The sequence below is a fragment of the Choloepus didactylus genome, chromosome 17, assembly GCF_015220235.1.
Source record: "Choloepus didactylus isolate mChoDid1 chromosome 17, mChoDid1.pri, whole genome shotgun sequence".
NCBI lineage: Eukaryota > Metazoa > Chordata > Mammalia > Pilosa > Megalonychidae > Choloepus > Choloepus didactylus.
In genome coordinates, this window is record NC_051323.1 from 44506028 (window position 1) to 44650206 (window position 144179).

Here is a 144179-nt window from a genome sequence, read left to right on the forward strand (position 1 = left end):
CAAGGCAAGTCACATGAAATTTTTGGTTTTCCAGTGCATATAAAAGTTATGTTTGCACTATACTGTAGTCTATTAAGCATGCAACAGCATTATGTCTAAAATATATATATACTTTAATTTAAAAATGCTTTATTACTAAAAAATATTAACCATCGTCTATGCCTTCAATGAGCTGTAATCTTTTTGCTTGTGGAGGGTCTTGCCTCCATGTTGATGATGCTGACTGATTAGAGTGGTATCTGCTGAAGGTCAGGGTGGCTGTGGCAATTTCTTAAAAGTAAGACAACAGTGAAGTTCACATCATCATCTGTACCATGCAATGCTGTTTGATAGCATTTTACTCACAGTAAAACTTCTTTCAAAATTGGAGTCAATCCTCTCAAACTCTACCACTGCTTTATCAATCAAGTTTATGTAATATTCTAAATCCTTTTTGGTCATTTCAATGATGTTCACAGCATCTTTATCAAGAGTAGTTTCCATCTCAAGAATCTACTTTCTTTGCTCAAAGCAACTCCTCATCCATTAAAATTTTATCATAAGATTTCAGCAATTCAGTTATATCTTCAGGTTCCACTTTTAATTCTATTTCTCTTACTATTTCTACCACATCTGCAGCTCCTTCCTCCACTGAAGTCTTGAACCCCTCAAAAACATTCAGGCGGTTGGAATCAACTTCTTCCAAACTCCTTTTAATGTTGATATTTTAACCTCCTCCCATGAATCACAAATGTTTATAATGGCTTCTAGAATGGTGAATCCTTTCCAGAAGGTTTTCAATTTACTTTGCCCAGATCCATGAGAGGAATTACTATCTATAGCAACTATAGACTTACAAAATGTATTTTTTCAACAATAAGACTTGAAGTTTGAAATGACTCCTTCATCCATGGGTTGCAGAATGGATGTTGCATAAGCAGGTACAAAAACATTAATCTCGTTGTACATCACTGTACCAGTTTGTATATATATTATATCCCCCAGAAAAAACGCCATATTCTTTAAAGCAATCTTGTGTGGGCAGACGTATTGGCATTGATTAGATTGTAATTCTTTGAGTGTTTCCATGGAGATGCAACTTACCCAACTGTAGGTGATTAACTTTGATTGGATAATTTCCATGGAGGTGTGGCCCTGCCCATTCAGCGTGGGCATTGATTAGTTTACTAGAGCACTATATAAGCTCAGACAGAAGGAGTGAGCCTTGCTACAGCCAAGAGGGACACTTTGAAGAACGCACAGGAGCTGAGAGCTAGCTGTAGCTGAGAAAGACATTTTGAAGACTGCCGTTGGAAGCTGATGCAGACACTTTGGAGAACGCCATTTTGAAACACAACCTGGGAGCAAGGAGATGCCAGCCACGTGCCTTCCCAGCTAACAGAGGTTTTCCAGAGGCCACTGGCCATTATCCAGTGAAAGTACCCTCTGTTGATGGACACTCTATGGCCTTAAGACTGTAATTGTATAACCAAATAACCCCCCTTTTATAAAAGCCAATCCATTTCTGGTGTTTGCAAAAGGGCAGCATTAGCAAACCGGAACAATCACCATCAGAGCTCATGGGTGACCGGGTGCATTGTCAAAGAGCAGGAATATCTTGAAAGCAATCTTTTTTCTGAGCAGTAGGCCTCAAAAGTAGACTTAAAATATTCCATAAACCATGTTGTAAACAAATGTGCTGTCATTCAGGCTTTGTTGTTCCATTTATAGAGCACAAGCAGAGTAAATTTAGCAAACTAATTAAGGGTCCTAGGATTTTCAGAATGGTAAATGAGTATTGGCCTCAACTTAAAAGTCATCAGCTGCATTAGCCCCTAACAAGAGAATCAGCCAGTCCTTTGAAGCTTTGGAGCCAGGTATTGACTTCTCCTCTCTAGCTAGAAAAGTCCTAGATGACATCTTCTTCCAGTTTAACATTGTTTCATCTACATTGAAAATCTGTTGTTTAGTGTATCCACCTTCATCAATGTATTAGCTAGATCTTCTGGATAACCTGCTGCAGCTTCTACATCAGCACTTGCTGCTTCACATTGCACTTTCATGTTACGGAGACAGCTACTTTCTTTAAAACTCATGAACGAACTTCTGCTATCTTCAAATTTTTCTTCTGCAGCTTCTTCACCTCTCTCAGCCTTCAAAGAATTGAAGAAAGTTAGGGCCTTGCTCTGGATTAGGATCGGGCTTAAGGGAATGTTGTGATTGGTTTTATCTTCTATCCAGACCACTACAACTTTTTCCATATTGACAGTAAGACTGTTTCACTTTTTTATCACCCTTGTGTTCACTGGAGTAGCACTTTTAATTTCCTTCAAGAACTTTTCTTTTGCATTCCCACCTTAGGTCTTTGGTGCAAGAGGCCTGGCTTTCAACATGCCTTCCTCACTAAGCTTAATCATTTCTGGCTTTTGATTTAAAATGAGACATGCAGCTCTTCCTTTCACTTGAACACTTAGAGGTCATTGTAGGATTATTAATTGATCTAATTTCAATATTGTGTCTCAGGGAATAGAGAGGCCAGCTGGGTGACCTAGGACACCGTATTAAGCCTCTCCATCCCTTGGTTTCTCCATCAGTTTCTGGTTCCTCTTGGCTGACGGCCTAGGAGGTGACAGCTGCATCATGCGGACCGTCCCTCTCCCTCAGCCTGCAGGGTCCAGCCCCTTGGCCTCGGCCACCAACCCAACGGCAGGACCTGGGGGGCACCACGCTTCTGTTCTGAGGGGCTCCCCGCTCCAGGATCTGGGGAACAGGCAGGTGCCCTCCCAGGCCTGACACCAAAGCTGCTGCCTCAGGCAGGAGCCTGGAACCTGGAGCCCTGCACCTCAGCAGGAACCGGCCTCTCCAACTATTATTGTAGAGACATCTATTTTTCCCTTCAGTTTTGCCAGTGTTTGCCTCATTATTTTCGGGCATCATGGTTAGATGCATAAATGCTTATGACTGTTATTTCTTCTTGGTGGACTACCCCTTTTATTAATATATAGTGTCTTTCTTTGTCTCTTATAAGAGTTTTGCATTTAAAGTCTATTTTGTCTGATATTAGTATAACTACCCCAGCTCTTTTTGGGTTATTATTTGCATGGAATGTCTTTTTCCGGTCTTTCACTTTCAACCTATTTGTGTCTTTGGGTCTAAGGTGAGTCTCTTATAAAAAGCATATAGTTGGGTCATGCTTTTTATCCCTTCTTCTAATCTGTGTCTTTTGATTGACTGGCGAGTTTAATCCATTAACATTCAATGTTATTAGTGTAAAGGCAGTACTTACTTCAGCCACTTTATCCCCTTTGGTTTTGTCTTTTTTTTTTTTTTTGTCTCTTTTTACACTTTTAGTTACCCTTACTGATAATCTTCATTCCTTCATGGTAGTCCAAGCCATTAGCTCCAATCTTTCCCTTTCAGCCTGCAGAATTTTCTTTAGTATTTCTTGTATGGCTGGCTCTTGTCGACAAACTTAGTTTCTGTTTATCTGTGAATATTTTAAACTATTCCTCATTTTTGAAGGACAGTTTTGCTGGATGAAGAATTTTTTGGCTGGCAGTTTTTCTCTCTTAGGGACTAAAATATATCATACCCTTGCCTTCTCACCTCCATGGTTTCTGATGAGAAATCAGCACTTGGTCTTATTGCAGATCCCTTGTATATGACTAATCACTTTTCTCTTGCTACTTTCAGAATTCTCTCTTTATCTTTGGCATCTGACATTCTGATTAGTATGTATCTTGGAGGGCCAAAATGGGTTTAAGAACCCACAAAGCGGGTACAGACCAGCTTCAAAGTGCCCTGGGGAGGGTTCAAGGACAACTTCAAAAGCCTCTTTGATAGCTCCCCAAGGCTGTGCTTTCCTGGCCTGCCCAGCAAATGCAGCCCTTCAGCTAACTGTCCCCTAGAGCCCTGTGGAAGTGTGGTGTCTTTAAATCTCCATCAAGTCCACCCCTGCCTGGGTCAGGGTTAAAACAATGGCTGCCGCCGCCCTTGTCAGGGAGAGGTTGAAAGAGCAGCTCAGAGCCTGGACCCAGTGATCCAAATTTGCTAATCAAAAACCATGATCAGTGATCAGCCATGCCCATCCCTGTTCTTGGGGAAGGGGATTTTTATGTCCATTTCTACCAACAGAGAGCTAGTCCAATGGACCCCAAGGCAGCCTGCTGAGGGAATGGGGTATGGGCTCTGGCACCTGCGGTGCAGGGAGGGCAATTACTGTTCTCACTGTTCTTTACTGTGGTTTATCAGCCTCTTCCTCTTGATCTTCCCTGGATGCTGTACGCTGTTCTCCTGGCCTCCAGAGCCCCCAGAACAGTTGTTTCAGACAGTTTCTACCTGTTTAACAGCTGTTTTGCTGGAAGGTCTGAGTCCTGGAATGCCCTACTCCGCTATTTTCCCTGAAAGTCCTCTTTTGTTGCTGAGCCTAAATCTCTTTAGTTCTCCATCATCAACCCCCTACTCCTTCCTACTCCAGTACCCATATAAGGGCCCGGCCACCATCAGTGCTTGCTCGCTCACTGCTGGCTGAGAATAGCACTGGCTCAAAGACTTGGAGCCAGCAGGCCCTCAAGGAAAACCTGCAGAGCCCCAGACAAGGAACGGCTGCCTATAAGATGAGATTTCAGCGCATTTCTCCCCCATTCCACCACCAGTAGCTTCTTGGTGTTGAAAACTGGTGACACAGCCTGCTGCAGGACCTTTGAAACAAAGTGTGGGGTTCAGGTCTAAGCACCTGTGCCAGGCCCAGTACTTATTTGTATGTAGCCTCTGCCTCCCCAGAACATGCCAACAAAGGCAAGAATAGTGGAAGCCACAGGTGGCCTTGGCCCCATGCCCCCTTCCAGCAGAATTAGAAGCAAAAACCCCAGTCCCAAATACACCTGCACCCACACGCACCTTCCTCTCACAGGGACCGAAGGGGCTTATATGTTCCCTTGGTGGCAATTAAAGTTGTCCTGCTGTGGTCATCAATGGTGACCTTTGAACCCATGGGTGCCTCCTTCTGTCCCTGTCCCTTCTGCTTTGTGACTCTCCATGGCGAGTAGGAGGGGCCCTGACATGCTGCTCTCTCACCATTACTGTAGGCAGCACTCTACTTGTAAAACCTCCACACATACTCCATTTTCAGTTCTTTTGGGGCTCAGTGGGGGACCTCTCCCCATGGGTGTTACAGACCTAATAATGTTCCCAAGAGATGGCCTGGCTGTCTTTTTCCAATCTCTGCTTCCTTGGGTCAAAGGGCACTCATGCAGCACTGTACAGTGCCATACCCCAAAGTGCCTCTACGCACAGAATTCTAAGGTCCAGCATAAGTGCCTCAAGTCACTGCAACATCATGGGGAGCTCCTTCTCCACCTTGTCAACTGCCTAGGGAGTAGAGTGGGGCAATCTCTGTCCTCCCTCATGTGTGTGTGTGTTCAGGAACAAAGTACCCACCCTAAAGCCCACTCTTATTTCTCCCAGAAGCCCCAGCTGGCCCTTGTAAAAATAAATATGCCAGCATTGCCTGGGCCTGCCAGAGCCTTTCAAGTAAGCAAATGAGCCTCCCACACAGAAGCAAGTAAAATAGGGTTATGATGATCCAATCCCTAAAAACTGACATGTGTCAAGAACAATGGTAGCTATTGAATAAAGGCCATACAAATACAAGAGGAGTATTACTCTTCTTCTGACAGATAAACTTTTTCTCCACAATGACTTCAAGTGCAAATAATCTGTAGGATGGAGATACTCTGGTTTCTGCTTATACTACAATGAAAACGACTGATAACAGAATCTTTGCAAAGGAGAGGGTGGGGAAAGCGGAGCACACAAAGGCTAAACAGTTTCATGGTTGGCCGTAAGCCCAGTCTCAAAGAGGACAGAGTATTATGGTGACTTGTTCCATCAGGGATGGAATCTGCAGACAGGCATCTCATCTCACAAGTCATCTAAAGGAGGCTTCCATGAAAGACAGGCCCACAGCCAGGGTGGGTGATAGACTTTGGGTCCAGGATGCGGCCAGCAGGGCAGAGCACAATCATGCTGGCCAGTCCAAAGATTCGGTCTGCACAACCAAATCCACAGTCTGGGCTCCCAATCCCTCCACCCACTGGTCTTCATATTTAGTTTTTGCTTCTAATAATGACATCAGCGCTCCCCAAACAGTGACATCAACTTGCAGTCAGGCTTGCAAACACTGTTCCTGGCAGCCCCCAGCTCTTACAGGGAGGTCTCCTCTCTCTGCTTCTGAGGCCTGCCCACCCAGGGAACACCTGCTCCTACACTCTGAAGTAATCACTTCGAGGAACGACGACTGCGGCAAGATTGGCGGAGATGGGAAGGGAGAAGAGCTGTGGAAGACACGGCCAGCTGGACTGGGCCTGGGCCTCACCCATCCCAATACACAGCACTCTAGGCTATTCTACTGATGGCTCAACCACACTGATCTGCAGACTCTTCTCAAACCAAGGAGAGGGATGGGCTTCTGATGATGACACTCAATCACCCAGGCTTGGGAAGCCATTTCTCCCCAGAGCCCCCACTGCAGATCCTCAGTCATGCTAAGCCTGCTCCACTTTAATCCAGTATCCATATGCTTTCTATCTTTGTGTTAATGCCTCTGGGGGAAAAAAACATCATAAAAAATCAACTTTATGTCTCCTTGGTGCTGGATCAACTTTCAGAGTGTGGTGTGCTTTTCCGTTCAGACTGACCCACATGAGGGTCCCTCTCATGAAGCAAATTATTTAACCTCTCTGAGTATCAGTTTTGACATCTTAAACTAGGAAAATAAATCTATCTTACTGCACTGATGAGAGAATCAACTGAAATGATGGTTATAAAGTCCCAGACACAGTGTTCAGAGCAAGACATTCAATGAATATTGGTTCCCCTTCTTACCTCCTCTCAACCCACAAATTCAACTTTTCCTGTGCCAACCTTGTTATCAGGGTGCATCCATTCATCTATCCCTTCATCCTCTCACTCATCCATCCACTCGCCTATCCAACATGCACTTGTCATCCATTCACTCATCCATCCACCCAGGTACTTATTTAACATCATTTATTGAGCACCTACTATGCACAAGCCACTGCAAGGTGTCCACAGAAATCGATACGGGAACATACAATGTAGAAGCAAAAATTAAATATTAAGCTCAGAGTATAAATAACTTGGCAGAAAGTAAAAAGTGTAATAAGAGAGGTATAGAGAAAATGCTGGGAGATTAAATACTCTCAGGCCTCTCTTCAAGCTCCCATAGAAGACAACTGCTAGGATTAGATTTCATTTGATAAATATTTCTTTCCTTAATGAAGACCACCAGGACATTTTTTCCTTTTATATGAGGGAGGTGCCTCAAATTCTAATTATCCTAACTTGGGCAATGGCTTTGTTGTGTCTTTCTGTTTTATGTACTTAGCTCTTAGTTGCTCCGCTGAGGACAGTGTATGGAGCCCAGATTTCTTCCAAGATTTTAATTGAACTTTCCATGAGGGATTTTGAAACCAACAAAATAAGCTAAATGAGGAGATGATGGATACATTAACGACAGCCTCCTGCCAGACATTCCCTGCACAAGTGGGCTGGAGGCCAGTCAACAAGAACAGCAAGGTGGCAAGGGCTTTGCAGGGTCAGTAGACAACCTCCACCCCCATCACCTTAGTCCTACCCACATTTCAAGTCAACCTCAGGAAGACTTAGGAAGAAAAATATCTCCTGATGAATGTGCCTGATCAATGAACAGCTATAGCACTGTTCTCAGCTGATGCAAGAGAAAAATCTCACAAATTTTGTTGCAAGAAACAATCCATCAACATGAAAAACGAAGCACTCAGCAGGCCTCCACTCACCCCTGCAGGAGAAATTTTACTGCAAAATTCCTACAAAGACATTGCTGAGAAAATCTACCAGTTGAGTTGCTTTGGTGTTGTGTAAATTGCCTGGATTCAGAGATAGAAGACCCAGGTCTGCCACTAACCAGATGTGTGAGTTTGAGTCAGGCTCTTCAGCTGACTCTCTCTCATCTGTAAGTAGGGTAATTACCCTGCCTTGTCCATTAACTGGCTTGCTTTAAGTTCCAGAAGGGAGAATGCTTGTAAGAGCGGCTCTATAAGCCACTTCACAGGGTCAGGGAGGCATGGTGACCTTGGACAAATAACTTATCCTTTCTGAGCCTCCATTTCCATGTCTGTAAAATGGGGATAACGCTGCCTGCGTTACAGGTTTGTGTGCAGATTAAATGGGATTAGGTGTGCAGAGTGCCTGGCACAAACTAGGTGCTCAATCATTTTAATTTCTCACCCCTACACTTTTGCTGCCTATACCTAGCACAGCCCTCTCTCACCTAGGACAGGAGGCCCAGTGCCTGGATCCCCAACCTAGGGCCAAAAGAGTATTGTTTGGCGACTACCTCCTTAAAATCTGATTCCTTGGGCTAATTTCCATTTGGAAACCAATTCAGGCCCAGCAATTTCTGACTTTTATAAAAATAATTTTCCAAAACCCTCCCACATTTTACTATACCACCATCCACAAATTCATGCTCCAATTCAGCACCCCTTTATCAAATTTTAAAATCATTTTTCCTACCTTGGCCCTTGGTGAGCACAAAGAGATTATCCTCCTCCCAGGGACCATTGCTAACTCGCAGAGTGCTTTTCAGTGCATTAGAACAAGGCACCCCTCTGAGCAAATCCCACTCCAGGACACACAGTAGGGTGAAGGCTGGATTGTAACCCCACTTGTTCACCAGTTGGGTGCCCTTGTGCAAGGCACAACACACACCACATCCCTGCTCCTCCTCCTCCTCATTACCAACATAATATTAGTGAGTTGCATTTTACCGAGGGCTTCCTAGGAGCCAGACACTACTCAGCTTTCCTCATGCACTATCTCTTCTAATCCTCTAAGAAGCGGGTGGACACGTGCCATTTTCCTGTCTAGAATCCCTTTTGACTTCTTTGGATCAGGGTACTCCCCATTTCTTCTGGGAACCTCTCATCCCCCCAGCCACCCTGGAGGCCTTCAGGTGGCAGGGGACATGGTCATCGACACAACAGATTCAAATCCCCTGTTGTGTCAAGGGCCATGTCGCCTGCCACCTGAAGGAACTGAGGATGAAGCTGACACCCAAACAGGCCAAGATGAGACACGCAGAAAGAACGAGGCCATGGTGGAATCAGCTGGGCCTGAGGTAAGCACCCTCCACCCCAGAAAGCCCAAATCTCTCTCTTTTGACATGAACTAGATAGATGCTATTATCTTCATTTTACAGATGTGGAAAATGAGGCTAAGTGTTCAAGGTCCGTGGCCAACTAGAGGCAGAATGGGAACTCAAACCCAGGTCTCTGTGACACCAGAGTCCAAGATGTCCTATTCACCACTGTGTGAATATATTTCATTCTACTTGAGTACCCAGTGTGGCCACTTGCTGAATGGAGAACAAACAGAACAGTGTAGAAGTAGTTATTCTCTTGAAAGTAAGTTTAAGAGAGATGTGGTTGGTCAAACGTTATGATATAACCCCACTTTAAACAAATCCATCTATGAAAAGTTGTATTTATGGTCTGTGTGAATGACGGGATCCTTTCAACTGCAAAATAACCTTCATCAGATTACTTAGTCAATGTCCTCAGTGCATGTGGAATCTGAATAATTCACAGAAATGTGAGTCTTACAGCCAATGACTGTCACTGGTTTTCATTCTCAGTCATGCATCAATCATCCAGGGGCCCTTTGGTCACAAGCAGCAGACACTGCAGAGTAGCTTAAGCCAAAAGGGAAACTTGGTTGGCTCTGTGACTCACAAGTCCAAGGGTGGAGCTAGGTTCAGAAACCCTAAGGACTCCAATAACGAGGTTAGCTCACTTTTGCTCTTTCCCCCTTCCCCACCAACATCTAATAGCTCCCATTTCTCTCCTGCTGTGTAGGGGATCCCTGCTCACGGATGGGTAGGGTTGAAGATGAAGTGAGATGAGGGTATGCCCACAGTTATCATCTCAGTGAGCAACCATGGAAGAAGGTTCTCTCATTCCCAGAATCTGCATATAAAATTTGTTGATGCAGCTTGGGTCATGGGCCCACCACAGGTGGCACAAATCTGAAGTTTCAGGAGAGGGACCAGAGATGGTAAAAGCTATGTGTCATGTGGAAGCAACTCAGCTTCAGGCCAAGAAGTTTGGGCCTTTTTTTGCTTGGCTACTGGGCTGTTGACTCCCAGGTACAGTGTACAGGGAATGCATTAAAGCAAAACAAGTGGCAGAGCCCTGGGGGGCTCCCAGGTGATGGTGACCAGACTGGATAGCAGTCATCATGGGACTAGCTCAGGGGTAGTTATGGTGTCTCTGAAAGGTCACCAAGTACCCTAAACCATGTAGGTGAAATTGCCCACCAACCCCTGAAAGACTTGGAGGAGCTGCCTTTGAAATCTGTGAGGTCAACTGAGGACATATAGAAGTCTACTTCACATAAGCAGCAGCAGAGTGAAGGACCTCACCACCACCAATCTCAAAGCAGCAACTGACAGGAGACAAGACACAGACCAAATCCAAGGGGGTCTGAGAGAATTTATGTCATCAAGAGAGCCACAAATGCCTACTGAGAAAAATCAGAAGAAAGCAGAAAGGACTTCAAGACCCAGAAAGATGACCCTTGGGATCTCAGTCAGCAACAGATTCTGGGAAGGAAGGAACTTGGCTAGGTGGTGATGCCAACCTGCCTAAGCCTGGAACTGGCCACTTTTTCTGGAGTTTGCTCTCCAGTGAGGTGTCCCTGAAGCATTTTTCTTTCCTAAAGAGAGTGCAATACTTAACAGTGGTGCCCTTTAGAAATATGACACAATTCCCAGAAAAAAGAAACTGTTCTTTCTTCCAGCTCGTTTATTTTCTGACTTGTCAGTCCTCACACCAAGGGAAAAACCAGTGGGAGGATGGTGGAGAGAAAAGGATCATCTTAATAAGGATTAGGGTCTTCTGAAAGTCTATATAAACAAGCTACGAGCTCAGTAATTACCACTTAGATGCAGTACTTAAAAAAATCAGTTCAGGTTCATTATTTCCAGCTAACTTAATCAATCCCAGGAGGAGGGGCAGAGAGAAACAATTTCCAAATACATAAAAATTTATTATCAATTTCTACTTTACTTAATGACCCTGTGTGATGAGGCTCTGCCTGGAAATTGGTGTTTGACTGAGTGGCAGTGGTTAAGAGGAGAGGCCCTCTCCAGGCCAGGGCTGCACCTACCAACCATGAGACCTTGGCCACGTCATCCACCTCTGCATTGTGTGTTCAACATTTTATCAGTCTGTTCTGTGGAGGGTGGATTTGTTCCAGTCTTACCCCAAACATTAGGGTGCTCCATGACCCAGAAGGGAAAAGTACACACATCCAGAGCCCCCAATCAAAGGTCTCATTAATCTATATCCCAGGGAGCCCTCATCGTGCACAAGAGACAAGGCACTGAGTTTTTAATTTGGATACAGTACAGGCAGCGATTGTAGAGTCCAAACAAGTTATTAAGAGAGAAAGAAGAGCAGGCAGAGGCCAGATGTTTTGAGAGGAAATACATATTAAAGACTAGGAGCTGTGAAGATGGGGAGCAGAGATGGAAGACGACGAAACATCTTAAGTCTAAAGCATTTACCAAGCACCAAATTTCAAATCCCTTGCAAATGTACTTTTCAAAATGAATTTTAATCAATTACCTTTATGAAGTTTTGGGAGGACATCTAAAAGATTCTTATTTCCCAGCCTCCATTGTAGCTAGCTATGGATATATGATTCAATCGTGGCCAAGAAGATGTGAAAGTACTGTGTACAATTTCCATGTTTTCCTAACAGTAGGAAGAACATTCCTGAACTCTTCTTCCTGTGCCTGAAATGTGGATGTGATTGGAGCCCCAATAGTCATCTTGGGTCATGAGGTGACCTTGGGAAGAGAAGCCACAGACAATGGAAAAACAAGTTCATAGGATCCAGGATCCCTGATGATCATGGAGCCATCTTACTGCCCCTGATTTGTCTACCTCCATATTTCTTTTACAAAAAACTTCTATTCTTCTAAGATCTTATGCAAGCTACTTAGCTTTCCTATGCCTCAGTTTCCTCATCTGTAAAATGGAGGTAATAGTACCTACTTTATAGGTTGTTCAAGATAAACTGAGTGCCAGACACAGTTAAGTGCTGTAAAAAGGTTGGCTATTATTATACCTTATTTAAGCTACTACAGTTCAGTCTTAAAAAGTTAGTTATACCCAATCCTGACAGATGCAGCATACTCTATCTCCTCATCCCCCACTAAAGTGAACTGAAAAGGCATGGAAGTGCTGCTTTTGGAATATCATTTCTTATAATCCTGGAATATTAGAAGCCACCCCAGAGGTCACAAACTGATTGCCCTTGGGCCGAATTCAGACATTCAGACATTAGCTTTGATGGCATTGTTTTAAAATTTTTAACACTTTTAGGTCCGGGCATTTACCTTAACCCCAGTAGTCTACTATTCCAACATCTGCCCTGAAAGCATGGCATTTGAGAACTCCAACCCCTTCAATTATAAAAGGGAAAAACTCAGCGAGAGATAGTGATCAAGTTAAAGTCCTAACAGCTAAGTGGTGAATCAAGGACTGGAACCCAAGTTGGATAGTCTTTCTACTATACCATATTGCGGCTCACTTCAACCCAACCCCATGTCCAGGCCTGTGTGGGTTTGATCACTCAGCTAGGGATAGGAAGAATCTTAGGGTTATTTCCCTCTGGGCTGCATAAAACATTCATGGCTCATGACAGAGGATATAATCCTCCAAGTGATCCGATTTTTGTGTGTACCAGCTTCCTTGTCTTACTCCACTATACAATTTCAAACACTGCTACTGACATTTTATCTAATGCCCCATTTTCCAGGCTTCCAGTTGACCATCTCCCTTCTCATTTAAACACAATCTCTCTTCCAAACAGGGTATAATGAAATCAATTGATTAGATGTCAGCATTTGGTGACTGGTGACCTAGCATCAGTCTCCTCTTGGTTGAGCAGCCCCCGGAGAGCAGCCTTGTAGCAGATGTGAACCAGGTGGGGAGCAGGTGGGTGGATGCCTCTTGCCGTGTAAGTGGTGACCAAAAGAGAAGCATTTAACAGCAGAACTGGAAATACTTCCTTATAATAGTACCACACCTTCGTCTATTTTCCTTAACTCCTGTTACATCGCCTACACCACCATCATGTTTAGAAAGATTAAATTTATGACATATGTACATCTCAGTTTCCTAACTATATTTTAAGCTCCTAAGGGGGGTGGGGGGAGTAAGGACCTGGAGACTGGCTTCCGGGGTTCATACCCCACCTGTGTGACCTGGGCATGTTACCAAACCTCTATGTCTAGGTTTCTTCATCTTGTAAGATGTGGCTAATAAACGTACCTTGCGTTTAAGATTGCCTTTTGAGAAGCCCTGCACAGTACCTTGTACTTTGCAGATATGCAAAGTACTGAATGTTGTCTGTTAATCCACAGTGTAATACTAAGGATTCAATGCAGAAAATCATATTTCACGACTGATTTGGCTGAGCCAGACAATGTTTAGAAACAAAACATCGCATTAGGTTTGATAATAACTACTGCTTTAATCATTATGTGAAGAAAAAAGCAGGATAAAATACATCTAGCTGGATGGACAGTAAATATTAAAGTTGTAGGTCAGAAGCTGAACTGAAAAGCTTCATTATTTTGAGATTAAATTATTCTGAGATGAACCAAAGACAATAACACAAAGTCTAGAAGTAAGATCAGGGCAGTCAATTCAAGGCAGCTAAACATCCCACCATAACAGTACTGTTCATGCTGCTGCTGAATTTCCCACATAGTTGGATGAGAGATGTGTGTGGGCACCTGTTTGGACAAACCACACGCCGAGGCAAAAATATGTTAACATACATTGAATTTGGACCATGTTCTAAATGTTATCTGACACTTTAAAACACTATTCTATCAGGATGGTGGAAGAAATCACTGTGCCAAACGCAAGGCAAGGGCTTCCATTCCCCTCCTGTGCCAGTTTGTAAATATTACGCCCCCCAGAAAAAGCCATATTCTTTAATGCTATCCTGTGGGGACAGATTGATTAATCTTTTTGATTAGAGTGTGACCTCTTGATTGGAGATATGAACCCCAACCATTCAGGGTGGGTCTTGTTTTAATCACTGGAGTCCTACAAAAGAAGGACCTCAGAGCAGATTAGAGGGACATTTTGGAAAGCAGCTAAGAAAAACACTTTGGAGATGGCCGTCGAAAGCAGCCTTTTTGGAGATGCTAGCCCAGTGTTTGCTCCGGAGAAGCTAAGAGAGGACAAAACACCCCAAGAGCAACATTTTGAAGAATGCACAGTAGCTGAGAGAGGAGCTGGAACACAACCCAGGGTGGGCAGATGCCAGCCATGTGCCTTCCCATCTAACAGAGTTTTTCTGGACACCATTGGCCTTCCTTCGGTGAAGGTATACTTGTGTTGGGGCCTTAATGTGGACATTTTCATGGCCTTCAGACTGTAAATTTGTAACCAAATAAACCCCCTTTATAAAAGCCAATCCATTTCTGGTATTCTGTGTAATGGCAGCATTAGCAAACCAGAACACCCCCTCAGAGAGAACAGGAAGCATTATTAACAGTAATGAGATCTGGTCGACAACAGATTATTTCCTCTGCAATAAGCTAGCACTGCACTAGACTGTTCACGTGTATCTACCAACTGGCCATATAGGTAAATTCTAACTCAAGCAAAGCAGTGAGAGAAAGAAGTGGCTCTATTAAGCAAAGTGTCATAGGTATGGAGAGGGGAGAATATTAGGGAGAAAGCTATTATTTTACACCAGGCTCCACTTGCAATTTTAGTCTAAAAACTTGTGTATTCATTCTGGGCATTTTTATCACCTTCCCCAGCCACACCCTACACCTCCCTAGCTCGAACACACTAGTCTAGGAAGGCAATAATACAGATTTCCTTTCTTTACTTGTTCTTCCTCATAAACTAATTAGCAATGCTTAATTTATTTCAGACCAGAGACTGGTTTTTCTTCTGACTATTTTGCATACCATTTTAATAACAGAATGTAACTAACAATCTTAAAGAGCCACCCAATACTGAGTCAGCAGCTCATACCATATGCTGTGGGTAAAAGCATACTTCCCAAAAAAGCTAAATGCAGAAAGGCCAAGGATAGAAGATGTATTTAATACTCAAGAAGTCTAACAGGATGTGCTTAGAATGTGGAACACTGAGATTTTAAGGGGGAAAAAATGTTCTTCAAATACACATTACGCTAATACATTCCTCTTTTCACTGTTTTTTTCTTTTACCACTTTTATCCGAACATTATTTTAAGGGGGAAAAAAAACACTGAAATTAATTACAAAAATAATGTATTTTCTCAGAAATATGGTTATGTGGCCAAACAGATTTCATGTTAACTATGGATGAGTTCTAAATCTTGGATAATCTTTATACTGGGCTTCATTTTGGTTTACATTAAGTTCATACTTAGTGGGAAAGAAAAAACAAACAACATTATAATTAAAAATTTTAAACACAACTGACTTTGACAGATCAGAAATTAGTTTATCTTTTACTTTACATCAATCATTCCAAAAGGATGGAGACAGTAATTGAAGGCCTGGTGGTTTCATTACCATATTCATGTAATAAGGACAGCTTAAGTCTGAAACATCTTAAGCAGATCTATTATGTTTTATTCATTTTCAAAAATGTCTTACAACTAAACACCAAGTCCCTCTTAGAGAAATAAAAGCAGCCGATTTACCAGAGCATTGATGACCTACGTTTTCTTGGACTCAGCACCCTCCCACACCCCATTTCTTGAAGCCTAACAACTAAAACCACAAGCCAATTTCCATTTCAACCATGCTTTTGTGTAGTAATCTAAAAACACTACCTTTCACAGCTAACCAAGGGATGAGACTTTTCTCTGGAATTTTAAGATTCCTCTTCTTGAATTACATATAAAAAAAGTTTTCCATTTATAAACGATTTTGTAAACCAATAAAATTTCCCAGGTTTAAAGTTTTCCTTTGTGTTGATCTGTAAGTTTGCCCTCTTCCCAAGGTTTTGACATCCAGAAAAGAAAAACTGATGTACCTCATTCAGTTATCCATGATGAAAAAAATGAACAAGGTAAATTAAGATGAGTACATTAAAGGACTCATAGTCTTAAATTTCAATTTGTTTAATAATCAAACTAAGTGCATAAGACATAATTGAAAAGTTTAACAATAGTTATAAACAGCAAGCATAAACCACTACTTGGGTAAAAAAAACAAAAAACATAACCTGATATGCTCTGTCCCCACCAACTCCTCATACCACCCCTAGATGGAGACAACCACTCTCTTCATTACATAAATTTCTTGTTTTTCTAACTTCATTCCCTATGAATGCACCCCTAAACAATATCATTTTACCTATTGGTGAGCTTTATATGAACGAGAAAAAACTGCATCTTTCTTGAATCTTTGTTTTTAAGATTCCAACTATGTTATTTTCTGTAGCTGTAGTTAAAATTTCATGGTAGTTTTGCGTTATCACGAACATTGTTCCACACATGCCGTAGCCCAACGTGCACAGGCGTCTCTAGAATATGCACTTGGGAGTAGAACTGCCGGGTCAGATGATATGACTATTTTAAACTTTATCAAATAATCTATTTCCCAAAGGGTTGTGCTCCCACCTGCAGTGCTGCTCCACGTAACTTGCCAATTGCCGGCACTGCCATACTCCAAATATTTGCCAGTCTGGTGGAGCTGCAGAGGTAGCACAGTAAAGTTTTCATGTTTGCTTTTCTGACTAATGAATAAGGATATTTTCATGCTAATGGACCATTTAGATTTCCTCCTGGGCAAAGTGCCCTTTACTTAGTGATTTCTATAGGGGCTCTTTCATATTCTAGATATAAATCCTTTGATATTTTATCTGGTAAAAATATGTTCTCCTACATGGATCCTGTCTTTTCACTTTGTGCTGCCTTTTAATGAACAGAAGTAGTTAATTTTGATATAAATATGTCAATTGTTATAGATATTGATTTTTGTGACTTAAAAAAAAAAAAAACAAAACCTTTCCTTACCTGATGTCATATACACTGTCTTTAAACCCCTCATTTTTGCAAGGCCAGCCACTAACTCTTAATCTATCGCTTTCCTGTAAAAGTAGACTGTATCAGGATCCCAATCTGCAGGGTTTGTAAAAACAGACCAAGACTAGGAGGATGGTGGACAGAGCACAGAATACACTAGCACTCTAGGTTTGTAACAGGTTCCTTGGCCAATGCATATGTCTCCTCCAGACAGACACCAGAGAATCACCAAAGATGATTTAATAAGATCCTTGGCTTTTTACAAGGTCACTGGGCTACTTGTTTCTTCCTTACCATGGAGGAATAAATATTCATGCTTGGGCTGGTTAGATACATGGGGCAGTATATCTAACATCTAATGGCAATTGAGAATTACTACCTAATTATTTTATGATCCTTCTATAATTAACATGGCAATATATATAAAAGTCATATTATAAAGAAATTGAATGCGTTTCAAATTCCACAAACTACATGATTTTATTTATAAAATTCAACCTATTACTTACTCTTGCCTATGTCCATTTACGTATTCCTCAGTTACAGCTCTTGTTTTTCAAAATGAACATCCATGAAAATGTTCTTAAGAGCAAAGTATTGTTACTAAATACATTATTTAAAGTTGATATCCCATGGACATAAACTGCTAATACTATGGAAAAAGGGCAAAATATAAAACAATACAAAAGTGTCATAGACAATAGCTTATCAATATAATCTTCATTCCATCAGTGGGATTCTCTCACATAGTAACTGTTATTCGCGAGATGATTTCATTTACAAACCTATTATTCTTTGCTATCACCTCAGCTTTCAGCTGTTTTAACTTCACTGTGATGTTTTCTTCCGATATTTCAGTAAAGGCCAGTTGCTTCACCTTAGAGAGAAATTCCTGAATAATTTTTTCACCTTGCTGAAAAACATGTGAAAGTTTCATTAGTCTTTAAATGTCTCTTCTAAAAGTCACATTAGATAGCAATGAACTGTTTCATTAAATTTCATTCTAAACACACCTCCCAATATTTTTAAAAGATTCTTATTTTATGTGTGCACTGTCTAGATTACATAGCAAAGTCCTTGGTTGACCATAGGACTTTGGTCCTTTGCTTCACAGCAAGTCATTAAAAGGACTTTTATAAACACATTTTCAGCTGCTAATGACAAAGGGACTTTTTATAATTTCTGATCTATAAACTTATTCCTTCTGGGGGAAAAAGAACTCAAGGTTACAAAGAATACTGTAAAGCATAAACAGTCATTGGAAATTTAACACAAACACCCCCACATAGGACATTTTTTCCCAGTTACTGCCATTCTAAAGGCATGTAACCCACAGAGTAGCACCACAACCCTAAATAAGCGTTAGCATGATATAAAGTATGAAGAAACAAAAAAACAAAACAAACAAAAAAACAAAAACAAAAAAGAAAAGAAAAAAATAGGAAGTGCTAGTATGTTTACTATTCCTGCATGTGAAGGTGAACTGATAAAGCCTGCTTTTCACATGAGGGAACTTATTACCAATAAGTACCTTTGAGATGAAAGGTAGATATTCAAGTAATAAAACACAAATGCTTCTTTCTATTATAAATCAGGTATAGTTTCTAACAAAGAGTAATAAATTTAACTGCACTTGATCTACTTATTTATCAAGTAACCAAAAATGTCCTTGGACATCTACAGTTCCTTAGAAATACTTATTTTAAACCTATATTAATAACCCATTCCCCATACTTTTAAAATCTGGTACTTGGGAGAGGAGGGGCAAGATGGCGGCATAGAGAGGAGTGGAAGCTAAGTAGTCCGCCTGGAACAACTACAAAAAACCAGAAACAACTAGTAAATAATCCAGAATAACTGCGGGGCGACAAACGAGACCATCCACTCATCATACACCAACCTGAATTGGGAGGGATGCCCGAGAACACAGCATAAAATCTGTAAGTAAAACCTGCGGATCCAAGTCGGGAGACCCCCTCCCCCATAGCCCAAGCTGCAAAGCCTCGTAGTGCCAGAGAGAAGCTCTCTCCCAGCAAGCGAATATAGCTCAGCTGAGCTCCAACTGGGGTTTTAAGTAGTGAGTGTGAACTGCTCACTACAGGTACGCATCTCCAAAAAACAGACAGAGGCTATGGGTGACGACTGACCTGGGAGAGCCGGAAGGTCGCCTTGGACTGGGTCTGAAGGGGACTATCTGTTTCGTTTTTGGCTCAGTGGAGAAAGCCCCAGTCATTTTCAGTTTCCAGGGCTGTGAAGCAGAGAAGGGTGGAGACAGCACAAGCAGAGAGCAAGACCATTGAAATGCTAATGACCTCCACCTGGGGGCTCTGTCTTCTCTAGGAGGAAAGGGGTGGGGCCCTTTCCATTCAGAACCAGACCCCAGAGCCTGGGGGAACACGGCCATACCTCCTCACACCAGTCAAGAATTATAGGCTAACAGGTGTCACCTGCTGGGCAGAAAAGCACAGTAACCCGAGGCATCAAAGGGTGGAGCAATTTTCTAAGACACACCCTCAGGGAAACCAGATACTGAATATTTCTTCTCTCTGGGACCTGAGCCTGTTCTGGTCTGGGAAAACCTGATTTGGATAACCAAGGAAACCATGCCTAGACAACAGAAAATTACAACCTACACTAAGAAAAACAAAGTTATGGCCCAGTCAAAGGAACAAACGTACACTTCAACTGAGATACAGGAATTTAAACAACTAATGCTAAATCAATTCAAAAAGTTTAGAGAAGGTATTGCAAAAGAGATAGAGGCTGTAAAGGAAGCACTGGGCATGTATACGGCAGAAATCAAAAGTTCAAAAAAACTACTACTAGAATCTATGGAAATGAAAGGCACAACACAAGAGATGAAAGACACAATGGAAACATACAACAGTAGATCTCAAGAGGCAGAAGAAAACACTCAGGAACTGGAAAACAAAACACCTGAAAGCCTACACGCAAAGGAGCAGATGGAGAAAAGAATGAAAAAATATGAGCAACGTCTCCGGAAACTCAAGGATGAAACAAAGTACAATAATATACGTATCATTGGTGTCCCAGAAGGAGAAGAGAAGGGAAAGGGGGCAGAAGCAATAACAGAGGAAATAATTAATGAAAATTTCCCATCTCTTACGAAAGACATAAAATTACAGATCCAAGAAGCACAGAGTACTCCAAACAGAAGAGATACGAACAGACCTACACCAAGACACTTAATAATCAGATTATCAAATGTCAAAGACAAAGAGAGAATCCTGAAAGCAGCAAGAGAAAAGCGATCCATTACATACAAAGGAAGCTTAATAAAACTATGTGCGGATCTCTCAGCAGAAACCATGGAGGCAAGAAGGAAGTGGTGTGATATATTTAAGATACTGAAAGAGAAAAACCACCAACCAAGAATCCTGTATCCAGCAAAGCTGTCCTTCAAATATGAGGGAGAACTCAAAATATTTTCTGACAAACAGACAATGAGAGACTTTGTGAACAAGACACCTGTCCTACAGGAAATACTAAAGGGAGCACTACACGGTGATAGAAGACAGGAGTGTGTGGTTTGGAACACAATTTGGGGAGATGGTAGCACAACAATGTAAGTACACTGAACAAAGGTAACTATGAATACGGTTGAGAGAGGAAGGTGGGGAGCATGTGAGACACCACAAGAAAGGAGGAAAGATAAAGACTGGGACTATGTAACTTGGTGAAATCTAGAGTATCCAACAATTGTGATAAAATGTACAAGTATGTTGTTTTACGAGGGAGAACAAGCAAATGTCAACCTTGCAAGGTGTTAAAAATGGGGAGGCATTGGGGGAGGGATGCAATCAGCATAAACTAGAGACTATAACTAATAGAATCATTGTATTATGCTTCCTTTAATGTAACAAAGGTGATATACCAAGGTGAATGCAGATAAGAGGGGGGGATAGGGAAGGCATGTTAGACACTTGACATTGGTGGTACTGTCTGATTCTTTATTCTACTTTGACTTAAGGTTATTTTTCCTTTTGCTGCTTCCTAGCTGTCTGTTTTTTTTCCTCTTTCTTTTGCCTCTCTATCTTCTTTGACTCTCCCTCCTGCCTTGTGGAAGAAATGTAGATGCCCTTATATAGATAGTGGTGAAGGTGGTGAACACATAAATGTATGACCATGCAGAAAACCATCGATTATTTACTTGGGATGGAATGTATGGTTAGTGAACAACACCATATTAAAAAAAAATGGGCTGATGACAAAACCTCGAGGGCAATATACTGAGTGAAATAAGCCAGACACATTAGGACAATTATTGCAGGGTCTCACTGATAGGAACTGATTATAATATGTAAACTCATAGACATGAAATTATAAGGTACCAAGATATAGGACGAGGCTTAAGAATGGGGAGTGGTTGCTTAGCATGAGCAGAATGTTCAATTAGGATGAACTTAAATGTTTGGAAATGAACAGGGGTGTCGGTAGCAAGATGTGAGAATAACTAACAGCGCCGAATGGTGTGTGAATGAGGAGGAAAGGGGAAGCTCAGAGTCATATATGTCACCAGAAGGAAAGTTGGAGGTCAAAAGATGGGAATGTATAAAACTGAATCCTATGGTGGGCAATGTCTATGATCAACTGTACAAATACTAGAAATCACTTCCATGAACCAGAACAAATGTATGACAATACAATTAGAAGTTAATAATAGAGGGGCATATAGGGAAGAACTATATACCTATTACAAACTATATACTACAGTTAGTAGTATTTCAACATTTTGTCATAAACAGTAACAAATGTACTATATCAATACTACGAGTCAACAATTGAGGGGGGTTGGTTAGGGATAGTGGAGGATTAGAGTTTCCTTTTCTTTTTTTCTTTTTTCATCTTTCACTTTATTTCTTGTCTGGAGTAATGAAAAGTTTCTAAAAATTGAACAAAAATTAAGTGTGATGGATGCACAGCTGTATGAGGGTACCCAGGGGCAAGTGATTGTACACTTTGGATCTTTGGATAATTGTATGGTATCTGAACAATCTCAATAAAAATGAAAAAAATGAAAAAAAAAAAAAAAGAATGAACCAGAAAAAAAAAAAAAAAACAAAACAAATCTGGTACTTGGAATATTCTGTTGATCATAACAGGTGTATGTACTGCAGAAATCAAAATAAGAAAAGGATTCTTTGTCATGCAAAGAAATGTTAAGTAAAAGCCAATAATGACTGATCAAAAAATTAAACACTAGAACCATACAGGAAAAAAAAATGACACAGCTTGGTGACCTCGTTTATGTGAAATATAGAGATTAAATACCACAAAAACAAACCTCTCTTTCCAGATAGCATTTCTTTGCTGCTGGTTCTGTTTCATCATATTCTTGAGATTTCCCAATATTCTGAAATCTCTCCAGTTCCAGGGCTTTCTGCTTAGCACACTCTATTACATGCCTAGGAAAGTTAGCAAGCTCTGCAACATGAATCCCAAAACTCTGATCACAGGCACCTAGAAGACACGTAGAAGGTCAAAAGAAACAGTCGAAACAGACAAGACTTTATTAAATGGCATTTATCCTTTTTAACTGTCATTAGGAAACAACTTAGCACTATTTAAAATACACTAGCCAAAGGTTCAGAGTAATTTATGATAGAATAATTTTAATTAAACCTCCCATGGCAAGTTATGACTTGGTACACAGTGCTGTATTTTATCCTTGACAACTATAGTAGAAAAAATAAGAATAGCTTGGTAGATAATCTTCGAAGGCCTAGATAAATACCTTAATCTGATTGAAGAAATTACTAAGACAAAAAAGGGATATATGTAAAAGTGTCACTAATTAACATCAGCATTGAAGTTAACATATACTGATTATTAATGAATGTTCTACCCTCTGGATCTGACTACATCACTTTCTAGAGACTGTGTCACAGGAAAACTGGCTGGATTAATGTATCTATGTATTTACAAAACTTACTGGAAAAATTATTTACTATTCTTATATGATCTCAATCTGATTTTGTACTATTACAAATGAAAACAGAATTTTTGACCCAAAACACTGGTCAATTTACAGACTAGGTAGTTTACCTTCATTCTTTATTTTGCAAAAAAATAAACTGACTCAAGATACTTTCCAAGCTTTTAATAAAAATGATAATAGCTGAGTTAGTGCACAGCTTCCATTTTTGACTCAATTATGTATCAACTGTAAAAAAAATTTTGACCTAGGTAGAGATCCCATACATTCTGATGGAACTGGATACTTTGTACAACTAAGACAAACAAACAAAATTAAAGCAGAAGCAAATGTCTGATAAACATCCACAGTGAAGGATGAACTTATTCCTGCCTTATCTATACTTCATCTGGTTTTGTTTATATTTGAACCTACTTCTATAACATACAAAATATAATGACTTAAAAGAAAACTTCATGCTAAACGCCAAATACAAATAAAGTATCTTATTCTATATCAATAATAATGAACACAGAAACTCTAAAGGATTTCCACAGAAGCATAATTACAGTGTAAAAGAAGCAAGAGTATCTCATTTATGTGCAAACAATTGATGCAGAAAAGGGTCTTCATGGGAAACTAGAAAGTCATCTGAAAAATTATTCTGATGACTGATGAAATGCTTAAGCAATAAAAATCTTATACTATGTTATTCTGACTAGCTGCCTGAACCACAAAAGACAAACTTTTTAGAAAGGATGATATGCCAAAAGGTAAGTCATTCCATTTGTCATAACTACTAACAACTTTAGGATTTCTGGAACTTCCAGGTTTAAGTGACCTGTGCATATAACAAACTCTTAAAAATACAATCAGATAATTAGAATAAATATTTTTCAAATGATAATGGCCAGAACCTTGGAATTTCAAAGCATACTGTTATCACCTGGTAGCTAATTCGACAAGAAAATATACTGCCATAGGAGGCAGTAGAAATCCCTCCTTGATTACTCTTTCTGTGAATGCTTTAGAAAGAGTGACCACACTGGGAGACACAGAAACACAGAAAATATACCATGTTCCTGCCTCCAGACTATGAATTAATAGGTAAATGTGTTTTGTTAAAACATCAATGATTCATACTGTTAGAAGAAAACAAGATAATTACTAATGATATCAAGGGTCAGTAAGCTTCCCATTGTCACACCCTGAATTTGCAGTGCATCTGGGGTCTCAACACTCACCTTTCTTCACCTGATAAAGCATAGTTAAGGTCTCTTCAGTGGTTAGTGCTGTGACATGTAGATTATTAACAGTTGGTATCTGATTGGCCAAGGCAGTAAGTTCATGAAAATGGGTTGCAAACATGCAAAAAGCACCAATCTTTGTGGCAATGTACTCTGATATAGCCCATGCTAACCCAAATCCATCATAGGTAGAGGTCCCTCTTCCCAATTCATCTATGATTATTAAAGAATCTTTGGTTGCAGACCTGAAACATACAATTACATGAAATTTTCCCATGACATAAAATGTAATAGCGTCAAAACCAAAATTAAGACAATACATTGGGAAAGATATACCACTAGCATAACACATTATCTTAACAGATAAAAAATTCAACAAATTTTAACAATAAAAAGCACGAAAACATCCAAAGAAAAAAGAGCATAGGTATGAACAATTGATAGAAGAGGAAACAAATGGTGAACAAGTATTTCATAAATAACGAAGTTCTCTAGTAGTAATCAAAGAATTTCGAAATAAAGCAGCTTTCATTCATTTCTTGCCAAGCAAATCAGCCAAATTTAGAAAAACTAGTACTGAATGAAGAAGTGAAAAGGATGTGATGACAGATACTTATAAATACTGTTGGTCATCATGTAAACGTGAATAGCTACCAATACCAGTCACTACCATTCCTTCATCTTTAGCTAAATATAAGGAAGAAACCTTTTTTTTTTTTTAGTGAATTTGACAGTCGTTTGTGTACTTATTGGCTACAACTTTAAAATTCAAAGAAGCTTTCCACAACTACCACCACCCAATCACTTTTCTGAGATAATGAAAAGTAAAATTTAACAGAGAAACAACTATTAAACTAGATAAAAGTCATCAGGTGTTTTAAACATGAATCTGCAAATGCACTTCCTACAGGATAGGAATATTTCCATTTTCAGGGGACTGAGACAGGTACTTACCTGAGAATAGAAGCAGTTTCCAACATTTCAGCCATGAACGTGGAGACTCCTTTCAACTGACTGTCACCAGCCCCTACCCGAGCCAAAATGCAGTCCACAATGGACACTTCTGCCAACTCGCACGGCACAAAACATCCAATTTGTGCCATAAGAACTATCACACCAGTTTGGCGAATATATGTTGATTTACCTCCCATATTGGGGCCTACAAAATAAATTGTATCAAAATGCAAGGTTAACAATTTCTTTCTGCTGCGAATAAATTAACTCTATTAGTCCTAAACAAAGGATCAATGACCATGATTCAATGGTGTTTAATCACATAGATCCACTGATGTGGTACACTGGAAGCAGAAACATAAGCTGCCCAAAGATGTGGACAAAGTTTCCACACATGCTATCAGACAAACCTATACTTCAACAAAGGCAGTCAGGGAAACCATTACTGCAAGAGGATAATTTGACTTCCAGAATAATAGTGCAGTCCTAATTCATTAACTAAACAATGTTATGAATGAATCAGTATGGTAAAAACCCTTAAAACACTTAAATTCCACACCAAAGCTCTAAGACATGACCGTTCTTTGAAAAATGTGTATTTACTTTCTGGGTTTGATTACAGGAACAATTTGAAAACCTGTTTGGGAGACTAGCATATCCAGAATACAACCACTGACTATTTCCCAAATATATTTGCCCAAAGCTCTCCTCCCCTTTTTGTTTCCCAGAATCTGGTTAAAATCTTATGAAATACCTCAGTCTGATACATGCTACACTAGTCAATAAGCAAGCCAGTTTTTAAAAAAACTTCCCCCAAAGATGGTGCCATGTCTTAAAAGAGTTGCTGCCTTAAGCTGAGGTCCTTAAGACCTGACCTTCAATGTCCTCACTACTGTAGAACTGGCTTAAAGGTAAGCCTGAAGGATGAAAGAATGTTCATTCTTAAGGTTTCTGAATCCGAGGAACAGGAGTTTCATATTCATAAGCTATTTGCATCCTTTCAAACAGCCCCTCTAATGCAAATGTGAATATATTACTAACATAAATAACATGTTCTTTTTCTAATGTTAAGGACTGATTACGTTCATCAATTTTAAATCCACTTCTCCCACTCATACTGAAGGGAAATTTTACCCCACAAAAAGCCATAATCTAGGTTTTTACCAGTAATGATATGGAACATCTGTTTATCTTTTTCAAAGTGAACGTCATTAGGAATAAATGCAACTTCATCTTGGACTTCAACACAGGCATGTCTGGATGCTTTCAATATAATTCGTCCTTGTCCTTTCTCCAAAATGACTGGCCGTACATATGGAATAGGTGCTCCATTTGACACGTGAGCAAAGCTGACAACAGCATCCAGCTGAGCCAATACATCATTAAGTGTCTGCATTGGTTCTACATAGCCTGTGTAAAAATAAAAAGAGGAAATGTGTGTGAGAATACTGAATCATAAAAAAATAGATAGAAGCAGCCAGAAGAATAAATTTAACTCGCTCATTCCAGAATTAAAAATGTTGTATTTTTTTGTTTTTAAATTTTTTATAAAGTTAAAAAAAGATTTTTAAGTAACAAAAAATAAACTTCAAGTACTTTGAAACATTAAAAAAAAGTCTATTTCCTAATGTACATACGTTAAAAAAAGTTAGTTTGCCATAATGAAACTTGAAAGGAACACCTAAAACTCGACATGAGTTTAAAATTGTTATTATGCCCTCCCCCACTGTGAACAGATTTCACAAATAGAAGGGATGTGGTGCCCTTCCCAATAAAATCCAGTAATGTATTAAACTGCATAGCTGCTTATAAAGAAATGAGATAGCTTAACCACCCCCTCAACCCCCGCCTGCCAAAAGGACAAGGAAAAGTGTTCATAATATATTGATAAGATAAGAAAAACTGAATGCAGTGACCTTTTAGGTACACCTTCAATTTTAAGAACACCTTTCTCTAAATTTTAAGAATCTGAAACAAGGACGGCAGCTCACATTTTTCATAAGAAACGTACAAGCACCTGGCAGTAAGTTGTAATGTGGCTGTCAGGGCCTGTGCATGTAGAAATCTGACTGTAAAATTCTTACCTGAAGTTTCTTTTTTCATCAGTACGAAAGGCAGATGAATTTAAGCATAAATTTAGATTCCTAACTGTCACTTAAAATGCCTTCAACAAGATTCCACTATTCTGCTAAAGCACTGAAACTAAAAGTAATTATACACTGAAAGTACCTTATACATGCCAGGCAAAGCAAACAGAGGCAATAAAGTTGTCAAAATTTTCAGAATAAATTCTAAAATTTTAATAGGTTGGAAGGGTTGTGATAACAGACCCATGAATCGCATAGGACTATCACATAATCATGATAGAAGCTTCAAGGGACTTTCAAGAGAAAGTTGTGTTTAACTTAAAGAAAACACAAAATTATCAGTTTAACCAAATGGCAGGAAATTGGGAGATTTGACCCATCTTCTATTCCCTTGTTTCCCATAGAAGAGACAAAATGTTTTGAAATTTTAAAAAATTTAAGTTACAAATGACCAGGTACAAATACTTTTCTTACTTACATTCCTTTTACCACACTGTAAACATTTATTCCCTTTTTACCCCAAACAGAATTCTTTCTTTAAAAAAAAAAAGGGGGGGGGGGGCAAAGGAAGAGTTCACTGTATCCTATCATGCATCAATAGGAACCTGTGGAAAATGGTTTAAACTACAGTAATTACTATACTTACTTTAAAACTCAGATTTTCTAACGTAATGACAAAAGTATATTCACAATAAAAGAGAAAATTAAAAACGTCTTGATTAACAGTGTATCCTTCTGTTCTCACAAACATTGAAGATGGACAGTTTGGTGTGCTGAGCCCTCTATCTTGGGGCTTGCCCGTACGAAGCTTGTTACTGCAGAAGAGAGGCTAGGCCTGCTTATAATTGTGCTTAAGAGTCTCCCCTGAGTGCCTCTTTGTTGCTCAGATGTGGCCTTCTCAGGTGTAAATCTCTCTGGCAATGCAGGATATGACTCCCAGAGATGAATCTGGACCTGGCATCATGGGATTGAGAACCTCTTCTTGACCAAAAGGGGGATGCGAAATGAAACAAAGTTTCAGTGGCTGAGAGATTCCAAATGGAGATAAAAGGTCACTATGGTGGACATTCTGACCTGCTATATAGACAACCCTTTTTAGGTTTTAGTGTATTAGAATAGCTAGAAGTGAATACCTGAAACTATCAAACTGCAACGATTGTATAACTATGTAGGTTACATGGGGTGATAGTGTGCTTGCAAAAACCTTGTGGATCACACTCCCTTTATCCAGTGTATGGATGGATGAGTAGAAAAATGGGGACAAAAACTAAATGAAAAATAGGGTGGGACGGGGGGATGATTTGGGCATTCTTTTTCACTTATTTTTTATACCTATTTTTATTCTTTCTGGTGTGAGGAAAATGTTCAAAAATAGATTGGGGGAGAAACTAAGATGGCAGCTAGGACAGACAGGGCAAAAAAACACCTCCATGAAAAATACTAGACAGAGGCCAGAAAGTGACCCAGAATACCAGTTCCAGCAATGCACCAGCTGGACAAGGTCTGCTAAATCCACAGGGACTGTGCACTTGGTGAAACAGGGAGTCTGCATTCTGAAATGAGTGAGTAAGTCGGCTGAATGTCCGGCAGCCATGCTGTGGTGTGAGGAAAACATGGGTTGGCATTTGGAGGTGGACTAGCTCTTTTTTAAAAAAACCCAGAAGTGGATGCATATACGGCAGCTAGAACCACACAGTAAAGTGCAGCAGGAAAGGGCTGTGTGAACGCCTCAATATCTGGTGTGGAAGACAGCCTTTCACGCACCCACTGCTAGTTGTCTCGGAGCGAGGAGGGTAGAGGACAGCCAAAAGGGGAAAAAAACACGCCCCTTGCAGCCATCTTCCTGGTGGGCCGGGAACACTCCTGCCCAGCACTGGAGCCACAGCCCAGAGCCGCGCCAAGGGACCCAGTGTGACGGGAAGTGTTTCTGGCAACACCACGCACATGCCACAATATCGGGCATGGACAATAGCCTTTCGTGCACCCACAGCTAATTGTCCCAGAGCTGGAAAGACAGAGCTGTGTGAAAAGGGGGAAATTAATACGCCCCATTCAGCAATCTTTACAGCAGGCTGGGAACACCCCTGCAAGGCCCAGCGGCCCAGGGCTTCCCTTGAGGGATGGCATGCACTTGTGACGTAGCACAGCCTTCCCTCAGCAGAGGCCCTAGAAGGGCACAGCTGGGAAGGGCAACCCACCTGGAAAACCCAGGGACCCTATGCCAATACCAAGGACTTATGGGTCAGCAGCAGAGACAATCTGTGGCGAGACTGAAATGAAGGTTTAGACTCTTGCAACAGCCTTAAATCTCCTGGAACACCTGGGAGGTTTGATTATTAAAGCTGCCCTGCCTCCTCAACTGCTCAGACACATGCCCCACATTCAGGGCAGACAGCACCAAAAACACACCCAAACTTGGTGCACCAATTGAACCCCACAAGAACCAGACCCCCACACCCCCAAAGACAAAGTTGGGGAGAACTAACTTGAGGGGAACAGCTAACTCACGGACGCCATCTGCTGGTTAGAGAAAGTATGCCACCAAGCTGTAGATCTGACAAATTAGAGATTGGTGTCTGAATAATCCTTCATATTCTAAAAGAACCCTAACAAGTAAAGCAAATGCCAAGAGCCCAAAAAGAACAGAAAATTTTAAAGCATATGAAAAAAACAGACAATATGGATAACCCAAACCCAAACACCCAAATCAAAAGATCAGAGGAGACACGGTACTTGGAGCAATTAACCAAAGAACTAAAGACAAACAATGAGAGCATGGCACAGGATATAAAGGACATGAAGAAGGGCATGGCACAGGATATAAAGGACATGAAGAAGACCCTAGAAGAGCATAAAGAAGAAATTGCAAGACTAAATGAAAAAATAGATGATCTTATGGAAATAAAAGAAACTGTTGGCCAAATTAAAAAGATTCTGGATACTCATAGTACAAGACTAGAGGAAGCTGAACAACGACTCAGTGACCTCAAGCACCACAGAACAGAAAATGAAATAACAAAAGAAAGAATGGGGAAAAAAATAAAAAAAATCAAAATGGATCTCAGGGATATGAGAGATAAAATAAAATGTCCAAATATAATACTCATCGGTGTCCCAGAAGGGGAAGAGAAGGGTAAAGGTCTAGAAAGGGTATTCAAATAAATTGTTGGGGAAAACGTCCCAAACCTTCTACACAATATAAATACACAAAGCATAAATGCCCATCGAACTCCAAATAGAATAAATCCAAATAAACCTACTCCGAGACATATTCGGATCAGACTGTCAAATACGGAAGAGAAGGAGCAAGTTCTGAAAGCAGCAAGAGAAAAGCAATTCACGACATAAGAAAACAACGTAAGACTAGGTAGTGACTACTCAGTGGCCACCATGGAGGTGAGAAGGCAGTGGCATGACATATTTAAAATTCTGAGAGAGAAAAATTTCCAACCAAGAATACTTTATCCAGCAAAACTCTCCTTCAAATTTGAAGGAGAGCTTAAATTTTTCACAAACACACACTGAGAGATTTTGCTAATAAAAGACCTGCCCTACTTCAGATATTAAAGGAGCCCTACCGACAGAGAAACAAAGAAAGGAGAGAGAGATATACACTAATTTAACAGGCATATATAGAACATTACATCCTAAATCACCAGGATACACATTCTTCTCTAGTGATCACGGAAGTTTCTCCAGAATAGACCATGGGCTGGGACATAAAACAAGCCTCAATAAATTAAAAAAAATTGAAATTATTCAAAACAGATTATCTGACCACAATGGAATACAAATAGAAGTCAATAATCATCAGAGACTTAGAAAATTCACAAACACCTGTAGGGTAAAAAGGAGGGGGAGATGAAAACATTCCTGGATAATCAAAAGCTGAGGGACTTCATCCCCAGTATATCAGTCCTACAAGAAATGCTAAAGGGGAATGTGCAGGCTGAAAGGAAGGGATACTAAACAATTGACTGAAACCACATGAAGAAATAAGGATTTCCAGTAAAGATCACATGGTAAATATAAATACCAATACTACTACATTTTTGATTTGTAACTCCACTATTTACTTCCTACAGGATCTAAAATACATACAGTGTAATGATAAATCAGTGGTTTTGGACTCAATGTAAAATATGTAACTTTTGACAAGAACTATATAAAGGTGGGGGAATGGAGGAGTATAGGAACATAGTTTATATGTCCTATTGAAGTTAAGTTGGTATCAAAGAAAACAAGATTGTTATAGACTTAAGATGTTAAATTTAAGCCCCACAATAAACACAAAGAAAGTATCAGAGAATATGATCATAGAGATGAAAAGTAGAGTATGTGTTATGAGAAGTGGGGGAAGGGGCAAGGGGGAGTTAATAAGAAATGAGTGTAGGGTTTCTGTCTGGGGTGAAGGGAAATTTTTAGTAATGGATGGTGGAAGGTGATGGCACTGCAACATTGTGAATGTGATTAATCCCACTAAATGGAATGCTTGGGAGGGGTTGGAATGGGAAGATTTATGCTGTATATATGTTTCCACAATTGAATAAAAAGACAGTGTAAATAAATAATGACAATTAAATGCCATAGATGATCCTGGATGAGATCTAAGAATGGAGGAGAAAAGGCTCAAAAGGACACAATTGGGACATAAGAAAAAAATGAAATATAGAATGTAAGCTTTATATCAACACTAAATTTCTTAAACTTCTTAACTACACTTAATGTGATTACATAAATGAATATTCTTGTTCATAGGAAATGTATATGTGAATTATATTATTTGTTTAAGGAAGAGTGCAACTTGCTCTCATATGTCCAGAAGACAGAGCAATAGATGATGGATGATAGGGAGGGAGGGAGGGAAAGAGAAATGGTAAAGTGACAAAATATTCACGTTGGTAGATCGGGGTATCAGGGGAGGGGGATTGGGGTATGCTGGAGTTCTGTGTATGGGATTTGTACTATTTTTGCAATTGTCACCATAAGTTTGAATTTATTTCAAAATAAAAATTAAAAAAAAATTGGGGTGATGAATGCACAACTATATATTGGTACCGTGAACAGATGATGACTGTATGGTATGTGAATATATCTCAATAAAACTGAATTTAAAAAACAAGTCTATCATTGGCATCTATCATCATCTGACTTCACATCATCACCTCTCCTTGTTTAACAACAACAAAGAAAACTGTAAAAAAAAAATCCATTACATTTCAAAATAATGTGTACATTAGACCAAGTTTCTTTTACTCAGCTTGACCCCAAATATAAACCCTTCAATTTAAGTATTAAAATCTAACACTTTTTACATGCAGGCTACTTAATGAATATTATCTGATTGAAGTTTTTTGTTTTTTTTAAAATTACAATCTAGGCTCAGGTATGTAATTCAGCTAAAAGATTATCACGCTAGTTATCTGATCCCACCGAGGAAAAATGTAATCTTTATAAATCAACGCTATTCATCTCAACACCAAAATGAATTAAAATAAAACCCTTTAACTTTCATGTTACTTCTGATTTACTACGAAAATTCCTAATAATGAAATAATTTACAAAATTATGCTAGCACATAGCTTTTTAAAAATGACTCTACCCTTAAATAATTCAGCATGCGTATCCTGAGAACAAGGACATCCTCCTACTTAATAGCAATGCCATTAACACATCCAAGAAATCTGACACTAATATCATATTGTCTCACATCAAACTTTGCAATTTATCCAAGAATGTCCTTTGTTCCCCAATTCCAATCCCAGATCCAATCAAGGGTGGTCCATGGAGGGATTTACTTAAGAGTTCAGACCTTAAAAAGAATGTCCTACAATATAAAACCTTCAAAACGCTTAAATTCCACAAAGCTCTGAGACATGATCTTTATTTTAGAAAGACTTTTTTCTTGTTTTTTATTTTTCTGTTTTTTTGCTCTTTGTGTTTACAATCAGGTTAAACAATTCTGTCAAGAATACTATATAGGTGATGAAGCGTCCTTCCTGAATTTCATCAGGAAGAACATAATGTCATCTGCCCAATTACTGGTGATGCTAACTTGGTCACTTGGTTAAGGTGGTTCCTTAGTATATTTCTGAAAGGCATTAATAAAGATTACAGTCAATATAGCACATGATAGGCAAAGCCTTCTGACATAACACAGCATCAATTGCCCTGTGCCAAACATTCATTTCCTTCTAAGGGCAATAGCATAGTGTCAAATCATGTGTTTCCCTTAATTATACAGGGTAATTACAAAAAGATAAGCATCTCAAACTGTGCCTCTAGAAGGGATATAAAACGGCACACAGAACTCAAAAAGGTTTCCTCATGTGTAAGTTATATTTGCTTTTCAGTGGTATTTATTTCCATAACCTAGAGCATGAGAAGCATATAATCTAAGATATTAGTGCCTTGTAGCCCTTCATGTTTCTTTTCCTTATTATTTATTACAGTAAGTTTTGTACTTTTCTGCATGTCCTTGTTTCTAGGGTATTCCCATCGTTTGCCTGCACTAGATTATCTTTATGTATTCAAGAGCAATTTCCAGTTAGTTTTCCTACCTCAATACATCATGTATTATTTTATAGATAGCCTAACATATTGGTTACAGCGTGTAATGGCTTTTTAAAGACACTCTTCGCACACCTTGATGTTTTTTCTATTACTAAAAACCAGGTCATATTCACAATATTTAATGTATTTGGTTCCTTTAAATTTACCTGAAGAAATGTTGACAATTTCTTTAACAATGGCATCCTGGGCTTCCTCATATTCAGTTTTATTCTTGGTATATTCTTCATTGAGAGAAGTCAATTTACTGTAAATTAAGATAATGGTATTATTAAAAATATTAAAACATCTACTAGAGGTAATGCACACCACAGAAAACATATTCAAAGTATCTATCTATGAAGCATGCAAACAATGGTAAGTAAAATGGGAATACAAGAGGAAAACAGGCAACCCACAATGGGCAAATGTAGCTGGAATTAAGTTTATTAAGGCTCCTTTACACAGTTAGGAATAGTCCACTGGCACAATTCTTGCTATGTAACATTTACTACCTTGAGTAAAATTCTGATCTGTACCTTTCATAAAATACTGAACTGAAATAAATCTTCATCTGTATTTAGGATAAGGGAATATTCCATCTTCAAAAACAAAACAAAACATAGTATATCTCATTACTACAGCTTAAGTGTCTTTTGATACTGAGAGTTACCAAAAAAAGGAAAATGTTATGAAAATTAAGTCTTATTAAGTAATTTGAAGGGAAAAATGAAAGTTATTGGTGGAAATAAAAATGCTGAAGAGGAAGAGGTTTTGGGAAGATGACAGAGTAGGAAGCTCCAGGAACTGGTTCTTCTACCAAAACAACTACTGACTGGCAAGAACTGTCTGAAACAACTATTTCGGAACTCTATATTCTAATGAAACAATCGCAGCATTCAGAGAAGAGATGGATGAAGAGGCTGGTAAACCTTCCCTGTAGTGGCTACTATCCCCCATCCCCAAACAAGAGGCAAGCTGCGGGTCTGCAGCCCTCCCTTGGTGTAGTTTGCTGGTGCCAGGGTAGGAAAATAAGGACTAAGTCCTCCAAAAAACGAGGGGTGTGTTGTCTAATTGCTGATCACTGCTTCTGATTCTTGTTTTTGATCACTGGCGGAGAGACACAGAAGGTTGTTGTTTCAACTTCCCTCAGACAGAATCGGTAGAGGAGTCTTCAAGAGACAGTACATTATTTTTTCCTTTGGGAACAGATAAAATTTGGAAAAACCAAACTGATGGCTCCAACACTCAAGATAGGGGAAAAAAATAAAAAAGCAATCCCACAGGAGGGGAGAATGTGACTTCCAGAATCACAACAAAATAAAAGTCAGAGTATCCAGTCCTTAAAAAAAATTTAAAACACACCAAGAAACAGGAAAGTACGACCCATTCCTGGGTAAAGGAGAATTTGCCAGAAATCATCCCTGAGGAAGCTCAAACATGGAAGATATTAGCCAAAGACGTTAAACCAAGGATCTTAAATATGTTCAACGAGCTAAAGGAAATCATGGACAAAGAATGACAAGAAATTAGGCAAACACTGTCTGAACAAAATAATAAGACAGAAAATATAAATAGGAACCAAAGAGAAATTCTGGAGCTAAAATTACAATAACTGAAATGAAAACCTCACTCAAGGGATTAAACAGATTTGAGTAAGCAGAAGGACTAGCTAACTTGAAGACAAGATAACTGAAATGATTAAGTTAATTTCCTGTTTCTCTACTATTTTCCACCTCAAGTTTTGGGTGGTGGCTGTTGCTGGGTGTTGGCTTCGAGAACACCAAGGATCTGGTGGCATGGACAGCAGGCCCCACACCTGTGCCCACTGAACTCCCTGCCTCAGTGCTTGGTTGCCACCATTGCTTCAGCCTAGTCCACAGCCCAGATGTAGGTAAAAATACCCTACTGATCAATTACACAACCAATGCATTTCCTAAATAACGTATCCCTGCTGCTTTGACAATCCGTCTGCAAATGTTATAGAAGATGGAAAGCCAGTAAATGCAGCTTATGGGATACAGCTGGACAAGAAGATTATGACAGTTTATGAGCCTTATCCTATCCCCAAAGAGATGTACTCTTAATTTGCTTTTCCCTTGTGGGTCTTACATCATTCAAAAATGTCCATGTAAAGTTGTATCCTGAAACAGAACACTCCCAGCATCCTAGTAGGAATTAAACTTGATCTTAGGAATGATAAAAACACAATTGAGAAAATGAGGGATAAGAGGCTGAAGCTCATCACCTATCCATAGGGTTTAGCAATAGTGAAGGAAATCAGGACTGCAAAACACCTGAAGTGCTCAGCTCTCACACAGCGGGCCCTCAAGACAGGGTTTCATGAAGCTATCAGAGCAGTTCTCTGCCCTTCCACTTTCAAGAGGAAGAGAAAATGGCTGCTGTTGTAAATGTCAGAGTCCCTTGTTCCTTACCCTGTCCTACCTGGAACCTTTGCATGCTTTGTCCCCAATCATTGGATCATTTGCAATCAATGCCAAGTTTTTGTTGCAGATTAGTTTTTCCATATAACCATTTTGAAGTCAATCAGTATTTTCAAGGTTTTGTTTAAAATGCAAGAGTTCAAACTTTCAGGTTTAATTTTAAATCCATTAAAATTTAGTCCTAAATAAAAACAAGAAAGAGAGGGAGGAGGAATAGAGACTGACAGACCTGTGGAACATCATCAGGCATACCAGCACATACATAATTGGATTTCCGATAGAGCAAAAGGGGCAGAAAAAGTATTTGAGGAAATAATGGCTGGAAACTTCCCATATCTGATAAAAAGCATGAATATACACATTGAAGAAGTTCAGCAAACCACAAGCAGGATAAATCGAAAGAGATCGACACCAGGGCACATTACAGTGAAAATTTCAAAACGCAAAGAATTCTGAAAACAGCAAGAGAGAAGCAACACGTCACATATAAGGGATCCTCAAGATGATTAACAGTGGATTTCTCATCAGAAACCAGGGAGGCCAAGAAAGTAGTGGGGTGATATTTAAAGTCCTTAAGGAAAAAACTGTCAACCAACAATTTTACATCTGGCAAAATTAATCTTCAAGAATGAAGGAGAAATTAAGATATTAACAGATAAACAAAAACTGAAGCAGTTCATTATCAGAAAACCTGCCCTACAAAAAATGCAAAAGGTAATCCTTGAGCTGAAGGAAATAAAAGGTCACTAAGGACAGTATCTTTAAGAAATATAAGAAAAAATAAAGAACACTGGTAAAAGTAACTGCAAAGGTAAACATAAAATCCTGTTTTTATTGTATTTTAGGTTTATAACTATAGGCGTCATTCTCCCCTATACAACTTAAAAGGCAATGTGTAAAATAATTAAAATCTATGTTAATAAACATAAAACATATAAAGATGTAATCTAGGACTATAACATTATAAAAGGGGAGGAACAGAGATGTACAGGAGTAGAACGTTTATATACTACTTGAAATTAGATTGGTATTATTTGAACTAGATTGTTTAAGATATTAATTACAATCACAAAGGTAATAAGCTAATGAAAAAAATAGAACAGGAAAGAAAAGAATCAACATGGTACACAACAAAGAACCAATGAAATACAAAAAAGGCAGTAATGGAGTAACTGAGGAACAAAAAACCTATAAGACATAAAGAGAACAAAGTAAATCCTTCGTTATCAGCTATTACCTGAAGAATAAGTGGATTAAATTCTCCTAAGAGTAAGTGGATTAAATGCTATTAAAAGGCTGAGACTGGTAAGACTGGATGAAGAAACAAGATTCATTTATATGCTATTCGCAAGAGACTCACTTTACATACAAAGACACAGAAAGGACTAAAGTAAAATGATGGAAAAAGATATTCCATGCAAACAGTAACCAAAAGAGGGGTGGAGTACCTATATTATTGTCAAACAAAATAGATTTTAAGTTGAAAAAAGTTGTAAGAGATAAAGAAAGATATTATATATGGAAAAAGGTTCAATCCAACAAGAAGATCTAACACTTATAAAATGTATGAAGCAAAAACTGACAGAATTGAAGGGAAAAATACAGTTCTAAAATAATATTTGAATATTTCAAAATATCACTTTTATAATATATCTAGAACATCTAGACATAAGATCAATAAAGAAAGACAATCAAGTCTTGGATATAATGTACCCAATATAGAAGACTGACCCAACAACAGCAGACTATATTCTTCTCAAAAAGTGCACATGGATCAATCTCAAGCATAGACTATGTTAGACCACAAATTAAAATTGTTTAAATTGTAATCATACAAACTATTGTTTCTGATCACAATAGAACAAAGCTATAAATCAGTTACAAGGAAAACAGGAAATTTTAGAAATATGTGGAAATTAAACAACATGCTTTGACCAGTAAACACGTTTGCAAAGAAAAAAAATCACAAGGCAAATTAGAAAATACTTTGAGACAAATGAAAACGAAAACACAACATACAACATATCAAAACTTATGGTGGCAATGAAGGTAGTCCTCCAAGAAAGATTTAAATCTATAAATGCCTACATTAAAAAAGAAAGATCACAAATCAAGTACTAATTTCACACCTGACTAGAAAAAGAGCAAACTAAACCCAAAGTTAATAGGACGGAAATAATAAAGAATTGAGAGAAAAAATATGAAATAGAGAATAGAAAAATATGATCAACAAAACTAAGTTGGTTCTTAAAAAAGATTAATAAAATCTACAAACCTTTAACAAGACTGACCAAAAAAAAAGACTGGACATGTATGAAAGGGGATAGTGAATTATGGGAGGATCCAGTTCCGCATCTCTTTCTCTCTCTCTCTCTCCCTCTCCCTCTTAGAATTGGGTCCAGCCTCCACCTTAGCACAAGGCAATTTTTCTCCATTCCCTTCCCAGCCTTTAGAGGTGTCCACCCGACTCCCCAGGGAAAGAAAGTAGACAGATTTTAGATTGGGCTCCAGCCATCCGGACTGAGCAGAAAAGCCTCCAACAAGACTCCAGTCACCATTCTCACACTGCTTTCCTTCCCCTACCCTCTAGGGACCACCAGGTGCCAGCTAACAAATATAATGGCTACTTAAATCTAGAATAAAAAATGGACTCCAGTAAAACTACACTGTAAATAATGGGAAAGAAATAGAATGAAACAGTAAAAAAGTTAAAGAGGCAGAGTCTGAAGAATGTCTGTGTGTGGAGAAGTACTACTGGATGGCTGTTTAGTGAATGGGAAGGTAGAATACTTCCTAAAGTGGGAGGGAGTTACAGATTCTACCACCACCTGAAGAAAATTTATAATTCCCAGATTCACTGAAGCATTTCTGAATTCTCAAAAAGTTAGTAAAGATGAAACAAAAAGAAAATCTTTACCTGACATTACATCTGATGACAGCAAATTAAAGACAAGAAATGCTGCTGACAAACCAAGAGGCTTTGCTAGAAGTTTTTGAACTAAATGAAAAATTGATGTCAGATAGCAGTGGAGAATTTATGTTTCTCATGAAATGGAAGGATTCAGATGAGGCAGACTTGATGCTGGCAAAAGAGGTAAATATGATGTGTTCTCAAATTGTAGTTACTTTTTTTTATTTTTTATTTTTTTATCTTCATTTTATTGAGATATATTCACATACCATGCAGTCATACAAAACAAATCGTACATTCGATTGTTCACAGTACCATTACATAGTTGTACATTCATCACCTAAATCAATCCCTGACACCTTCATTAGCACACACACAAAAATAACAAGAATAATAATTAAAGTGAAAAAGAGCAATGGAAGTAAAAAAGAACACGGGGTACCTTTGTCTATTTATTTCCTTCCCCTATTTTTCTACTCATCCATCCATAAACTAGACAAAGCGGAGTGTGGTCCTTATGGCTTTCCCAATCCCATTGTCACCCCTCATAAGCTACATTTTTATACAACTGTCTTCGAGATTCATGGGTTCTGGGTTGTAGTTTGATAGTTTCAGGTATCTACCACCAGCCACCCCAATTCTTTAGAACCTAAAAAGGGTTGTCTAAAGTGTGCGTAAGAGTGCCCACCAGAGTGACCTCTCGGCTCCTTTTGGAATCTCTCTGCCACTGAAGCTTATTTCATTTCCTTTCACATCCCCCTTTTGTGATGTTCTCCGTCCCACGATGCCAGGTCTACATTCCTCCCTGGGAGTCATATTCCACGTTGCCAGGGAGCTCCACTCCCCTGGGTGTCTGATCCCACGTAGTGGGGAGGGCAGTGATTTCACCTTTCAAGTTGGCTTAGCTAGAGAGACAGGGCCACATCTGAGCAACAAAGAGGCATTCGGGAGGAGGCTCTTAGGCACAATTATAGGGAGGCCTAGCCTCTCCTTTGCAGCAACCGTCTTCCCAAGGGTAAAATCCATGGTACAGGGCTCAACCCATCAAATCACCAGTCCCCTATGTCTGTGGTCATGTTAGCAACCATCGAGGTGGGGTAGGCCAATACCCCTGCATTCTCCACAGGCTCCTCAAGGGGGCACTACATATTTTTTCCCTTGTTTTTCTTTTCTTTTTTAACTTTCCCTTCTTTTTTAAATCAACTGTATGAAAAAAAGTTAAAAAAAAAACAAACATACAATAAAAGAACATTTCAAAGAGACCATAACAAGGGAGTAAGAAAAAGACAACTAACCTAAGATAACTGCTTAACTTCTAACATGTTCCTACTTTACCCCAAGAAAGTTACCTAACATAGCAACATTTCTGTGAACTTGTTCCTAGTATATCCATCAGAAATTAACAGACCATAGTCATTCCTGGGCATCCCCAGAACGTTAAATAGTTTATCTGTTCTTCTTGGATTATTGTTCCCCCTTCCTTAATTGCTCTCTATTGCTAGTTCCCCTACATTCTACATTATAAACCATTTGTTTTACATTTTTCAAAGTTCACATTAGTGGTAGCATATAATATTTCTCTTTTTGTGCCTGCCTTATTTCGCTCAGCATTATGTCTTCAAGGTTCATCCATGTTGTCATATGTTTCACGAGATCATTCCTTCTTACTGCCGTGTAGTATTCCATCGTGTGTATTTGCCACATTTTCTTTATCCATTCATCTGTTGAAGGACATTTCGGTTGTTTCCATCTCTTGGCAATTGTGAATAATGCTGCTATGAACATTGGTGTGCAGATATCTGTTCGTGTCACTGCTTTCCGATCTTCCGGGTATATACCGAGAAGTGCAATCGCTGGATCGAATGGTAACTCTATATCTAGTTTTCTAAGGAACTGCCAGACTGACTTCCAGAGTGGCTGAACCATTATACAGTCCCACCAACAATGAATAAGAGTTCCAATTTCTCCACATCCCCTCCAGCATTTGTAGTTTCCTGTTTGTTTAATGGCAGCCATTCTAATCGGTGTTAGATGGTATCTCATTGTGGTCTTAATTTGCATCTCTCTAATAGCTAGTGAAGCTGAACATTTTTTCATGTGTTTCTTGGCCATTTGTGTCTCCTCTTCAGAGAACTGTCTTTTCATATCTTTTGCTCATTTTATAATTGGGCTGTCTGTACTATAGTCATTGAGTTGTAGGATTTCTTTATATATACAAAATATCAGTCTTTTGTCAGATACATGGTTTCCAAAAATTTTTTCCCATTGAGTTGGCTGCCTCTTTGTCTTTTTGAGAAATTCCTTTGAGGTGCAGAAACTTCTAAGCTTGAGGAGTTCCCATTTATCTATTTTTTCTTTTGTTGCTTGTGCTTTGGGTGTAAAGTCTAGGAAGTGGCCGCCTAATACAAGGTCTTGAAGATGTTTTCCTACATTATCTTCTAGGAGTTTTATGGTACTTTCTTTTATATTGAGATCTTTGGTCCATTTTGAGTTAATTTTTGTGTAGGGGGTGAGGTAGGGGTCCTCTTTCATTCTTTTGGATATGGATATCCAACTCTCCCAGCCCCATTTGTTGAAAAGACCATTATGACTCAGTTCAGTGATTTTGGGGGCCTTATCAAAGATCACTCGGCCATAGATCTGAGGGTCTATCTCTGAATTCTCAATTCGATTCCATTGATCTATATGTCTATCTTTGTGCCAGTACCATGCTGTTTTGGCAACTGTGGCTTTATAATAAGCTTCAAAGTCAGGGAGTGTAAGTCCTCCCACTTCGTTTTTCTTTTTTAGGGTGTCTTTAGCAATTCGAGGCATCTTCCCTTTCCAAATAAATTTGATAACTAGCTTTTCCAAGTCTGCAAAGTAGGTTGTTGGAATTTTGATTGGGATTGCATTGAATCTGTAGATGAGTTTGGGTAGAATTGACATCTTAATGACATTTAGTCTTCCTATCCATGAACATGGAGTATTTTTCCATCTTTTAAGGTCCCCTTCTATTTCTTTTAGTAGAGTTATGTAGTTTTCTTTGTATAGGTCTTTTACATCTTTGGTTAAGTTTATTCCTAGGTACTTGATTTTTTTAGTTGCTATGGAAAATTGTATCTTTTTCTTGAGTGTCTCTTCAGTTTGTTCATTTCTAGCATATAGAAACATTACCGACTTATGTGCATTAATCTTGTATCCCGCTACTTTGCTAAATTTGTTTATTAGCTCTAGTAGCTGTATTGTTGATTTCTCAGGGTTTTCCAGATATAAGATCATATCATCTGCAAACAATGACAGTTTTACTTCTTCTTTTCCAATTTGGATGCCTTTTATTTCTTTGTCTTGCCGGATTGCCCTGGCTGGCACTTCCAGCACAATGTTGAATAACAGTGGTGACAGAGGGCATCCTTGTCTTGTTCCTGATCTTGGAGGGAAGGCTTTCAGTCTCTCACCATTGAGTACTATGCTGGCTGTGGGTTTTTTTTGTTTTTTTTGTTTTTTTTTTTTTTTTTGGCTTTTATAAAGGGGATTTATTAGGTTACAAATTTACAGTTCTAAGGCCATAAAAAATGTCCATACTAAGGCATCAACAAGAAGATACCTCCATTAAAGCAAGGCCAATGGTGTCCAGAACATCTGTGTCAGCTGAGAAGGCAAGTGACTGGCATCTGCTGATCCTTTGCTCCTGGGTTGTTTTTCAAAATGGCTTTCTCCAAAATGTCTCTGAGTTTCTGTCCTTGTTCCTCTCTCTCAGCTCCTCTGCATCCTTGCTTCTTTCTCCCAGGGCATTTCTCTCTAAGCATCTGGAGGTCCTCTCTTAGCTTCTCTGGGGCAAACCCTGGGCTTCATCTCTTGGCTTAGCATCTCCAAATGTCTTTCTGTCTGCATCTCCAAATGTCTCCAAGCATCAGCGTCTATGTCGGCTCTTGAACTCTCTTAAATACTCCAGTAAACTAATTGAGACCCACCCTGAATGGGCAGAGTCCACACCTCCCTGGAAATAATTCAATCTGAGTTATCACCCACAGTTTGTTGAGTCACTTCTCCATGGAAACACTCAATCAAAAGGTTCCACCCTAAGATTGGGTTAAGATATCATGGTTCTTCTGGGGTTCATAACAGTTTCAAACTGGCACAGAAGGTGACAATGCTCTCTGCTCTGAGAGAGTCAGAACATGGCATGAGATTTGATTTTTTCATTTACAGAAAAAATTTTTAAATATGTAACACTGGAGAGATTAGTTTAATGGAGTAACTCCATTCCACACGTGGGTTTTTCATATATGCTCTTTATCATATTGAGGAAGTTTCCTTCAATTCCTACCTTTTGAAGTGTTTTTATCAAAAAGGGATGTTGGATTTTGTCAAATGCTTTTTCAGCATCTATTGAGATGATCAATTGATTTTTCCCTTTTGACTTGTTAATGTGTTGTAATACATTGATTGATTTTCTTATGTTGAACCATCCTTGCATGCCTGGAATGAACCCCACTTGGTCATGGTGTATGATTTTTTTAATGTGTCTTTGGATTCAATTTGCAAGTATTTTGTTGAGGATTTTTGCATCTATATTCATTAGGGAGATTGGCTGGTAGTTTTCCTTTTTTGTAACATCTTTACCTGGTTTTGGTATTAGATTGATGTTAGCTTCATAAAATGAGTTAGGTAGTGTTCCATTTTCTTCAATGTTTTGAAAGAGTTTGAGTAAGATTGGTGTCAGTTCTTTCTGGAAAGTTTGGTAGAATTCCCCTGTGAAGCCATCTGGCCCTGGGCATTTATTTGTGGGAAGATTTTTGATGACTGATTGGATCTCTTTGCTTGTGATGGGTTGGTTGAGGTCTTCTATTTCTTCTCTGGTCAGTCTAGGTTGTTCATATGTTTCCAGGAAATTGTCCATTTCCTCTACATTATCCAGTTTGTTGCCATACATTGTTCATAGTATCCTCTTATAATTTTTTTAATTTCTTCAGATCTGCAGTTATTTCACCTTTTTCATTCATTATTTCTGTTTATATGGGTCTTCTCTTTTTTTGATTTTGTCAGTCTAGCTAGGGGCTTGTCAATCTTGTTGATCTTCTCAAAGAACCAACTTTTGGTGATATTTATCCTCTCTACTGTTTTTTTGTTCTCTATGTCATTTATTCCTGCTTTAATCCTTGTTATTTCTTTTCTTGTACTTGGTTTAGGATTGGTTTGCTGTTCATTTTCTAGCTTCTTCAGTTGATCCATTAGTTCTTTGATTTTGGCTCTTTCTTCCTTTTTAATATATGCGTTTAGTGCTATAAATTTCCCCCTTAGCACTGCTTTTGCTGCATCCCATAGGTTTTGGTATGTTGTGTTCTCATTTTCATTCGTCTCTATATATTTAGCAATTTCTCTTGCTATTTCTTCATTAACCCACTGATTGTTTAGGAGTGTGTTGTTTAACCTCCAGGTATTTGTGAATTTTCTAAGTCTCTGATGGTTATTGACTTCTAATTGTATTCCATTGTGGTCAGAGAATGTGCTTTGAATAATTTCAATCTTTTTAAATTTATTGAGGCTTGTTTTATGTCCCAGCATATGATCTATTCTGGAGAAAGTTCCGTGAGCACTAGAAAAGTATGTGTATCCTGGTGATTTGGGATGTAATGTCCTGTATATGTCTGTTAAATCTAATTCATTTATCAGATTGTTTTGGTTTGCAATTTCCTTATTGGTCTTCTGTCTGGCTGATCTATCTATAGGAGAGAGTGCTGTGTTGAAGTCTCCCACAATTATTGTGGAAACATCAATTGCTTCCTTAAGTTTTGCAAGTGTTTCTCTCATGTATTTTGTGGAACCTTGATTGGGTGCATAGACATTTACGATTGTTATTTCTTCTTGTTGAATTGCCCCTTTTATTAGTATGTAGTGGCCTTCTTTGTCTCTCAAAACATCCCTGCATTTGAAGTCTATTTTATCTGAGATTAATATTGCTACACCTGCTTTCTTTTGGCTGTAGCTTGCATGAAATATTTTTTTTCATCCTTTCACTTTCAGTTTCTTTGTGTCCCTGTGTCTAAGATGAGTCTCTTGTATGCAACATATTGATGGTTCATTTTTTTTGATCCATTCTGTGAATCTATATCTTTTAACTGGGGAGTTTAATCCATTTACATTCAACGTTATAACCGTGAAGGCATTTCTTGAATCAGCCATCTTATCCTTTGGTTTATGTTTGTCATATTTTCCCCTCTATTAATATCCTTTATTGTACCCATACCGAATCTCTTTAGTACTGAACCTTTCTCTAAGTCTCTCTGTCCTTTCTTTGTTTCTCTGTCTGTAGGGCTCCCTTTAGTATCTCTAGTAGGGCAGGTCTATTGTTAGCAAATTCTCTCAGCATTTGTTTGTCTGTGAAAAATTTAAGCTCTCTCTCAAATTTGAAGGAGAGCTTTGCTGGATAAAGTATTCTTGGCCAGAAATTTTTCTCACTCAGAATTTTAAATATATCGTGCCACTGCCTTCTCTCCTCCATGGTGGCTGCTGAGTAGTCACTACTTAGTCTTATGCTGTTTCCTTTGTATGTGGTGAATTGCTTTTCTCTTGCTGCTTTCAGAACTTGCTCCTTTTCTTCCTTGTTTGACAGTGTGATCAGAATATGTCTCGGAGTGGGTTTATTTGGATTTATTCTATTTGGAGTTCGCTGAGCATTTATGATTTGTGTATTTATGTTGTTTAGAAGATTTGGGAAGTTTTCCCCAACAATTTCTTTGAATACTCTTCCTAGACCTTTACCCTTTTCTTCCCCTTCTGGAACACCAATGAGTCTTACATTTGGACGTTTTATATTATCTATCATATCCCTGAAGTCCATTTCGATTTTTTCAATTTTTTTCCCCATTCTTTCTTTTATGCTTTCATTTTCCATTCTGTCATCTTCCAGGTCACTGATTCGTTGTTCAGCTTCCTCTAGTCTGGTACTATGAGTGTCCAGAATCTTTTTAATTTGGTCAACAGTTTCTTTAATTTCCATAAGATCATCTATTTTTTTATTTAGTCTTGCAATGTCTTCTTTATGCTCTTCTAGGGTCTTCTTGAAATCCTTTGTATCCTGTACTATGGTCTCATTGTTCATCTTTAGTTCTTTGAGTAGCTGCTCTAGGTGCTGTGTCTCTTCTGATCTTTTGATTTGGGTGCTTGGGCTTGGGTTATCCATATCGTCTGTTGTTTTCATATGCTTTATAATTTTCTGTTGTTTTTGGCCTCTTGGCATTTGCTGAACTTGATAGGGTTCTTTTAGGATTTGTAGACCAATTGAAGTCCTTATCGCTAATTTATCAGATCTACAGCTTCGTGGAGTACACTTTCTCTAACTAACCAGCAGGTGGCGTCCATGAGCCAGCTGTTCTCCACAAGCCAGTTCTCTCCTGCTTAGCCTTTTTGGTGAGTGGGGGAGTTAGTCTTGGGGGGTCCAATTGGTGTACCAAGCTTGCGTGTGTAGTTGGTGTTGCCCGCCCTGTATATGGGGCGTGTTTCTGGGCAGTCAGGCAGGGGGGTGGCTCTAACAATCAAATCTCCCTGGTGATCCTAGAGTTTTAAAGCTGCTGCAATAGTCTAATCCTTCAGTTCAGTCCTGCCACAGTTTGTCTCTGCCACTGACCTACAAGTCCTTGGTATTGGCATATGGCTCCTGAGACTTGCGAGTGGGCCCCTCTTCCAGGCTGTGCACCCCCGGTCCTCCGTTGAGGGATGACTGTGCTATGTCACAGGGCAGTTCTGGGCTGCTGGGCTGTGTAGGTAGGCTCCCAGTCTGCTGAAATGATGGCTGAATGGGGCTCTGTTAATTCACACTGCTCCACCTTCCCAACTCTGGGACAATCAGCTGAGGTTGCAGGGAAGGCTAATGTTCACACCCAGTTTTGTGGTGTGTGCCTGTTATTTGAAGCAATTCCGTCACACTGGGTTGTCTGGGGCAGCTCTGGGCTATGGGGCTGGCGATGGGCAGGAGTGTTTCCTGTCCACCAGGATGATGGCTGTGAGCGGACACCCCCCTTTTCTTGGGAAGTTGTGGTGTTTAGTGAATTTTCTCAGCTACTGGATTATTGCCTTTTGTCTCAGAGCTCTGTTAGTTCTGCTCTTGTCTTGACCTGCCCAAATTGCAAGTCTTTGAAGCTTTTTGTATTGGGCTTCTTAGAGTAATTGTTTTAGAAAAAGAAAAAAGGATTAAAAAAAAAAAAAAAAAAGCCCTCCTCAGAGATCTAATGGGTTATTGAAATGCTAAGAGACAAAGCAATTAGGGCCATTAAGGAAAGGTCCACAGGGCAGAGAGATCAGCTTTTCTTCGGGATTTGCATATGAGCCTCAGGGCCTGAGCTCTGCCCTTCCCCTTTCTATGTTCAGCAGAACTCCAAAAATCCTCTGCTTTTATTTTGGAGTTTTTCGTGCTGTTTTTTTCTATGCCTGTCTCCTCTCTGCTGGGCTGGCTGCTCTCAGATTCTCTGGTGTCTGGTCTCAGTCTATCTATGGTTGGAGTTTGGATCAGTAGAATGAGTTTCCGATAAGGGCTGCCACTGCAGTTCTCCCTTCTCCTTCCGGGAGCTGACAGCCCCTCCTCTCACGGGACTGAGCCTGGCAGGGAGGGGTGCGGGTCCCCTGGCCACAAAAACTTACAGATTTTGCTGATCTCAGCAGTTGCACGTTTTCATGAGTGTTGTATGAAGTATGCCCAAAGTCAGGTTGCTCTGTGGTGTCCAGTCCACGCAGTTCCTGGCTTTCTACCTACTTTCCTGGAGGAGTAACTAAAACATACAGCTCACCAGTCCGCCATCTTGCCCCGCCTCCTGTAGTTACTTTTTATGAAGAGTGACTTAACTAGGAATTTTTGTCCAAAAGATGAAGGTTGGTAATTGTTTGCATTGATATATAAAACACAAAACTTCTGGGTACCTGGGTTGCAGGTTTTTAGACTTACTAGTGTGAAGAATAACTACTTTTCAATGAAAATCAAGCATTATGTTCATTTTGATGTACTGGGGGAGTTGGGAGTTTGGGATTTTTTTTTTTTTTAAAACAGTAATACTTGTTACTTGGAACAAATAAAAGCTTTCTATATTGCTTCATTTATCAGAAAAGAACATTTGATAACCATGGCATATTATTTCTTCAACACGAGAGAACAGCTTTTCTAAGTGTGGAGAAAAATTTCCATAGTTACTGAATCAGAACTTGTCAAAACTTGTGTTCAACCCATATTTGCCTAAGGATATTCTGTATTTTTCTGTTCATATGTTTATGTGTGTGTATACATACATACATACGTAATTTTCTTTTTTCTTTTTATATTCATCAAAACCCTTTAAAACAAAAATGGCATTTCACAACCATGTAGTAATGCCCAAGGTGCTTCTGGAATGCCATCATGCTGAGCAACCCAAGAAATAGAACACTTGAAGTTAAACTGAAAATTTTCCTGAAGTTGTATAGGTTTTCAAATCAAATAGATGATTCAATAATTAATTAGACATTTTAAATATAAGGTAAACATGTAAAGCAGCCAGATCAGAATCCAGGTCTATACCTATGGTCATATAAATGCAAGCTTATTTGAAAGACTCTCTGGGAGGAAAAACTTTATCACTACCAACAATCTCCCCTCCCAGATGAGAAAACTAGATAAACAATTGTAGAGAAATTCCTAGAAACATAAAAATGACTTAATGTAAGGCAAGAAGAAACAGAAAATCAAAACAGAACTGTTACAAGTAAAGAGACTGAATCAGTAATCAAAGTCATTCCAACAAAGAAAAGTCCAGGACCAGATGACCTCACTGCTGATTTCTACCAAACATTTAAAGAAGAATTAACACCAATCCCTCTAAAACATTTCCAAAAAATAAAAGAAGAGGGAACACTATGAGGCCAGCATTACCATGATACCAAAGCTAGATAAAAACACAAGAAAAGAAAACTACAGACCAAACTGGCTAACTGAATCCAACAGCATATTAAAAAGATTATATACTATGACAAAGTGGAGTTTACTCCAGGCATGCAAGGGTGGTTCAACATAAGAAAACCAATCAATATAACACACCACATCAATAGAATGAAGGAAAAAATACACATAATCATCTAAATCGATGCAGAAAAGCCACTTGACAAAATCCATTGTTTTTTCATGATAAAAAACACCACTCTGTAAACCAGGAATAGAACACACTAAAGGGCATTTATGAAAAATCCACAGTAACCGTCACATTCAATGTTAAAAGACTGTAAGCAGTTCCCCTAAGATCAGGAACAAGATAAGGATGACTGCTGTTACCAGTTATTTGACATTATAATGGAAGTTATAGCCAGAGCAATCAGGCAAAAAAAGGAATAAAAGGCATTGAAAATGGAAAGGAAGAAGCAAAACTATCCCTATTTGCAGATGACAAGATCCTACATACAGAAAACCATGAAAAAACTAAAAGAAAGCTACTAGAATAAGCAAATTCAGCAAAGATGCAGGATACAAGATAAAAACCAGCTGTGTTTCTATACCAGTAATAAAGAATCTGAAAAGGACATAAAGGAAACAACTCCATTTATGATAGCATCTAAAAGGATAAAACACCTAGGAATAAATCTAACCAAGAAGATAAAAGACTTATACACTGAAAATTTAAACATGCTGCTGAAAGAACTACTGCCACCACAATGATCTGAAAAGGCTTTTAAAATAGTCTTCCCTTTTAGATCCTCAATTTCTCTTCTTCTGGGTATATAATTTTTCATTAAGTATTTTTGTTATGTTATCATGTAATGAGTTTGTTTTTGTTTAAATAAAGTTAGTAAAAAAAATCTGAAGAAAGATAAGAATAAGGTATAGGAATGAATAGGGGTGATGACTGTTAAGGGGATTGATTATAAGTTCCAGAGCTGTACTGAAGGCCAATAGATTTGAAAGGGGTTGTTTAAAGGCATGTATCCCACAGATCAGCACCACAAATATAGATAGGTGCTTGCACAATACACTTCTAAGGTGTAACACTAGCACAGACAGTTGACAACAGAATGGTATACGTGAAAATCTACCTGTCAGACCCCCAAAAAAAGACATACAGAAGGAATGTCTGATCCAGGGGCCCTACTGCTTATATCACAGAAAACAGGTGCCCCATAAACTAAAGAATGAAGGCTGTTCAAGGCTGTTCCAGCCACAGTGGTGCCTCAAAGGCAGGTAAGGCAAGGTCAAATATCTCCATAATATGAACAACCAAAAAGGCCTGCTCTCCCTAGACAAATAACGCAGCTGCTTTTCTAAGAATAATGTGCCAAAATCCTAGCAAGCTGTCAGCCCAGAAATTGATAGGCACTCGCCCAATCAAGGCACAGGATGCACTCAGCAGGCACCCTTCTCCCTCAACACCCTTCCCTCCCCACATGGGTTTTTCCTTTAAAAAATGTTGCTCTCAGATAGAAAGCTGGAGCCATTTTTCCTTTCCTTCTTTTCTGCTTGCTCCCACCTACTTTCTTCTGCTTTCTTCCTCTAACAAACCTTAAACTCTCTACTTAAATCATGACTCGCTGCACTGTGTGGATTCTTGAACAGCTCCGGACCTAACACTATCTATTGCATACAAGGGATTATAATTAATAGGAATACCTTACCAATACCACACAAATACCAGGGACAAATAATTAAGGACTGAAAAGAGCTGTGGGGTGCTTTGGATCATGAAAATTGTTTAAAATGGAGAGTGATGATGATTATACAACTAAGTGATGGTAACGTGAGATATGGATGGATTATTGCGGGTAGAACATATGCTGTGAGACTTTAGGAACCCACTGTTTTGTAAGTCAAGCCCTTAATCTGGAGGCTTGTTCTTGTGAAACATGGTTGTAAAAGGGAGGCTAAACTCACCTATAATCATGCCTAGGAGTCACCTCCAGAGAACCTCTTTTGTTGCTTAACTGTGAACTTTCTCTCTCTAAGCCCAGCTTTGCAAATAAATTCATCACAGTCCCCCCAACACGGGACAAGGCCCCCCAGATGAATGAGGCTCCCTTGCAACTTGGGACATGGAATCCAGGAATGAGTCTGATACTGGCATCGAGGGATTGAGAATGCCTTTTTGACAAAAAGGGGAAAAGAAAGGCAACAAAATAAGGTTTCAGTGGCTAAGAGAATTCAAACAGAATCAAGAGGCTGTCCTGGAGATTACTCCTATGCACACTTCAGCCAGATATGCCCAAATGGCTGCAGTATGAAAAGCCCACATCAACAGTAGTCCCAAAAACCCTAAAGAATACCCAGAACCCTATCTGAGATCCTACAAATTTCACTCACTAACTTTATTCTTTATAAACTGAAATCCTCCAGAGAACTCCATGCCAGCTAAGTCCTAAAACCCAGAGGCAATAGGCTCTTCAAGAGCATCAACTAGATGTGTCCCCTTTTTCCATATTGTCAACACTGCTTTTCAACATGAACAAGTTAGGGTGGTCATCACAAAAACAAAAACAAAAACAAAAAAACATAGGAATAATGGGAGGAAACAAATATTTACTGGTATCAAAGTAAAGGAGTGAAATTAAGAACAAAAAGACAAGCGAAGGGTGGTAAAGAAAACCATAAACACTCCCCAGACTGTGGAAGATTTTTTAAAAATTAGTCTTTTTTCATCTATGGGTAATTTGCTTCAGGTACTTCCTGATACCAGTGAGGGAAAAGGCAGAAAAACCTGACAAGACATTTTTAACATGGAACATGATAAAAATGTTATATGGTGAATGGCCTCATTAAGGCTGGTCGATATCTCCCTGCACTAATTTATACATCCAACTGAAATACAAGAAACATTTTTTTAACTTGATAAATGAAAGCAAAGTTCTTTTTAGAAAAACACGTGAAAATAACTTGAGACAGAACAGGGAATTGGCCTTGATATGGAAATTTCCTTGAAAATGAATGTAACACAATCAATTTAGCATTGACAAAAGAATAGTGAGAAAGACAAATGAAAGAACAGTCTTAAAAATAGATCCAAAGTATCACTTCAGTCAATGAGGAAAAGAAGAACTGTTTAACCAATGGTGTTGGGACAACTGACTAGTCATTTGGAAAAATATAAAAAGCTTGATTCTTACCTTGAATCTCTGCCTCTATCAATGAGCAATATATTTATAACATAATACCTCATTTTCATAAAACATTCACTTACATTTCATTAAAAAATAATTTAGTTCCACGGACCTTTTGAAGGTAAAAGATTTAATACAGACTTACAAACCTGTTAGTAAATTTAACACCATTCTTCTGGATATCTACTGTACTGAAGTTTTTATTGTTTCGAAGGACTTTTTCTTCCTTACAAGTTACACGAAAGTAATATCCAAACTGTGCACTGGAATCCAGTTTAATCTGTCTGCCAGGTTCCAAGCCTTCATGATCAGGAAAAAACGAAAAAGCATGCCATAAATATCTACAGTCATTTTCCAATGTAAATTTTTAAAATAATTAAATCTACATAGTGAAAACTTTTCCTACATGACAGCATACTGGAAATTCCTTATTAATATTACCTAACCAGAAAACATTCAAATCCTACTTCACTCAAAATTGTGTGAATTAAGGCTATGTTACAAACTCCTGAAACATCTTTACTAATGTTCACTCTAATCTGGACATTGCTGCCTGGGTAAACCGGTCTGAAGCATTAGAGCAGGTACATGTGCAGTCTACACTGCCTAGCCACTATTGGGCATATGAGGATGGATAAGGTTCGGCCCCTGCCCTTGAGGAGTTACGTATTAGAATGCTTTTCTAACCACAACATTTCTTTGGAACTAAATATAGAACACAGTAAAAGGGACAATATATATTTTCCAAAGAAAAACTTGAAACTCTGAATATGACATTCCAGGAAAATGATGACGTTTTTTCTGCGAAATGTGAGAAACTGCAAAAAGTAAACAAAGTTTTAGGTGGTATATGTTATTAGAAAAAAATTTAAAAAACAATATAGGACTGTACAACACAGTGAACCCTAGTGAAAACTATGGGCCATAGTTAATGGTACCATTATAATAATATTCTCTCATCAATTTTAACACAGGTACCACACTAATACAAAATGTTAATAATGGGTATAAGGGACCTCTATTTTCAACATGATTTTTCTGTAAACCTATAACTTCTCTAAAATCAGGAGAGAGACAGAGTCTTTAAAGAACATGCCCATGTTAAGGAAGATATTTTAAAGACTTTTCAGTACCAAAGGCAAGATAAATTCTTGCAGAAAATATTCAGGTTGAAAAAAAGCAATCAGATTGATCAGCTAAACTTTATGGAAGTAGGATTAAGTTTTTATAAGTATGTACTCTCTTTATAACCTCACCCAATGATGTGGTACTTAAGATTATAAACTGGAAAAGAGGAGTCAAATTTAAAAATTTCTCTGCAAAAACATGTCTATGGAATGTTGGCAGTAAAGACAGACCTTGCTTAACCAGGGAGGAAAAGGACAGTAGACAGCCATGCAGAAATAAAATCAGAATGATATTGGTAAAGAAAGTTCTCAAAATTTTCCAAGGGAGAGGGCAGTTTCACAATGGAACACTGTAAACAATCAAACAAACAAAGCCTCAAACCAAAGAACTATTTTCATGAAAAAGTGATATATTTTGCTGTTCATGTTTGTGTTTCAGTGTAGTGCGAACAATAGTGCCATCCCTATACGTGAAATACAATGGTATTTATAGGATAATTACTATTTATTTAACACCTTCATATTCAGGTGAATGTGGATCACAACTTTATTCAAAATGAGATTCTGACCTCTCTGTTGCTCAGATATGGCCCTCTCTCTCTAGCTAAGCCAACATGGCAGGTGAAATCACTGCCCTCCCCACTATGTGGGATCAGACACCCAGGGGAGTTAATCTCTCTGGCAACATGGAATATGACTCCCAGGGAGGAATCTAGACGTGGCATCGTGGGATAGAGAACATCTTCTTGACCAAAAGGGGGATGTGAAAGGAAATGAAGTAAGCTACAGTGGCAGAGAGTTTCCAAAAGGAGCCGAGAGGTCACTCTGGTGGGCACTCTTACACACAATATAGACAACCCTTTTTAGGTTCTAGTGAATTGGAGTAGCTAGCAGTAAATACCTGAAACTATCAAACTACAACCCATGAATCTTGAAGACGATTGTATAAAAATGCAGCTCATGAGGGGTGACAATGTGATTGGGAAAGCCATATGGACCACACTCCCCTTTGTCTCGTTTATGGATAAATGAGTAGAAAATGGGGGAAGGAAACAAACAAACAAACAAACAAAGGCACCCAGTGTTCTTTTTTACTTTAATTGCTCTTTTTCACTTTATTATTCTTGTTATTTTTGTGTGTGTGGTAATGAAGGTGTCAGGGATTGATTTTGGTAACGAATGCACAACGATGTAATGGCACTGTGAACAATTGAATGTATGCTTTGTTTTGTATGACTGCATGGTATGTGAATATATCTCAATAAAATGAATTAAAAAAAAAATGAGATTCAGGCCTTCAAAAAAAGCATTGAATCCAATCTAATAATTTTACAATTGAATATTTTGAAAACCAGAGAAATTAAATAATTTGGTAAAAAAAATCACAAAGGCATTATATTACAAAATAAAAAATAAAACTCATGTTTTCCAATGCCCAGCCTGATGCTTCTTACCCTACACTTAAGCAGTTTCCTTTTCAAATTAGGTGCTGTTCATGTTGCTTTCAACAAAATTTCTTTATAAAACAAACTTATACAAACTTATTAACCATTAATTTTCTCAGCAGCACTCAAAATACAAAGAGGAGGCAATAATTAAGATATACTATGACATATTCTTAATCAATTCTACCATTTTAACACAAATATCAGCAGAACATTTTCCAAACACTGTGAAACATCGGGATCTGGAGACACTTTCAACTTTCTAGTAAGCTAAAATCATTAAGAAGACACAACAATTTTGACTCCAGATACTTAACTATCTGAGCTTCAGTACCCTTAGGTATGAAACAAGGAGGGTAGAATGCAATATCCTCTAAGGCAAAGGTTCTCAATTTGGGATCTAGTTCTCATATGGACTCTTGTGGGAAAATATCTGCAAATTTTTTTGTTTACATTAGTTACGGGCATATTTCTGAGAAGAGGGTCCATTACTACTATAAAAGTATCTGAAAGTTCAAGCATTACTGCTCTAAGTGGTCTTTAAGCTCTACATTCTAGGATTCATTTATTATTCAACAAACACATGCTAGATGCTCAATACAAAGAGATATAAAAATCCAGAAAAAAAAAAAAAACAAGTGTCAACCATTGTGCCAGTTTGAATATATTGTGTCCCCCAAACACCATTATCTTTGATATAATCTTGTGTGGGCAGACTTATCATTGTAATTCTTTGAGTGTTTCTTTGGAATGTGCCCCACCCAGCTGTGGGTGATGACTCTGATTGGATAATTTCCATGGAGGTGCTGCTCCGCCCATTTGGGGTGGGTCTAAGTTGAGTCACTGGAGCCATATAAATGAGCTGATGGACAGAGGGAATTTAGTGCACCTGTGAGTGATGTTTTGAAGAGGAGCTACAGCCAAGAGAGACACTTTGAAGAATGCACTGGAACTGAGAGAGGAGCTTCAGCTTACAGAGATTTTGGAGACAGCCTTTGAAAGCCGACTTTTGCTCTGGAGAAGCTAAGAGAGGACAAACACCCCAAGATCAACTGAGAGTGACACTTTGGTGAGAAGCTGAAGCCTAGAGAGGAACGTCCTGGGAGAAAGCCATATTGAAACCAGAACTCCGGAGCAGACGCCAGCCACATGCCTTCCCAACTAACAGAGGTTTTCCGGATGCCACTGGCCATCCTCCAGTGACAGTACCTGACCGACTGCTGATGCGTTACCTTGGACACTTTATGGCCTTAAGACTGTAACTGTGTTACCAAATAAACCCCCTTTTATAAAAGCCAATCCATCTCTGGTGTTTTGCATTCTGGCAGCATTAGCAAACTAGAACAACCCTCAAGGAAAGAGAAAACACAACCTACTCAATGGGAGAAAATATTTGGAAACCATATATCTGAAAACAATTTAATACCCAGAATATATAAATATCGCCTACAATTCAGTAACACAAAGACAAACAACGCAATTAAAAAATGGGCCATACAGGTGAAATCACTGTCCCCCACCCTACGTGGGATCTGACACCCAGGGGAGTAAATCTCCCTGGCAATGTGGAATATGACTCCTGGGGAGGAATCTAGACCCAGCATCGTGGGATGGAAAACATCTTCTTGACCAAAAGGGGGATGTGAAAGGAAATGAAATAAGCTTTAGTGGCTGAAAGATTCCAAAAGGAGCTGAGAGGTCACTCTGGTGGGCACTCTTATGCACAATATAGGCAACCCTTTTTAGGTTCTAATGAATTGGAGTAGCTAGCAGTAAATACCTGAAACTATCAAACTACAACACAGAACCCCTGAATCTTGAACACAATTGTATAAAAATGTAGCTTATGAGGGGTGACAATGTGATTGGGAAAGCAATATGGACCACTCCCCTTTGTCCAGTGTATGGATGAATGAGTAGAAAAATGGAGGCAAAACAACAACAAAAAAAGGCAGCCAGTGTTCTTTTTTACTTTAATTGTTCTTTTTCACTTTAATTTTTATTCGTATTATTTTTGTGTGTGCGGTAATGAAAAATGTTCAAAAATTAATTTTGGTAATGAATGCACAACTATATAATGGTACTGTGAACAACTGAATGTATGCTTTGTATGACTGCATGGTATGTGAACATATCTAAAAAAAATTGAATTAAAAAAGAATAAAAGAAATCAAGCATGCAAAAAAAAAAAAAAAAAAAAAACAGTGCCAATGCCAAAAGTCTAATAAATTATTTTCTGTCCCTCAGTTAAAAAAAAAAAGGCCATAAACTTGAACAGAAAAGTCTCCAAAGAAATACAAATGACCAATAAACACATAAAGATGCTTAACATCACTAGCCACCAGGAAAATACCAATTAAAACTATGAGATACCACTTCAAACCCACCAAGATGGCTATTACTTATATAAGTAAATAAATAAAAATAAAAACCCCAGAAAATAACAAGTATTGGTGAGGATGCAGAGAAATTGGAACCCTCATGCATGGTTGGTGGTATGTGAAATGGTAAAGCACAGTGGAAATTAGTTTGGCAGTTCCTCAAAAAGTTAAACATAAAATACCATATACCTAGCAATTCCATTGCTAGATATATACTCAAAAGAAATGAAAGCAGGGACTTGAGGAGATACTTGCACACCAATGCTCACAGCAGCATTATTCACAGTAGCCATAAGGTGGAAACAACCCAAGCATCCATCAACAAAAGAATGGGAAACAAAATGTGGTATAAACATAAAATGGAATATTATTCTTCCATAAAAAGGAATGAAGTTTGATAAACTCTGAAACATGGATGAACCTTGAAGACATCATACTGACCAAAATAAACCAGACACAAAAGGACAAATATTACATAGTTTCACTTTTAGGAAATACCTAGAATATGCAAATTCACAGAGAAAGAAAGTGGATTACAAGTGGCGGGTAGGGAAGATACGGGTAGTTATTGCTTAATGCGTACAGAATTGCTGTTTGAGCTGATGAACAAGTTTTGGTAACAGATGATGGTAATGGTAACTCATTGCGACTGTAGTTAATATGACTGAATTGTACAGATGAAAGTAGTTAAAATGGGAAATTCTGTGTTGTACATATACTGCCAAAATAAAAATTTTTTAAACTGTGGTAGGGATAGGGAGTAGGAAATGTGTAGTCAACTGGATACGGCAAAAAACAAAGCCACAGGTCAATAAGTAAGTTAAGAAAATAATTATTCATACCTACAATAACTCCTTCTTACCTAAGTCTCTGGCTGCACTCATTAATGTTGCCTGCATCTTCTTTTCCAAGTCATCCATTACTTCTCTTAATTCACTCAGATTAGGATCAAAAGAAGGTTTTACAAGGAATTCATGGTTTTCTACCTATAAACAGAGCAAAGAATGGGTAAATTATATAAACAATTGGTATAGATGGAAATCATGAATCAAATATTTCCCTTTTACTTAATTTTTATTAAATAAGATACATGATTTGCTGTCCATAAGTTATTCGGTCACAACTATTAAGGAGCTTCAATTTATTAAGAGGTATAAATGCAAACTTCTGTTTATTAGCAGCTTAGAGCACTACATGTACAAAATTTATTTATATGGTGCTAATGGTACATATATCATGAAATGTTTCTAACAGTGTTATTTATTTCTATGTATGTTTCTTAAAAACAATGTTCAAAACATTTCTCCTAAACATTCATAAAGAATATTCAATTTTCAAAACACTGAATGTGTGGTTTTTGTCCCAACTATAGATTCATCTCAGGACTATCAGAAAAATAAGCTCTAAAAATAAAGGAATTTTATAAACAAAAATGTCGACATGCTGCCAGGTTTAATTCTAGGTGGGGAGAATACGAATACTTCTTTTGGATTTCTTTTTCATTTCTAAGAAGAAAATTTTAAAAGTACTATATACACTATCTTTATAACTTATGTATACTCATACAATAATGATATAGTTGTATCAGGATGGTGCAACTGTGGCTTTTTAAAAACTTTTTTCCTGTCCCAGTATTTTCAATACAATACTGATAAATTTATTACTTTTTAAATAAAAAATGAAATGCCAATAAGTAATACATGTGAAAACTAATTATTCAAAGATAAAAGGTTCATATTTAGTATAAAAAGGCTTATTAAAATTAATGTCTCCTGAATCAATCAAACAGAAATTGTTTACTTTTCTGCAAAAAATCATTGCCTTTTTTGCACTTCGTCTTGGGATGGTTTTGAGCTACATTCACTTCAAAAATAGAAAATCATAGAAGATTTATGGAAAGCAGACACAAAAACACCTGAAAAGATACAGGGGGAAAAAAAAAACCTAACCAAACCACTCACGTAAATGACTGCTCCCTTCAACATACGAACTCCTAAGTGCACAACTGGAAAATGGTTGTTAGTGGAGCTTTCAGAAATCATATATGAAACAAATGATGTTCCCTTGAGGTTTTCTCAAAGTGGTTCTGAGTCATGTCATTTAAATGCCTAAATTTATCACAAATACCTTCAATGACAGTGAAGGGTTGAACCTGAGATAAGTTCAAAAGTTTGTAACTGAGATTAAAAAAGATACTATACAAGGTCTATTCCCCAGAGGATCCATAACAGGTTTTAAGTAGGAATTACAAATCTGATTTAAAAGACATTATCACACTATAAAACAAAGCACATGGTTACAGAACAGTATCCAACTAGACACTGCTCATGCCCTCACAACATGTATTCCCCTCCAATCTCCCCCCACCCCCTTCACTGTGTGCTCCTTTTTCATATGCATCTTGTCCTTGAGGGAAGCTGACTCCACTTCCAGCTCCAGGAATGAGTCCTAGTTATTTTACGCCAATTACCACATTCCATTTCCATGGCCATAACGTTTAAATAGTCCCTTCAAGGCAACCTGAAAGACTCCTGCTTGGAATGTTGCTCCAATTGCTACAGGTAACCATCCTAGGACCAAAAGGGAACAAGCCTTAGGTTGAAACTAAAATTATAAAAGGTAGACAAGATATAAAAATTAGGTCTTATGGGAGGCATCACTGAGCAGCTGGATCAAGCAACTCTTAAAAAAAAAAAAAAAAGCCTACATTATCTCTAGACTTTTAATTACAAGAGTCAGTGTGTATTAAGTTTTCAGTAACCTGCAAAACAGAGTCCTACGTGATGTAAGTATGACCTCAAAAGTCAACTCAGAGAAAAAAAGAAACCCATAATTTACAATTTATTGGCATGAACTTAACACTAACTACTTAATGTTCTACATTCAGAGTAAGAAAGGAGACATATCTAAAGTATGCTGGCAAAGAAATGAAGACAAATGACCTTTTCTTTGTCCATCTATATGCATCTAATTGCACTGCTTATCTTCCCCAAATCCACACTTCCTTGATACTTACAAAATCTAGAAAATCTAATGTCAGAAATATATATTTCCCAGCCCAAGTCCAGACCTAAAGAATCTGATTCTAGGGGTGGGGTTCAGCAATCTATGTTTCAACAAGTCTCCAGGTGAATTCTGATACATGATCATCTTTGACCCCCAGCATACTAAGGCAAAGATATAGCAACTTAGAAGAATAAAGGTGGCCAAAAAGAGCAAATCAATTGTAGCATTTCAGCAGTTTGCCTGGCCTCCAGGTCTCTTCAAGTGTATATAACTGCAGTGACACTGAAAGGCTCAATTCTTGCTGTTACATCTCCCTATTAGGCTATATTATTGACAGGCTGGTGTGTATGTGTGTGTGTAACCATCCAGAAATCAGGCTATATTATTGTCAGGCGTGTGTGTGTGTGTGTGTGTGTGTGTGTGTGTAACCATCCAGAACTACATATCCAGGAATGTTTGCAAATATCCAACTCTGCCCAATCACAGGCAAAACCACATCCTCAGCCAGAGGTAGAAAATGGATTCAGTGTTCCAAATAGCTACGACCAGTATTTCTGCCTCCCATTTATCTAAAAGTTGATCACCGAAAAGTCATTCCACTAATTACAATATTATAAAGGAAACAGTATCCAAAGTGCAAGTCTTCCTAAACAAGGGGTGAATGATGCAAGTTTTTTGGTTGCATAATCTGCAAGTAAATGGAAAAGACTATACTATCACCTGTTCACTGAAATAAAATAACACTGCAAAATTCAAGCACTTATATACACAAAATTAAAATCCAGAGAGCATAGAGAAAATGAGGTTTAGCTTCTTTAAGCCCTAGTTAAGATCCAGTGAAAACAAAATATCAATATCACATGAGGCAAATATCACCTCAAACAAATCTTCCACAGGTATTAATATAACTGCAAAACCCTAACAATTAATAAGCAAGATTTATTACCTTAATATGAATAATGCGAGCATAAACTCCCAATAAGATTTTTAACAAAAAATTTAACAGAAATAGAAAAATTTTTAAATATAATTCTTAGTTACACCATTTTAAAACACTATACCAAATGGCACTATACCAAAATATTTAATATAAACAGATTTTTAAGTTTTACTGAGATATATTCACATACCCTACAATCATTCATCGTACCATCATATAGTTGTGTATTCATCACCAGAATCAATTTTTGAACATTTTCCTTACTCAAAAAAAAAAAAAGTTAAAAAAAAAAAACAAAAAACACCTAAAACATTCCATCCCCCATCCCACCCTATTTTTCATTTAGTTTTTGTCCCCATTGTACTATTCATTTGTCCATGCACTAGACAAAGGGAGTGTGAACCATGAGGTTTTCACAATCACTAGTCACACCATGTAAGCTACACAGCTATGCAATTGTCTTCAAGAATCAAGGGTTGCAGTTTGACAGTTTCAGGTATTTCCTTCTAGCTATTCCAATAATTAAAAACTAAAAAAGGTTATCTATATAGTGCATAAGAATTCCCTCCAGAGAGACCTCTTGACTCCATTTGAAATCTCTCAGCCACTGAAACTTTATTTTGTTTCATTTCTCTTCCCCCTTTTGATCAAGAAGATTTTCTCAATCCCACGATGCCGGGTCCAGGCTCATCCCCGGGAGTCATGTCCCACATTGCCAGGGAAATTTATACCACTGGGAGTCATGTTCCATGTAGGAGGGAGAGCAGTAAGTTCACCTGCCATATGGGCTTACAGAGGCCACGTCTAAGCAACGAAGAGGTTCTCTGGGGGTAACTCTTAGGCACAATTAGAAGTAGGCTTAGCCTCTCCTCTGCAGCAACAAGCTTCATAAGGCCAAGCCCGAGATCAAGGGCTCATCCTACTAAACTGTTAGTTCTCAACGTTTGTGAGAACATCAGCAATAACCCAGGTGGGGAAGTCCAACATTTCCACACTTTTCCCCAGTTCCTCAGGGGGGTCCTGCAAATACATTTTTATTCTCTGCCCAAATTACTTTGGGATGTATTGGGATTTCACAGTAACCTGTACAAACCTACCAGATCTCACTTCTATTCAAAGTTCATTGTAATTATGGTGTTCGAATAAACTGACCATACAAGTTAAAATTATTTAGTATGCTGCAGAAAATATAGATCCTGAACCAAAGAAACATCTCTTCCCTTGGTCTCACACAGAAGTTGAAGTAATATAAACAAATTTTTAACAGGTACAAACCATTCCATAAATTTTGCTTTCAAATTCATTTCAAATAAGGGTATTTTCAACTATTTCAGTAACTATTTCTGCCTTATATTTACATATAAATTACTGATCAAAACTGTTAAAACATTTGATAAAGACCACAAATTAAACCCTAAATGTTCTCACCTAACAAGAAATTAGAACTAAACAATAATGAAAGTCTTGGATAACTTTTTAGTTTTATTTAATAACAAACTCTAACCTACTCTCCCAAAGAAATTCCCTACATGGGAAAAAAGTGTAGTAGTCTTTCTTCTCATGTTCCACACTTACCCTTTACTCTGTTCCCTCTTCCACTGACAATAATTTTCCTTCTCTTGAAATTCACTCAGCTGATGTGAAATATTTTATTTATGAAATTTTCTTTAACCAGACCAGTTATACCTAATATTCATTTCCTGTTCATCTTTCTTAATTTTTATCCACTGAAATAACTGTTCAATTTTTTAAAAGTTCCTTTCCCATCTATCACTTTACCTTATATTCTGTCTCCAAAGGTGACATATAAAAGTACCAAAATTAAATACTGAAAAGATAAATGAGAAAGGAAGGTGTTCTAATGTACCTTGGCTTTTCAAAGATATCCTGCTCTTTGAATTAAAAAGCATACTGCATACCTGAGCCATATCTAAAGTTGTTTCTATCATTTCCTGAAACTTGGAGAAATCAGAACGAAGATCAATAAGAGGAGTCACAAAAACTGCCAACAACAATGTCTGGTGTTTTCCTAAAAGAGAATAAAAAGAAAAGTAAAAAGATCCTATTTTTAAAAATATACGATTACAGATCATAACACTTCAACTAAGATAATGGGCATCATTTGATTCAGAAGGCACAAATTGTATAGTAGGTCTCCAAAATTTCTATTTATTCAAGTATTTTAGTTCAAATGTGTTTAGTATTAAATTTATTTTACAGGAAGGAAAACGACCTGGTACTCAAAACTTACCTGATAAATCAATGCCACCACCCATCTGTAGTATACCTCATAAAGAATACTGCAGATGTAGAAATGCATTTATTACAACTAAATGAATTTCATTTCTTGGTAGATTTAATAGCCAAAAGGCAAAGCCATCAAAATAAAATACCTCCAACTTACCTTATATCCCAATTTTCATTAATAATATAGTGTTCCAATTAACAGAGGTTAAATCAAGCCAAGTATTCACACACTGAAACTCTGCTTGACGCTACTTAAAGAGTATATGCTGGGGAACCATGTGAGGAGGACCGTAAAGCAATAGAACACAGTGAAAAGCAAGAATTCAGAATTAGAAGCCAAAGACGTGGGTGCCAATCCCAGCTCTGCTACTTACTGGGCTTATGACTTTCAGCAAATTACTCGGAGTCTCTATTTCCTTATATGAACAATGGGAATAATAAAAATAACTACCCAGATGAGGAATGAGACAACTAGTGCTTGACACTTAGCTCAACAACAGTTACCAAGTATAAGCAGGTTTTTTGTATTATTATTTTTTATAACACAAGAATTTTTTCTGCTCTCCAATGAATTCCTTCAGAAGAATTCTGCAAATGACTGCTGGTACACTGCGTTCTGCTCCAAAGCAGTAGCTCTCAATATTTCCCAGACATTTTGGTAGCTTCTGATTGAAGAAATAATGATGAAAAGCTACTACGAAGTCAGCAAAACTGTTGTAAGAATTCATGTTTTATAATTAATCACAACTGCATCTATACATATTTAGAAAATAGTACATATGTGTGAAACATTATTTAGACAGTCTATTAACAACACTTTGCCCACATAAAGTCTGCTGTGCTACAATGCCTGGTTCTTTATTCTGAATTAGTTCTTACTCTAATTAGTCCATACAAAACATAGAGGTGGTGTTGGTTCTCGCATGTATTTTTCCCAGCCCGTTCACATTTTGAAGCAATTGGGGAAAGCTTTCACACACAAAACTAAATACAACCTTAGGGATGTATGAAGACCTCAGAGTACTTGGTTCAATGGCCACTATATTTCCCACTATGTTATGATGTTTGGGAAAGCAGAGTATAGATGAAGGGTACAAAAGCATTTGCCACTGTTAAAAAAAAAAGGAAGAAATAGAAAAAAGCGCCTGACTGAATTCTATACCCTGCTTCAGATGACCTCTATTAGAGGAAAATGCCCTCATGGACTTACAACTCAAGGGAGGAATAAATAGCCCCAGAGTTTAAGGTTGCCAAGAGTGGACTGACGATGATGCTGGGTGCAAATGCAATGGAGTTTATATAGGCTACAAATTTAATAAAGGTTTGTTAATGCTTTTGTTAACAATGGTTTAAAAAATTCTGCAGATTTTGAAATCTGCCTCAACTCTATTTTTATCCATAAGCACTGTTATTCTTCTAGTACATGAGTAGGTTTTCCAAAATGCACGGGCTGTATCTTAAATACCCGTGTAAACTTTAGAACCTATGCACTACCTTCAACATATTCTCTATTCCCTCAAACACATAGCCCCACCTTGCTGCAGCTCTTTTCACAATTGACAAGCCCTCTGTGAGCTTACATGATCCCTATCCTGCAAGCTCTCACTAGCATCCTGGATCCCTCCCTTTACATTCAACATGTACTAAACCTCACTTGCCGATTTCCAACTGGACTTCGATAAACCCTCTTTCTCCAGTAGTTACCGGCAGCCTAGAAAACCCTAAATGATCTAAACCAGGGTCTTATCTCAAGTAACACAGATCTCTTGAACTCAGTATAGTACATAAACAAAACATGGACGTAATTATATCTTTATTTTCTCTTACCTCTAACTGAAATTTAATGTCTCCTTCCTTTACTAATGTAGCCAATAAATCACTATATTATTACCAGTACCTGTGGCTTTGTCACCAATGAAAATTCTCTAGATATATTTTCATATTCTAGTTTTCCAAGATATCTTGAATTACCATTTAAACTTATTACTTCAAAAGTAAACGAGGTGATGAACGCATAACTATGTTATCATACTGTGGACAGTGGATTGTATACCATGGATGATTGTATGGTGTGTGAATGTATTTCAATAAAACTGAATTTAATAAAAAAAAAAAGTAAAAGAGTTAATAGGCTTTCTGTTAGATCATGTTATTTAATGTATTAATGCATTAATAAAAATGACATTTCTAGATCAAGAAACTTATATTTTGAAAAGTATATTAATATAATTATTTCCTCAGTAATTTGATGTGTTTTGTTCTATGCATTTAAGAACAACATTCTGAGAAGGGTTTCATCAGAAACCAAAAGGATCCATGGCACAGGAAAGGATATAAACCTCATGCCTTACCTCTCTGACCTCAACTCCTACCAATATCACCCTTATACTGTAGTATCTTTCCTTTACTCCTCTGATACACCAAGCCTAGGGCTAGCCTTATAGCACTTGCACTGCACTGACCAGTCCCACTAGCCTCCCCCAAGATAGTAACAGACGGCTTCTACCCACCATTCAAGCCATACTTTGGACAGCAATTCCTTAGAGGCCTTCCTTGACCACCCAATCCAGTGCCTTCCCTCACTCCCAGCCAAACCATTCTATCATACCAATATATTGTTTCCTTTATTGTGCTCATAACTACTTAAAATTCTTTCTCATTTATTGTTTATCTGTTTCCCTCTCCCCCCTCCACAATTACAAAAACTCACAAGAAGAGTAACTCTTCTTGCTCTTGTAGAACAATGCCTGGCACAAACTAGGCAATGGAGATCAAGTAAGGGAGTTAGGGCGATTAATTTTGATACACCCAAGAATTATCTAGCAAGGATATAAAAAAATCTCATAAGGAAATAATTGTTAGCTTCCTAAATGCATAAAAATGTGAAATCATTAAATAATTTTTTAAGAACTCCAGATTCACTGACAGCACCTGATGATTCATTTGACGATTTTATTTTCAAGAATGCAGCTGTGTGCCTCATAAGCTGCTGTGATAGTTAGATCAGTAAGCATAAGTATTTACATTTCTATAATAACGTAAAGCATAATTTAATTGTAAGTAAAAACTTTATCATTTACTATGATAAAAATTTTAACAAATTATTTAATCAATTTTTGCTAATATACCTTTATCAGTACAGACTAAAATAGAATAAAAAATACTGCAAGCTTTCAGGATCTCTTAAATAACAGGACAAAGCATCCTGAACTTGACAACCACTCATCATTAACGAAGCTTCCCCTCTAGCATGTTCATTCACACTCTCCCTCCAACATTAAGGGGTACCTTTTCATTCTCCCCAGAAGAATTTACTGAGGACCCACCACATGCCAGGAACTGGCTGAAATACTTACTCCTTATCCTCATGCGGCTATATTCTTGGAGGATGGGGAGGATACAGACATTAAACAAGTAATCACAAAGAAGTGTCGCAAGTATGATAGGGAAAGTATAGGTGCTTTTGAAACATATGACCTGAGGGCAGGAGTTTATGGCAGTCGAGAGACAAGGCAGGATTCCCTACAAGAATGTACCTTTAAGGTGAAAAGAACAAAGCCAGACAAGATGGAAAGGAAAAGATGTCAAAGCCCAAAGAAATAACATGTACAAAGGCCTGGAGATGAAAGTGTGCAGTGATATGAGATCTGGGAGGTGTTCAAGTTCACTTAAGATTGATGCACAGAACAGTGTTTTTCACATTGCAGGCTTTCGTTCATTAGTTGGTCACAAAATCAACTTAGTAAATCTCAACTAGTATTTTTCAATGAAATAAAACAAAATGTCAAAGTACACAGTAGTAGGTACTGTTTAATATTTTCAGCTTTATATGTTCTTTTAATTTTATACAGTTTGTTACATAACTGTATACGGGAGGTGTGTATTCATTCACACACACACACACAAACACACACTCCATGGGTATGCTCTGATTCAAGATGTAAAAATGGATTTCTTATTGTGGGTCACAGTAAAAAAAAAAAAAGCCTAAGAAATACTGGGAGTCTGTATAAGGGGAGAAGGGGTAGACAGAGAGGTAGGCAAAGACAACAATTCACAGGGGCGGGGGGTCACAAATCCATTATTCAGTTTAACTTTAATCCTAAGGGCAGTTTAAAAACAACAACAACAACAAGAACAACCTCCAGACGGTTTTAAGCAGGATAGTGACAATACATGTTTTTCAGAAAGACTGTTGGCTGGAGCAGTAAGAATGGATTAGAAGGAGCCAAAACAAGGGCAGGAAGCAAAAGCAGTTAGGAGGCTGACCATAGTTCAAGTAATGACAATCAATAATAGCCTAGTGATTTCAGTAAGGATGAAAGTTGATAGGTGATAAGTATCTATGATGTGGAATCAACAGGATGGTAACCAAGTACAATGAGGAGAGGAAAGGAGTTAAGATTTATTCTCAAGAATTAGGCAACTGGGTGGATGATGAAGCCTTTTACAAAGAAAGAGAACATTAAAAAAAGAGATTAGAGTGACGATGAATTCACACTGGACATTGAAAAAATAGGATCATATGGGAAATACTTGGCTAGAATTCCCCTACATTGCAATAATCAGATGGCCGGACCAGCAGCAGTTCACTTTAGTAAGAGCATGAGCTCTCAAGAGTATTCCCCCACATTTCTGCTTCATTTATGTGTTATCTGCTGGGCCCCTTTAGGCAGCTGTGCTTACAATCCCTGATCTTACCCACCACTGGCAGCTGCCAACTATGCCACAGCCCCCAAATTCTCACCTCAAAAAAGCCTTTCCTAGATTTGTATTTGGTAAAGTTGAGTTTGCTATGTAAATTGGCTGTAACTCCACTTAAACTGTTAAGTGTCTTTTCTCTCAGATTATTTACAACACTTTATTTAAAAAAACTGAAAAGTAATTGGAACTGGCTGTTAAAATAATTAAGGAAAGTACACCAAGCCTTTCTAATCAAGTTAAATGAACAAGTAATATCAGAATACAAATGAATTATTAGGACAGTTCTGGATAGCAGAAATGAAGCATTTCTTACACCTGCCCCCGTGACACCAATCTCAGACCCAAAGTCTGACACAAGTCACAAACTGAATCAGCAGACTTTCTAAGTAGACTCTACCCTCAAGTCTAAAGTTAGTATTAGCATTTTTTATTAGGTTAAAACTTTGGTAAATGGTAACAAACAGACATGAGTTTCAATTAACAAAGATTTAAACAAATTATTCTATGTCCACATTCCTTTGACTAATATTAAATAAATTCTCTGTATTGTTAACTCCAATCTAGAAGTATTACTGAGTATAAACAAACTTTTATCTAGCCCTTTTAACAATGTATTTATGAAATGGGCTTAAAAATCCATGTAGGAAAAGAGCTAAGATACCAATAAGAAAGTAAACAGTATTCACATCAATATGAGGCTGGATTCACCAAATCACCCAATTATCAGAAAAGCAAACAGTAACAGTGCAGGTGAATCGCAGTAACTCAAATTCAAAGAACTATTGTTGTTTTTATAAACTGATAAAGATGAAATTTAAAGAAAATACTTCTTCAAATTAAAGAAATTTAAATACAAAATTTACTTCACAGTAAATTTACTTCACAGTAAAGTTTAAAAAGTGCTCAGTAGTAAAGCAGATTAAATTTTATTAGCTATCTTTCAAGAAATGCCAAATAAATTGTTTTTATATTATTTTCCACTTAGAAGGAAACTCAGCAATGAAATTTTAAAATGTGATTATTTATTAATCATTTATTATTATTTAGTAACTTATGTTATTTAGGGTTTTTAAAAAGTAGGTAAGTTCAGGTGCTATGGAAACTAGAGAAAGAAACTTCTAACTGCATAGGAAGGCCAGAGAAGGCATCTCAGAAGGGGGCCATTTGAGATCAATCTTGAAAGATTAGTAGGGGTTCATCAAGCAGCCAATTTAAGACAGAAAACATGCATAAAAGCATGAAAGAGCATGGCATGACTGGAGAGGAATACTACTGTACTGAGGCAAAGAACGGAGGTGAAGGAGTATAAGGGAGGCTGATATGGAAGGAAGAGGCCAGATCATACTAAGAAATGGGCCTTTTTCTGATAAGCTATGGGAAACAATTAACATGTTCCTGGGAGGCAGAAGTGACATGATCAAGTGTGCTAAGGTAGATTATTCTGGCTTCAGTGAGGAGAATACACAGACCAGGGGAGGAAAAATAGCAGCTCTGAGGTGTTTAAGAAGTAGATTAAACAGAGAAGTAGATTAAACAGAAAAGATGATCAATCGGATGTGGGGAGAGGGAAGGGTTACATAACCTCAGTATGACAGCTGTTACAATAAAATTCATCAATGAAATAATTTGCCTACCTGGAGGAGTGGTTTTAAGCACTACCAGAGATTTGTCCCAAATGTACAACACTGCTACCCCAGTTTTTTTTTTTAATTTTAGAAGACATGGAGAATAAGAGAGACAGCCAAGTCCATCTTTTCAAGCAACTAGTTAAGGAGAAAGATGAGCTTTTAACATTCACTGCAAATCTACTTTTTATGCTGTTACTGCCCCCTGCTGTCTCAGGATTTACTGTATTTTTTTCCCAAGAATATAGCATTAACATAATATTAAACCTAAAATTAATTAAAAAACAAAACATCACAAGACAGAAGTAGAACAAATTCAATTTCTATCAACATAATATATTAAAACTTTTAAAGTCACGATTTTTGCTTTTGAAGAGTGCATTTCATTTATTTCCTTCAAAACTGAGTCCTACTTCCAGCTTTCTCCATGAAATCAGCAAGGTAAGGAGTTATACTGAGATTTGCAAAATGAAATTCTTGCAGAAATTCTTTCAGACAGGTTAGTTAGATCAGAGTCACCTAGACTCTCATTCAGTGTAACAGAAAGAAAAGAACCCAGCTCAGCACACCTGGAACAGATTCCCTCCCTACTACTTTCCAGGATGAGTGACTTCAGATACCTTAACTGGACCTCAGTTGCCAAACCTACAGTGTAAACTATTTGGTTTAGATACTGTTATGATCGCTCATAGATTTATATAGCAAGGATAAAGTCAAAAGAATAAGGAATTACTAGCCTGTGGCAATCTCTCACCGAGTATATCAGCCATGCATATGCAGAGCAATTGATAATGAAAGCCAAGCTACCCCCAACCCCAATTTCTAACTTCCATACTTACCCCCAGGGAGTGATAAAGCTCATCCAAGAAATGTACAGAGTGGTATTTCTTACTTTAGGGGGAGTGGAGGGAGGTTACATATGGTTTTGAATCCTTTCCCGAGAAAAAAAAAATACATATACACAGAATTTTGCTTAAAATTTAAAGAAACCTCCAAGAGCTCATTTAAAGATTCCTGCTTAAAAGTTCCTACTTTTGAGTGAAAAGAGGGCCAGAAATAGAACTCAAGATGTAGGAATGGAAGGCATTTAAGAGGAAAGCAAATAGACGCCTTGAGGGGAATAACCCATAGAACAAGAGGAAAACCAGGAAAAAGGAGTTGTTGAACAGAATCCTAAAGAGGAGAGTTCAGGAAGATCAAGATTGTCAAATTCAGCAGCAAAGCCCAATAATGGACTGTGTTCATAAATAGCAACTAATAAGTCACTTGGCAAATACCATTTCAGTCCTGTGGTCAGGATTGGAAGTCAGATGACTGAATGAAGATGGAAATGTAGGCTTTCAGAAACTTGGAAAGAGGGAGAGAAGTATAGGTGGTAGCAGAAGAGGACACAGGAACAAGGAAACAAGGAGGACTTTTTAAAAATACGAGAGATGTGAGCATTTAAAAATACCTGGTGGTAAAGAGCTACTAGACAGATTAAAGAGAAGTGGGAAATTAAGGACTAAAAGGATGGGAGTGGAGACATGGGGATAGGAAATTAACTTGAGTCCTAATTCAAGGCCAGAACTTTCTCAAGAGAATAAAGGAGTATTGACGTACTATGTGAGGGAACAGATGTATGAGGAAAGAAAAGGTTTAAAGTAGCTAATGTAAGTGGTGAAAACGAATTGAGCAGACAACCAAAATCCACAACTATACCGTGATTCTATCCCTAATACTGGCCAATCATGTTGTGTTTCCAGTCAGTCCTGTTGGAAATTGAGCCAGAGGATATGAAATCAGAAAAACAGCAGTAGACGACATTCATGTACAGGATGAGTAAATTGAGGCACCAGAAGGGTAAATGGCTATCTAAAATGTGGAAACAGGAAGGTTTGAAAACACATTTTCTTTATTTCTGCTTTGAGGAACTAAATGCAAAGGCTCTAAGTCTCAGTTTAATGAGGAACACTGACTGGTACCTTGCAAAGATGGACACTTAGCTTTTACACTTTGCCAGATAAATGAGAAAAGGTTACCATAAAATTTAAATTAAATCTATATTTATTTTGTACCTTGTCAAAATGTTGAGTATAATCTGCATGCAAAAGAACAAAGCTTTCTCATAATACTGAAAAATCTGCTTAATATTTCAGAGATGTTTTTAAGTCAAATTTAAAATGCTTTATGTATTAGACATAATATAACAAAAATTATAAAAACTATAATTTTAGAACTGTATGTGCACTTAAAAACTATGCTTGTATTAATTTTATTCACCAATATTGTACTAATCAACTACATGTGACTTTGTGACACTGCTCACTTGTTTCCTAACTTCACTTGGACTTCAACTGTTAGAGAGTTTGACCAAGATCCTTTATCTCAACTTCCTCTCATAGGTGTGCTGTGAGGGCAATTACAGCAGGCCTAGAATTAGTCTGCACTGTTTTATTAAAGTTCCTACATGGCACTGACCCCAGTGGAGGCACAAAACATTCTAACAATGTTGTTTAGTAATCACCAGTTGAGGATATTCAGGTGGTTTGTACCAGCTTGTCATCATTGTTTACTGTGACTGATGATTTACACCTGATCTCAGAGAGTCCCAGGGCTCTGCTGTAGAAGCTAGTTATGTAACAGGAATATGCCCACTTGACCATCAAATGTAAAAAAGCCCAAGTGAAACCCCATTTTGGGCACCCTGTTTGGTGTTCTGTGCACACATCAGTTTGCTCCTCATCTGAGAGAAAGTGCTTCCCACCCCATGGACCTTTCAAAGAAGAGGACATGAGGAGCCTGCACCTGATCTCTCCAGGACCCCTGGTGTGCGACAGCCTTTGGCTGTGGTGCTCATCCTTACTTTAAGGCTGCTGCTGTATTGTATTCTTGTCCTGTAAAAACTGTAGAATTGTAGGCATTGTCATTTTGGGTCCTGTGAGTTTCCTTTAGTATTCAAACCCTCTTTAACCACCATGGCTAGTGCAATAGGCCTATTCATAATAAACCAAGAAACTCTTATCATTCATTTCTAAACAGCAAAAATTCTAAGTTTTCCTCCATCAATACTTACCAACAGAGCAGAGATAAACACCCAGGACTCATGACACCTAGACCCAATATTAGAAAAACTTTAAGTATGGATCAAAAGAGTGGTCACTAGCACCAACCTTTTAAGGATAGCACAAGTTATGAGTGAAGGAAAGCAAAAGCTAAAATCATTTTGTTACCTTCATATTTTTCCAAAGCCTGTATAACATTAGGTAGTTGATTTATACCCTGATAGATCCGGTAACAGTCTTGTAAATTTGCTGCTTGTCTCTGAAATTTCTTGGCAAGTCGGTTAAGATCTGGGAATCGACGAAGTAAATCTTCTTGTAAACTCTGCCTCAATTCTGCATCTTCTACAAAAGCTTCCACTAAATTTAATCTGAAATAAATTGCACTAGAATTAAATCTAAATAGTTTAGTATGAACTTGAATATATTCTGAAATGTTAGCTTTTTTGTTAACATGGAAAAGTCCACAGACTGTGGCACATGCAGTACCTAATTAGCTATTAACCAATTTAATCTTTAGTTTAGTACTGTCACAAGATACCGAAATATGCCTGATTTTGTTTGACTTGCATCAAACGGTGTCACTTAATTATTGGGATACTGTTGTTTTACTGAAACATTACTATACACATAAACAATGATGTTTAAAAGGCATGGAATTATAGTTGAAGAATATTGCCAAATCCAACACTATCAGGTCTTATAAATTTTCATAAGGCTTTCTAAAATTACCTTGTGACAGGGCAAAGTCAAAAATTTTAATCAAAAAATTGAAATAATTGTTATCATTACCAAATAAAATTTCAGCTTGTTTCAAAAACTATATAAAAAATTAAAAACTATACAACATACAGTGCATACTAATCTTGCAACCTATTACAAATCAGTGACTTTCTATTTTTCTTCACTGTAACCCACAGCAAGAGATGTTTTTACATCACAACCCAGTACATGCATACGTAGATAGATACTGAAAATCTCTGAAAAGTAAATTTTAACAATGGAAGGTAGGGAAAATGTTCCTACTCATATTATACATATTATATATCTCTAGCTATGGCATTAGAGAACATTTTCTGGAGGCCATGGGCATAGATGACCCAAAATCTAGAATGCTATCAGAAGAGCAACCGTTTTCCTAGTATTTGTAAACTATGTAAGCAGTAAACCCTCAAATAAACAGAGGAAAAGGAAAGGAATCAAGTTTTAAAATCTCCCAACAATTTGTCTCTCCATCGGCATTCACAATTCAGGCACCATTAAAATATTCATCCAGCATAACATATGAGAGAAAAATGTGCTACCCCAAAGAGTAATCACATACTTATCATATACACTTAAAGCAAGACTTCTCAACTCCAACACTACTGACATATGGGGTGGATAATTCTTTGTTGTGAGGGGCTGCTCTGTGCATGCTTAACATTATCCCTGGTTGTCCCCAGTGTGACAGCCAAAAATGTCTCCACACGTTGCCAAATGACAGATTGAAAACCACTGATTTAAAGGAATGTGAATAAAAATTCACCTTTTAAAACATGAAAATAAAGAGAAAAATAACTACAGCTCTACAGAATGTCGATAATATCCAAGCAACTGGCAGAAGATACATCTGCACTGACAAATGCCTAATGAGTGGAAGAAAAATCTGCTACCAAGTTTGTATTCCAAACCAGACAGTGGGGCTATGAACAAGTATTAAGAAGGTGACATCATCAACATGGTGATGTAAACAGCTACTGAAAACTCTTATCTAGAGAGTCAATGAAAAAAATTGACAATTCTGAATTGTTTGAAATTCCGGAAGAGGATATAGACTGGAGAAGGACTCCACAGATGCCAAACTGAAGAAAGACAAGAAATCAAGAAATACCAGGTAGGAATCTTCCATCCCAGACCAGCCAGTCCACTCCACTCCCCTTCATTCAGACTCGGTGTGGGAAAGGATCACAATCAGCAGACGGGATCCCTCTCACTAGTGACACTGAAATCTTTCCGACACAGACCTACAGCTGAAAATCCTTCCCCCACCCTTGAGGGAAGCAGCAGCCAGCAGCCATTTCCTGGCCTTCGGGATGGCTGGAGTACTGGGACACTTGAGAGAGTCCTCTGCCATAGGTACAGACCCACATCAAGCCAGATTTCAGTGTAGACACAGCCTGTACTCAGGGGCAAGGAAACCTTTGAGAACGAGTACGTTACCAAACTGCGCCATCTGCTGGACAGTCTGGAAAGTGCAAGAGAATAAAACACTGAAAAAGATGCTCCAGACCCTTTATTAGGACCATAGGAGCTATTCTACTTGCCCTGCACAGCAACCCAGCCCGGTTTTGGCTGAGAAATACGGACACCCCAACTGTCAAAGCATGGCTCTAAAACAAACCGAAGTCTTGCTGACCAGCAGAAAATAGCACCACTGGAAGCCAGTAGATAAATATATATTATCACACACAGTGAGCCTGCTAGGGTGCCCAGTGCCTATTTCCCATCCTTGTGACAGGCCACAGTGGGAGCCTGATTTGGGGGAAGACTGGAGGACAGAGCCACCCTGACAACTGGCCAGTGAGAAAAACAAAGAAATATAGAGATCAAAGAAAACCCAAGGGAAAAGAGAGAAAACAAACTCCAGAATAAACTAATAAAGCAAATCAGCTGCTTAAACAGCAAAAAATCACAAGCCACACCAGGAAACAAAGATATGGCCCAGTCAAAGGAACAAACAAACACCTCAATTGAAACAACTAAGTAAAGATGTTAAAACAAATCTTCTAAATCAAATCAACAAGTTGAAAGAAAATGTGACAAAAGAGATGAAGGCTATAAAGAGAACACTGCATGACCATAAGGAAGAATTTGTAACTTGAAAAACCAAATGGCAGAACTCATGGGAATGAAAGGCACAATAGAACAGATGAAGAACACAATGGAGACATACAACAGCAGACAGAGAGGCAGAAGAAAGGATTGAACTAGAGAACTGAACATCTGAAATCCTACACACAAAAGAACAGATAGGGAAAAGAATGGAAAAATATGAGCAGGAGCTCAAGGAACTGAATGACAACATAAACCACGAGAATCTATGTGTTACAGGTGCCCCAGAAGAAGAAGAGAAAGGAAAAGGGGCAGAAAGAATAATAGAAGAAATAATGAAAATTTCTCAACTCTCATGAAAGACATGAGATTACAGGTCCAAGAAGCACAGTGTACGCCAAATAGAATTGATCCAAACAGACCTACACCAAGACACTTACTAATCACATTGACAAATGTGAAAGACAAACAGAATCCTGAAAGCAACATGAGAAAAGCAATCCATCATATTCAAGGGAAGCTCAGTAAGACTAAGCATGGATTTCTCAGAAGAAACCAGAGGCAAGAAGGCAGTGGTATGATATACTGAAGACACTGAAAGAAAAAAATTGCCAACCAAGAATCCTGTATCTGGCAAAACTGTCCTTCAAAAATGAGGGAGTTTACTGACTGTGTTTTAAAACTTCAACTTCTACATGAGACCACGGAAGAGATGTCTATTTGGTACAGGATCTAAATTTTCTAAATGGTACAACTCTACAGTCGGTCTGTTCAAACACCACAATTGCATGGAACTTTAAATAGGAAGTGAGATACGGTAGGTTAGTATAGGCTGGAGTGAAATAGTGACACATCCTAGAGTAATTTGGGCAGATAATAAAAAATGTATTTACAGCCTCCCCCTCTCCCTAGCCCCGAGGATCTGGGGGGAAGGTGTAGAAGGGCTGGACTTCCTCACCTGGATTGCTGTTGATGTTGTTACAAACACTGGGACTGGCGTTTGATGTGCTGGGCCCTCGATCATGGGACTTGCCCTTATGAAGCTCGTTACTGCAAAGGAGAGGCTAAACTTGCATATAATTGTGCCTAAGAATCTCCCCGAGCACCTCTTTGTTGCTCAGATGTGGCCCTCTCTCTCTCTTACTGAGCCACCTCAACAGGTGAACTCGCTGCCCTCCCCCCTACGTGGGACCCGACTCCCAGGGTTGTAAATCTCCCTGGCAATGAAGAATATGACTCCTAGGGGTGAATCTGGACCCAGTATCATGGGACTGAGAGTACCTTCTTGACCAAAAGGGGGATGCAAAATGAGATGAAATAGTTTCAGTGGCTGAGAGATTTCAAATGGAGTCGAGAGGTCACTTGGGTGGACATTCTTATGCACTATATAGATAACACCTCTTAGGTTTTAATATATTGGAATAGCTAGAAGTAAATATCTGAAACTGCCAAACTCCAACCCAGCAGTCTGGACTCCTGAAGACGATTATATAATAACACAGATTATAAGGGGTGACAGTGTGATTGTGAAGACCTTATGGATCACAGCCCGTTTATCTAGTGTATGGGTAGATGAGTAGAAAAATGGGGATAAAAACTAAAGGACAAATGGGGTGGGATGGGGGGGATGGTTTGTGTGTTCTTTTTTCACTTTTATTTTTTATTCTTGTTCTGGTTCTTTCTGATGTAAGGAAAATGTTCAGAGATAGATTGTGGTGATGAATGCATAACTATGTGATCATACTGTGGACAGCTGATTGTATACCATGGATGATTGTACGGTGTGTGAATGTATTTCAATAAAACTGAATTTTAAAAAAAATGAGGGAGTTTAAAATATTTACAGATGAGACACTGAGAGAGTTCGCAAACAGGAGACCTCCCTCCTCTACAAGAAATAGTAAAGGGAGTACTACGGACTGAAGGAAAAGACAGATGAGCGAGGTTTGGAGAAGAATGTAGAAATAAAGATATCAGGAGATAGAAAGAGGTAAAGATTAAACATTTGACACTGAAGGAGTACAGAATGTTTAACAGGATTGACTGTATAGATCCAGAAATGGATAGCACAATATTGAGTGATGGGAGCACAATACCGTAAGTACATCGAACAAAGAGGACTGTGAGTATGGTTTAAAGAGGAAGGTTAGGGGCATGGAGGACACCAGAAGGAAAGACAGAAGATAAAGACTGGGACGGTATAACTTGGTGAAACCTAGAGTGGTAAATGATCGTGTTAAATGTATAAATACAAGAAGGTTTTTACATGAGGGAGAAGAAAAGAAAGTCAGCTTTGTAAAGTGTTGAAAATGGGATGGTATTGGAGAAAAAATACAATCAATGGAAACTAGAGTCTAAAGTTAACAGTAACATTGTAATATGCTTCCATTAACTGTAACAAAGGCAACACACCAAAGCTAAATGTCTATAAGAGGGGAATATAAGGGAGGAGTATGGGATTCTTGGCACTGATATTGTTGTCTGATTTTTTTATTGTATTTTACTTTAATTCTTTTTTTCCTTTTGAAGCTTTTGTCTTTTTCTTCTTTTGCTTCTTTCTCTTTTGTTGTGGAAGAAATGGATACGACCTCATATAGACAGTGTTACAGAATACACAACTATGTGATTATAGAGGGAACCACTGATGGTTTACTTAGGATGGAATGTATGGTGTGTGAATAAAAATATCTAAAAAAATAAACAGAGGGATACAAGTGCTGGAGAAAATGTGGAGAAAGGGATGTACCTAATCGCCATTGGTGGGTAAGTAGAATGGTGCAGCCTATCTGGAGGGCAGTGAGTTGGTTTCACAGGAAGCTAAGCATGGGATTGCCGTATGGTCCTGCAACCCTGGTACTGGGTATATACTTGGAAGAACTGAAAAGAGGGACATGAATGGACATTTGCACAGTGGGATTTATGGCGGCAGTATTCACAATTTGTAGTGAATAGTGGTGGCCTAAGGGTACATCGACTGATGAACGCAATGGCAAACTGTGATGTATACATACAATGGAATATTGAATTGCTACAAGAAGGAATGAAGACCCTGGTATCAAGAGATTGAGAAAGCCTTTTTGACCAAAAGGGGGAAAAGAAAGGCAACAAAATAAGGTTTCAGTGGCTAAAAGTATTCAAATAGAATCAAGACACTGTCCTGGAGGTTACTCCTATGCAAGGTTCACCTAGATATGCCAAATGACCACAATACGATAGGCCCAAGTCAACAGTAATCCCAAAAACCTTAAAGAATACCCAGATCCCTATCTGAGACTCTAAAAGTTTCAATCAGTAAGTTTATTTGTCAAAAACTTACATCCTTCAGAGTGCTCCTATACCAGGTAAGTCTAGAAACTGAGAGGCAAGAGCCTCTTCAAGAACATCAGCTAGATATGCCCCTTTGCTCCTAGGATTGACATCCCTTTTCAGCATGGACAGGTTAGAGTGGTCACTGCCTGGACATCCCTGATGATCGGGAAAGTAATTAAACTAGAGGAACAGGTAGCAACAGAAAAGACAGGAATTTAACAGAGGATTATGAATGCTGAATCTTCATATAATTTTCTTTTTCTTAGTTGCTGGGGTGTTGGAATAGTTATGGAACTGTAACCCATAGCATCCTTTGAAGTTTGTTCTATAGCTACTTGTTGAATTCTAATTTAGAAGCTATACCTTTTTTAATATATGTTATGTTTCACAATAAGGAAATAACTGAAACTATGGCACTATAACTCATAATAACTTTGGAAATTTCCTATATACCTACTTGTTAAATCATACTTTGAAAGACATTACCTTTTGGTTTATATGTTGTATTTCATAATAAGGAAATAAATGAAACTGGAACTATGATATTCTTTGAAATTTGCTAATTACTTGTTAAATTGCACGTGGAAAATTAACACTTTTATGTATATATGTTATATTCTACAATAAAAAATATGATTAAAAAAAAAAAGGAATGAAGTTTTGAGGTCAATGGACATTGAGGACAGTATGTAGAGTGAAATAAACCAGAAATGAAAATAAAAACATTATAATGCCTCACTAATATGGACTAACTATAATGTGCAAGTTCAGAATTGAATCTGAGAACATAGGTTATCAGGAGAAGGTTTATTGTAAAGGTTCCTAGATTATAAGCTCTTACAGCAGTTACATCTATTCCTGAGACGTAATGGCTATTTCTAAATTCTGAGATGCTGAGCTCTTTGTGTATAACCTGGTCGGTCCCTGGAACTCTGGGTATCTGTGTGACACCTAAGACTCAGAGCCAGAGTCTGGCAGCTATGAAAGTCAGCATTACCCTATAGAGCAAATGTTAAGGAGTCTGAAAAAAGAGAGCAGACTTCAATTAGATATGAACAAAATGGTCTTGGTTATGACTGAGGCAAATCAAACTAAAGGGTAAAGGACAATATTGATGGTGTTTTAAAACTTCAACTTCTGTGTGAGACCAAAGAAAGAGATGTTTATTAGGTGCAAAATCTGTATTTTAGTTTATTCAAACACCATAATTACATGGTACTCTGAAAAGGGAGTGAAATCTGGCTGGTTTGTACAGATTAGTGTGAAGCCCCGATACAACCCAAAGTAATTTGGGCAGAGAATAAAAAAAGCACTTGCAAAGCCCTCTTGAGGGACTGAAGGAAATTGTGGAAATATTAAACTTCCCCGCCTGGGGAATTAACGATATTCTCACAAGTATTGCGGTCTACCAATCTAGATGGCCAAGACCTTGATCTTGGGGCTTGCCCTTATGAAATTTGTTACTGCAAAGGAGAGGCTAAGCCTACTTAAAATTATGCCTAAGAGTCAACCCCAGAGAACCTCTTTTGTTGCTGAGATGTGGCCTCTTTCTTTAAGCCAAATCTGCAGGTAAACTCACTGCCTTCCCCCCTACGTGGGACATGACGCCCAGGAGAGTAAATCTCCCTGGCAACGTGGGACGAGACTCCTGGGGATGAGCTTCCCCCTGGCATCATGGGATTGAGAAAGCCTTCTTGACCAAAAAGTAGAAGAGAAAGGCAACAAAATAAAATTTCAGTGGCTGAGAGGTTTCAAATGAAGATGAGAGGTCATTCTGGAGGATATTTTTATGCATTATATAGATATCCCTTTTTAGTTTTTAGTGTATTGGAAGAGCTAGAAGGAAATACCTGAAACTGTTAAACTGCAACCCAGTAGCTTTTATTCTTGAAGACAATTGTATAACTATATAGCTTACACTGTGTGACCATGTGATTGTGAAAACCTTGTGGCTCCGACTCCCTTTATCCAGTGCATGGACAGGTGAGTAGAAAAACGAGAGCAAAAAGTAAATGAATAATAGGCAGGGGTGGGGGGTATGAGATGTTTTGGGTGTTCTTTTTACTTTAATTTTTATTCTTATTCTGTTTTGTGTGTGTTAATAAAAGTGTTCAAAAATTGATTGTGGTGATGTGCTGGTTTGGATGTATTATGTCCCCCAAAACGCCATTATCTTTGATGCAGTCTTGTGTGGGCAGGAAACATATAGGTGTTGATTGGGTTGGAGACTTTTGATCGGATGTTTCCATGGAGATGTGATCACTCAACTGTGGGCGAGATCTTTCATTGGATAATTTCCATGGAGGTGTGAAATCAATCAAGGCCCATGCCCATTCAGCATGGGCCTTGATTAGTTTACTGGAGCACTATATAAGCTCAGACAGAGGAGCGAGCTTAGTGCAGCCAAGAGGGACACTTTGAAGAATGCACAGGAGCTGAGAGAGGAATGTCCTGGGAGAAAGTCATTTTGAAACCAGAACTCTGGAATAGACGCCAGTCACATAACTTTCCAGCTAACAGAGGTTTTCCGGACGCCACTGGCCATCCTCCAGTGAACGTACCCGATTGTTGATGACTTACTTTGGACATTTTAGGGCCTTAAGACTGTAACTTTATAACCAAATAAACACCCTTTATAAAAGCCAATCCATTTCTGGTGTTTTGTGAAAAGGCAGCATTAGCAAACCGAAAAAGGTGATGAATGCACAACTATACAACGGTATTGTGAACAATTATACACTGTGGATGACTGTATAGTTTGTGACTATATCTCAATATAATTGAATTTTAAAAAGTATTAAGAAATAATTTCAGCACTGACTACTCCAGAAAAGATTTCTATAGCATGTATTATTACAGACTAAAAAAAAAAAAAAGTGTGCCATGGATGCCAACAAGTGACACAATCAAAAAAAAGCAAACTGGGCCCTTCTAGCTAAACCTCTGGCTATAACTGAGCTTCCCCACGTTTGGTGCAAGGATGACCAGCACCAAAATCTCTTAGAAGCAGGAAAGAATGTGGCGGGAGAACTAGGTAGGTAGCCATATGCAAAAAAATGCAGGTGGGCCCCTACCTCACACCATGTACAAAAATTAAGTCAAAATGGATCAAAGACCTATATATAAGAACCGAAACTATAAACCACCTAGAAGAAAACTCAGGGAAGCATCTTTAGGACCTTGTTTAAAGGCAGTGGTTTCTATTACACCAGAAGCATGAGCAACAAAAGAAAAAAATAGACATATGGGACTTAATTAAAATTACAAACTTCTATACATCAAAGGACTTCATCAAGAAATTACATTATGGAAGGAAATATTGGGAAACTATATATCTGATAAGAGTTTAAAATCCAGAATATATAAAGAACTCCTACATTCCAACAACAAAAAGACAACTCAATTTAAACATGGGAAGAAGACTTGAATAGATATATCTCCAAAGATACACAAATGGCTGCGGGATACTGATTACGTGCTCCGACTTGGCGGGCCTGGGCCGGGGGACCGGATCCGCCCCTGGGGAGGGTGGTGGGCACGGGCGGTAGCGCCCTCCACAGCCCCCCGGGCCTGAGAAAGTGGAGCCGGATGCAGGCCCCATTTCCTCACCCAAAATATCTTGCCCCATGTTGGGCGCCAGGAAGCTTGCCAGAGAAAACCGCCCCCCTTATCTTGCCCGCCACCCCCGTTGCCAGAGCAACTCCCACCACCGCCAGTGCGCATGCACCGTTGCCAGAGCAACTCCCGCCCCTTTTTCAAACAACCCCCGCCCTCTATGCCAGCCTATATAAACTTGTACTCTCCCCTAATAAACGCTCTTGGTTTTACCCTCCTGAAAAAAGCGTCCCGCCTGTTTCCTCTCGCCGCCCTCCACACCTTGCACGCCACCGCCAGGGACCTGGCCAAGTCCCCCGCCTTGCCCTCGCCTCCGGGAAAGAGCCCCCGCCGCCGGTACCCTCCGAGCAACGCCGAGAGCCGAGGGTTCAGCAACCGGCCGCCCCCCCCGATGCAATAGACGCGACCGCAAATGGCCAAAAAGCATATAAAAATATGCTCAACATCATTATCCATCAGGGAAATGCAAATCAACAAAACAATATGAGTCACCACTGGAAAGATGGCAGAGTGAGATGTTTCAGGGCTCTGTGCCCCCACAGAGACTTTGAACCATCAGAAAGAACTTCAGGAAAACACCTGTTCCAGTTTGCTAATGCTGCCGTTATACAAAATACCAGAAGTGGAATGGCTTTTATAAAGGGGGTTTATTTGGTTACGGAGTTACAGTCTGAAGGCCATGGTGTCCAAGGTAAGACATCAACAATAGGGTACCTTCACTGGAGAAAGCCATTGGAATCTGGAAAACCTGTTAGCTGGGAAGGCACACAGCTGGCATCTGCTGCTCCCAGGTTGCGTTTCAAAATGGCGTTCTCCAAAATGTCAGCATCAGCTTTCAGCAGCCATCTTCAAAATCTCTCAGCTGCAGCGGCACCAAGATTCTTCTGTTCGTCAGCTCTTTTATATGGCACCAGTGATTTAATTAAGACCCACCCTGAATGGGAGGGGTAACACCTCCATGGAAATTATTCATTCAAAGGTCTTGCCACAGTTGATTTAATCACATCTCCATGGAAACACTCAATCAATAGGTTCCAATCTTATCAACACTAATATGACTGCCCCCATAGAACTGCATCAAAGACATGGCGTTTTGTGGAACATAAATCATCCAAACCAGCACAACACCTTTCTCAAAGCACCAGAAAACAGTTAAAAGTACTTCATTAATAGAGCTAGCATCAAATCAAGAAAAGCATTATTTAAAAGCAGAAGGATCTCCTGGCACCCTGGCTAATACCTCCCCCTGCCTCACTCGCTCAGCATGTGTTCCCAGCCCACAGATCTCTGGTCCCTATCCTACATACTAGGGGCATGTATGTCTAGCCCAATCTGTCTGGTGGTAGCCTGAGGGACTCACCACCCCAAAACTTGCCCTACTTGTATTAGTGGGCTCACGGAATTCTCCTACAGAACACTGAGAGAAACCGGTCAAGTCATGCTGCCTGGGGCAAGGGATTGCTGGCTGTAGGACATACAGTATAGTCCTGGGGACCTGGCTGAAACTGCTTCCTGGGGAAGAAGGGACATTTGTACCCTTGTGAACGGGAGTATGAATGGGGGAATTCTTAGAGCCACAAGAGCCACATGAACATGACTCGCCAAAGACAAGAAAGAGGTGTGCACAAAAAGGATCAATGGGGAACCCTCTATGCTTTGGCCTGGAGGTATTCTCTAAACCCTATATGGATAAGCCCTAAAGGAGAGCACCTGCACAGGTCAATCTGCAAAGACTGGTTAAGGTGGTTTTTTTTTGTTGTTAGCTACTGACAATCAAGAAAAGCTGTCATAAAACTAGCTGGATACAAGCTTAAGGCACAGATGCCTCAGAGACCAAATTCTAGGGACAACACATTAAAATAACAAAATGTCCAGGCTTCAACAAAAGATTACAAAACTTAGGAGAAAGAGGAATCAATGGCCCCAGCAAAGGAGAAAATTAAAGCATGAGAAACGATCATGGAGAAGGACCAGACCTGGTGCATACCATAAAAAGACTTCTAAATATTATCTTAATTATGATCAAAGAACTAAAGATATAGATAAAGAAATGAAGGAAATAAGGAAAATGATCAATGAAAACAAAGAGAAATCATGAAAAGGAAACAAATAGAGCTGAAGATCACAGTAACAGAAATTAAAAATTCCCTAGAAGGGTTCAACAGCAGATTGGAGCTGGAAAAAAAAGAAATTGAAGAAAGACAATTGAAATCATCCAGTCTGAGAAAGAGGGACAAAAGAATGAAGAAAAGTGAACAGAGCCTGAGGAAACCGTCAAGTGCACCAACACACACATAGTGGGCGTCCAAAAGAAGAGAAAAAGAGGCTGAAAGAATATTCAAAGAAATAATGGCTGATAGCCTCCCAAATTTAATGAAAGACATGAATATACACATCCAAGACACCAAAGATAAAGAGAATTCTAAGAGCCAAAAGAGAGAAACAAGATGTCCTGTATAAGGGAGCCACAATAAGTGCTGATTTCTGATTGGAAACCATGAAGGCAAGAAGGCGGTAGTTCAGATAACATATTTAAAGGCCTGAAAGCAAAAAACTGCCAATCAAGGATCCTTATCCAGTAATACTGTCTTTCAAAAATGAGGATTAAATTAAGTGTTTTCCAGAAAAACACAAGCTGAGGGAGTTTGTTATCACTATATCAGCCCTACAAGAGATGCTAAAAAAAGTTCTTCAGGTCAAAAGGAAAAGACAATAGATTGAAGCCATGTGAAGAAATAAAGATCCCTGAATAACTAAGGGGTAAAATAAATGTCAGTACTCTTGTATTTTTGGTTTGTAACTCCACTTTTTACTTTCTACAAGATCTAAAAGGCACTAAATGCACAAAATGCAATAATACATCAGTGGTTCTGGACTCAATGTATAAACATGTAATTTGTAACAAGAAATAAAGGTGTAGGGACAAAGATGGTATAGGAATATGGTTTGCATACACTATGAAAGTTAAGTTCATATCAAAGCAAACAAAATTATTACAGATTTAGGAGGTTAAATTTAAGCCCTATAGTAACTACAAAGAAAATGTTGGAGAATATGCAAGCTCATAGAAACAAAAATTGGAGTACAGGCTGCCAAGGAGACGGACAGGGAGAATGGAGAATTAATGCAGAATGAGTATAGACAGGGTTCCTGTTTGGGGAAATTGGAAAATTTTAGTAATGGAAGGTAGGGCAATATTATGAACGCGATTAATCCCACTTGTGAGCGGTTGAGATGGGGAAGTTTACGACGTATGTACGTTCCCACAATTTAAAAAAAAACAAAAAGGCAATTAAAGAGACAATGACAATTAAAGCAACACATGATCCAGGACAGAATCTAACAAGAGAGGAGGAGGTTCAAAAGGATGTTACTGGGACATATGAAAAAAAAAGGAATATAGACTGTAAGCTTTATATCAATTCTAAATTCCTTGAAATGCTTAAGTGAATATCCTGGTTCCTAGAAAATGTACATGGCAGTATTAAGGGTTCAAGGAGCATGATGTATATGAGCTACACTCAATTGTTCAGAAAAATGGATTGATAAACAGATGGATAGATAAATGGCTTGACAGAATGATGGCTACATAGCTAGAATTACGAAACAAATGTGGCAAAACATAAAAAATTGGAGAATCTTGGTATCTGGGGCGATAGAGGTATGTTGGAGTTCTCTGTATGGGGTTTGTATTATTTTTTTTTAACTGTCCTGTAAATGTAAAAGTATTTCAAAATAAAAAGCTAAAAATAAATAAACACAATGATAGCATCTCACAACCACTAGAATGGCTACTATTAAAAAAATATATATATAGCAAGAGAGGATATAGAGAAATGGGAACACTTCTACATCATTTGTGGGAATTAAAATGGTGCAGCCACGGTGGAAAACAGTTTGGTCATATCTGAGAAATTTAAGTATAGAATTACCATATGATTAGGCAATCCCATTTCCAGGTATATCCCCAAGAACTGAAATCAAGGACATTTGCACCCCGATGTTCATAATGGCATTATTCACAACTGTCAAAAGGTGGAATCAATCCAAGTTTCCATCAACAGATGAATGGATACACAAAATGAGGCATATACATACAATGGAATATTATTCAGCTGTAAAAAGGAATTAAGTCCTGATACATACAACAACATGGAAATAAACCAGATGCAAAAGGACAGATACTGTATGATCTCACTGACATATACAATAAGCAGAATATGCAAATTCAAGGTAAGAAACAAGAAAACAAGTTACCAGGGGCCAACCGGGGCAGGGAAATAGTTGATATTTAATTGGTATGGAGTTTCTGTTTGGGGTGATGGAAAAGTTCTGACAGTGGATGGTGATGGAGGCACAACTTTGTGAATGCAATTACCACTGAATTGTATATATTTAAAACGGGACAAAAGGGGAAATTTTAGATTGTATATAAGATACCACACACACACAAAATAGAACTGTATAACACAAATAGTAAACCCTAATGTAATCAGCGGGCTAAAGTTAATAGCATTATTAAGATTGTATTGTTTCATCAAATGTAATAAAAGTACCACACTAATGCCAAATGTTAACAGGGAAAAGGGGAGGCAGGATGATGAGGAACATGAGAACTATACTTTCTGCATTTTCCTATAAACACTTGGAGGTGGATAACAATAATATAGAATTCCCTGGGGGTGAGGAATTTTAATGGGCTTCTCAAGTGATTCCTATGCGCACAAGTTTGTCCTAACAATCAGAGAAATCCCTGAGTATTCACAACAAAGCAGGGAGAAAGGAAAACTGATGAGGAAGAGATGAAAGAAATCTGTTTCTGGCTGACAGATCCCCCTCATCTTTCTTTTTCTCTCCTTTCCCTACAATTCCCTTATCCTTAGACCACTCTCAGCTACATGGTAAAAATCCACAGGGAAGATGTATCTGATCAAGAATCTTCTTATGCTTCTTCCTTGTTCCAAGTATCTTAGCACCATTTCCTCTCAAACTGCCCAGAAAATAAATCATTAAGTAATCAACACTGCTTAATACCACAAGCACATATCATCCTTTCTTCCCTTCTGCGAAAAGGGTGGCTATGCAACTCACCTGCAAAAGGGTTCTCTCTATATTAAGGAAAACACTAAGTTAGTCTTGTACCTGTTTTACTACTGAATTTTGTACCATAAGCCTTACCTATTCAAAAGAAATGTTTAAAAAATAAAAATTTGTAAATGAAATAGCTATATAGTACAATGGAAGAAAAGCTAAGGTAACTGTTGAGGGGAGAAACGCAAATTCCATCTATACTATGATCCTATTTTGTTTTTGAGTGTATCTATCTTGCAAAATATGTGCAAATGTGAAAAACTGCTCATACACATAGGAAAAGAGACCTGGAAGGGAAAGAACACATACTAAACTGTCAACTGTAGGTAACTTACCTCCATGTAGCAGGACTGGAGACAGGATGGAAGTAAGCAGTGGATATTTATTTTCTTGTTCGATAGATTAACAATTACCATATAGCACTTTTTAAATTAATAACAGATTTAAAAAAAGTTCTGAAGTATATCATGGGTTAATACAATGACATGAAACCATAAATGAAGAGCACAAAAGCAGAATTTTACAAATTCTCAACCGGTCCACACATTCTAGAACTTCTCTTGAGCAGTAATAAAATTTCCCATTTGTTCTTCACATCTTACAAGGGAAGGCCAAGAACTAAGCAAACTTGATAAGAGAAAACCAGAGTTGATTTCTAAAGAACCAACAAGGTAGAGAGATGCATTATTAATACTACAGAGTAAGAATACAAAAAATTCTTTTTTACTAAAGATACGTAACCTTTCTCCTTTTGTCTTATTTCTACAAAGCCCACGAACAGAAGGTGAACTCTCTGATTTATCCAAACTGGTTTTTATAGATATTCAAACCACTTTCAAATTATTCAAATGCTTTATCCAGAACATATCTTTATCTTGAGCTAACTTCCTGCTTCTGTGGACAAATTCTCTATAAATTGGATTTCAAATACGGTATATCAAATTCATTTCCTAACAATTTTCAGAGAATTCAGAAACAGCCATCATCCTTTTCCTCTCATTCGTAAGCTCCCAAATTTATTGAATGATTGGGATAGTCAAATGAATACTACTGCAACCTTACTTTGAGTGATTTATCAAAAAATAACTTGAAGAAAATGAACTTGAAGTTATTTTACTATTTCTGTATTTATAAAGATCCAATAAAAGCATTAAGAAAGAAGTAAAACAGTAAAGGGGTGAAAAATCTTCTAAAGAACATGACACAAAACAATGCACAGTCCCTCAAGGCTTTGGTCCAGGAATCATCAAAAGTTTACTAAATTGCTAGTTTCACAAGTCTATTCAGTATGATATTTCAAAAATAATTACAGTGTCAGTTTATGTTTCTGGCTAAAAGAAAAAAAAAAAAAAAGACTGCTTTGCTGTTTCCATGACAATGCCACTTTTAAATCTAACAATTTTAGAAGTACCAAAGTCTTTGTTGGCATGAGATAGTATGCCTGTCAATCATACCCAATAAAATTATTCAACTTCATGATATTCCATGTTCACAGACTAGAAGACTAAATATTGTTGAGATGTCAATTCTTCCTAAAACAATTTACAGATTCAACGCAATCCTAATCAAACTCCCAATAGCTTTCTTTGCAGAAATGTAAAAGCCAAACATCAAATTTAATTGGATGGGTGAGGGGCCTGAATAGCCAAAGCCTCTTGAAAAAGAAGAATGAAGTTAGAAGATTCATAATTCCTGACTTTAAAACTTATTACAAAGCTACAGTGGTGAAGAGTATGGTGCTGGCAGCAGGATAGATATATAGCCCAAGAGACTAGAATTGAGAGTTCAAAAAGAGAACCTCACATCCATGGCCAATTGACTTTTGACCAGGCTGCAAGTCCATTCTATTTGGAAATAGTTTCTTCAACAAATGGTGCTGAGAAATCTGGATAGCCACATGTAAAAGAATGAAGGAGGAATCCTATTCTCACACCATATACAAAAATTAACTCAACATGGATCAAAGACCTAAATATAAGAACCAGGACTACAAAATTCCTAGAAGAAAATGTAGGGAAGCATCTTCAGGATCTGGTGTTGGGCAATAGTTTCTTAGACTTTAAGCACAAGCAACAAAAGAAACTTTTTGTGCAAAGAACTTTATCACTTTATCACAAAAGTGAAAAGGTAATCTACTCAATGGGAGAAAATATATGGAAACCATATATCTGATAAGGCTTTAATATCAGAATGTATAAAGAAATCCTACAACTCAACAATAAAAAAACGCAAAGAAAAAGGGCAAAAAGACATTTTCATTACTCAAAAAAAGGGGCAAAAAGTTTTACAGCCATTTCTCCAAAGAGGATACGGAAAGATCTTCAGTATCACTGGCTATTAGGGAAATGCACATCAAGCCCACAATGAGATACCATTTCACAACCACCCGAATGGCTACTATTAAAAAAAATAACAGAAAATTTCAAGTGTTGGAGAGAATGTAGAGAAATGGGAACAAGCATTTATTGCTGGTGGGATGTAAAATGGTGCAACTGCTATGGAAGACAGTTGGGCAGTTCCTCAGGAAGCTAAGTACAGAATTACCATATTAACTGGTGATCCCCCTACTAGGTATAGACACAGAATAAATGAAAGCTGGGACTTGAACAGATAATTGCACACCAATGTTCATAGCAGCATTATTCACAATTGCCAAAAGATAGAAGCAATACAAGTGTCTATCAACCAATGAATGGATAAGCAAAATGTATATATGTACAATGGAATATTATTTGGCATTAGAAAGGAATGAAGTTCTGATTCATGAAACAACATGGATAAACCTTGAAGACACCATGTTGAGTACTTAATAAGCCAGACACAAAAGGACAAATATTGTATGACCTCACTGATTTGTAATAATTAGAATAAGCAAACTCAGAGTCAGATCCTAGAATACAGGTTACAAGGGGCCAGAATGGGGGTAGGGAATAGGGGTTTAAAGCTTGAATTTTACAGTTCCTATTCAGGTTGGCTGTAAAGTTTTGGTAACAGATGATGGTGAGGGTAGCACAACATTGCGTACGTAACTAACAGCACTGAATTATACATGTGAATGTGGTTAAAAGGGGAAATTTTAGGGTACATGTATGTTACTTGAATAAAAATGTTAAAAAAAAAAGTATTTCTAGTCTCAGTGCAAGTAGATTTTAGTGAGTGGAAAGATGAGCAGTACAATACATAAACCAATTCATGGATATAACTTAAATAGAAGCAAAAAATGATTCACGTTTCATTTCTGACAATTAAATAAAAGTGATAGAAGCAACACCGTACAATACAGTGGTTAAAGACATGGGCTGGGAAGTCAGGCAGGCCTGGGTTCAAATTCAGTCTCTATCACATTATAGCTGATAAATGTGAGGAGCTTAGCGAAGTACCAGGCACACAGTAGGTACAACACTATCACCCTCCTCCTTCTCCTAAACTCTTTAGAATGGTTTAAAAGTAATACCACTTTCACCGATACTCCTGAAACTATCACTGACTACATTTCTTGACTAGATGCAGGCACCGAACTCAAACATCTAGTCACATCTGTCATCCCTATGACTACTCTAATAAAAAGAGAAGGGACATCTTTGCTTTCCTTCAAGCCACTCATCCCATAGCCACATATGTTAAAATTAATTCCTTGCTTACATTTTCAAGAGAGTGGAATAAAGAGATTTCCATTATCTTCTCTTCTGGGAAATCACAGAAAAACAATAATGGCAGTAAGAAACAGAAAAACTTGATTGGATGAAACCAAGAGGCACACATAACACTGAGGGAAGATCAATCCTAAATGCTAGAAAGGGAGATAATAGATTTCCCCTGAGAACTCCAGGAAAGCTTAAACGAGGAAGCATGAGGTACCACAGCAAGCAGAGATGAGAATGGAATGCCTGTATAAGAAATATAAACTTTTCTTTTTACTCTATGAAAATGAATCTGTAGAAAGACCTTGGAATTCAGCCCTTGGCCTTGAAAACCACAGGCCTTCCTACTACTTTCACAGGATAGTAAAGAAAAAAAATTTCAGGAAGAAAAAGAAAAAAAATATTTCCTTTCCCCTACCAGTTGCAGAAAATCAGATATTCTGAATCATGAAAACATCTTTGCAAATGTTATTTCTAACAAATAAGTCTTGCAACACCACCATAATTTCGGAAATTACTGCTATGTCCTGTGAAATTAAACTTTAGCCTTAAAAAAAAATCTGAAATTTTGATAGCTCGCCTTCTAAATAATGTTACTCTGGTACTAATAAATAAGTGACATCTCAGGTATCTGAAGGGTCTAAATATGTGCATGTGCCAGCTGTTAAGCCAGAAGGGGATCTCTGACTTCCTCTTTTCCCACAAGCCCATAGATAAAAATATAAGCAATGACTCTGTTAGTTATTTGACTCCTATTTGCTTAAAAAATTTTTAAAGGTGAGGGAAAACAGACATATACATTTGCTTGTTTAGGCACAGACTATTAGTGGAAGAATACTCAAAAAACTGGTAAGATAGGTTACTGCCAGGGCAGGGCAGCAATCCACATAACCTACATTAATAAATGTGCCTTTGGAGCCAGGAAGGGATTCTGGGAAGCTGGGGGACAAAGGAGTGAGAGTTACCACTGTACATCTTTCTGGTTTTTTTTTGAATTTTGAAACATATAAATGCAATTATCGATTCACAAATAAAATTAAAATTAAAAATTGTATTTGCCTTATCTTAAATACTTGCAAATTATCCAATCCTCCTGACTTCTTATTCTAAACCACTAAATCCCACTCTTTTACCCCAACAAACCTGGCTTCAGAGTTACCTTGGTATTCCAACTTCTGCGTTTTCAACAAAATATCAAGGCACTTTGTAATCCACAGGATCAACCATTAATCTGGTAATTATTTGCATGGTGTCTTACTACACTGATCAACTATTATGTATGCCTAACATCTTCCCAAATAGTCAAGAGGTTATTACGCTTTTGTATACTGTCACATTCAGTAGGTTTTCGACAAATTCTTGAATGACTGACAATCTCAAAGTCATAAAAATGGATCTCTTTTACCCATTCTGGCAATGTATCCTCATTTGCCAAATGGGCACACCAAATACACAGAAGTTACAGGAAATGAAAGTATACCCATTCAATGAAATATAAATATGAAAGCATAAACATATATAAATATAATATAAATAAAATATAAAATGCTGAATATGAAGATAAAGCAGCAACACCAAAAAAAATGCTTGATATTATAAGCCTGAATAAGTGAGGAAAAAAATAGAGAACTATTTGAGGATTACATCTATGTCTTAAAAAACAAAATAAGACAAACAAACTGGCCATCTAACACAAAAGTCTGCTATAATAAAATGATCCCATTTATAGAAAATTCAAAAACAGGCAAAACTAATCAATCTACGGTGTTAGAAATCAGGACAGAGGATACTGGAGTGAGAACGGGTAGTAACTAGCAAGAAAACTGAGGAGTTTCTGGGATGTTAGTTTATGTTGTTTTTTCACTTGCATGTTCTTACAAAGATAAGTTCACTTTGTGAAAATTCATTAAATTGTACACTTAAGATTAGTGCTCTTATTATGTACGTTATACTTAATAGTTTAAAAATTGCCTATCTAAAACAAAATACTAAAATAAAATATAACCAAATGCTATTCATATTAAGATAACAGGATTATAATTTTTTCTTTTTATTTCCTCAATTTTAAAGATTTTTTGAAATACATGTTTAGGTTGCCTTAAATCCTTTCTAGAATAAAGAATAAGTGCTTTCTATGTGCTAGACTCCGGTCAAAGAACTTTATACATATTAAATCATCTAATCTTCATAACAACCCTTAGATGTAGATACTGTCACTAATGTCACTTTAAAGGTGAAGAAACTGAGACACAGAGAGATTGAGTAACTTGCCCAAGAAAACACAGCTATTAAGTGGTAGAACCATAATATGAACCAAAGAACACTGACTACCACGTCCATCATCTGAAACACTATAACATACCACCTCTCTAATAAAATACTATTTTATAATTTTAAAAAACTTATTTAAGAAAGTAAGTTATTTAATGACTCTATATCATTACTACTCTATTGTTAGGCAGTAGTTCAAGTAGTCAAAAGCTAAAGTATAGGCGCAAGATTGCATATTAGAATAAGTGATATAATCATATGGAGTAACTGAAAGTTATACAAAGCTTACAAAAATATTCACTATTATTATACCTCTCTTCTATTCTGTTCTTATCCATGAGAGGCTGCTTAATCCACTGATTAACCAGTCTTTGTCCTTGAGCGGTTTTGCATTTATTCAGCAACGCAGCCAGAGACTGAGACCCAGTGGTATCTTCAACAGAACCCTAGTAAACAAAAATAAAACAGAAAGAATGGCATGATTATTAATGAAAACTTTGTCATGAAAAATTAAGCAGTTTTGAAAACAAGAATACATAATATTCCTCAATTACTGAAAAGAAATTTGCATGCAAGTTCCTCTTCCTGAAATCAAACTTTCAACCTTTCAATCCATGTTTTCTGCAATACTTTTTTCCTCCAACCAAAACCACTTTATAATTACTACAGATTTAGACATAAAACTTCTTAGAATGTAAATTTTAAACTGCTATTAAAGTATAAGATTATTCAAAAAGCTGTGACAAATACTATTTATGTAGCTTGCAACTAGAAAAATAAAATATTTAAAACTATTTATCTAAGTATAATAATATTTCAAAATATTTAAGTTCCATAATAAGATTCTTCAGTATATATCAAAGGAAACATTCTTTATCATTCAGTAATTTTAACCCACGTATTTTTTACCTGGAAAAGGTTCAGGGCTCTTACTGCTGCAATATCCAGTTTCATGTACTGGTTGAAGTCAAAAGTAGTCAGTTCAAACTGCCCAAAATTTGAGTCATCTGATAAGAGTTCTAAAAACTTGATTACTGCAGACAGTGATGAAACTGCAACCTAAGATTAACAATTAAAAATACAAGACTGCTATATCACTGATTAATTCTACAGATTTTTTTCAAAATAAATGCCAAAAGGAAAGTAAATCCCAAACACTATCATTTTCCTTGGTGTTCCTTCCCAATTGAAACCAAGAAAATCAGACAAAGTTTAAATAAACCTCTTTAGAAAACAATTTTTAGAAAATGGGAATTTACTATAATTGCAGCACTATTTGTGAAATAGAAGCTACCTAAATGCCCATCAAGAATAAAATGGATGAATTCTGGCATGTTCACACAAAGGAATGCTATATAATAAAAATATGAGTATAAACAATCCACAATCACATGCAACAATATGGATAACTCACAAACATAATATTGAACAAAGGAAAGCAAGCATAAAATGAAACCAAATATTGTCAGATTTCATTTACATAAACTACAAAAAAAGGTACAACTAATCAGAAGTCACAAGTGGGGTTCTTTGTGGGCGGTAATGACTAGAAGGAAGCATGAAAGGGGCTTCTAAAGTTCGGTAATATTCTGTTTCTTGATTTGGATGCTGGTTACGAGGGTATGTTAAGTCTATGAAAATTCAGTTATACACTTACATGCATTTTCCTATATATATTATATAAACAGTAAAGTTTAAATAATTTATCTCTCTTCTTACTGGCTATGAGGTAAATGACAATTTCTACTTATTAAAATATATTTGATACTATATTCATCGTGAATGTAGCTATTTTTCATTTGATTACATAATCATCCTATTGTTCTCTTGTCAAACTCCTGCATGTATGTTACAAGAGTCTCTTACTATTCACCAGGAGTAAGAGACTGGTTTTTATAAAAACACTTTTTAGTAGCCCTATAAGCTTCATATTTTCAACAACAGAGGGGTAAGTTTATCTAATACTGGGACTGCTGTTTTTTTTTTTTAATTCAGTTTTGAGATATATTCACATACACAGCATACAATCAATTGTTCACAGTGCCATCATATAGTTGTGCATTCATCACCAAAATCAATTTTTGAGCATTTTAATTACTCCAAAAAAAATTTTAAAAAATTAAAATACAAGTGAACAAGAACACCCAAAACATCCCATCCCCTCTACTATTCATTTAATTTTTGTTCCCATTTTTCTACTCATCTGTCCTACACTGGATAAAGGAAGTATGAGCCACAATGTTTTCATAATCACTCAGTCACACCGTGTGAGCTACATAGTTATACAATCATCTTCAAAAATCAAGGCTATGGGGTTACAGTTCGACAGTTTCAGGTATTTCCTTCTAGCTATTCCAATACACTAAAAACTAAAAAGGGATATCTATATAATGCATAAGAATACCCTCCAGAATGACCTCTCTACTCCATTTGAACTCTCTCAGACACCAAAACTTTGTTTCATTTCTCTTCCCCCTTTTGGTCAAGAAGACTTTCTCAATCCCACAATGCCAGGTCCAGGCTCATCCCTGGAAGTCATGTCCCCCATTGCCAGGGAGATTTACACCCCTGGGAGTCATGTTCCACATAGTGGGGGAGGACAGTGAGTTATCTGCCAAGTGGGCTTAGAGAGAGAGAGGGGCCACATCTGAGGAACAGAGAGGTTCTCTGGGGGAGACTTTTAGGCACAATCAATCATAAGTAGGCTTAGCCTCTCCTTTGCATTGGTTTTTGATGGCCTCATAATAACAAAGTAAAATATGAACAGGTAAAATTAGTTTATACTGACCAAACTACTACTTAAAACAACTGCTTCAAAATCATGATAGTCATTCCAGTTTGACATGTACTTTGAAAATTATAAGCAGTTATGAATTTGTTCTGTCTTGTTTAAATACACAATAAAAATGTTCACTTTACTTAGTGATCTACAAATATCCTATCAAAAGTTTCCATACAGCTCTCAAGCCCCACCTCTAAGATTTAACCAGCAAGATAAACTTCAACCACTGAAAATCCCATGAAGTTACATTATTTGCATACTCATTTCTACTACTGAAATACACTGGGCCAATTTTAATTGCATTTACTATGCAATTACTATGAGCTGTAGATACTTTCATTCTTATCACCTCCTAATTTCTATAACAATCCTTCTTTAACCTTATTTAACTGATACTAAAATAACATAAAATAAAATAAAATAAAATAAAATAAAATAAAAGTGAAGTAATTTATCAAAGATCCTACATGTGGTAAATAATAAAGCTGAGAAACAAAACAGGTCTTTTTCCCCTCCCAGTCACTGTGCTATCTTATCTACTTAAGTAACAGGTAAGATACTTAAGTACCTCATACTTTTTCAAGTGAAACCATTAAAATTGTACAAACCCTAGGGATAGTGTGAGTATAATGGAATTATACTTAAGGTTGTGTTTGAAATTTTCTAATCATTTTCACAAGATTCTTAATAGATCAAATAAGCCTAATACCACTGATCCACAATTTAAGTTTTAAGGGATGCAATAGGAGTAGCCTTCTAAAAAGCCACTATTAAAAAATAATTTAAGAATAAATTCACATCTATAATCCACATACCTGATTCTCCATTTCTGGCAAGACAGCACTATTCATCTGATCTCCCTTTTTGGCTTTCAACAAACGATTGAGGTCCTGATAAATGTCCTTTGAGGAAAATTCAGTTCTTTTTCTATCTGTGATCAGAATTCCTCCTCTCTGAATAACCTGTTTCACCAGAAATATTTAAGTTACTTTATTCAGAAATTACAACTGACAAATATAGAGATGGAGCTTAACAGATTATTAACCCACATTAAATTTGTATTCAATGTGCAAGACAATGGTAACATCTATACATTAACACATTTTTAAAATCTACAGACTAGATTTTAATGGAAATCTAAAATTACGTTCACATAAAGCTTTCAAAAACTAGTCCCCAAAGTAAAAATTCTTAACAGAATATGACTTATGCAAGGTTGCTTAGATACTATGTTTAAAATGCCCACAATAGACTTACTATCTCCCAAGCATTTCTTAAAGTATTTAAGACCCACAAAATAGCTATATAAACCACATACCTCTTCAAAAGGCACAATCAAAATTTCATTAAAATAAAAAATAAACAAATCACTGAAATAAGAAGCTAATGTTCTTGAACTATCACACAAAAACAAAAAAATCCTGAATGTTTATTTGATAAATCCATGCTAAATACAGTAAAATAAGCAGTTTTTTAAAAAGATGACCTTATATTGCCTCTTTTTTTCCCCTTGAGCTGTAAAAGCATTCCTTTTATTAATTCTGATCACCTCAAGGTTGGCACTCTCTTATTATTTTAAAAGAAAGGAAGAGGAGGAGAGGAGGGGAAGGAAGGATAGGAGGAAGGAGGAAAGATCTGAGGGAGAAATCATCTTAAAACAAGAAACCTTGTTCTGGGTGTTCCATTGAAGATACAAAGTTTTCTATAAAATATAAATATCAAAACATTCTTCAAAATAAAACATTATTATAATTAGATTCAAAAACTGTTGACTCTTTAATTGGTGTTTCCTTAAATAAAATAGTACCATGTTAATTACAAGTCTTTTCCTAGGCTTGGATTCTCATCTATCACTAGACTTAATTCCCTTACCTGCCTCAGTTTAGCCATGTCTCCAGTGGTCTCTCCTCCTGGCAGAACACATTCCTTTGGTCCAATCTGAATCAGGAGCGCCTCAAGATTGGAGAACTGATCATTATCGGGAAACTCACACAGTCCTAGCTTCCGCTGTATGGAGTCAACATACCCAACTCCAACCTGTCTCTGGCCATCGACTGTGGACATTTTAATACCCACAACACCAATGGAAGATGACATGTCATTATTACCAAAGAGAATGTCCTCAAACTGAGAAAGATTGCCGGGAGAAGCCTGAGTAAAAATAAAGAAAATTTTAAAGAAACTTGAACTTTAGAATTTTACTAGCAAACAAGAATTACCCAACCCTGATGAATTTTTATTGATAACATGTTTTCTAACAAAAAGTAATTGCCTGTAACCACGTATTCCAATTATTATTGCCATATTTTCTATAAAGTATCCCAACTTCTCAAACTATTCTTACAACACTTGGGCACATCTAAAAACAGTTTCAAGTGATTCTCAATCTGAAATCTGGCAGCTGCGTTCATACACACAATCGCTAAGGTACCCAAACTGATAATCCTGATACTACCACACATTCCCACATTCCACCAAACCACCCATTCATTATATGCGTCAGTATTTTCACTGAAGTCGCCATACCACATAGGAAAGCAGTATTATTAGCTTAAGTACTGAGTATTGACTGGAAAGTCACCTCTCTAAATCAACATATTTATGTGTAAAATGCAGATTGTTCTGGATTAGTGATTTCCAAAGAAAAGAGTCTTTCAAAAGCTTAGAAGTCACTCTAAGATTGAATAAACTAAAGTAAAAAGTCAAGTTCTGTACTTTTGTCAAGCTGTTAGTTTACATACTTCAACTTGATCAGAAGCTAATAGGCTGCTAACATCAGGCATTTCTGGGGCATTAATGGGAGCGTGTTATTACACATGAGATATCAAAAAATATGAACAACTCTCCAAGAGAGCAAGCACCGTGTCAGCCAAATTCAAGCAACCAGTAATCATCAACAGTACTTGAGTGTCCTCAGAATCACAATCATGATAATCATTTCATTTTATAACTATTATCAATCCCCTTAAACTATGGATTGTTGATTAAAATCAGGATAAAAATTAAAATGTAAAAACGATACCTGGCATTCAAATGAAAATGCACCAATTCAATCACAACCATATATATTGTATCATATTTTCACATTTGTTTCGGATTTACATGTACAGATGTGAAGCACACTTAAAAAAAGTCTCAAAGTAAACCAGTAGCTAGTAAAATTGGGTTCTCGCGCCAGAGGGAGGAGTCCATGAAAATATAAAACTGTAATCTCTGAACTAAACGGCATTTAAGATCCTCTCCTGCTCTGCACATAATGTTGGAAACATGGGAAAGAAATCAAAATGATCTACTTAAAATACCATTAATACTTTACATAATCAATAAGCTAATGAAAAGACAAATCAGTTTTAACAGTTTAAGACCTGAACTAAAAATGTCAAGATGGAAGATATCATCTTTTTAACCAGGTAAAAATTACATATCTTAAGATTTTTCTTCTGACCTAAAAGGTGGGAGTTAAAAATAATTCCATCTCGAAGAATTCTGATATGACATATGGAATGAGGTGTGACAGGCTGACTGACAGTCATAGCAATCACTTGAACTTGTTGTTCCATATCTTGTTGTTATTACCTAATGAATTCTGTGAATAGGATAGAAAACCCAGTTTGTGGTACCCTCAATTTCCCATTAAATTCTTTCAAGGTATGTTAAAACTGTAAGAAAAGTCCCACAGTGGGAGCCCCGGGCCCAGGGCCTTCTCCAAGTGCACACAGCAGTTTGCTTGACCTAGTACGGTTCAGGTTTGACCTACTCTCCTTGTAAAATCAGGCCTCTGGTGCTAAATGTTATCTACAGCTTGCCTCCCTCCTGTAACTACCTCCTTCCTGCGACTCCCTGAGATACTGTTATCTACAAGATAATCTACAATCCTCCCCTCCTCCCTCTTGATCACAATCAATCCCTGTCGAGCCCTTATAACCAGCTTATTCAGCAACCCCAAAGTGCAGAGTATCTTCCCATTAAGCTCTGAACCCACTGCCATTCAGAGCAGCTCCTGAATCCATTCAGAGAAGCTCCTGAATTCAGGGCAGCTCCAAAATAAAAGCTCACAGAACGTGTCTGGCGCTGTCTTTAGTGCTTCGGCTACAAAAGCCCTCTTGGACCATGACATCCACTTTCCTCAATACAGCAGGGAATTCCCAGAAAACTCCATAATGTAAAATGCTAAATTCTCCCACATATAATCTACAGTAAATGTCGATATTTACAGGGGAAGGGAGGATGTGGAATAAAGATTGAACACTATATCTGAAGCAGCTCCAACATCAAATGTTGAAGTATTTTTATTAAACATTGTAAGAAAAAACTCACAGGATTTTAGAGTTGGAAAGCATCTTAAAAACCTTTTAATCCAACCTTCTTATTTTACTGAAGAAACAAACACTAGGAGAGGTTAGGAAATTGTCAAGGTCACACATTAGGGAAGAGAAGAGGAAAAATCTGCCAGCATCCAGTTCAGGGTATCGTCTCCCTCACCACACATTTATTCCCTTTCAAGAATAAATCTCAACAATACTTTAACCATTAATTTATGCCAGTATTGCTTGAGAACCTACTCTGTGTGGGTACTGTGTGGTGAAGAAAGACATGGTCTTACAGACAGACAATTAAGGAAGAAAGGAAGACAGTTATGAAATAAAACAAAAATCAACAGCACTACTATCTCCTAAAGGCAGGGTTCTCCCTAACATTAGAAGCATGTGTGTCAGTGTGGCTTTCTATGCATGCCAAGGAATATAATCACTATCAAACAATGTCCTAGACTTATAAAAATTTACAACAATGGAAGAAAAGGCACATACATGCTAAAGAATATTAAAAGATTCTCAAAGCATTTTACTATTGCAACCTGGTTAAAATATTAAAACACATAGAATCTTCTACATAATTATTATCAATCCCCTTAAACTATGGATTGTTGATTAAAATCTGGATAAAAATTAAAATGTAAAAATGATAATTACCTTAAATGCTAAATACCAATCATTTTCCTTGGAGGCCTTATTTCCAGCTCTATTCTTGTAAACTTCAACTCTATACTGACGAACTAGAAGAAGGTCTTTTACAAAAGACTCAAAATTCATTTTACTAAGCACAACACTCTCCAGAGTCTTTGCTCCTAAAGAAAAACATAAAAATATAGCATTGTAATTAGAATAACTGTTCAAACTGTTTACCACACACTTATCATGTCCCAGGAACTATGGTATATGAAGGGTATAAAATGAATACATATAGGACCCCTGTCCCTCTGGAGCCTACACATCAAAATGAGAAATTCTTGAAAAGATACAAAATGAAAGAAATATAAAATGCTAAAGGAGCAAACACAGCAAAAAAGTCTCCCTTTCACCACTGTCCCCTCAGCATCCAGTTTTCCACCATAGTGTTACGTTTATAAAGGATATATTCTACGCACACAGAAGCAAACACAAAGCATTTTTCCCTTTTTTATATAAATGGCTGCATACCACACACACTTTCTCTATCTTGTTTTGTTTTTTTTAACTTCAATATAGTGTGGAGATTGTTCCATCAGTACATAATCAGCTTCTTTCTGTTTACAACTGCAAACATACCAATAACTATAAAGATGTTCTATAATTTAATTAGTCTCTTACTGAGACATACGGATTGTTTCAGTCTTTTGCTATTGCAGTAGTGCTGCATGAATAGCCTCCAAATGTGTGAATATGTCTGTAAGATAAAAGCCCTAAAACTAGATTATATCAAAGGATATGCATGATTTTGATAAACATTGCCATTGCCAGAATGTTAGCTGTGCCAATAAACACTACCATCAATCAAGTTCGAGTGCATCTATTTTCCTCTACCCAGAAAAGGCAAGGATCACTTGTTCTCATTTGGAGAGGATTTTGGCAACGTGTGGAGACATTTTTGGTTGTCAAAACTGGAGGGGGGGAGGGTAGAATTCTAATGGAATCTAGAGGCAGGCATGCTGTTAACCGTGCACAGGACAGCCCATCACAGCAATTAACTAGTCCAAAATGTCAATAGTACTGATGTCGAGAAAGAAGCTCAATGTCTCAATTTTTATATGAAAGCTTTCAATTTTTATAACACAGGCAATTAATTCAAACCTTTATCAAAACACTGCATTTAGACTTAGATTACCAGTTTCCAAAGCTCAGTAAGTTCAACACAGCCACATTTTCTTACAGAGTTGAATATATTGCTGGTTCTTTAGCTTGCATTTAGAAAGCAAGGTGAATGAAAACTCGGTTTACTCTGGAATCTCATTCAGCAAGGCCTTGCACTCCTGTTCTCAGAGGTACACAGAGGAACTAAGATCTATCCAGACTACAGATGATAGATATCTCCCAACTAATACTCAGGATGGGAACCTCTGGATGGAATGGAAGACACCATTTAAAGTATTTCCTATTTCTGCCTAGCACAAAGGGTGAACTAGCCCCAGTTTTTCTAAGACTTTCCCAGTTATAGTACTTAAAAGGTCCTGCTTCCCAGGAAACTCCTCAATCCCAAGCAAAGCAGAACAGTCACCCTACCACTACATTACGCATATGATAAAACATGATTCCAAATATACTGCTTTGCTCAAGGAAAGCAGTGAATCAGCTAACAAAAGAGCAGAGAGAAATTTCTCCCAGAGATATTCATAAATGCCATTATGAATACTGCCAGCAACTTTCAGAAATACAGCAATGACTTTCAAAAAGTTTTTCATATCATCCCTTCGTTTTGATGGCAAAAAGTAAAGTCCAACTCGGCAAAAATAATTCTGGGGAAAGGAAAAAAAAAACAACAACACTAGTATGGCATAATTCTGGGACAGCTCTTAAACCAGAAGTCCACTGGAAGTGCCAGATAATTCAGTTTGGCCAGCACACAGTTTTTCAAGCATTTGAATTTGAATGCCTAACACTGGATGAACAAGCAGGCTCAGATCCACCTGACTACTTTGCACATTAATGTTATCTGCCTGGCCCTGGGCAGTATAATTTATATTGAAGTACTCAGGGCAATGGTTGCCAATCTTTTCTTTCACAATGGTGGTGATTTCTTTTCAAGAGTGGATGGGGTGAAGAGTCAAATATATTAAATTTGGTCAGAAAAACAGCCCCCAAGTGAGTCCTTGCAGCAAACCTCACCTCCCACCCCATCTTCATTATTAATCTACACATATTTATCCGAAAGGAGGTTTTGTGGCAGTGCTGTATGCCCCTGGGTATTACACTCCTAAGTAGAACTTCTGGGTCGCCACCTAACAATTTACCAAAACGGTCGTACCAATTTATACTCACACCAGCTATGTAGTATAAATTCATATACGTATGAGGATTTTTAAGGATCAATATGTAATATCAAATTGCTATCCAGAAAATCAGCAACCCTTCCAGCAGTGTATAAGAACATCATCTCACCATTCCCTTGCCAGTACTGGACTTTTTATATAATCTTTGCATGTTTTAAACTCAAATCCAGAGCCCATGCTACAATTACAATGGTTCTCAAGCTTTGGGATTTCACAGACCAGCAACATTTCAAAAACAAAAAGCTGGGCACCAAATCAGGGTTACCAACACTTTCACTTGCCAGGTAAGGGAGAGTTTTTAATACCACCATATAAAATAACCATCATTTCAAAAAATGAATATTTTAACACCAAAAACTAGTAATTGCAAGTATATGCAACATCCATCAAGTAAACACTCAGAAGCTCACAGGCCACTCAGAGAAACAGAGAACAGGAACCAGAACTTGCCAGCTGGGCAGCATGAGGCATCCTCTCGGTTGGAGTCCATCTACCAGCAGTCTGTGTAGCAGTCCACATGGCCTTTCTTCCCAGGATGTTTCAGATGTATGAAGGTAAATCCACATCAGTGGTGCAGGGGACAACCTTGGCTTAGAAGCCTCCTGCCCCACATGAACCAATATCCCTAGTACCCCTCTGTACCCCTCTGTAGGCCTTCCTTGGTCCCCACAAGAGACATGCCAGTTATTAGAGCACTGCAATCAGGGAGCCCTAAGCATGGGATCCCTACGTATTTACAGTTGCTCAAGTCTGGATCTAATTTACTCATCTGGGATCATTTTTGCAACAAGTAACACTGCCTAAAAAACAGAGCAGCAAAGGAAAAGATCTGCTAACCTTTTAGCCACACTGCATTTTAAAAGGAAGAAAAATTTTTCCCAAGAAAAGTCACAATGCAAACAGGTACCAGCTTTTGGGAACTATGGTACAACTTTGTTTTTGAGCCCCTCCCTTTTTCTATTATTTTGGCCAATTTCTTGTAACAAATTATTTATCTTTTTATATCTCATTTAAAATGTGCCTTTGCAAACATCTCTAATGTAAGAAGTAGATTCTTGGGAACAGCTCGCGTTTACTTGCTGACCTCTATGAAAAGCTAAATTCACCTTTAACCACATTCTCAATACGATTAAGGAGGAGAGACTGGCTAGGTTACTCTATTCTAATAAATGTCCCTGGTAAAGAACCACATTTAAATCTTTAAGAGCAACAAGAGAAGCATTATATGTTTAAAAAAAAAAAAAAAAAAAAACTATGCTCCAATAAGATCCCTGGATGCTTATGTCTCCTTCCCAATAAAAGGAAGTAATAATTAGCAACCATTATTCTTTTCATAATCTAAATTAGACAGAAAAATAAAAGTATTAAAATTAAGTGTTTAGAAAAATCCGTGATCCAAATTATTCAAACATACATGTTAAGTTACATCATTTAAAATGCTTAAACCATTCTAAATTGCAAATGAGAGCCTTGAACACTAGCCTGGAGGAATAAGAGTCAATCACTTTAACATTAGAAAGCAGTAGGCCATCATTAACTATCAAGATACCCCTAACTATCTTGGGCTGGTCTTAACTGGTCCCCATACCTCCTCACCCATCACTTTCCACTTCAGCAACCCCAAACTACCTAGTTTCAGGCCCTCTCCCCAGCAAACCTGTAGCCCTTCAAGACTCAAATGGAATTTAGCCCCTTATGTAATGCCTTTTCTGATGTCTCCAGTCCTGGGGGCCCTACCAATTCTCTGCCTCTTCAAGAGCATGTTATAGCTTGCATCTCCATTTGTTCTTCACCTTGAATTGTAATTATTTCTGCCTTACTCTCCACTAGAATGAGCTCTGTGGAGGCAGAGATATTGTCTTTTTATCTGTGTATTCCCAGAGTCCATGACCCTACTGACCTAGCAGCACTCACAATTTTCTATCTAATGAATGAAACATTTTAGGTCAGTAACATTCCATTTGCAAGTGGCAGAGCAGAAATAGAATCCAGAACGCCTTACTCCTCCTAGAATGCTCTTTCCATTACCACAACTTACCCACAAAAAAGCAAAGGAACCAGGGAGAAAAATCTCTAGAACATCTGGCCCACATAGGATGAGTCTACGGTTTTCCAGTAGCAGATGATGCGGGACAGACAGGGCTGGGTAACAGAGGGCACTGAATGCTGATCTGAGGCAGAGCTTAACGACTAGTCCAAGGTCATACTACCAGGTGGAGGCGCGACTTGAATCCAGGGCGCCACTTAGCTAAACCGCTTTTCAGTAGGCGCCCATTACAGGCCCCAGCTAGACCAGCGCCTAGATGTAGTATCCTGTGAGCAACATTATATAACCCCTCTGAGCCGCTCCTACCCCCTTCTAAATCTCACTTTCGGACCGGTCCAATTGTCAGTGTTTAGAAGAAAGATGTACAGCGTCAAGGCAGGGCTGCCGCACACACACCTACGAGACTGCTGGGAAAATTAAACAAAACCAGATATTAAAACGCCGCGCGATGGTAGCACCACAGAGAACGTAATTAACAGCACTGAAGTATATGAATGTGCTTAAAAGGGAAAATGTTAGACTGTATGTATAGTAACAATAAAAATTTTAAAATCCATGGAACTACACAACACAGTGAACCCTAAGGTAAACCATGGACTACAGTCAATAGTACAATTATAAAAATGTGCTATCATCAATTGTAACAAATGTTCCTCACCAATGCAAGCTGTTAATAAGGTGGTATATGGGAATCCTATACTTTTTGCACTATTGTTCTATAAACCCACAACTTCTTTAATAAAGAAAACAAAAACGCCTCGCACAACGCCTGGCACATGGTAAACACCCCATTAAGTGTTATTATTTTAGATCTGGGGCAGCTGGAGAGGAACAGAATACAGGGCCGAGGCAGGCCAGGTCGGGCCCCACTTGGGGCAAGGTCTCACCCCAAAACACCAAGGTCCCCGCCCCCGGTGCTTTTTTGTAGCCAAGTGCTCGCCCACTTTCTGAGACGGGAAGTAGAACAGACTCCTGGTCCCTCCGGAGCCCCGAGCCGCCCCGCCCTTACCTGTCGGCCCGAGGTACTTGACCACCCCCTGGGTCTTGAACACCTCCCGGGCGGCGAAGAGCGCATCCTCGCCGTGCGCCGTATAGAAATCGCCCCGGTCGAAGAGGCGCACCGTGGTGGTCGGCTTCTGCGGCATGCCCTGAAAGAAGCGCACAAAGCCCACCTCGGCCACGCTCTCCAGCTGCAGGGTATCCTTCGGCAGCACCGCCATTTCGGAAGCTCTCCACAGCCTAGCACAGGGAACTGCGACCCCGCACCCACCAAGCTGTTTCCCGCCTCCCTTTCCCTCACCCCTGCAGCGGCGTCCGGCGAGGCCGGGGACACCCAATCAGCATTCACCGTTGCGTGTCGGTGGGTGGGAGTCCTTCACGGCAGCCAATGACAGACGCACGCGACCCAGCTTCCCGCGCACGCTGGCAACTCTGTCTACTGCGCATGCTCGCGCTTGGGTCGCGCGCAAAGCCTGGCAGACCCACATCCATAAAGCAATTTCGAGTCTCCGGGCTTTCTGGGCTGCACCGGTCCGGAGCCCAGGTGGACGGATGGCTACGGTTAGCGACTAGGTGGGAAGCTCCCACAGGTATTGAGCTTAGGTGCCCGGAAGCATTTAGGATGAAAATTAGAAACTTGAAAACAAGGAAAACCGGGCCAGTATACTGCTCTACACTCCCCCTCCCTCCAGTCCATTTTTTTTTTTTTAGTGTATTTGAGCCTGCTCCCTTCTCTCCCCAACTGTCTCCCTTTTCCTTTTTAAGCAAACTGCCAGCGCAGAGATTACAGGTTCATTTTTTCCCCACAATCTCCTTACTGCCCTTTACTAGCTAAATTAGCCTCTTTCTTACATCCGCTCATCCGTTGATTCATGGATTCATTTTAAAACATTTTTATATGTCTTATGTGACAGACTGCCCTACGCTTTGAGGATGACCAGTAAAGAAAAGAGTAAAACCACACTTTATTTAGCTTACATTTTAATGGGTGGATTCAGACAATGAACATAATAAAGTAAATGGTATGTTAGAACTTAAGTGCTTGGGGGAAAATATGCAGCAGGGAGAGGGGGCTTGAAATTTTTTTAAATTTTGAGCAAAGACCTGAAAGAGGTGAGGATACATCTTGCAGTTACCTCACTTAGAAGGTATTGCACTTTCCTGTTTGACCTTTCCCCAGGGAAGCAAACCCCAAACCTGAATCAGCTGCAGAATCATTGGCGGGTGGGGATGGGGATGGGGTGCTCAAACGTGTACCTGGGCCTCATCACATCTAATGGGTCAATTTCTGGTAACAGCCTTGGAATCTGTGTGCTCAAAAAGCTCCCAGGGAAATCCTGAATTTAGAAAAACCAGTGGCCTACAGGATAAAATCCAAATACCGTGGGGACACAGAGAAAGTTTGGAATCATCTGAAGGCCGCCTACCTTTCCAGCAACATCTCCTGCAGCCTGGAAGCACTTCGTCCTCTCCCAACTCTGTGATCTAGAACAGTGAACTTCATCTTCCCTTTCAAGCCTTTCTTGATGTAGTGGCTTCAACACAGACTTGTTCCTCTGCTGTGAAATGGCCATTTGCTGCCCTTTGTGTGGCAAACTCCTACCAGCCCTCACTTCCTAAGTGAAGCTTGCCCAGTTTCCCAAGATGCAATTAGTTATCTTCTGGGATCCTACCTTATTTCTAATTCTGTTATAAAACTTGTTACATTGTTTTAGAAATTTCTCTTCAGCCGTCTCATAGTAAATACCCAGAAAGGATAGGTATGGATATTTATATTTATTTATAGTTAATATTAATAGCTAACATACATCAACAATTACTGATTGTCAATAATGAGTAGTATTTACTGATTTTTACATATGCTTACTATTTTAATCCTCACAACTCGAGTTAAATACTATTATCTTATTCTACTATAAGGAAACTAGAACTTGGAGAGCGTAAGTAACTTGTTCAAGCTGGTAAGTGATTGAGCTGGAGTTCATTCTGGCTCCAGACTTCATTTACTTAAACATCTGTGTGCCCTAGGGCCTGGCACATATTAGGTACTCAGAAAATGTTTGTAAATAAATGAGCTGTATACTAGTGACTGCTACTCTTATGATCACCTGCTCTTCAGTGTCATCCCATCTCTCACTGTTTCCTGTTGGTCATCCTCAATAGTGAGGTCATGAGGGAGGCAGCATGGTAAGAAGAATAATCCTTCCCTGAGCTAGGCAGTGAGGATCCAATGAGGTAAAGACTGTGACAATATTTTGTAATCTTTTGAAAATAGCCTTTATACTGTTAGTTTACCATAATCTTTCCCCCCACCCAGAACTTATCTATTACTAATTTAATTATTTATTTGTTCACCATTGAGAATAGAATTATGCTACAGGTATGTTAATTATAAAAATAAACAGAATGTCCAAATTTGCCCTGCAGTAAAGTCTGGAGACTCAGGTCCTAGATACGGGTTGTTAAGAATAAGATAATGTGAAGGGTTATAGGGAATGTCAAAACATAAGCATCTTATGGTTAAGAAAGACAGAGCTCACAGGGATGCTAATGGGAGGAGGTTTCAGTTAATCCAAGTGAGAGCAGTGAGTCTTTCTAAGGTCTTTAAAGATAAACAAGGCTGAAAAAAACCCACTGTAGGTTATGAGCTGCACCCCTTTTCAGAACATATGTACGGGTAGGGACATAGCACACTCCTGACGGAGATGGGTCTCCAAAGAGTGTTCCTATTACAATAAACCGATAAGTTTACATCCAGTCAGGGCGACTAGGATCAGCAGCAGGAAACGTTAGCTTTGTAGCCTAATGTCATTAGCTGCTCCTGTGGGGTAATAACCATTTCTGATGGACTTTAATGGGTATAAAGTCTAGGAAATTCATCTAGCTGACTGTCAGCCTTGCTAGAAGCTTTAGCCAGTCTTAAAAGATAGCTAATAATTCCAGACATTCTTTATTTTATATCCAGCCTAACGATCACCTTAACATCCTTTTTTTTTTTACATTTTTTATTGTGAAATTTAACATATATACAGAACAGTATTAACTTTCAAAGTACAATTTAACAAGTGGTTAGCAAATTTCAAGGAATGTTACGGGTTACAGTTCCACAATTTCCGTTATTTCCTTACTGTGAAATATACATACAGAAAGGTGATAACTTTCAAAGTACAGTTTAACAAATAGTTATGTAGGTAATTTCAAGGGATATTATGGGGTACAGTTCCACAGTTTCAGTTATTTCCTTCTAGCTATTCTAATACTCTCGTATCTAAAAAAAAGTATTAATACAAAGATTCAGTATTCATAATACTGTTAACATCCTTTTTTTCTTATAAAATGTATTTGAGAAGAAGAGCCTTTAAATTAGTTTGCTTGGAGACAAGCTTGAAATAAAACTTTGGCAGATACTTGTATTAACTTTTTCTGAGAGGTTGTTTTTGAACACTTATCTTTTTAAAAAAAACTATATGCAAATATTAGCTATTAGTGATAAAATTCTATTTAAAGTTACATATCAAATAGTCATGTTCTATAGACATTTCATATATTTTCCAGCCCCACATAATAAACTATGGATTTCTAAAAATAACTGGTGCAGAACATTCCATAATTGGTAATGAGGGTACAATAAAATCATCGCCCCAATGTTACCGGAGCTCTAGTCTTGTTGAGGAAGATGTTACTATAGCTCTCTTCCAGGCTTATGGTCTCATCCATTGCAAGAAAGAATTCAAGGATGAGACAAGCAGGTATAAGAAAGTGAAAAAAGTTTATTGAAGAGAAAGATGGTACATGCTCAAGGGGTAAGCATGGGTATATTCAAGAACGAGATGGACACATGTTGTTTGGCACATGCGTTTTTAACATATCAAACAAAGGGCGGTAGGGTTTGAGATATTGGTGCATTGTGACTGGTGAGTAATCATTCCAATTAAGTACTGTAAGTGGACTATTGTGATTGGTTGTACCAGTTTGTATACAATATGTCCTCCAGAAAAAGCCATTTTCTTTGAGGCAATCTTGTGGGGGCAGACATATTAGTGTTGATTAAGTTGGAACTTTGGATTAGTTGTTTCCATGGAGATGGCGCCCCACCCAACTGTGGGTGATAACTCTGACTGGATAATTTCCATGGAGGTGTGGCCCCGCCCATTCAGTGTGAGCCTTGATTAGTTTACTAGAGCACTAAATAAGCTCAGACAGAAGGAGCGAGCTTGCTACAGCCAAGAGGGACGCTTTGAAGAATGTACAGGAGCTGAGAGAGGAATGTCCTGGGAGAAAGCCATTTTGAAACCAGAACTCTGGAACAGAGGCCAGCCATGTGCCTTCCCAGCTAACAGAGGTTTTCCGAATGCCATTGGCCATCCTCCAGTGAAAATATCCTCTTGTTGATGCATTACCTTGGACACTTTATGGCCTTAATACTGTAACTGTGTAACCAAATAAACCCCCTTTTATAAAAGCCAATCCACTTATGGTGTTTTGCATTCTGGCAGCATTAGCAAACTAGAACAGTTGTCTATATATTCTTGTGATTGGTTAATAAACATGCAAACCAAAATTTGTAAGTAAGGTATTGCAATAGGCTGAATAAGTATTCAAGTCAAGGATTGTGAACAGGTTATTCTGATTGGTCTATGCCCTGTGGTTGAACAATGTCTCTTACTTTGTTCCACCTCCTGGGGTTTCAGGAGTCTGACTGTTCTCACCAGATAGCCCCCTCTCCCTGCACAGAGTCCCAAGATGCCTCAGAGTCTGCAAGACATTTTTCCTACATCTATCCTGCCTCACCAACATTTTCTTCCTACTTATCTTTCAAATTCGTTATAAGGACTACTACTTGTTTTTAGCAATTAGAGTATGTACATTGTTATTTTAGACGTAATACTATTGCACCCTTAATGGACTATAATACGGTATAAAAATAAAACTATTACTTTTACAATCAGAATAAGTACTGGGCAAAAAAGCAAATGCAACTAGCAAAGAGGTTCTTCAAAGTTATTATAAGATTTTAAGCCATGCAAATAAAAGTTTAGTAAATTTAAAAACACTTTATCTTAAACTTAAAAGTAAATTGTTAATTCAATTTTCTGTGACAGTATACTCATGAGGGTAGATTCGACACTAATTTTGCTACCCCTCTAATTTCCAAAGTTTTGTAATGTGGTTGCGGTATTTCTATTAGTAAAAAATGACAATAAATAAAAGGCTGCCAACCTTGTCTGAAGCTGCTGTTTCAAAGAGGGGAGGGAGGACTAAAAAGTGCTCTTGGAGTTGGGTATTAAGAAATCATTTTTTAAAAAAACTCTATTGAGATATAATTTACATACCATGCAATTCACCATTTAAAGTATACAATTGCACAGGGCTGTGCAATCATCACCCCAAATCTAATTTTAGAACATTTTGTCATTCCCAAGAGAAGCCCTCTGTGTTATGAGCAGCTACTCTTCATCCCTCCCTCCCTCACCCCCTGGCAACCACTAATCTACTTTGTCTCTACAGGTTTGCCTCTTCTGAACATTTTGTATAAATGGAAACATAAAATATGTGGTTTCTTCTAAGTGGCTTCTTTCGCTTAGCATGTTTTCAAGGTTCATCAAGTTGTAGCATAAATTAGTATTTCATTCTTTTTTATTGTCAAATAATATTTTATTATATGGATATATACCATGTTTTATTTATTCATTCATCAATTGGTGGATATTTGTGTTCTTTTATACTTTTTGACTAATGAATAAGGCTGCTATGAACATGTACAAATTTTTCTGTGGGTGTATGCATTTTTTTCTCATGGGCATATACCTAGAAGTGGAATTGCTGGGTTATATGTTGAATTGTAACCCATATGTTGAGCTGTGACCTGTATATTTAACATGCTATGTTTAATATTTTCAGGAACTGCTCAAAACTATTTTCCAGCCACCCCATTTTACATTCCCACCAGCAATGTATGAGGGTTTCAATTTCTCCACATCCTTGCCAACACTTGTTGTTGTATTTTTTTTGCTATAATTTATTTCAACAATGTTTTCTGAAGTGCATTTCATTATGGTTTTGATTTGCACTTCCCTAGTGATGAAGAATATTGAGCATCTTTTCATGTGCTTATTGGCCTTTGTGTATCTTTGTTGGAGAAAATATTTGCAAATCATACTATCTGATATGGGACCCATATCTAGAATATATAAAGAAGTATTACAACTCAATATTAGATGATAAATAACCCAATTTTTAAATGGGCAAAGGACCAGAAGTCATTGGCTTTTGAGAAAGCTCTTCAGTTAGTTGATGTGGGGAACAGACTCTCTATGGGCTGAAGATTTAAATGGATTTAAGGGAATGAAAGCAGAATGCTGATTCTCCTTTACAAGTTTGATGAAAAAGGAAAACAGTTGGGAATGGTAACTTGTTCGTGAGACAGGGTCACTAGAAAAATGTGAGAGAACATGTTTTTAGGATGATGGGAAAGAATTGTGAAATTATGTTGTATCTACCCAAAGTGCTATGAGTGTTGAGAGAAGACCAGCTGAGGCTAAGGTGTTAAGAAAGGGTTAGTGAAAGAAGTAGATATTAAACTGAGCTTTGACTAAGTAGAGGGTATTCTAGGCATATGCAAGAATGTAAAGGCATGACAGAGCCAAGCAAAGGTATGAAGATACAGAGGAACAGAAACAATGAGTGGGAAGGGAAATCTTGAATATTGGGCTATAGTGGGAAATTTGACATATTGGGCTATAGTGGGAAATAAGGTAATAATGGCTAGATATCAGTTGTTCTGTGAATGACATACAGAAAGGATTGAGAGCAGGGACAGCTTGGTATTAGGGAAGCCAGCAATTATATTTATCTAGGCATGAGATAAAGTTCTGGAGCAGGGTATTGGCAATAGGGGTGGAGAGGAAGGGAGAAATCAAGGGAGACCAGGCAAAGCCAGAGTGGCGAGGTCACACCATGGGGGCAAGGAGCTGCCTGCCACCCCTGGAACCCTCCTGTGGCTGCCATGGGACTTGCCCCATGCTGCCCTTGAGAACTTTCTCAACTGTTCTTACTTCTTTTCATCCCTCTCAAGATTCCAAGTCCTGGGGGAACTCTATGGCCTGGATACTCAGAGCAGCTTGGATCTCTGCTCTTAAACTTCCAAGTGGAAGGTAGAGCACTGACTCCCATCAACACCACACACGAGGGAGAATACTCCCCAATTAGAAAAGCAGATGGACGCTGGACAGCCAAAAGGAAAAATAGCCCACTCCAGGGACAAACTGTGAAAAGCCTTGAATTCCCGCTCAGGGGGAGAGGGTGGATGGATTTTTTTATTGCATAAGAGTTCTATGATTAACTTTAGGCAAATAATTTTGGGAGCAATGTGGGGTTTGGGCTGGAGAGGGAATATATTGGTGACAAAGAGACCCATGAAGATACATGAGAAGGAAGATTTGAGGAGCATTTATTTCTGATGTAGAATTAATTGCAGGGCCTGATGAGTAAAGGAATGGAAGAAGTAAGAGAAAGGAATTTGGGACTTGGTACATGGTGATGCCATTAACTGATTCTGAGAATACATGACATGAAAAATGTTTGTGGAGGAAGATGAGATTATTATTAAAAACCAGTTAAATGAAACATGGACAGTTTAATATAGAACTCAGAACAGAATGGAGATGGTACTTCTGTTATAGGCTTAGATGGTAGCTAATGCATGTGTCACAGAATAATATCTCTACTGAGAAATCTGACAATGAGGATGCTGACTCCTCTCTATGCTGCTCTCATATACCACCTGATGCTTTTTGTTCTGATAGTGAAGAACCAGTTATTCCTTCTGATTTAGAAGTATATTTAACAGAATTTTTACCTAAAAACACTCAAGTACAATTTCCAAATGATAAAAAGTGGAAAGGCCTTACTGGGACAGATGATTCATATCCTTCAAGCTCTGTATTAGAAGTTTATACTGAAGAAGCTAAACAGTTAAAAGCTGTGAATATTTTCAAGAAAGCAGAAAGCCCTTCTCAACCTTCTTAGATATAGGTAACATGTAACCATCTGGTCCTCTGTGTAAAAAGAAAATAGGATAGGGCTGTAGCTGTTACTTCAATCATAGATAGGTCATATGTAGCAAGGCTGAATATGGTTTTAATCACATGTATGCTTACCAACACAATATTGATAGCTGGATAAGTAGACAAAATAGTCAATATAATTCTTTAGCTGGAAAATGCCTGGTATAGTCTTCAGTAACCAAAAAAATTTTTTTAAAAAAAAAAAACTATGATCACTTCACTCAAGCAGCCTTGAGTTATTCTAAGCATAAAAAGCTCTTTTAAAATAACTTGCTGTTGTTCTAATCTCAACAACAAAAAACCTTATTCTCTGTTCCCAGGAACTAGTCCCAGCTTTGCCTGCAGAACACTGAGGGATATCACCATATGGCCTGATAAACATTGTCCTCTTCAAAAACTTCAAGATAAGAGTAGATGTGACCAAACAGCTTTCTCTCTTATATATATATTTTTTCCCTTCTGTTTCCTTCTGGATTCTGGCCGTTTGTTTGTTTGCGGTTATAAAAGCCCAAACCACTCTTCTCACTCTGAAATGGTCTTGGAAAGTCTTTTTTTCCCTCCAGTTCCTTGTTGATGCATCTTCAATAAACTCACCTTCTCACCAAAACAAAGACACTTGTTTTTCTGTTTGATGCGGGATCAGGCAGGTCTGGCTATTTAGGACTGTGTTTTCTGACGGTAACAATGTAATGGCTAAACTAATCACTGAATGAAATAAGAAAATTATATTAAAAAGTTAGAGATAAGTAATAGTAATCTCTTTTCTAATTTTAGATTTTATGTAAGAAAAAAGTATGTTATATTGCTCTTATGGAAGTCATAGCTTAATTAGTAGAAATATTATCAGTAGAGTTTTGTAGACATTCAAGGCTAAAAGTAAGTCTCTGATAACGCTGTGGATACCCTCCTTTGATCTTGATTCACTCGTACTTCAGAATGCATTGTTTACCACTCATGGTTCAAATGTAAAGATAGAATATGACTTAATTGAATGTATTCTAAAAAGAAAAAAATGCTATAAATACTCAGTAACTCAGACAAGGGGGAGCTCTTGTCCAGCTATGTCAGGAGGAACAGGGGCTCCCAGGCTTGGTAATGTATCAACTTATGTTTACATTGTAAACTTGTTCCTTTTACCTTAAGTGCTCCTTTAGTAAAAATGTGTTGAAGTTGAATTCTTGTCTTGAGTGTGCTTTACTTTTAAACTATTGTCGGTCCCTATACTCTTAATTGACTGGGAGATTACCAGAAGCAGCCCAAACTAACTGAATCACAAGCCCAAACTGACTGAATCACAACCTGATAAGGCTCAGGCCTTTTCTAACAGAAATCACAGGTTTGAGGTGTAAAGAGTTGAACCCATGACACAAGGGAATGGATAAACCCTCCGGGAAGAAAAATAGAGGAAAAGTAAGACAAATCCTGGTAAATCAGTCCTTTAGTGTTAGTAGATGAACAATCAGTGTGTGAATAAAACTGTTTTGGGAAAACAAAAGTGCTATCAATTGTAACACATAAATGTTCCACACCAATGAAACAACCAGTTCTTTTCTTCTATAAGTCAAAGAAAACTTATAGACAACATATTGGGGTAGGGAGTGGGATAGTCATTATGGTGATTAGTTGTAGAGAGATGAAATGGGTAAACCATGGGGACAAAAGGCCATTGGTTTTGGCAATTAGTAGGTCAGTGTTGACCTCAGCATGATAAGACAGCACAGAAATTGGAAGACAATGGCTTTCTGAAGGGATGCTGTTTACTAATTCATTGCCCCTTAGCTCCAAATTCACACTTTTGACCTCCTCTGTGAAATTTCTCTTTACTTATTAGTTGTATTACTTTTCTACTGATACATGACAAACTACCACAAATTTAGCAGCTTAAGACAACAAACATTTATCCTATGTTTCCATGGGTTAGGAATCCTGGCATAACTTAGCTGAGTCCTTTGCTCAGAGACTCACAAGACCACAGGGAAGGTGTCAACTGGGCTGCAATCTCATCTAGTGCTCACTAGTTGTTAGATTTCAATTCCCTGTATTGTGAGACCAAGACCCTCAGCTCCTGGAGTCCTCCTGTCACTCACTGCCACGTGGCCCTCTCCACAACAGGACAGTTTATTTCAAGGCCAACAGAGAGCATCTCTATTTCTGCTTCTTGTTTCCTATGTTTAGACCTTTTCAAAAAGCTCACCTGATAAGGTCAGGCCTACCCTCCAGTCTCTCTTTTTAAAGTCAACTGATTAGGGATCTTAATTTTATCTGCAAAATCTCTCCACCTTTGCCATTTAATGTAACAATCATGGTAGTGACAGCCCATGATATTCATAGATTCTACCCACATTCAAGGGGAGGGGATTACACAGGGCATAATACATAAGGGGTAAATTTGGGGAGCTTACCATGGAAGGGAAAAAATTCACAAGTCATTGTTTAAATCATTTCTGTATATTCTTTTTTTCTTTATTAGAGAATTTGTGAGTTTACAGATCATGCATATAATATAGAATTCCCATATACCACCCTATTATTAATATCTTGCATTGGTGTGGAACATTTGTTACAATTGATAGCACTTTTTTTTTCCTAAACAGTTTTATTCATACACCATACAATCCATCCAAAGTGTACAATCAATGGCTCTCAGCATAATCACAGAGCTGTGCTTTCATTGCCACAAGCAATTCTGGAACATTTCCACAGCTCCTAAAAAAAAAAACCCATGTCCCTTATACCCCATTATTGACATTTAGAATTGGTGTGGTACCTTTGTTACAACTGATGGAAGAAGGTTAAAATATTACCGTTAACTAAAGTCCATAGTCTGCATTAGGTACATTTTTTCCCATACACTACCCTATTAACACTTTGTGGTTGTGACATACATTTCTTCTAATTCTGGAAGAACATTCTTGTATTTGTACTATTAACCACCTTCATCATCCACAACAGGGTTCACTGTATTATAAAAGGCCCTTGTTTTATCCTCTAGCTTTCCTTCCAGTGATAAACACGACCCTAAGCTTCCCCTTTCAACCACGACATACATAATTCAGCGCTGTTAGACACATGCTATTGTGCTACAGGTGATAGCACTTTTTTATGATTGTACCATTAACTACTAGTCTATGGTTTAACTTAGGGTTCACTGTGTAATACAGTTCCATGGATTTTTGTTGTTGTTCTTACTATATATAATCTAACATTCCCCTTTTAATCACATTAATGTACTTCAGTGCTATTACTTACGTTCACAAGGTTGGGCTACCTTCACCACCATCCATTACCAACATTTCTATCATTCCAGATAGGGACCCTATACTTCTAAGGGTTAACTTCCCATTCCCTATCCCCACCCCATCAGAGTCAGCAGATTCTGACTCTGAATTTGCTTATTCTATCATTTCACATCAGTGAGATCATATGATATTTGTCCTTTTGTGTCTGGCTTTTTTCACTCAACATGATATCTTCAAAGTTCATCCATGTTGTCACATATATCAGGACTTCATTCCTTTTTTACAGCTGAATAATATTCCATAGTATTCATATATACTGTGCTTATCCATTGACATTTGTTTATCAGTTGATGGACACTTGGGTTACCTCCATCCTTTGAAAATTGTGAATAATGCTGCTATGAACATTGGTGTGCAAATATCTGGTCGAGCCCCTGCTTTCAATTCTTTTGGATGTTTACCTAGCAGAGGGATTGCCAGGTCATATGGTAATTCTATACTTAACTTTCTGAGGAACCACCAAACTATCTTCCATAGTAGCTGCACCATTTTATATTGCCACAAACAGTGAATGCCAAATTTTCTTTAATGTATTCTTTTGACCTTCATAACATTAAAAATCACTATCAAAAGCAGAATATTAAAAGGTGGCATATGAGAATCCTGTATTTTATGCATGACTGTTCTGTAAACCCACAACTTCTCTAATTAAAAAAAAAAAAAAAAGCAAAATATCTCACGATACTTTAATTTTATAGTAACATTTTTAGGTAACTGAAAATACCTCTATACTCTAATTGTTCATTATGTACTATATTGAGAAACTTCAGTGAATTAAACATTGCTTCTTATTCTACCAACCACAGACATCATGGTCAGAACATTCTTCACCAATTCATTTGGTATAAATGTTGTACCAAAACGCCAATCTTCGTCTAGAAGAGAATCTTACGATTCATTCAGAATAAAATAGATTTTTCTGTGAAGTTACAATATTACATTATACATTTTATATTGAATATACATGGTTATTAGTACTCAGGCAAAACTAATTTGTAATTAGCATTCAGAATAATTCTTAACCTGTTATCTTAAGAATACACTATGAAATCTGATTCAATATGATACAAAGTTAGGAAATTCAGTTTAAACATGTTTTATTTCATAGTTCATAAAAAAAGTTTAAAGAAATTAGAGAAAACAATATGTACAAGACTCAAAAAGTAAACAGAAAAGCAGCTTTCAATCATAAATGAGACTATAGTCATTCAAACACTATGCTAGAAGCGTATTTAATACACTCTCCAATGTTATGCATAATTTTAACTATGCAGTCTAAATTCTGGGTTTTGTATTAAATCTGCATATTTAAGACACGTGTGGTCATATTTTAAGATTGGGAAAGCCAATTTCAAGCTGCTTACATTTTGAGCACAAGTTTCACTATTACAAATATATGACATTAACTAACAAAATAATGATCCAAAAAGATCTCTTCATTCCCACGCTCATACATTTGAAATCTGAGTCCGTTTGCTAATTTCCCTTCTTGTAGTTTCACTTCAAATTATATTAGTTACGCATTGAGTTCCCTATGCATCTCACCCATCTCCTTTATCTGAAATAGAGGGAAAAAAATAGAGAAACTTTTTAAAATACCTTGTCCATTCTGTAAATACTTAAAAAAAAAGAAAAAGAAAAGAAAAACTACTAAATATGGCCAAAATGAGTTGGGAGAGTAGTAAATAAGATACATCTTTAACAATGGATAAGATTTTAATTAAATTTATACTATTTTTTACAGCTAGGAAGAACCAATTAATTTTCTATTATCAATCTTTCATTTTATTGGTGAAGAAATTGAAGTTTAGAATTAAGTGGTTTGCCCCAGATCACACAATTAGTTACAGACAGAACTGAGAAAATGATGACAACCACTGTAAGTAAATATCTGGCAAGCATTGTACCAACATATTACAAAGATTAACTTTGTTTAATACTTACAACAAGTTGATTACGTTATACCAATTTTAGAGATGAAGAAACATTTTCTTAAACATTAAAGAAGTTAAATAACTTGCTCAGCTAGGAAGTGGTCAAAGCCAGGTGTGTATTGTTCTTTACCTCAACACTACACTGAACACTACTTTACTACCTGGGATCATTCTGTCTTATCTGTTACAATTCAGTTCAGGGTGGTCACTAGACCTGTGGTCCCCAAACCAGGTAAACCAGATAATCCACCAGGGTATGGGAAGAAAATGCTAGAACTTCTGGTTCCATTAGATTCTTTTCATATTCTTTTAAATTTCTATTTTAATGTTATTTGGTAAAATATTAATAAGTAGCACATATACAATTAAAAATGCTTAAATATACAAACATTGAAGGATGTACTAAAAATATTATTGATAGGGTTCAGGGGACAACTGTATTCATATCCAACTCCAACTGACTGAAACACATTATCAAACAATTTGATATTTTAATTTCACACAAGCTTACATGCTTAGTATGCAACAGATTTATTATGACATAAATTAACTTCATTTCTAATTATTATTATTTTACTGGCATAGAGACAAAAAGCCAGATCATTATTCACACTGAGTTTCCCTAATGTGAAGCCTCTAAAATAGTCTACTCTTGTTGACACTCTGTAGGATAAAAATCATAGGCTTCTTGTCTCATTATTCTCTATAAATAGAATTCAATATAAAGTGGTCTGCCATGGAACTCATACAAGAGGAGTTAGGTAAGAGCCCATTCTAAGACTGTTCTCCTCTAAAGGGAGGGACCCTAAGGACTACCGCCACAAAAGGACTCCAGAGTAAAGACTCACCGTAAAGGGACACCTGTCAGTATATAGGGAGGTACAATGAATTTTAGGGGTGAGAGATTAAAGAAGGGTCTTTTTATTACTTAAGTAATTCACTTACCTCAGCTTTCTCGTACTTTGTCATACTCTTCTTTCTGGAAATAACCTGAATGTAAGAAAAACGACCACTCTTTTAGGACTACTACATAAACAAATTGGTCTAAATTGAAACACATGCTTTTAATGGATATAGTACCTATCTGAACAAATTTAATTTTAAAATCTATCCATAAGTATTTATTGTTTCTTAAAATTTCATTACTAACCTTTTTAAAAAGTCTACCACAACCAGTGAAACAACCAAAAAATCCATCAAGTTAACAAATAATCTTAAATGAAATGTAACAGTCTGGTGCATGTTCTTCCACACTTTTTCCATGCTAACAGAAGCACACATAAACACATGCATATAAGCTTTGAGGTCTAAAAATGGCATCATGCAGTATCATTTCCTGCTCTGCAACCTGTATTAACATCATAGGAACCCTCCCACATCAAAAGAGAGTTTGAACTCACACTTTATAGCAGCCACATTTTCCAAAGCATGGATATCTACAATTGACTCATCCATTCTCTTACTGACATACACAGATTGTTTCCAGATGGACCCTTGCAAGCAATGCTTCAATATAAAACCTTGAACATACTTCCTTGTATACTTATGCTTTTCATTTATATAGGACGATTAGAGTTCTATGATTAATCTTTCATGTGTTTATTTACCATTTGGAATTCTGTAAATTGTAAATTCACCAATTTTTTGTAAATTGTCTATACCTACTACAATTCTTCTTTTAGGGTATTTTCTCTCTTCCTCATCAATTTGTAAGGACTCTTGTGTATTATGAATAATATCCTTTTTTGGTTATGCATGAGGAATTTTCTCCCAGCCTATCTTTGCCTTTTTACTTTCCAGTTTCTTTGCCACACATTTTTAATTTTAATAAATCAAATATAAATATATATGGCAAGATAGGTGTGTGTCTCTTCCTTCATGGATTCTTGCCTTACTTAAGTGGTTTCTCTTACCACAAGGTCATACAAACATTTCCTAAATTAATTTTCTTGAGATTTGTTTCATTTTTATACATTTTAAACTATAATACATCTGAAATGTGTTTTTGAATGTGGAGACACTGCCCAACCCCTTTCACAATGTTGTGCTCCAGGACAAGCCATTCTCACACAGTTGAGCTTTGTGGCCAGCCCTTGGCGGGTAAAATAGGAATTCAACTTTGTTTTCTTTCAGATGGAAAGCCAAATATGCTAATTCCACTGAACTGAAAATGTAAGTTCCCATATAACCTCAAGTCTATTTCTGAATTCTGTTGCATTGGTAAGATTTCCTGGTTCCTAGAATAAACCCCGTTTTTCAGGGGATACATTATTCTGCTGAAACTTTGCTAAATTCACTTTGCTAATCTTTTATTTAGAATTACTGCTTCATATATGACTTTTAATTCTTTTTTCTGCTAATCTTAATATAGTGGTTTCTTGTTTCATTTCATTGAATTGTTTGGGAATTGTTTGGGAGTTCAGGTATTTTGCCCTAAACCTGGCAGGAGTGTTGGATTGTTTGTGGTGAGAGAATTGAAAGCCATCTGCTGCTTGATAAGAGTGTAAATGGCCTTTCAGTTGTGAGCTTTTTTCAATTAGTATCTTTTCTCACTTCATAAAGTAACAGCATTATAAAAACAGACATGAAATGCAACAGATTCATTCACTATAAAGATCATTTTAAAAAATACAGATTTTGTTTCATCAATGTTTTGGAATATGAATGTACTTCTTTAATATATTACCTTTTCTTGGAAGAATGTACCCTTAAATGAAATTTTACTTGTACTATACTCACCAGCACAACAATTCCAGCAATAACTGCTATTATCACAACCACAATGACAGCAATAATACCAGCTTTTAGACCCTGCATTGAAAATTCAGGTGGTTTTTCATCAACGTAGTAAATTAAAGTTTGACCAGGATCTAGATCTAGTTGTTCACCATTTACTCTCAGGTCCATGCTACTGGAATGGAATAAGGATTCACCTTTAACCTATACCGAGGAGAAAAGCAATAAAAAATATTTAAGAAAAAAACCATGGCCACATATAGTTACACACTATTACCAAAAGAACTGTTGTCATGTTTAAAACTTCTGTGATAACAATCTGATACACTGAAGCTTTTAAAAAACATTTTATTTCAGTAAACTTTTGAACATACACAAAAGTAGAAAGCAGAGTACAATGAAGCCCATGTACCTATCATCCACATTCAATAACATCAACACATGGCCAATCTTATTTCAATTTATGCTTTCTTTTAAACTTTTTCCCCATGTCCCACACTCCAGGCCAGATTTTTTTGAAGCAAATCCTAGGTTTCATCAGAAAATACCTCACTATAATTTACTAAAGTTTGAAAGTTTAAATGAAATATTTTAATCAAACAAAGTTACACAACATTCAGTATACTTATCTCTTGTTGATGGAAATCATAATTATAGTGGGTGGAGGCTATACACAGAAACTGGTAAAACTACCAAGGATGTAATAGATAAGAATTATAAAAGAGAAAATAGTCTAGGCAGAACAATATGATGAAAGGCATAAATATACAAACAAGTAAGAAAGATATATGTAAATGGCAGGAAGGACATTAATTGCAGACCACTTAGAGAATAATCAGATAGAGATGAAAACTTAGTGAAGAAATATGTGATGAATCATTTTGAATATATTCAGGCTGAGAGAAAACATTATATTCCTGAATACAGGAATAAAATGATAAATATTATACTTACATCTTTTTCAAAATAATAAGCCACGTCAGCTATATCCACATCATTCTGAGTTTTCTGAGAAGAATTTTGCACCAGATCAATAGTGATAACATCATTCTCATACTAGGTGTGAAACAATGAAAAATAAATTACTAAAATCATACAAAAACATCAGTTCAATTACTAGAATATTCAGTGTTTGATATTCTGTAATATATATTCAATGCTATTCCTCTCCATTAGTAGATAATTGAGTTTATCACTAATGATTCAAAATCTCTGGGAGATCTTTAAATCTATCCAAGGGAAATAAAATTGCAGTGCAACCACAGATAACTGCAATGAATATTTTTTTCACAAGAGAATTTTCTTCTAAATGGTAGCACAATTTGAATGTAATTAACAGCACTGAATTACATATGTGAATGTGGTTAAAAGAAATTTTAGGTTGTATATGTGTTGTATATATGTTAGTAGAATAAAAATTTAAAAAAAAAACAACATGGGACTGACTGCACAATACAAACAATGAATTTTACTATAAACTATGGACTATAGTTAATAATAGGATAATTACAAAAATGTTCTTTCATGAACTGTAACAAATGTGCCATATAGTGCATACTGTTAACAATAGGGTAGTTTATGGGAACTAAAATGGAGAACCTGGCGGACACCACTTTAACCAGACTTAACATCACTAGTAAAGAGACAAGCTGACATCATGTAACCCCGATGTGAAGCACTGTCAAAAATGTACAACCTGAATTTAATTGTGGGGAAACATCAAACCAAATTTAAGGGACATTCTATAAAACTTCCCCACACTCATCAAAAATATCAATGTGCATGATTTTTCTGTAAACCTACAACTTCTCTAAAAAACAAAACAAAAAAAAAAAAAAAAACAAAAAAAAAAACAAGCAAGACATCAGAGTACCTTATTTGGTGCCTATTTGGATTAGAACTATATGCTAAAGATATGCAATCCAAAATGTAATATGCAGATCAATGATCTGCTTTTAGAGAGCAAAAAAGTGCATTCCTTCCAAGAGTCTTTAAAAAAAAAACACACACCTATTTTAATACATAAGAATTTAAGAATAAATTCACACTGCCTTTAAAGAGTTCTATCACACTATTCACATACTTTTCAACCACAGTTGAAAGAGTTAACGGCTATCAGATTAAGGACTAACTCTTTAAACCAAAGAAGATGGGGCTAGTATAGCATGTTAAAGTAAATATGTACCCCAAAACAATCACAGACAGATTTTCCAGGGTAAAAAAAACTGGCAAGTTTTAGGAGTACTAAGAGATACTACATTTTCTTTAGGGGTAAACTAGAGTTTTCAAAGGCTATGGAAGCAAAACAAAAACAACAGGGAATTCACAGGACTTGAATTGTCACTCAAACGCAGTTAACCACTACTAAAATCACTGATGTCCTTTATAGCCAAAACATACTATCCCACCAGTTTTCTGCTAACGCTCATTAACTAAAAATCTTACCAGAATGTTTGTGATATATTTTGGATCCAGTTGATAACGAGTTGTGATTGCCTCCTCCAGAGCACTGTAAATAATTAAAAATCTGGGTTTAAAAAAAAAATGTTTCTACCACAAGCACTAAGAATCACTACTGTTTCCCTAAGCAGATAGCCTGAAGCCTAGAATTGTTGTTAACTAAACTTGTTAAAACATTATTTAAACCATTTTGCAACCATCATCACCATAATTTGTTCAGCTACAATTATTCACTGTTGCTAAAACAACTATTGAGTGACTGTCTGATCAGAAACAGGATATTTACACAGTACCCAAATATCTGCTCACAGATAACTTATTAATTACAAAGGCAAAAACAGTAACTTCACAATGGAGAACCTGGCAGACACCACTTTAACCAGATTTAACACCACTAGTAAAGAGACAAGCTGACATCATGTAACCCTGATGTGAAGCACTGTCAAAAATGTACAACCTGAATTTAATTGTGGGGAAACATCAAACCAAATTTAAGGGACATTCTATAAAACTTCCCCATACTCATCAAAAATATCAACGTCATGAAAGACAAAGGCGAACAATTTGTTTCAGATTAAAGGAGTCTAAGAAGTCCTGACAACTAAATGTAATGCACAATCCTGGAAGGGGGAAAATTGCTACAAATAACATTATTGGGAAAACTGGCACAATATGGTATAAATATTAAATTTCTTGAATTTGCTAATCATACAGTGATAATGTAAGAGAATGTCTTTTGTTTTTAGGAAAAGATACACTACAGGGGCATGATGCCTACAACTTGCTCTTAAATGGTTCTGGGAAAAACACTTTACACATTCATAGATGGGTAGGTAGACAGATATAAAGCACTTAAATACGCATACACACACATATAGAAAGTAAATGTGGCAAAATGTTAATAATTAGTGAATTCAAGTAAAGGGTACTACAGGAGTTCTTTGTATTATTCTCAACTCTATTTTCAAAATAGGATTAAAAATATTATTTATATTACCTTTATTTTTCAGATATGTGAAAAAGGCTTTATTCTTGTTTTAGTCTTTCTAATGGTATAGGGTAAAAAATCTGAGCACCAGTTGTACTAGTATAACAATACATTTGATAGCACTTACGTCCGCAAACTCTCAAAATCATAAGGTTTTTCTCTTGTTTTGTGTTTTAATTCAACGATGATCCAGCTGTAAATTAAAGACAGTGTTAATTGACTGTAACACTCAAGCTTTTGTACTGTTTTTCTAATAATAAGCTAATATTAAATTTCAAGTGGAATTATACCAGAGCTAACAGAAAGTTTATGCATTAGATATGCCCATACATTTTTTCCCTGGCCCTCACACATCCTTCATAAAGAATCCACCCTGGAGAGAGTACCCTATCTAATATTGACCCTCTCTGTCCTCTGGCCACACATGTAAGGTCATATAACGTCAACACTGAGCAGGCCAAGTTGGGCCACATTCAAGTAAAAAGGGCACTGGGAAAAACAGAGAAAAGTAACCATGAGGCCACAGAAGACAGAGCTGGAAAGTGCTTGCTTTGTTCCTGACAGCATTCCGGTTTCTAGTCCCTTTCAATAAAATCTTTTTTTGCTTAAGCTAGCTTGAGTGGGTTTGTTCCTTTTCATTAAATAATCCCAAAGACAACCAGATCTCACATTTAAAAACAATAAATAAGCAGCTATATAAGTAGCTGAAATTATTATACACATTTAACAGTAATCTAACTTCAAAATACTGAACAATGCTAAGTGAAAATACAAAAGAGCATTATGTTTAGCATGCTGTATTTATGTAAAAACAAAAAAAAATTGCTAGTAAATACATAAAACACCTCTGTGTAAGGTTTCAGAATAAACTGGTGACATCAGTTCTATGGAGGAAGGACTGGAATGAGACGGAGACTTTTCATTGTACACTCTTTTGTAGCTTTTGAATTTTAAACCATAAAATTGTGTTACATATTCAAAAAATAAATCTAATTAAATAAAACTGAGAGTACGAAAACAAGTTATTATAGGCAGTCCAACTCACTAGGTCCTCACACGTTCAGAGCATGTTATTTCAGTGTCCTTATCGGTTCTTCTGACCCCAGCAGTGTTCACACACCAGCACGTGGCAGTGCCATTGCACTGCCTGGCTTTAAAGAGTCCCTTCTCATCACAGTCAGGGTCATAAAGCCCATCATTGTTCTGGATAGCCCCTTCAGGTTTTGCTCTTCTTCCAGACTTTGAGCCAGTCATTTCTGCCTTCATCACCAAACATTTGGTAGCCACTGAAAAGAAAGCTTAATGTCACACTGAAAGATAACTGCAGTTTGATGCTACAGGGGAAAATATTAATTTAATTCAAAACTCCTAGGACCAAAGATTATTGTAAACTTACATGTTCCCACAACCCACTTTCTGAAGCTTCAACAAAAAATAACATGATTCAGATTTGAGCCAATAAACTCCCCAAGTCAAGACACATCAAAGAACTATTAAGTCAAAGAAAAGTTTAAGCACAATGAGGACAGAGGACATTCTACTTACATTTTGAGCAAATAACTGTATTTTGTGTACCAATTGACATACACTGGCATTGACCATTGGTGTTAACAGAGCAGTTTGTGGTCAGCTTATAGTTTTCACAGACACAATCTAGAAGAAAAAAAAAAAAAAAAAAGCTGTTTAAAGTGTGGATGCAGCTATTATCTCTGGTATTCCAGCTGAATTATGTTCTGACAATTATGCTCAATTTACAAGGACACAAAGCTTAAAAAGTACTGTTGAATGTTCTAATTTTTTTCACCTATAATTTATTTGAGTACTTCCTAAGTGCCAGGCACTGTCCTACATAGTTTATATACAGTATACAGAGACACATATAATCTAATTTACATGGACTCCCATTTCAATTTTTTTAAACCAAGAATTCAGACTTCTAAACATTACACCCAGCTTTGCTTTATGATTTTTTCTAGTCTCAGCTCTTCTCCTCCTGTTCCACTAGATAAACCCCTGTCAGTCACTGACTCTTTTCCCAAAAAAGCAACAATTCCTCACATTTCCTCCTCCTCTCACCCTATTTTATTATATAAGGGATGAGTGCTTTTTACTCACCTGGCTTACTGGTACATATCCAATCTTTGGACCATGTATCTTGAAAAGATTACCTTTACAATAGAATTTGGGAACATCTTTGTATGTGGGTTTCCTAAATAAATTATATCCTAGTACCTGATTTTGAAAGTGATATTAAGCAACCTGTCCTAACTATTGATGTCAGTTTTAAGGTATATCCTTGACCACCTCATAAATTCATTTTAATTTCAAATTAGCAAGCACAGCTCATTCCTTTTCCTAGTAAGAGTGTAATCATTAAAAACAAAAAACTAGCATCATAAACTAAAGAACTCATACTGATCTTTCATATCCCAAGTTGGCTTTAATTTTTCAGTGTTTAAGTTATAATGAATATGATCCACCTATAACCTGTCCAGCACTAAACTCCAAGAGGTAGTCACAAAAGAAAGTACAATGGTTGTCCTTGAGGAGTTAAAATCTTATGCAATATGAGAGGCAGGGCAAGATGGCGGCAGAGAGAGGTGTAGAATTTAGTTAGTCCTCTAGAGTAACTAGTAAATAGCTAGGAACTAGTATATAGTCTGGAACAACTGTCGGGGGACAGCTGTGACTGGACACGCATTGTAAACCACCCTGGAATGGGTGGAACAGCTGAGATCGCAGCACAAACTAAATGGAAATGTCCTTATATAGATAGCGTTGGTGAATGCATAACTATGTGATTATACAGGGAACCACTGATTGTTTACTTAGGACAGAGTGTATGGTGTGTTAATAAAACTGTCTAAAAAATCAACATAGGGATACAAGTGCTGGAGAAAATGTGGAGAAAGGGATGTACCTAGTCACTCTTGGTAGGGAAGTAGAATGGTGCAGCCCATCTGGATGGCAGTGTAGTGGTTCCACAGGAAGCTAAGCATGGGGATGCTATATGGTCCCGAAACTCGGTTACTGGGTACATACTTGGAAGAACTGAAAAGAGGGACATGACTGGACATCTGCACAGTGAGATTTATGGTGGCAGCATTCATGATTTACAGTGGATGGAGGTGGACTAAGGGTACATCAATTGCTGAACGGAATGGTGAACTGTGGTGTATACATACAATGGAATACTGAGCTGCCACAAGGAGTGAAGTTGTGAGGTGCATGGACATTGATGATAGTATGTTGAGTGAAATAAACAAGAAATAAAAAGAAAAATATTATAATGCCTCACTAATTTGGACCAACTATAATGTGCAAGCTCTGAGAATCAAGTCTGAGAGCACAGGTTATAAGGTGAAGGCTTATTGTAAAGGTTCCTAGATTGTAAGCTCTTAGCAGCAATTACACCTATTTCTGAATTGTAATGGTTATTTCTAAATTCTGAGATGCTGAGCTCTTTGTGTATAATCTGGCTGGTCCTGGAACTTTGACTATCTGTGACATCTGAGATTCAGAGCCCAGAGTTCGGCAGCTATGAATATCAGCATTACCCCATACAGCAAATGTTAAGGAGTCTGAAAAACAGAGATCAAACTTCAACTAGAAATATGAACAAAATTGACCTGGTTAGGACTAAGGTAACTCAGACTAAAGGGTAAAGGACGATATGGATGGTATTTTGAAACTTCAACTTCTGTGTGAGACCAAAGGAAGAGATGTTTATTAGGTGCAAAATCTATCTTTTCTGTAACACACTACACAATTTAACTTGTAAGGTCAGTTTATTCAAACATAACTACATGGAACGTTGAATAGAGAGGTGAAATCTGGTTGGTTTCTACAGGTTAGTGTGAAGCCCCAATATATCCCAGAGTAATTTGGGCAGAGAATAAAGATGTATTTGCAAAGCCCTCTTGAGAGACTGGGGGAAAATGTGGAAATACTACATTTCCCCAACTGGGTAATTAATGATATTCTCACAAGCATTGGGGGCTACCAATTTAGAAGGCCAAGACCTCGATCTTGGGGCTTGCTCTTAGGTGTTACTTTGCAGTAACAAAGGAAAGGCTAAGCCTACTTACAATTGTGCCTAAGAGTCACCCCAGAGAACCTCTTTTCTTTCTCAGATGTGGCTTCTCTCTCTAAGCCAACACTGCAGGTAAACTCTCTCCCTCCTCCCTACGTGGGACATGACTCCCAGGGGTGTAAATCTCCCTGGCAATGTGGGACACGACTCCTGGGGATGAGCTTGGCCCTGGAATTCTGGGATTGAGAAAGCCTTCTTGGACCAAAAGGGGGAAGAGAAAGGCAACAAAATAAAGTTTCAGTGGCTGAGGGATCTCAAATAGAATTGAGAGGTCATTCTGGAGGTTATTCTTATGCATTTACATAGATGTCCCTTTTTAGTTTTTAGTGTTTTGGAATAGCTAGAAGGAAATACCTGAAATGTTGAACTGCAACCCAGCAGCCTTTATTCTTGAAGATAATTGTATAACTATATAGGTTACACTCTGTGACTGTGGGATTGTGAAAATTTTGTGGCTCCCACTCCCTTTGTACAGTGTATGGATAGATGAATAGAAAAATGAGGATAAAAAGTAAATGAATAATAGGGAAAGATGGGGGGTATGGGATGTTCTGGTTGTTCTTTTTTACTTTAACTTTTATTATTTTGTGTGTGTGTGGTAATGAAAGTGTTCAAAAACTGATTGTGGTGAAGAATGCACAAATGGTACTGTGAACAACTGATTGTATACTGTGGATGATTGTATGGTATATGAATATATCTCAAGAAAGTTGAAATAAAAAAAATCTTATGCAATATGTTATACTATACCTGCTCAAAGTATATTTTGCATCCTCAAGGGATGTGAAATTTAAAACAGATCAATCAGGTGCATACCTTTTGAGCATATGCCTATAGCAGCAATTACCATTTAAAAATAATTTAAGTATTTACCCCAGAATGAAGCTAGAAAAACACAAGTTGACTAAACCACATTATTTTGAAGCTAAAATTAGGGTGTCCTCTAATTGGTGGTAGTGTAAGAGCCTCCAAAAAGTTCTGACCAAATGTTATCCACTTCTAAGCACCTATCTTGCAAAGAAATCAAGAGATGCAGCCAAAATGTTTATTCCAGAGTGAGAAAAATTTGAATCAAACTACTACGTGTCCAACATTTGGATAATGGCCTGACATTCTATGCCATAGATTTTTCTGTCACCATTTAAACCATGTAAAGACTAAAGGAAATGGAAAATTCTGGATATGTTATGTGTGTTTGTGTATGGGGGTGGTGGTGGTGGTGAGCAAGATGTAAAATTATGAATTTACGTTTAGGACAACATTTAGAGCACAGTCTGAAAGAAAAATATACCAAGCTATTATGGGATTCTTTTTTACTGGCGGGGTTACGTGTTTCGTTTTCTTATGGCTACAGGTATTTCTCAGTTCCCTACAACAAACTTGGCATTATTCGTATGATCCTTAGAAAAGAGGAAGCACACACACACACACCTTACACTCAATGTCCCTTCATACCTTCTCCCTCGCGCAGGTGCGTAGCGGCAGTAGCCGCCTCCCTGCTGCCACCTGCCCCCGCCCGAGGCCCACATCCGGGGCCCGCCGCAGGTGCCCTGGGGAGAGGCAGGCCGGCCGGTCGCCGCCACAGCGACTCCCCTCCTGGCACGGCCAGGTTTCCGCCCCGTGGGACCCCCAAATTCGCTCCAGCCGTAGGAGGTGGACTCGCCCAGGTGTGAGGCGCTGGAATCTGCGGCCACCGCCCCGCCCAGGGTCCTCCCTTCTCACTCACCGGCCAAAGGATTCCCAGCCGGGGCCACCCTGTCCCCCGCCTGCTCCTCCGCCCCTGCCCGGGGCCATTTCCCTAGAGGGGTCCCAAAGTGAGGCTGTTCCCTTCGGCCGGCTCAGTTTGGCGCCTTCCCGCCGCCTCCCGCGCGCGGAGAGTCTGGGCAGGGGGCACACGGCGCGGTCCGCCCTCAAGGCGGGAAAGCGCCGCAACACCCCTCCCGGTTCTCGGGTCTCGAGCCCCGAGAGCCGCCACCCCCCGGGCGGGACCATTACCACAACTCCGCTCGAAGGCCGCTCCTCACCTTTCTGAGCCGCGGCCACCGCCGCCGTAGCTGCTGCGAGCAGGAGCCCAAACGCGAGAACCTGAGGGGGCGCCATGCTGCGGGTGGTGCGCGTCAGGACGGCAGCGGCGAGGTCGTCTCCGAACGGGCCGAGGATAGGATCTCGACTAGGTACTGCGCGTTCTGGGCGTGCGACGGGGCGGAGCGCCAACCTGCCGGACCTGGCGGCCCCGCCTTCCGCCCCCCTTCCCCGCGCCGCTCACCTCTGCCCGCAGGGCTCTAGGTGATGAGTCACTGCCTGGAGGAGGGGGTGGGGGTGGGGGTAGGGGAAGCCAAGCACCCTCCCCCCACACCCGCGCGGCCGTTGGGGCACCGCCTCCTCCCCAGGTGCGCGCCGGGGGCGCCCCGCCCCACCGCCAGGTGCAACCTCGCAGCGCTCGCTGGCTGCGGGACGAAGGTTTGGCCGCTGTTGTGCGGGCCCGCAGGGACCCCTTGGTGACTACGAAGATTAGAAAATTCTGAGACTTCCTCTTCCCGGGGAAGCACGATTCTAGAACCTTGAAGAAAGGGGTCCTGGAGGAAAGGGTGAGGGGTTTGGGAAGAAGAATGTGAAAGCTAAAATGGAACACAGAGGAAAGCGGGAGAACCGTCCGAACTACAATTAAAAAGGACGACCTTTGAGCTTTTAGGTTTAATTGTACTCGTTTGAAACTAGAAACAAATCCCCCTTGACTCTTGGGAGATAACATTCGTGTGTTCTTATAATTACCCGCGATAACTTTTCTTTCTTATTTTTTTTATAAGCTTTTTTAGGACATGAAGATATAAGAAAAGGTTCCCATAAAGCCAAATGCTGGGAACCGAGATTTTTCGGTTTTGCTGAATATTAGAGGGCAATGTTGATGAGAATTTAGAAAATTTAGGGAAGTGGAAACAAAGAACAATACTTTCAGTGCAAATAATTTCAAATTACAACACAATTATTATTACAATCTTAAAATATTTGTAAGGACATGAAGCTTGTTATAACTTTTAAAAGTATTTTGTTTTTAATGTGTTTTTTTAGCTGTCACATTATTATAACCTGTTTAAAAGAAGCTTTTTCTGCTTAAGAAATCATTGCGCTGAGTTGAAAAGAGGAAGGGTTAAAGGCCATTTTAAGATTCAACAAAATGTGATTAATTTTTACAAGTATATATCAAGTTTTATTGGACAGTAATTTAGGTGTGTTGTACTCTCCTGTTTCAAGTTTGATTTGCAGTTTGATTAATGTAAATAATAATACTCTTACAGTAAGTACCTCTATAATTTGAATTTTACTTGGTACGTTAATTGAACTGTTTAACTGATTATTGCTTACTAAGGAAATCCTCAGTGTTTTGAATCTGTAAATCTGAGTTGCTAGACCTAGTTTTAGAACTTTGTAATCTCGTTGAACTATTTAAGTTCAAAAGAATAGTGCTAACAAATCAGTAATGAGTTATCAACCAGATTTTTGTTGTGTGCTTCATTTTGACTGTTTTCAGGAAGTTGAATACTGTCAGCCCTCAAGCACCACTTACATTTCCCAAGAATAATCGAACAGGTTGTTGTGGCTTTATTTGCATAATGTTCCATTGCCAGGTCTAAATCAGTTACCTAATCAAGAGAATCTCATCTTATAACTTGACGTCTATTTATTATATTGTTATTCATTGTAATAAAGTGAATGAGTATATGTGATTCTTAAATAAATGACAAAATACTACAGTAATGTTTGACTCATAGTATCTGTATATACATCCAATGTAATATTTATTTTTATAGCTCTTTAACACTTTCATTTGTCATCCACTGCCCAGAATTACTCTCATTATATTTTCTGATGGTGAATCCTATATCTGTAGTTAAGAACATTTCTTAATATTTTGTAAGATTTTATACCCAAGTATATTCCTAAAATCATTCTAAAATTTTGCAGATGGTTGGGTTTTAATTCTGACAGTGGTTAGTTTGATATACATTTGAGTAAGGAATATGACAAAATTAAAAACTGTATCTAAACTTTTCTGGCCAAACTCCAGCAGTCCATCAATTAAGAACCCAATTTAAAAACCAACACCAAAGCTAGAGTGGATGCAAAAGAAGAGAAACTAGTTAAAAGAAAAAATACAAAGGCTACTACGAAGTATTAATTGATAGAACAGGGATATTGGCTATGACCTTCTTTCTCTTGAGCCTCTAAATCAAAAAGATAACATCTTTAATATAAATAGTACTGGAAAAAGTTTGTATAATGTTCCTTAAAAAGAAAGAAGGGTGCTGTTTAAGAAATGACTATTCTATAGCATAGTTGCTTCCTTTTAAGCAGTTTAGCTGCGTCCCATAAATTTTGATATTTTGTATTGTAACTCACATTCAGCTTAAAATATTTTCTAATTCTCCTTATGCTTTTTCTTTCATCTATACATTATTTAGAATGTGTTAATTTCCAAATATTTAGGGATTTTCCAGATATCTTTTGTTACTGATTTCTGATTTAATTTTAGTCAGGTCAGAGAACAAACTCTGGGTGACTTCAAACATTCTAAATTAATCAAGACTTGTTTTATAACCCAGCACATGGTCTATCTTGGTGAATGTTCCCTGTGCGCTTGAAAAGAACGAGTATTTTGTTAGATGGAATGTTCTATAAATGTCAACTAGGGATTGTATGAAAATGTGGCTTATAAGGGGTGATAGTGTGATTGGAAGAGCCGTGTGGATCGTGCTTCCCTTTGTCCAGTGTGTGGATGGATGAGTAGAAAAATGGGGGGGGGGGAGCACCCAGTGTTTTTCTTTACTTTAATTGTAATTTTTCACTTTCATTTTTATTGTTACTTTTGTGTGTGTGTTAATGAAGGTGTTCGGGAATTTATTTTGGTGGTGGATGCACAGCTGTATGATGGTACTGTGAACAGTTGATTGTGCGTTTTGTATGACTGTGTGGTGTGTGGATATATCTCAGTGAAATTGAATTATTAAAAAAAAAAGGAAAAAACTGTCAATTAGGTCAGGCTGGTTGATGGTGTTATTCAGGTCTTGTGTTTTCCCTCTGATTTTCTGACTACTTGTTCTATCAATTACTGAGAGAGGAGTGTTGAAATATCCAACTTTAATTGTGGGTATTGTGGACAAATCTGTTTTTCCTTTCAGGTCTGTCAGATTTTGTTTCATGTACTTTGAACTCTATTATTTGGTGTATACACAATTTATTTCCAACATTTCATTATGAAAATGTTCAAACATAGAAAAAGTTGAAAGAATTTTACAGTGGACACTGGTATGCCTACCACTCAGATTATACCATTAATATTTTACTGTATTTGTTTTATACATCGGTTCATCTTATTATTTTGATGCATTTCAAAGTAAACTGCAGACTTCAGTACACTTCTTCCCAAATTCTTCAGCCTGTAAATCATTAATTAGAGATCGGTGTTGTTTAGAGTCTTTCTTTCTTTTGAAATAAAACTTAAAATAAAATGAACAAATTTTAAGTGTAACATTAAATGAGTTTAGACAAATGCATGCACCTGTGATGTAGACTCTTATCAAGATAACCATAGCAATCCTTTCCAGAAAGTTCCTTTATTTCCCTTCTCAGTCAACCCCTGCCCCTTCCAGATGCATCCCCAATTCTTTTTTTTTTTTTTTCCAAATTCTTAAAAACTTTTTAACAAGAGGCCCTGCCTTTTCATTTTGTACTGGACCCTGTAAGTTATATGGCTGGTCCTGCTAGAATTTAATGTAAATGGAATCATATCATATATAATTTTTTACTTAAAGTTTCTTTTCCTCAGCATAATTTTTGAGATTCATCATGGTACATGTAACAGTAATTTGTTCTCTCTTAATTGCTGAGCAGTGGGCCTTTTGCCTTTTGAAAGATATCTGGGCTCTTTCCAGTTTGGGGCAATTATAAATAAAGCACCTGTGAACATTCTTGTACAAATCTTTTTGTGGATCCAAGAATGTCTTAGACTAGGTGTCTCAACATGGGGCACTGTTGGAATTTTGACAACCCAAAAAGGTCTCCACACATTTCCAACCCTTTGGGGAAAGCAGTACCATTCCTGATTGAGAGTCACTGTCTTAAATAACAGCATATCTTGATTTCAGCAACATATTTATTCATTCACCTAACATCTGGGTATTGCTATAGATAAGAAACATAGATTGTTAGAAGAACAGAAACGAAGTCATTGGGAATGGAATTTGATGATTGAGAGAGTAGGAGCTTGAGCTAAAGTTGGAGAGAAGGCACGAGTAAGCTCATGTAATGCCTTATATGCCTGGTAAGGAATTTGAATTTTATTCTAATGTAGGGAGACTAGCAGGAGACAGAAGTGATTTATGTTTAAAAAAGATCATTTCTGGTGCTGGATAGAGAATGGCTTGTAAGTGTGAAGAGCATGAAACAGGCAATGATTTAAGAGGCTATTGGAATAGTCCAGGTGAGAAATTAAGTTAACTTGAACAAAGATAGTGGCAGTGAAAATGGAAAGGAGAGCCGACATATAAGAATAATTTTTGGATTTAGAGCAGATCTTGCTAATGCCAATGTGGGATATGAGGGAAAGGGAGGAATTAAAGATGACTCCTAGGTTCTTCACTTGAACGCTGTGGGGGAATGATGTGCCATTTGCTGAGAGGAAGAAGGTAGCAGAAGGAAGGGGCTTGAGGGGAAAGTTTGAGTGGCCTGTGAGATGTCAAACAGGGTGTGACATATGTTAATTTAAGTCTGTAAGTGAGTCCTCAGCTCACAGATGGTATTTTAAAGTGAAAGAGTAAATGAAGTAACTAGAGAAGAGAGTTCAGGACAGACCCCTGAGGTACCCTCTCATTTAGGGGTTGGATAGGAAAGGAGAAGCTAAGAGAGGAGAATGCAGAGGAGTAGCCAATGAAGTAGGAATAAACCAGGAGTATGGATGTCACAGAAATCAAGAGCAAAGGTTTTTCAAAATACAGTTGAGTCAACTCTGCTGACTGCTGCTGAGAAGTCAAGATGACAGAGAACAGTCCTTTGGATTTGATAGTTTCAGTGGAATGTTGACCAGCATGGAGAGGAATGGAGGGCAAATGGAAATCAAGTGGTAGAGAGAACAAATGCAGATAACTCTTCAAAAATGTTTTGCAAGGAGACAAGAGAGATACCTGAGAGACAATCTAGCATGTTTCTATGGTGATAGAAAAATCCAGGAGAGAGGGGAGATGTAGAAGAGGAATAACTGAAGCAGGGACATCCTTGAGACAGCGAGAGGGGAGAGAGAATGGGACCAAGAGCACTAGTGGAGGGGTTGGCCCTTGAAAAGAACAGGGGTGGGTCACCTCTTGTAATGATGGGATGGGGGCAGTTGCAGATGTATTTGCTAATGTGGACAGAAGGACATTTTTTTAAAATTCAGTTTTATTGAGATATATTCACATACCATACAATCATCCATGGTTTACAATCAACTGTTCACAGTACCATCATATAGTAATGCATTCATCACCCCAATCTATTTTTTGAACATTTTCCATGTACCAAAAAAAGTGAAGATAAGAAAAAAAAGTAAAAATGAACACCAAATCCACCCTCTACCCTATTTTTCATTTAGTTTTTGTCCCTATTTTTCTGCTCATCCATCCATACACTGGATAAAGGAAGTGCGATCCACAAGGTTTTCACAATCATGCTGTTACCCCTTGTAAGCTACATTGTTATTCAATCGTCTTCAAGAGTCAAGGCTACTTGGGCTGGAGTTTGGTAGTTTCAGGTATTTACTTCTAGCTATTCCAATACATTAAAACCTAAAAAGTTTTATCTATATGATGCGTAAGAATGTCCCCCAGAGTGACCTCTCGACTCCTTTTGAAATCTCTCAGCTACTGAATCTTTATTTCATTTCATTTTGCATCCCCCTTTTGGTCAAGAAGATGTTCTCAATCCCACAATGCGGGGTCCAGATTCATCCCCGGGAGTCATATCCTGCGTTACCAGGGAGATTTACACCCCTGGGAGTCAGGTCCCACGTAGTGGGGAGGGCAGTGAGTTCACCTGCCAAGGTGTCTTAGCTAGAGAGAGAGAGAGGGGGCCACATCTGAGCAACAAAGAGGTAGTCAGGGGGAGACTCTTAGGCACAATTATAAGCAGGTTTAGCCTCTCGTTTGCAGCAACAAGCTTCATAGGGACAAGCCCTAAGACAGAGGGCGCAGCATGCAGAAGGACATTTTTTCAATGATGTATAAGGCGAGAGCATCAGCTGAGAGAAGGGTGTGGGATGAGAAGATATGAGAGATTTAAATTTTTTTTAAATTTTGAAATAATTTAAGATTTGCAGAAGACTTGCTAAGATAGTAGAGTTCCCATATGCCCTTTACCCAGTTCCCTCTAATGTTATCATCTTACAGAACCACGGTATTTTATTAAAACTAAGAAATCAACATTGATACAATACTATTAACTAAATCATAGACTTTTTTCAGAATTCTTTTGTCTTTTCCACTAATGTCCTTTAACTGTTCCAGGATCTGATTCAGAATCCCACATTGCATTTAGTCAACGTAGCTTCTTAGTCTCTTCCAACCTGTGAGTTTCCTTTTCTTTCATGATCTTGACACTTTTGAAGAGTACTGGTCAGATGTCTTGTAGAATGTCTGTCAAGTGGGATCTGTCTGAGGTTTTCTCATGATTAGACTGAGGTTATAGATTTTCAAGAACATTGTCACAGAGGTTTTAAGCCCTTCTCATCAAATCCTAAACAGGGGTACGTGATGTCAACATGATCTATTACTGGTGATGTTAACCTTGATCACTTGGAGAAGGTGGTGTCTGTAAAGTTATTACTTTTGCCTTTTCATACTCTATTCATTAGGAGTCACAACATCTAGTCCATATTCAAGGGGGTTGGGGGGTGGGTGGGAATTAAGTACCACCTTCTGAATGGAGGAGAACTAAAGAGTTTGTGGAAATGTTAGAACCATCAGAGTAATAATAAATATTTGGAGAGAGATATTTTGAAGTGATTTACACATTCTGTTTCTCCTTAATGTTTCATGGTATGAGAGTTTTTAAGAAAAAAAAGAAAAATGAGAAGTAGTCATTTTACAGTGGTAAAGTGAACACTCCCAGAAAACTTGATAGTATTGCCAGGCAGTGTCCAGTGACCATTTGTGGTTTCAGGTCATCAGTTCAAACTGTAAACAGCTAAATGGTGTGATTTTTTCCCCAACAAGGATTAGCTGCTTGGTTGCAGACTCTAAGACAGTAGTTAGTTGGGTTCAACCAGAATGGAATATTCCAGGTCAGTATGTAAAAGAAAGAAGCACAGGATTGTTGTGGAGGGTGTTTGCAAAAGAGGAATAGAAATGCTAGCCCATGAGCCCAAGCAGGGTTTGGAAGTGAAGACAAGACAGGAAAGAGATGTGATTGTCAGACAAGGTTGAGGAACTGTGGCAAGGGGAGTTCTTGAGCAAGCAAGCTTGTAAGGACAGGAAGTGATAGCAGGGACTTCAAAGGAGTTGGGTTGTTTGAAGTAGGAAGGTAAAGAACTACTTTAGGAATGGCAACGGAACACCTACTACACTCCCTGGCCCTGAGGAGGTGACTCGGATTTGAGGGGGAAAATAAAGACAGCTTCTACCTGAGAGGGCTGCTCAGGAGATGGGGTCCTCAGGGACAGCCAGGTTCATTCACCATCAGGTGGAAGGAACGTTTAAAGAAGAGGGTGAGGCTATGAGGACATTTGAGGACAGATCTGGAGTTGCAAAGGGCACAGTGGAAAAGTTTGAGAAGGGGTTAAAAGAGTGGGGTTAGGTCAGATCAGGGAATGTACTCGGGGTTTTGAGGTGAGGATGAAATGGTGATGCTGATGACCCAGAAGTCTTGATCTTCTGGCAGTGATTGAGGTAACAGGACAAGAAGGAATGAAGGGATTTGCCTGACGTGCTCTGAGAGGGGGATGGAAACCAGCCTAAACTGTACATGTTTAATAGTTGGTACAAAGGTCAGGGGCCTTCAGGATGACTGCCATTTCCTGCAGAGGAAATGCTGGCAACCTTTGTGGGGAAGGGAGGATGTGCTCTCTGTAGGAGCATATGGAGAAGGAGGGGTTATGAGGTGGCCACTCTTAACTAATAACTACCTGAATTATTGGGTCACCATCATTAATAAGTATTTACCAGGCACCTGCTTTGTGTGTGGCTTAATCATTTGGCACTGTAAAAAGAATATAGGATTCTTAGAGCCCTCTAAGAGAGGAACCAGATGGTTGCAGGGATTGTGTTACAGCCTAAACAGAAGAAAATAGGGTGTGGCAAACAGAAATGGACCTTAACCTTTGCTTTCTCAGGATCAGAGAGGGGTAGGATCTTTATGATGGGTGATTTATAATGTGTACCATAGTCTGATGAAACCTGACAGGCTTTATCAGACATGGCATTGTTCATGTTTAATGACATCTCTGAAGGAAGTTCCCTCTTCTGGTAACCAGGCAGGGTTAATCAAGGCTGTCTCCATGGGTTCTCATGGAGCCGGTTGAGAACTGATGCACTGGCTGTTTGCAAGACATGATAAGGAAAAGCACAAGTTTAGATTGCTTTCCTTTATGCGATTATCTGTGTGTCCCAATAGGGACTCCTGAGATGTCCCTAGAAAATCAGCTTGGGTAGTAAGAATGAACTAAATGTCACAAACTTTATTTCATTTATTCTCCTACTCAGGATGAGTTGTCAAGTGTCATAGTCCAGCTAAAGCACACACGGCACATATCATTTTATACCAAACTGACTCAATGTATGCAGCTTGATTACATTCCTGGTAGTCTGGGCAGCTCACTCTCCTGGTGCTAAGGATCAGCAGTTAATTGAGGACTGAGTGAGAAGAGGGAGAATGATTGCAGTGAATTAGTAGAGGAAGTGAAAGAAGAAGGAAATAAAGAGTGTGGATTGAGGATTCGGGAGGGAGAATATGTCATGTCTTTGTTGGTTCCCTGTTTGCAAAAAGAAGGGGAACTTTCATAAATCTGTAGGGAAGTTTCCTATACAAATATAGTAATGACCATATTTCCATTTCCATGCAGAAGTTATTAGGTCAACTAGCATCTGACTAAAATAGTGATGATGATGATGATGATGGAGATGATGATGATGATATAAAATCCTATAGAAAGCAAATCTACAGGAAGCATTTTCTCTGTGGTCAGCAGCTGACAGAACTTGCTGGAATACAGCTAGTGGCTAATGAGTGGAGAGGTGAGACACTAACATATTTGGAGCACTGTTATGTTAGGGACCATGTTTCCATCTCCTCTTTCAGTCACCAGGACAGCCCAAGAAAAATAGCATGTGGGTCTCAATGCTAAAAATAGCTAAAAGAATATTTCTGACTGGTGAAAGATTAGTAAACCATTTTTGATATGAAGTATATCATACTTATCCTTATTCTTAGATACAAAAGGCTTGGTAGGAGAAAACAATAGTTCTATTGAGTGGCAAACATTAACGGGGAAATTATACAAGGTAAAGGTGTGAGCTGTAGATAAGGACACAAGGCAGAGTTTGGCTTACAAGTTACCAAGCCAGGTGACGTTTAGAAATATTCCTTTCCTAAAGCACAAATAACCCCTTGACGCTGGGTATGTTGGTGGATATAAAATGGGGGCAAAAATGTGAGAGCTAGCTTAAGAGTGAGCCTTAAAGGAACCCTAAATTACCTAAAAAGAATGGTACTTCGGAATGAATTGGAGGAGGAGGAGAGAGAAACAGATTCAGTTTAATGGACAATCAGACTGTGAGGCCCCACACTAGTTCTGTAGAGATTCAAGTTACACAAGACTGAGTTCTGGGTCTTTGTACATTCCCTTGAGGAGTTTCTAGCTTCAGAAGGGAGACAGATAAACATACAGATAACTTCAGCAGGTAGAATTGATCAAATCAGCCACTATCTTGTTCTGGATAAGTACAAATATTAACAAAACAGACTGCTTTCCTTTTTACAACTTATTTTTTAGATTCTCATTACTCATGAGGATTTTCAGAGCCTTATTTGGCAATGTGTAGAAAGCTCCCTTAGTAGTTAGTTAATTTGATGGACCATTTATAAAGGAAGAGAAGGGAAAACGAAACATTAAACAGGCACTCAAAACATGCTTTTTCTACATTATCTCATTTAATCTGTGAACTAGGTATCACTAATTTCCATTTTACACATCAGTAAACTGGTTAAGCAAAGTTAAATGATGCTCACAATCCCATCGTTGTGAGGGTGCCATGTGAGGGACTCTGAAACCTATATTCTTTCACCACACCACATATCTTCAGTGTGTCAACCCTTAACTTTATGTCTTGGTAGTCTAAACTTAGAAACATGTTCATTTGTGTATCAGATAAGCTCTGGCACTCAGTAGCTTCCAATCAAGATGGCAGAAGGTGGCTAAGGCTGAGGAAAATTCAACATTGAGAAAGGACGCCTTGTGCAGACCCAGAGACTGAAGATTATGGAGTATTATGAGAAGAAGGAGAAGCAGATAGAGCAGCAGAAGAAAATTGAGATGTCCACCGTGAGGAACCAGGCAAGACTCAAAGCCCTGAGAGGCTGGAATGACCTGGTCTCTGTCCTGCTGAATGATGCAAAGCAGAGACTCAGCAGGATGGTGGCGGACCCAGAGATCTACCAGGGGCTGATGGATAAACTAGTGCTCCAGGGTCTGCTGTGCCTGCTATGGATGAACGTGTGCTGCCGGCCACAGGACTTCCCTGTGGTAGAGGCTGCCCTGCGAAAAGCCATCCCTGAATATAGGAGTGGAATAACGGAGACTTAACCAGAGGACCTCAGGCAGATCTATTTAAATGACTCCCATTCCAGAAGTTCTTACTGAGCTCTGAGTTCCCACAAGTTTGGGAGGAGAGGAGGAGGCGTCCTTCCAGGGCAGGCCACTACCCATCTTTGTCTTCACAGTCCTCTCTCCTTCATCTAAAAGAAGGTTGCAAATCCCTAAAGGTTGTTGACAGTCTATAGGGGAGACTCTTTTTTCACTACCCATCCATTCATCTTGGGCCCAACACATAATTATTATTAAGCTAATAGTGTTTAGATGAGTGCAGAGGGGAGCAGAGATAGCACATCTCCCCAAAGCATTCACCTAAGTACAGTGAGGGATAGACTGAGTGGATTCCTTCCTTTCCTTGCAGCCCAGAGCCTTTCCTGCATCCGGGGTTGAGGATAGGATGCCTCATGGCAGAGGTGAGGCCAGGCAGGACTCACCGTAGTGAGAGAAAAGCCAACCCTGAAGCAGCCTTTGGCATCCAAATGTGTCACTCGAGGCTGAGGACTAGCAGCAGACATTACTCCTGTGTGTTCCTGAGCAAGCAGAGCATTTGCGTTCACTCTGGGGACTGTCCCTGCCCGTGGCTTAGAGGCTGGAGGCTTGGGCAGCCAGTTCCCTCTGGAGGACTCAGGCTCCAGGGCCCCCCACAGACCCCACACAGGGCTCTGGGCATGCCCTGATTCTCCAGGAGTGTGGTTCCAGGTAGAGAGGTGAGGGGATCCAGGTGCTTTGTTAATGACCACATCCAACACACCCCTAGCATTTCACAAAGCTTGTTCTCACCTTACATTATTTGGCCTTCCCCACTCCACCACAAGGGTGGCAGAATTCCTCAATAACATCCTTATTTTACATATGAAGTTTGTGTCTTTATTCAAGGCACATTCAGGCAGGTTTTGCACTGTTATCCAGATGACCCAGCCTATGAGTGACAGCAGGACTAAAATCTGAACCTCTAATGTCAAGTCCTTTGTGTTTCTTGGGACAATAAGAACTGCCCGTGGAGGTGTACCAGACAGAGGGAGGTTTCCCAGGGGTGTCTCTGGGGCTTCCTATCTTGAGAGCAGCCCAGTTCT

The 144179-nt window shown here is 38.0% G+C and overlaps 2 protein-coding genes and 1 pseudogene across 3 annotated transcripts; 1 reads left to right on the forward strand and 2 right to left on the reverse strand.

The window, feature by feature from the left end:
- Positions 1-16178: 16178 nt before the first annotated feature.
- MSH2 (mutS homolog 2) lies at positions 16179-106972 on the reverse strand. 2 transcript variants are annotated; one of them, XM_037807186.1, is made up of 16 exons: positions 106706-106972; positions 101317-101471; positions 98219-98497; positions 97162-97308; positions 94474-94623; positions 93877-94010; positions 72995-73194; positions 63126-63235; positions 58123-58246; positions 52457-52607; positions 34043-34140; positions 26401-26646; positions 25237-25441; positions 24280-24527; positions 22406-22581; positions 16179-18013 (listed from the first exon to the last, which is right to left on the reverse strand). In XM_037807186.1, exons 1-16 carry the CDS (start codon positions 106914-106916, stop codon positions 17843-17845), a joined length of 2805 nt encoding a protein of 934 aa, XP_037663114.1. In that variant the 5' UTR covers positions 106917-106972; the 3' UTR covers positions 16179-17842. The 2 variants fall into 2 exon arrangements, with proteins under 2 accessions (XP_037663114.1, XP_037663115.1); XM_037807187.1 differs by lacking the exon at positions 106706-106972 and adding an exon at positions 104100-104853.
- On the forward strand, positions 34195-36283 carry LOC119512760 (annotated as a pseudogene).
- Positions 106973-118732: 11760 nt separating the features above from the next.
- Positions 118733-132478, reverse strand: EPCAM (epithelial cell adhesion molecule). Its single transcript, XM_037807324.1, has 9 exons — positions 132296-132478; positions 127724-127831; positions 127224-127464; positions 126306-126371; positions 125176-125239; positions 123685-123786; positions 122734-122934; positions 120940-120984; positions 118733-119618 (listed from the first exon to the last, which is right to left on the reverse strand). Exons 1-9 carry the CDS (start codon positions 132369-132371, stop codon positions 119577-119579), a joined length of 945 nt encoding a protein of 314 aa, XP_037663252.1. The 5' UTR covers positions 132372-132478; the 3' UTR covers positions 118733-119576.
- Positions 132479-144179: the final 11701 nt, after the last annotated feature.

Coding starts and splice junctions, on each gene's coding strand:
- MSH2 (XM_037807186.1), bottom strand. CDS start 106,916: ATGGCGGTGCTGCCGAAGGATACCCTGCAGCTGGAGAGCGTGGCCGAG. Junction 94,011..94,473: donor GAGCCCTGAACCTTTTCCAG/GTAAAAAATACG, acceptor TTTGTTTACTAG/GGTTCTGTTGAAGATACCAC. Junction 73,195..93,876: donor AAGAACAGAATAGAAGAGAG/GTATAATAATAG, acceptor AATTTATTTCAG/ATTAAATTTAGTGGAAGCTT.
- EPCAM (XM_037807324.1), bottom strand. CDS start 132,371: ATGGCGCCCCCTCAGGTTCTCGCGTTTGGGCTCCTGCTCGCAGCAGCT. Junction 127,832..132,295: donor GGTGGCCGCGGCTCAGAAAG/GTGAGGAGCGGC, acceptor TTTTTCTTCTAG/ATTGTGTCTGTGAAAACTAT. Junction 125,240..126,305: donor GATTTTGAGAGTTTGCGGAC/GTAAGTGCTATC, acceptor AATTATTTACAG/TGCTCTGGAGGAGGCAATCA.